The following is a 144,179-nucleotide window of genomic DNA, read 5'->3' as shown; positions in this document are numbered from 1 at the left end:
TGGCGAAGTTCAATGCGCAGGGACCGCTTTTAATTATTTGTTTTTTCTTTTGTGGCCTTCATCACCGCGTCACCGCGAGAAGTTTGAAAAGTTTAAGGTCAGTAGGCCACGTGGTGACACCCACGCTAAGTAAACCGTCGGGAACAGAAAAGCTGGATACGATTTGAAGACTGTAGGCAGAGTCCTTCCATGTTTTTTCTGGTCACGAAACTGCCGCCTCAGTTTCATATAGCGCCAGCGCCCGCCGCTAGAGGCGCAACCGTGCATGAGAGGGCATGCGAACGCCGCTGCCGCTGTGGTTGTGTGTGGGCCAGCCTCGGTATTCTAGCTTTCTCAACTTCCTCAACCATCGCTTTAGTTTCACGTAACTATTTTTAACATTGAATATAATTAAATTACTGCCTGAGCGTGTCTTCTGCGATGATATGAGCACACGGGACGAAAAAAAAAAAGCCGCTCATAACATGGAGTTGCGGCGGTCTCAGACCGAAAAAAAAGAAAGATCTGGAATTTTAATAAGAGCCAGAACCGCTATACGATTATGAGGCACGCCGTAGTGGAGGACTCGGGATTAGTTTTGATCACCTGGGATCCTTTAAAATGCGCCTAAATTTAAATAAACGGGTGTTTTGCATTTCGCCCCCGTCGAAGTGCGTCCGCTGTACACGGCCGGGCGGTCTCGGTCCGGATTTGTTCATCATGGCCGTTCGCCTCAACGCTTCGGTGGGCTCCGCTTTTTATTATTTGCCTTAAATTAAACACCGCGCATTCGCAACAAAACGCCAGTGGTCCCACTTATCACCAGATGAGTAAGCGCCAATTCTCCATTGCGCATAGCGCCAGATTGTTCGCCGAGCACAGCTGTTCAGTTTCTGTTAAACTGTGGTAGAGAAGGACTCTGTGGGCAGTATCTTATAAGGAGATCAAAAGAATGAAATTGCTATTGCAAAGGGCTGCTACCATAGAATACTTCATGACAAAGAAAAGCGAACTGAGCTGCTCCATGCGCTTAAGATTTCTTGCAAAGCGATGCCATTTCTCAATAAGATAATGCAAGACGAACTTCGCTACTAAATGTCTTCGGTGCGGCTTTTAACAACGGATTAAGGCGAGCCTGAAGTGTTAGGTTCAGTTGAAACTAGCTGTAATTAGGCAATTGCCTTAGCAAGCAGTCGTTTAGAAGCGTCAGTAAGCCCAGCACTTATTCACGCTGCTCGTGGTTTCGACGCAGAAACGACGAGACTAGGTATTTTGGTTCTTAATTCGCAACTATTTACAATGTGTTAAAATGTTGCAATCACCGGTCCTGATATTCTTATCATGGTCGAAAAATCAAAAAAGAACTTTATAATTCGATTAAGAAAAGAAATAAAACGTGTTGGTGCAAAAACAAAATACAAGCACGATCATTTATTTATCATGTAAAACAAGCGGAGCGAAATACAGATAGTACAGAGGCGTCCGGTCATAAATGGTCCACCATTCACAATGCAAGAAGTTTGTTAAAAGCATCTTTGAAACGGCGTTAGTCTTCAGCGTCGGCTTCTCACGCTCCAGGGACACGTCGTCGCCGTTGATGTTGAAATTGTACGCAGTGACGATGTCCGAGACGTCAAAGTGTTTCGCGCACACACGCGTATACTTCGATTCGAAATTAAAACCGCCACTTTCCTGCCGCGGTATGGCCCGCTTCCATTTCTCGCGCTGCTCCTTGTTATTAGGTAAACTGAACAACGACACCTTTTCGGTCGTGCCCTTGTAGCCGGAACGGCACCCAGGCACGCAACACGTGTTCAGCATCGTTGTCCCACCCCGCCACTTAAACCAAACAGCCCAGCACTCGAAAAATAGCGCAGCACATGCACATAACGCACCCGATCACTCAGCTTGCCTCGCACTGCGCGCGCGTTTCGGTACGCGAACGATGCCCTCTGTGGCACAGTGGCGCCGCGTCGCGGCACCTTTGGGCAGCATATGAACCTCTCCCATAGCGTGACGGCGGAGTTTCGTGACCAGAAAAACATGGAAGGACTCTGCTGTAGGTAATATGTACTACCTACTGCAGTAGTCAATAGATACCGGTGAAGCAGCATTCACTTTTCAAGTTTGAAAATTTTCGTACGTTTTTCTTTGATATATTGTGTACTTTATTAACACTTTCGTCTCCTGATTTCAGTAAAACGCAGCAAGATCTGTAAAACGTCGACCAGTATTCCATTGGTCACTTCAGAGTTCTCTGACCATGTTTAAGTAGTTCTTTCCCATCGCCTTCCTAACGGTCATTGGCTAATTGGCAAAACAGAACAGGAACATCCACATATGTTTAAGTTGAGCAGCTACGTCCCTAATGGGAAGCTCATAGGAATGACGGCATAACTGATTGAATGCTCCGAATGTTACTTGACTTATTTCAATGACACAGAATCACACTTACCCCACGACGTGATTCCGAGCTATCGATTTGCGTGGTCATCCATGCATAATTTGCAGCAGTGAATGGTTCGTTGCGCCAATCTACCGAGTGGGCATTTCTACGGCACATTAAGGAGAAAGACCTTTTTTATTGTAGTGCCGCGGCTTACGTTTCCATTTCCGAGCAACTTTCGCCACTCGAAAGCTGCTGCTGGAAATTGGCCGAATTTCTTTTTGAATACGAGTTAAATTTTTCCCCGTTTTGCTTTCTAAAAGCAGTATATGATTAGGGGCACAACATAGTCGGGAGCTTTGAATTACTTTTGACCACCTGGGGTTCTTTTAAAGGGCTCACACAATACAGGATACGCAGGTGTTGTAGCTTTCCGATCCCATCAAAATACTGCCCCCGTGGTGGGTATTCGGTCCCTTGCCCTAGAATTTAGCAGCGAAACGCTCAAGCCACCATGCCACCCTGGCGGGTGCTGGCTACAGGTGCTATCACGTAAAGGTATTTCATACTTTTTTTATCCAAATGCTGCAATCAGCCCTCCACATTGCTCAAAACATTTTCGGCCCACCAACCACTGTGCCTGACACGCGACGTCACAAAAACCTTGAAAACGACCAATATGATATATGCGCCATAATGACGCATGATTAGACCTAACGATATAATAAATAATAAGTTCTCATGTGACGTCTGCTCTTGAATTAGCAAAAAAGGCGTTGTTTGACCAATTCCAGTTGGTCAAATATTTTTGTGCAGCGTCCATTTTGCCTGTCTGCCAAGCGACGTCACAAAACCGTCAAAACAGACAGCGTCAAATTGACGTGTACGCATTAAAGACGCATTAATATGCTGAACAAAATTGAAAAGTTTTCTGAATAGCCAGAGATTTACGAAAGCAATAGCAGATGGCAGCATGCCAATAGCTGTGGCTCTCGCGACTCGAAGCTGCCGGGGAGCATGGATTTATTTGCATATAAAGAAAGATTTTGCGTTGCAGTGTAACCTTATCGATACCTTTCGACGCATACACGTCACTGCTCTGCCAAGTATGCCTTGCTGAGGATCCGTTTTAGCCGGCATCTTTAACCTTCCGTTGCACGTCGGCCCGACTTTCGAGCAGCCAGTGCAAGCTAAATAAGGGGAAGCGCACCAATCACAGACGCTGGCTGCACCCTCCTGATCCGGTTATCTAGTTTCACTGTGCTGGCTCAACTTTCTCCACTTCAGCATGCTCCTTGCCTCTTCTCAGCAAAGTGGCTAAGAAAAACTATCCAGTTTAGGCAATGCTATTCGCTTTGACAGCTAAATAAAGTGACGTCCTATAAACGAGAAGCGCGTTTGATTGGGCTTTTCAAGAAACTCTGCGGGTTTCCACCCGATGCTTGCTTCAGTGGTTACGTAAATATGACGTCAGGAGATTCGAATAGTTTTACTTTATAGTACCCCTTGTGTACGCTCTCCCGTAAAGGTAAAAAATAAACTTAGGGCCACTGCCTGTTTTGGTGTGGGAAAATGAGAAGTGAAAAAAACAATACAAGTATAAATATTGTTAGGCTCTGGCAAATCAGTTCTGCGGAAACGCACACGGTGGAGCAAGGTTCAAGGAAGGAAAAACTGTGCAGCCGTATCTACAACGAAGCTACAATGGAAGGGTTTACTTATGAGAAACCCCTATTGGTTTTTTGTGTAGCATCGTGCTACGTACGTGTTGATGAAAATATTTTCTTTTATTCATAAGTTTTCTTTATGAGCACTGTTAAGAAGCATAATTGAAGACACAAGGATAACTTTATTTGTTTGCACTTCATTTCTGTTGTTTCCACATGTTCTGTATCATAATGCAACGTGAAAATAAGATCACAAAATTTCTTCATAAAAAATTTCGAATACGACACGCATTTCATAAAGGAAGATCCTCAATGGGCTGACCGCTCCATCTTTGACGTGCTTGGAATAGTCGTAATTATTGACTGGTGCTTAACAACTCATGCTTGAAAAAACTATAGAGTAAAGGCGACTTGATCATTAGTTGAGGTATTTATTTGACGCGTGCGAAAATCCTCTGTGGATCATGACCACAGTATTGGAGCCTCTTCGTTTTGAAGACCAGGAATGACAGGAAGTTTAATTGCCACAATAGGGCTGCGCAAGAGGTAGCTCTAACTTATGTGTAGCGCTGCAGTGTAGGACACCCTCATGGAAGCGAGGTTTAAATGAGTTTGCAGTGAGCTTCACTGCTGTCTTGTCTGTCTACATGCAGGGAGCAGCCTTTGGTGGATTAGGTAGACCGGATGTGTCTATACCTATCTTTTTTCTGTACATAGTGCTAGCTCACAGTGCCATGACAAGTCAATCGTAATGTATAGTGCGATGACTCCTGTCGTGCTTTTTTTTCTTTTCCTTCGGGTGGAAGGACCGCATATTTAACTGAGCCGTATTTTTCGACCTCGCATGAATTCTGTTTACCTGCGAATACCCTATATGTCAGTAGTTTCGAAGTTGAACAACACAACAGGAAATGTCTGTCTGTCGTATTTTCGGACGTCCTTTACTATGACGTTCTGCTGCCTGGGGTATCATGTCCGACATCATGTAGTTTTTCATGAATAAATAATTAAAAAGAAGACAGACAGTTCTTTCGCGATATGTAAGCATGTTAGTGTAAGAAAAGTAAAAAGTAAAACGTAAGAAAAACGCACCATACTTGATTAGGGGCTATGATGTTGCGTAGCTAAGCACGATGTCGCGGGATCGAATCCCAGACATGGCGGCCGAATTTCGATGGGGGCGAAATACGAGAATACACTTGAACTTAGGTTGGTTTAAATGCACGTTAAACAATCACAATTACTCCGATTTTCCGGCGTCCTCAAAATCCCATAATCTTTTTTGAAACATAAAAAAATTAAGAAGAGTATCTCACAGGGACTTGAACTTATGACCAAACGCTTTAAACCCAGTGTATCTCATCACTCCACCACGCCGTTTTTTTTATGGCCACCATCTACAGCACAGTCACAGAAAAGGATAAATTCGAGGGAACATTCTCTATAAACCGGGTTTGTGCAATCCCGTGAATATTGATGCGTGTTTAACAATGCTTCCACTCTTGGGGGACATTCAGGCTCTTGGGTTTGAAAACTGGTAAACTGTTATATGTACACATGGTGGCGTAGCTGGCAAGAAGCCTATGCGTCCTGCAGTGGCGGGTCGCTGAAGCACGGCAGCGCCATCTGCATTTTGCCGGGACAATTTCTCGCCCCCCAAAAAATCAACGTTTGCCATTTGAGGCTTATTGCGCCAAGTCGCCTATTGCACCATCTCACACAACAGCACATATAAAGATCACACAAGAGTATTAGATGAAGCTTAAATAAGTGAGAATATTCGCCACAACATCGCCTTACAATGTAACCTTAATACACCCATCTTTAATTATGAGCCTGATTCGGTAATGGCACGAAAGTTTTCCATGAATCTATAGCCATGGATTTACCCAGATTTTGAACTATATAACATGTGCATATGTCCTTAGAACCGACACATATCTATTATTTGGGTGTTAAGGTAAAATAAACCTTGCATTGAAATAATTTACGAAAACCATGCTTTAATCTTCACTAACACGACAGGCGTGTCGCCTGTAGTTTATTTCTTGTAGTGAATATATAGCTAAGACTGTATATTTATGAAAAGGCCTTTAAGAACAGTTACTGATAAAACCTTACAAGGTTAAATATACTTAGTATTCCAGCCTAGCCTTCGCAACCACGTGAATTGACCTTGGCGGCAGCCTATTATGTGGGCCGTGACGTCGCTCGCCTTTTATATACAAAAAGAAACCCGCATAACATCTGATTTCATTGCTACGGCTAGGCAACGCGTAGTTAGGGCACCCACGGAGAAGAGTGAATGCGAGGAGCAGTTAAGGGGAAAAAAAACTGCAACTCGACCGGTAGCCAGCTATTGAAAACCGCCACAACCGCTTAGGGAGGTGTGCATTCTTTATAGCCTACTTACTCCTCTGGCGCAGCAGTAAGCTGTAGGTAAATGTAGACGTTCGGAATTCTTCTGCGCTGGAATGCTACGGAAATTCGACCAGCGGCGTCGCGCTGCCGCTTGTTGCATTGCCGTAGAATTCCAGGACATGGGTATTCCCCACGTCTACACTTACCTGTAGCTGAATAAAGCGCCAGAGGAGTAAGTAGACTATAAAGAATGCATACCTGCCTAAGAAGGCACCACACTACACATATTGAATAACAAAAAAAAAAACAAGACTCGATATCGCGGCCTCGCGAAAATTGATGCCCAGCCAAGCTATTGGAAACCACCACATTAACTTCTACAACTTCTTGCTGCGACATGGTGCCCCAAAAGTCCTCCTCGCCGACACAGGAACGGCCTTTACAGCATAGCTCCTCCAAGCCATTCTGCAATACAGCCAGACAAGCCACAGGAGGACAACTGCCTACCACTGGGAGACGAACGGTTTTACGAAGCGCCTGAATAAAACCCTCGGCGACATGCTAGCAATGTATGTCGACGTCGAGCACAAGACGTGGGATGCGGTCCTGCCGTACGTAACCTTCGCTTATAATACGTCACTGCAAGATACAACTCAAATGATGCCGTCCTAGCCGGTTTACGGAAGGAACCCACCGACCACTCTCAACGTCATGCTACCGCACGTCACCGACGAAGAAAACTGACATCAACGTTTATCTCCGGCACGCCGAACAAGCCTCGTCTGCTCTCCCGCCTGCGCATGAAGAATCAGGAAAGGACCGATAGCCGGCACTACAATCTTCGACGACAATACGTGGAATACGAGCCTGGCGACCGTGTTCGGGTCTAGACCACTACACGCTGACGAGGACTTAGAATCTATTACGGCGCTATTTCGAACCCTACTAACTCAACCGACGCATCGGCGCACTCCACTATGAGGTCGTGCCAGACGGCATTTCGCTATCTCGGCGTCGCCGCTCACGACCTGAAATAGTCCAAGTTCTAAGACGTAAGCCGTTCTACTAGCGCTAACGAACTTTGGGACTTTGCGTAGCTGAACTTTGAACTTTATTTTATTGAACCCTGTCCCTTTGGAATTTGTTTCTTTCTTGTGTTGTTACTTTTGTTTAATAAGTGTCCTTTTGTTTTTCGCTCTCCTGTTTGTAGCATCGGACGATGCTATTTGAAAGGAGGTCATTGACACGTGTGCTTGTTTATCTTTTTCGGGCGACTGCTTTTCACCGTCCAACAAATGTTATCGCTCAGCGCGGGACGCGCTTTTGTGTATCGGAAGCTTCGCCAATGTTATCGATTGTTCTACCTGCGGTATGGTTCTACCTGTCACCAAAGCTTGTGTAATCTGATTGCATGTGCTACGCGAATCGCTTAAATCTTTCTGTAACAGATGCGGGCACCAGGGATTATTTTGAAACCTTCGAGGACACATGTGTAAAAGCTGGCGCACTTGACCGGCAGATCAGCTTTTCGTGATTACCGACTGCGTTCGTGGCTATCGTTGTTGTTAACGAAAGCCTGAGTGTAGGACAGCGGTTCACCCAATAATGCCTAGTTTCGTCCTTCACAGTTTTGCGGCTTCCTTCACCATCACTACAGTATGACAACATCTTCTTCTGTACGAATATTTCCAGATCACTGTATTGTACGAATTTTAATTAACTCTACCACTGGTCACGGGGTACTCAAGAATGATCTGGACCATATCCGTGATTGTGTGCTGCATGGCTTATGCCTCTAAATTTGTCGAAGTGCAAAGTAGTTTCCTTTTCTCGAAAAACTGTTGCCTCTCACTTTTTTATCATTTTGAGTCTAACATAGTCGATCACACCATAGAATGTACGTCCTCAGCAACTCTCCTTATGCAGGATCTTGCATGGAGTAATCACATCACTTCCACTTCAGCTGACGCCTCCAGATCATTAGGATTCCGGCGCCGCTACTTGCAAACTGCGCCTTCACTACTACGAAAACTAGCTTACATAAATATTTTACAACCACGAATTGAGTACACCTCTTCTTTGTGGTCTCGTCATCAAAAATGCCTCATCGAGCTCCTGAAAAGCGTCCAGAGTAGAGCGCGCCGTTTCATTTCAAAAATAATAATAACGAGCGAAGTGTAACCTAAATAAATGTTTACCTTTTGTTGCAGCCATTAACTACTGGCTGTGATATTTCCCTTCTATTATTATTTCACAGATTCCTTCACACAGTGGGCCTATCCTTATTAAACCTGAAAAAGCATCATCAACGTCACGAATACTGTACAATCAGTTCAGCTATACCTGAATTTATAGCAATACATATTCTTTGAATTTTTCAGCTTTGCGCGTGAGGTTCGTTGATGGAACGCCCTCCTAGACAACATCGCTTGACAATCAAAACACACTGCATTGCGCAATCTTCTAATACATCACTATGCCGTTTCAACCGTCTAAAATGTCTTGCCTTCGCATTTTTTTTCCTGTATTTCTCCACAAGCTGATAAAAGAATTTCAGTGATCCTATTTTTTATTGTGCTCATTACTGTACGGAGGCAAAACATTTATTATGTTACTATGTTATTGTGCTTACTGCTTTAGTGCAATTTCTCTTGATATTCATTTCCTTGTACCGTAATAATGTCCCCCCAGTCTGCTGCGTTGCATGCGTATTCCTTTCATTGTACTGAATCCTTTCTTTTTTTGCTTCCTAATTCCTTACGAATATGTTCACATATTCACCCTTTACACAATGCCTTCTCTAAGGCCTGTAAAGTATTTATAAATAAACAAAATCAATTGAAAAGAAAACCCCAGAATGCAGTTCAGTGGTGATAATTTAAAACAATCGTAATTATGACAGCACGCTGCCGATGGTCGTTTTGTCGTTTCTTTTTCCCTTTCCCGCTCCTCGTATTCACGCTGCTCCTCGGGAGTCCTAACTATTCATTGCCTACCCATAGCGGTGATGCAACAACAGTAAAGTGAGTTGCTCCGCTGGATCTTTTATATTCGAAAGGTTAGTGGCGTCACTCCCAATGTCGCAAGCTGCAGTTGCCGCGGCAGCTTTCGCAGCAGTAATCGGTACCGGGAAACGTATGCACGGAGCGCTACGTGCTTCGATTTGTTACCAAGAGTGCCTTATCGTTATTTATGTGGTTCGGATGCTTGTTTTGTGCTTGTGCTTTATTGAAAGGAATGCTGTTGTATATATTGCATGCGGGATTCCAAAGAAGGTTTTCACTTTTCGCTTCACATTGCTGAGTGCTTGAAGCCTGCTTCAACTCCGTCGTGGGTCGGCACGGTATTGCATTACCTCTGATATCGACCCACATTTTTACCCGGACACGAAAAATGCCGTCCAAAGAGAGGTTAACAGTTTCGCTGTAAAGTTTTTACACAAAGCTGGGGGTGAAGGGTCAAAATGTGTCATGTGGGACGTTATAGCCAGCTGGCTCGGCCTAAAGTTAACGAAAGTTGAGGCTTGCATGCCATAAGGCTGGAGCGTGTCCTCACAAATTCGTCAAAAGACCCGCGAAAATTGTTTTTCTGTAGCTCAACAAATCCAAAATTGGTTTCTTTCCCTTTTCTTCATCAATGACACCGTATCTGCCACAGTGTAAAGAGCAATCACAACAGTCAATTTGAACACCTTCCGCAGAAATGGTTTCATGTTTTGATGAGGCAAGTTTTTCTGAACGACAGCTAGTGATTGTAGTGCCGGTTGTAATCATGGATCAAAGCAACATGAGTTATTATTGGCAATCAATTAACGTGCCTGCGGCATTCACAAACATGATGCTGCAAACTGAACATCTTTGCAATGCGCATTTCATGCACGACTGTCCCTTGGCATTTTGCAACGGACAACTTGCAAGTGGGGTATACGAGAGTTATGGCAAAACCAAAGAGTGAAGCGCAAAATATTTGTGTTCTTCAGTTTATCTTATTAATGAATTAAATTATTTATTTAGTACATACTGCAGACCTTTCTGTTCAAGCAGAGGGGCAATTTAATGCATACAAACAAAAGAGAATCAATTAGGAACAAGCAAATACAAATTTATACAACTTTAGTCACACTGTGTCTATAAACTGTCATTGTAGTCTGATATTGTTCTTTGAAAAAAAAAGAAAATTTAAACGTGTCAATTCGAGCATAATAGGGTGTTAGTGAGTCCGGATGATGCTGTGTTGTGTCCCGTGTTATTGCAGGCGTTATGAAAGTCGATGGTTTAAATTCAAGCCGGTTGTTCTGAAGAAGGGAAAGGAATTCAAGCCTTAGCAGTTTTCGGCGTGATTCAAGAGGGGGTATGGAATTTTCTGTCATAAATTTAGAGGGAGAGTCCTGTCTTACGAATTTATGAAATATAAACCTAATTGCCTTCAAGAAGCGCGATATATGAGTTAGCGTAAGGATCCCATGATAGACGTGCATACTCTAACTTTGGTCTAATAAATGTAAAATAACAGTAACTTCTCTTTAGGAGGGGCCTTTTTCAATTTTTGTCTTCGGAAACAGAGTTTGCGGAAAGCAGACGAACAAATATCATTAATGAGCAGGCTCCACGTCAATGTCAAAGTAACATCTAAGTATTTGTAGCTGTTAGTCTCACGCAGAGCTGAAAAACCGAGCGTATAAGACAAAGTTAGGTCTTTTTACGAGTATTACGAAGAAATACGGATTTATCTGCGTTAATCAACATACCTCATTCATTACACCACTTCAATATGTTATTTAGGTTTTTTGAGGGCAGTCTGATCATTCTGACAAGTTATATGACTGTACGAAATACAATAATCGGCAAACAGTCTAATTTGCAGATCAGGGGTTATGGTTTAACGATGTCATTTATATACATTACAAATAGTAAAAGCCCCAAGACACTACTTTGGAGTACCCCTGATGTGACTGGGAGAGTGGTCGAGCTCTTATGCAAAAAACAGGTGAGGCGTGCTGACAGGGCACAAGAGTAGAGAAGTGGACAACACGAACGCCGACTATATCAACACGAAGGCCAACTATATGAGTTGATAGTCGGTGTTCGCGTTGTCTACTTCTCTACTCTTGTCTCCTGTCTACACGCCTCATCTCTTTTTTGCATGATTCCTTACCAACCAGCTCAGGTTTCTGTCGTTCTGGCCGAGCTATGTTCGCCAATTGTAACGTACTGAGTGCGTTTGCTCAGGTAATCAATAATTAAGTTTTTGAAAATGTCAGGTGTGCCATTAATTCTAAGTTTGAAGATTAATTTGTCGTGCGGAAGCTTGTCGAAGGCTTTCCTGAAATCTTAAAATATAACATTCATTTGGCCATAATTGTCGAGAGATAAAACAAACATGAATCACTGATACCAATTGCATTGCACTCGAATAACCCTTTCTGAAGCCATGCTGGAACTCTGCGAGCACATTGTTTTCAGCCAAAAATTCTTTTATATAGTTGGCCAGGATGTGCTCCAAGAGCTTGCAGCTTTTGATGTCAGAAAAATGGGACGATAATTTCGTAATCTTAATCGATCCTCTTTTTTAAGTATTGAAACAACTCGGACCACTCTCCGTTCATCGGGCAGTTGTGCCGACAGCAGTGTAGCACAAAAAATTCTTACAAGAAAGCTGGCAATAAGTTCAGGATAACGTTTTAGAAAGATGTTTCGGATTTCGTCAGGGCAACAAGAAGCTTTGGTTTTCAGGTTTACCAATATGCTGACAATTCCAGCATAAAAAATATAATCCGCATTAAATACCTGGTTCACTGGAAGAATAGTAATGCCACCATTTGACACTGCGAAGACACTTTGAAAGAATTCACGTAAAGGCTGTGCTATGTCTTCGTCATTAGATATTGATGTGCCCTCAATTATTATCTGTGAAATTGATTTTTTTCCTTCATATGGTTTCAGAATTCTTTAGGATAATTTTTAATAAAGTTGGGCAGTGAGTTGTTATAATAGTCTTTGCACCAGTCACTTTCTGTTCGAGAGAGTTCTGCGCCTCTTTTAATTTACCATGATTCCCATGCTTTTTTTAACCATTTTACCTTGCCTGTAATATGATAACATCGCGTGTCATCCAACGTGTATATTTGCGATCTTTCTTATTTTTACTAAGGCTGAATTTGTTCATGCAGTAGTGGCACATAATTTTGACGCAATTCCGCAGAGAACAGGCATCAGTGCTGCTAAAATCAACAAGACAGTTTTCCATGTGCTCTATGATGGACACATCATCGGCGTGAGAATAATCTTTGTAACTAAGCAGTGAGGAATAGTTTTATACTTTGAGGCTTTACGTGCCGAAACCGCGATCGGATTATTAAACCCGCCCTAGTTGGGGACTCCGGAATAAATGTGACCAGTTGGAGTTCTTTGATCTGCGCCGAACAAGAGCGCTTTAAGGGAAGCACTACTTGCATCTACCCCGACTTCAAGGGTGATGGCTGTTTGCTGCTGTCTTGGCTGCTGCCTTGAATGCTGCCGTACTGAGTTAGCGAACTCGGTATTCCTAGATGGCCCGACCAGCCATTTCCTTGACACAAAGTCAGGAGATCCGCCCGGTACCTCTCCAGTATGATTAACTGATAGAAGATACGGCCCCTACGATGTTGGTAGTGCCTTTACAGCAGCCCTCCCTTTTCGTGGATGGTAACATTGCGCCTAGCTATGCCCTCTTGTCGTTGTAGTGCAAACGCGTCAGAGTCTGGTCCCTCTGTTGCTCCGCGCTGAGCGACTCCCTGTCCACCTCGAGAAGCCTGTCAAAGCCCCCAGAGGAAGGTGAAAGTACAGAGCTGCTCTCCCTTTCTGTTACTTCCACTGACGACCTTTCTTCGCTACATGAGTTTTCTACGGGGATAACTTTAATTGGTACCTCTGCTCTCACACTGTTTTCTTTTTCCTCCGTTGCCCGAGATTCTACTAGGGAATGCGCTTGCTCACGTTCAGTCACCGCTGCGCTAGGGTCCTCGGTCAGCTGAGCGGCAATTTGGCGTGCTCACGTTCGGGTTAATGCCTGCACCCTTCCTTCTCTGAACTCCTGACCACGCTCTAGTAACAAACGCTGTGAGTGGTTTGAAAAGAGATACGGGTACTTCATTGGTAGCGCCTTCGAAACACCTCCCTCTCTCTCTCTAGTTCTCGGAAAGGACCGGAAATTGTAACTCATACTATTGGCAGACACACGCTGTGTTCCTCTAGCACTGACTTGATCCAAGTTACCTTCCCTGTATGCCCTCGGCGGTTACAAAAGAAGGCTGAACCCGGTCTATGGTTGCTCCACTGTCCCTTAATACATTACAGATTTTTCCGCTAATTCGCAGCTCCTGGAGGTATGGACGGAGAAGTTCCAATATATCGTTGCTTCCGCCCACGTAGGAAAGCTCTACCGGCTCTTTTTTTTGCAATCCGAGGCATAGTGACCTAGGCTCTGGCACTGATAACATCGGACCAGTTGCCTCTTCTTGAACTCTTGCGTATCAACCTTCTTTTTCCCATTCTCCGGAGGGCTACTAGCTCCTTTATTGTTGTCCCCTTCCTGAGTTTTTTCATCGACTCGGCCCTCTTGGTAGCTTTTATCTGTGCATTTTTTGCGGTGGATACCTCTTCTCGATTTATTCCTTCCATTGGAACGCTCTTCGTATGTATTAATTTTTTGTCGCATCACGTACTCATCAGCTAGCCGAGCCGCCTTGTCTACCGTGCCTAAGGCATCTCTATCCGGCACCCAAAACCTCACTGACTGTGGAATGCTGCGGTAGAATTGTTCGAGACAAATACACTTTCTAATTTTGTCTCTACTTTCGTAGACTTCAGCACCCTTAAGCAACTCAACAAGGTTTGTTTTCAAACCATACGCAAGCTCTGAGTAGCCCTCGTCGCTCTTTTTTCTCGCTTTTCTAAATTGCTGCCTAAATGCTTCCGGGGAAAGTTGGTACCTCCTCAATAGCGCTGCCTTTACTTACCCGTAGTCTTCCGCGTCATTCTCCGTTAATCTTGCGACTACGTTCGCTGCCTCACAAGGCAACAAAGTCACCAACCGCTGTGACCAGGCGCCCTGAGCGAAATTACACCTTTCAAAAGTTTTCTCGAAATGAACCAAGACTAAGGCAATGTCCACTCCAACCTTGTAGGTTTCATTCACTGGTCCATCGGACATGGCTCGACCTCGCTTGATCTTCTACGGTTGTCCGCTTCACTGCCCGCCGCTGGACGTGATTTCTGAATTTCAACCTGTGGCTCTGCCATCTCTTTCTCATGTTTTTCCCGTACTCGATCAAGCTCACTCTCACGCTGTTGACGCTCACGCTCAATCTCATGCTCCTGACGCTCATGCTCCCTTGTTTCTTGTATCCCCTCCCAAGAAATCTTAATGCTGTCATGATCATTGCCACTATCTTGAAGTGCCATTTGGATAGCTGGCTTTTTCCGCTTTTCGTCCGCTTCAACTCCCAACTCGTCGCACAATAACAACTCGTCGGACTTCGTCAGCCTTCTAACATCCGTGGCAGCTGCACCGACTGGTGGTTAGAACTGTTTTCCTTAAATAATTATTGCAAACACAAAATATGCAACAAATTGCCGATTCCTATAATCCTCAATATAAACATGCAAAATTTGTAGTCTCGCGAAACAAAACAAAAAACTACGCGCTCACTCACAGTAGCAGCATCACACCATCTGGTTCATTTGTCCACTGTTCCCTGTTCTTCAGGACTCCCTGGGTAGAAGGCTCGTTCTTCTTCGCTGTTCCCAGGTCCTCATGACTTCTTTGGACGAAGGTTTATCCTTATCGCTTCCACCAGTTATTAGATCTTGCCGTTGAGCGCGAGAGTTGGCTGACGTTGAGGAGGATTTTGAGATGAAACTTAAGCTTTATTTACATTATTTACAGTTTTAACACACAGTAATGAACAGTCATGAAGCCATCGACGGCCGGCAGCGAATCGGACGTTGCGGCCCGTGGCAAGAAGAACGAAAGAAAATGAATGAATGAAAGAATGAATGTCTCTTATCCCTGTCTCTCCCTTTTAACCCCTTCGGTATCTCGGGGTCGCGTCATTTTCGGCCAATCGTCGAGCCCGCTCAGGTGTCGTCATTCTCCTCCAATGGTACGCGCCCGTGCAAGTGTCGTCAGATTCGGCCCATGGGGTTGCTCCAAGGGCTCCACTGTCCGAGGGGTGACATGCCACTGGCGTTGCCTCCTAGCCTGCAAGCGCTCACCGGGAAGAGACGAGTTGTTCTCAAAAGGCCTTTCAGAGTTGCAAAACAACTTTGCTCGGGACCAAGCTCAACTACCTGGACCCGTGCCGCGCTCCCGTTGCCCTTTTGGGAAGAGTCAAGCAGGGGTGGAGACAATAGCTCAACGTGCGGCGCATGAGGTGCGGGTCGCCAACTTGTCTGTCAGGTCCGGGAACGTGGTAGAAGCGCCCCTGCGCAACATAATTAGAATGCGACGGCGATTGGATGTGGTCGCGAAACTCGAATGATGCCAGGAGAAGGGTCCGCATCCAACAACGTGCAGTAGTGCCTGCTCAGTAGAAAATTTTGATGGAAATCGAACTGCTATTCAGACAAGATTTTATATTTCTCAAAAAACTTGTTAAACGATGCCTGATAACGGTTTCAAACAGTAGTGATCTGAGCGAAAGTACAATTATTGGTCTAGAGTTTTTAAGATTTGTATCTCCACCTCATTTGATCACTGGGTATATCATGACGATCCTAAGATCCTTAGTAATGACACCAGGCTTCAGCATGCAATTAATATTGTGCGCTAAAGGCTTGCGAATAATATCTGAGACATGCTTAATCGCTTCAGTTAGAATGTTGTCATATCTTACAGACATATGATTCTTAAAATCTCTTATTATTTTTTGTACCCTAATGTAGGTCGTTGGCTATAAAGAGTTCACTACGCTATGTCTCTGGAAAACGAATGTATCGTCTGTTAGGTTACTGGATGAAGGGTCATATTGGCCATTATCTATGAAATGCGCGTTTAATGTAGTGGCTGTAGGAATAGTACCATGGGCGGTTGGCAACTGTGCTGCATGATTGGAAAATTGTGAGTAAAATTGTTTAGCTCGTGCCAAATTTTTGGGGGGTCGTTGCGAATACATGAAAACTGGTTTATAATAATGTGACTTCGCTCGCTTAAGTTCACTATTTAATTTGTTCCTGAATTGTTTGAAGTCGGTAACTCTATAAGGATCCTGTGAGTTGACAAAATTATGATACATTTTATTTTTCCGGAGTACCTGTTTAATGAGAACTGCCATTATCCGTGGTTTTCTAGCTTTCTTACTATGTTTATTTCGGACTTTATGTGGAAATGCGAGCTCATAGCGTACCTTTTTTCCATAAAATAATTTATAGGCTTTATTGACGTCAAATTGCATTACGACATCTTGCCACTTCATATTACGTACAAATGCTCGTATCATGCTCAGCATGTGCAAGTTAATACCCCGGTATGAACTGAATGTAGGCACCTTACGATTCTTGCTTGCCATGAATAAAAAGCAAAGGACCGGAAGGTCATTACTGATATCTGATGATAAAATACCAGAAGATGTCATTGAGGTGTTTACGTTTCTGATACACAGGTCCAACAATGTCTTAGTTTTATTATTTATGCGAGTGGCCGATTATATGAAGTCTGTACATGCATAAGAGCGGAATATGCTACCAAGTTCTATTGCATATGTATCATTCGCTAGCATATTATTATTCATAACTCCCATTATTACAAATGCAACATAACAACCACAAAGGAAATTTAACATGTTATCAAGAAATGACCAATACTTTTGTCTATATCCAGAAGGTGTCATTTAGAACACAGCAACTACAACTTTCTTTAAATAGACATATGGGCATTAAACATAATTATCAATAACAGACAACTCTGATAACAGTCCGTGGTAGGATTGTTGTGTTAAATACATAGCCACACCACCACCGCTACCAGCAGACCGAATACCACCAAAGTAATCGCAACCGCAAAAGTGTGGCGAGTTGTCACCTATATTTAACCATGGTTCAGTAACCATTATTATATCAAATGCAAACTTTATACTGTGAAATAAATCATGTAAGGCATACTGCTTGTTACGGAGACTTCTAGCGCCAAGGTTAATGAGGGACAGCTGCTTATTAACGTTTAGACTTAAAAATGTTTCATTCAAAGAATTATAATAATGAGCCTGCGCGGAAACGACGCTATTGTGGTTCTGCCTGCCGATAAAGGGAAGACAACTGTGCTACTTGATAGAGGCGACCATGGCCGAAAAATGTTGGTCCTGTTGGAAGACAAGGAAGCTTACGCTCCATTGTATTTCGACCCCACAAGTAGCGTACAAAAGAAACTGCAAGAACTTCTCGCCAGCCTTTTCAAGTATGTACCTCCGGAAAAAAGAAGTTGTGGTACCACCTGCTCTGCACCAACGGCTCAGCCCCCGCCATTTACGGTCTACCCAAGGTCCACAAAAACGCCGTCCCCTTGCGACCCATCGTGAACTGTACGAGCTCTCTACTGCAGAACCTATCAGGATATTTGCACAGAGTACTGAACCCCTTAGCTGGCAAATCTGGTACACACGTGGCGGATGCCTCGGACTTTGTTCGCAAGCTCCGCCACTTGCAAGTGGACGTTGAGGATGTTATGGTGTCGTTCGACGTCGTAGACTTGTTCACTAGTGTGCCTGTTGATCTGGCCGTCAGCACATGCGAAGAAGTTTTAAAACACGACCTTGCTCCCCTCGAGTGCATGCCCTTTGACGTTGAGGACCTCGGAAGGTTACTGAAATTTTGCCCCGGCAACACGTATTTTTCCTACCCCTCGACGATATACAAGCAGACAGGAGACACCGCTATGAGCGCGTCGATATCCGTAATTACCGCTAACGTGGTCATGGAGGCCCTCGAAGTCAGAGTTCTCGCCTGTTTTCAACCAAGACTCAAGGTGTTCTACCGCTACGTGTACGACTTACGAAGAGCAGACGTCCACAGGCTTCTACATGAGCTCAACGCAGTGTACCCACAGCTACAATTTACTGTGGCAATCGAAAGAGACGACTGCCTGTCGTTCCTTCACGTCCTTGTCCTTCGTAAAGGTCGTGAGCTGTCCTTCACCGTATACCGCAAGCCTACGCACACAGGCCGGTACCTTGATTTCAGTTCTTATCACCCCGTAACTCACAAGAAATCGGTTGCTTCGTCACTGTTGACGCGTGCTACGGATCTGCACTGAGAAATACCGCCTGCAATCCAAGCTCAAGATGGTAGGGCGGGAACATTCCAAAGATGGCTACCCCGATCATTTTATGGCAAGAATTGAAAAGAATGTTTTGCAGCCAGTGACAGCTAATCCGAAGATTTTCGCCCTCCAGCCCAGGCATTCCATATTATCGCGGGAGAAGCGATGCTTTGTCACGCGTGTTTGCGAAGTACCTCTTGCACATTGACCACGTGCCAAACTCGAAGCTGCAGTACATGCTTGTGAGCATTAAGGACCGCCCACCAGATATCAACTTTCCTGGGGTTGTCTACCGGATTCCTTGCGGCGCTTGCAACCAGATCTATATCTGCGAAACTGACAAGATTACACGGCGGCTCAAGGAGCACCAGCGTGACATCAGAAATAAAGATATAGCTTCTGGTGCGCTTGCCGAGCATGCGCATACTTCCGGACATCACATTGATGGGGAGAACGCGGCAACTTTAGCCAAAGAGCGAAATCTGACAACGCGGCAACATCTTGAGTCATCCTTCATCCAATCGACAACCGGGACCATGAACCGAGCAGCAGGAAGCATTCCAATCATCTACAACCAGTGATTACGTCACAAACACAGCCTTTAATATGCCACTACTCGTCTTGTCCGCCTAATTGTGAACAAGGAATCCGTACGGGATCTGAAACGTCGTTCTTTTCGTTTGACTTGGTCAGTGGCTGCAAACCTTTTTTTCAAACAATTATATTCGAAAAACCTTGTTGGCATGAAATACGATGAGAACCTTTTGCAAAGCAGAATTGTATAAACGACATATGGATCACACAGCAGTTTTGTCTTGCAATTTTTTAAATGTCCTCCACGTGCAGATGCGTAAAACAGGCGACGTATCGTGTCTTCTGGCAAAGACCTTGCCGCCCGCTGTGTATACACAAATTTCCAATTTACTTCTTTCTTTTCATTAATACGTCCTGCAGAGAATATTTTAAGAACGAACGGCAGCACCTGTGGTGTGATAAACGAGCAATGTGACCAAGCAAACATGTCGGCGGAAGGGAAATAAGCCCAATGCAAACGTGGTATTGGCATCCTATGTTTTGTTCTGTTGTTTTTTTCTTCTTTCAGCATTATCTAATACAAGATGCTACACTTTATTTGCTATCCTATATTATAGAAGGAAGATGACGCAGTGGTGGCAGACGATGCGCGCCGTCCTCCCTAACGTTATTTGCGAATGCAGAGAGCGAAGCGGCGGCTGCGGCGACCAGCCCAGTTTAAAAAGGGGTCTCGTTCTCGATTTAGGCCGGGCTGGTCGTCGCAGCCACCTATACCATTCACGGCCTTGGCAGCGGATGCGGAAAATCCTTTCTGCCACAGGCATCGCGTCTACGTGAACGTCTGGGGTGAAGGCAACTGGTCAATAAAGCCACAAATACGCCTAAAGGCATCAAAGCTTCCGCACTGGAGATTATCCCTTCGTAATTAATTAGTTATGTAATAACAAACCAATTAACAGTGACATCAAGGACAGCATGGGAGAAGTAGGAGCTATCGGCTTCCTCGGTTTCCTTTCTTCTTTTTCATAACATAGCGAGGGTTCCGGGAGCTTTGATGTGTTCAGGTGCGTGTATGGTTTTATTGACCAGTTGCATTCACGCCACAAGTTCCCGTAGATGTAACGCCGGCATCAAAAGAAATGCTACACATCCGCCGCCAAGGCCGCGAGTGGCGGCGTCGGCTAACAATCCCAGGGTTAGGTCTAGTAGGTAAGCATAAACACACCAGAAAGTGTATGCGAAATGGCGCCGCAGTACCATCATTGGCTAGAGCATCGCATGAATAATTCGAAAACGTGGGTTGGGAACCCAACTGTCGCCCAGTTATTTGTTCAACAATTTTCAATTCCATTTATTTATAATTTATCTGGTTCAAATAGGAACTGCAGATAATTCCCCCTGTGCTATCCATGACGTCATTATTTGCAGGATCATTATGATATAATTAAAAATTTGGCTCCTCAGTTTTCTTTCTTCTTGTTCATTACATAGCGATGGTCTCGAGTCTGGCAGCTTTGAGGCATCAGGTGGCATTTGTGGCTTTATTAACCAGTTAGTTGCCTTCCCCACAAAAATTCATGTAGACGGGACGCCTGCGGCAGAAATGATGCTCACATCCGTCGCCAAGGTTTGCGAGTGGTGGCACTGGCTAACACTATCAGGGTTATTTCTAGTAGCAAAACATAAATACCCCAAAAATATACGGGAGAACAGGACCGTGGTAGCGCAGTTGGTAAGAACATCGCAATAGTAACACGGAGACGGAGTTTCATTCCCCACCTACGGCCGCTTGTTTCATCGATTTCACTTCCAATAATTTACTATTTCAGTAATTCAAGTAGTGGGGTACAAATATATTCCGCTAGGTTGTCCTTGGCGTCATTGTAGACTTCTCAATATATATATATATATACACACACAATAATACTGCGCTGCCTTACTGTAAGTAGAAAGCCGGAATTGGGGAGTTGTACGGTATCACAAGCCTAATATTTTTTCACGAGATTCGACAAACGGAATCACTATCGGGCCATTACCACCCAGTGGAAAGTTAAAGAAACGCACCAAATCTAAATTAAGATATCAATATGGATGTTTGCTAGAAATGTCATTAAGCAAGGTTCGAGCTCATTACAAGTGAAATTGTAAAGCCCATAAAGGGTACAATGGGTTATTCTAGGCTGACACTGTCAATGAATTGCGGATATACTCGCACATACTGAATCATACGGAAATATTGTCTTGGTACACAGCGCCATACCTCAGCCCGTCCTGCAATTACATAGTCCAGATACATATAAAGTCGCCCCAGTCAATGCAAGCGCCCTATGAGCCCCAGAGTCCACTGATGTTGTGCATGTCGCGCCGCTCAAACCTTATTACTCTCCTTTTTATACCCTCACGCAAACGCACCGGGAGGGTGCCTCTGCCGCACGGGACATGCGCATTGCGTGCTTCTTTTAGGCGATGCGCGCGGGCGTCCTGACAAAGAAGATGAACAGCTCCTTGGTCTCCAGCTGCCGCCTGAACTCCTCTAAATTTGTTTTTACAAACATACCTTGTAAATAGTGTTCAGTGCTTATTCGCTCCTTCGCGTAACGATATAGACATGACAAGGCAGCACCAAAATTTGCATAATGTTAAACGAGATTCGGAGTACTCGAAGGAAAATAGCTCAAGGAGGGTCTTCTAAACAAGAACATCTGGGAGTAGGTATCAGTTTCTCAGAGCATAGCTCTCACAACTCTCTAAGTACGCGACAGCAAAATTATACTGCAATGTTCATTACGTGTCGACATGCGCTTTCATCACGAGTTACCTTGCACACACTCATTTAAGAAAGTGGCAATTATATGCCGCCCATCTCTTACAAACTTGCGATCCTGTGCGCGGCGGGACGCGGTCGCGTACTCTACGCACCTCGAGTTTTAGGTAACATATGTTGAAATTCTATGAAGTCCACCTAAAATGCAACAGTAAAATATTTGACCGATGTTGCTATTGGACTTCTGATTAACAGCGCATTATCCCAATGCTCTGACCATTAGGCTATGTTCACGCTCATGATTATGTCGTGCTACTGTCGCTTTTGGAAACTCTGGCGCAGGCGTCAAGGGCCAGTTCTGGAGACAGCTAGCGCTTTGACACGGTGTGTTGGACTATGCTGTTTATGGAAAACCACCATATTTTGTTCACACGGATACCTGCAAAAGGGGTGCGGAGTGCGTAAATTCATATCGCTATAAACACCAATATGATAAAGCCCTATTATAATATGTGTATTCTGCGAGAATACAGATATCATGCACAAATGCGAAGATAAAGCTCCATGAAAAGCAAAAAAGTTTCTCTGGAAACAAAGTTCACTGTATGTATCCACAAAACCTCGCAACAAGATATTTAAATATACGTATAAGTATCCAATAAATCTGTGTATCTAAGCAAAAGTCACTGTATACGGGTCTTCTCTGCGCAATTTAGCCAGAGGTAAAAAGTACGCCGAAGCACTCTAAGACGACGCGACCAAGTGCATGTTGCTCACTTTTGTATTAGTGTGTCACCCTATTTTCCGTATTTTGCTTAATTAGATTTTAGTCAAGAATAATAAACCAACTTGGGAAGTAACGAAGCCAGGAAAAAATTATAATTATAAAATTGCAGAGCAAAATGCAAAATCTCCGAATACAGAGTTTCTGTCTCGATATATGTATTAAGTATTAGTGTATTTCAGCTTACTGGTGATGCCGGCGAAATACAAAACACAAACTGACATGCGCGCTTGCGCATCCTGATTGCCCTGCTCTCCAACGTTCCGCGCGCAAACAGCCATAGGCGCGCTGCCGCTTAAAAGGCAACAGGGCAGCGACGTAGGCATTGGCTGTGTCATTTATGCCAGCGATGTGCTCCCCCAGCGAAAGTTTGTTATAGCGTTAAGCAGACACAGCGGTTATCGTTTTTGCTGCCGGAAATTACAGGTTCCTCCTTTCGCGATAGCTGTAAGCAAATTGAACATCCCTAAGTAAAAAAAACTCAGTTTTCAGAAGGCTCAAAATGGTAGAATAAGAGTATCCTAACTGACCAGACGCCGTCTTTCAATGAATTTACGTTTATTTTTCATGCGCTTTCACAGCAAGCGCTGGAAGAGGTCGCCTTCTGCAGCGATACAACACTGGGATCTTCTGAGAAAGCTTGCTGTCTCTTCCTTGAGCACCGTCGGTGAAATGCTGTGTCAGTCTTCAGTTATATTCACCTGTAAAGCTTCTGGTGTCGTCGTTTCCATCGTGTATACGCGATCCTTAATATAACCCCACAAGGAAAAGTCAATAGGGTTAAATTATGGGCTTTTACATGCCAAAACGACTTTCTGATTATGAGGCACGCCGTAGTGGAGGACTCCGGAAATTTCGACCACCTGGGGATCTTTAACGTGCACCTAAATCTAAGTACACGGGTGTTTTCGCATTTCGTCCCACTTAAATGCGGCCGCCGGGCCGGAGATTCGATCCCCCGACCTCGTGCTCAGCAGCCCAACACCATAGCCACTGAGCAACCACGGCAGGTGGCAGCAACGCTGGTGTCTAGTGCGGTAAGGTTGGATTTGATGCCGGCCACGCGCGTGTCGGTAATGGGGACCTGCTCCTCAAGTCGCGTGAAACGGGCCATGACGCGTTGCTCAAACGCCTCAAAGAAGGAGGCTCTTCGGCGAATGACGTCATGCACGTGCACGACGGGGTCGGAAGAAGGTGATCGGCATTTGCGAGGGGCTGCGGTTGGGAGAGGTGGCGCGCGATGATGCAGCCGAGTATGCCGTGTTCATGGGCTCCACAGCTGTCGCCGGCTGACACGGTGGCTGTGAATGTGCGGGATCTTGGGAACGAGAAGGAGGAGCCGTGGAGGATAGACGCACTGGCGCGGTGTGCAGCTCGTGCGACCGCTCCTGAATTTGGAGCTGCTTGGCAGCGATGGTGGCATCGAGGGTTGCGGTTTAGGGGTTTCACGTGTGAGGCTGCGATTTCCAGCTTACCGGTGATGTGGTGGCGGTGGCGGGGGCGGTGGATGCTTCGGACCTAGGCAGAGGCGGAAGGAGCAGAGCGTTGGCGGCTAGCAGAGTGGGAACCACGGGAGACAGAGCAGCAGCGGGGGCGGGAAGGCAGGGAGGTCTTGAGGACGGGCCCGGTGGGTGGCGCTGGTGGGGGAGGCTGGGGCTTGGAGGTTGCTGGGGTGATAACGGGCCGTTCCGGTTGAACCGAAGCTCGCACGGGCACGAGCGCTTGACGTGGGCTCCCTCGCACAGGATGCAGCAGGAGACGCAGGTCGGGGGCTAGACTGCCTTGTGGGCCTGGCCGCAGCGGTAACAGAGGTCGGACTTGGGCTTGGTGCCGACCACCGCGTGGTGGCCAGGAGCCCAGCAGTTTGTGCAGACCTCGGCTTTCAGGCGGAACGGGGTGGCAGCGGTAAATACCGCAGTTGAAGACGGTGGTGGAGGGAAGGATAGAATTGCCAACGAAGGTGATCAAAATGGACTTGGAGCGCCCCATCTGGCATGCGTCGGCGATGGCGTAGGGGGTGCTGACATTCACACATTGTTGATTTTGGACGATCTCGACCTGGGTTTGGGAGTCAAAGGCGTTGTATATGATGCTGCGGAGGGCGTTGTTGGATGCGGTCATGCAGGTACGCAGCGGGTAAGAGACGGGACCCAAGCGGCGTTCCGAGACCCGGAGGTAAAGGCGAGTGCGCGGCTCAGATGCGGTGCTGACAGTAAGGAAGTTGTTTGGATGTATCTGTAGCGCCGCGAAACGGCGCTTCCGGGCACGATGCCAAGAGCGAATGCGCGAGGAACCACGTGACTTTTCTTTGTGAGCATCGGAGTGAATAAAAGTTTAGTTGTTTGGGACGTGTGGTTGCTTATACTCGCTTAGCTCAGCCTAGGAGCGCGTTCCGACATTGGTGACACGGACATGATAAGCAGCCATCGCGGTTAATCATCAACGTCGCTATGACGTCAACGACGGACTACACGACTATGCCTTCGAAGTCCACCACGGATACTACGCCGACAGTCTGTTCAGTCGATGGTAAGCTGCCCCCCTTCTGAATCGCGGACCTTGCATTCTGGTTTATTCAAGTAGAAGCGCAGTTCGCAGCTCGACGATTCACAGCCGACCTTATCACATGCCACTACGTCGTAAGCAGTATCCAGCCGCCCATAGCCAGGGAAATACGGGATCTTTTACTCGAGCCGCCTGCTGAAAAAGCAAATGCAACGCTAAAGGAAACCCTCATCTGCCGTGTAACGCCCCTCGAGTGATAGCGACTACAGCAATCGCTTCGCGACACGGACCTCGACCGTACTCCCAGTTAGCTGTTGCGGCACATGCAACTATTGTGCGGTGAAACAATAAACACTGTAGACGGAGCATTATTCCAAGAATTATTTTTGCAAAAGCTGCGGTCAAATATCCGCTTGGTTGTCGCTGCGTCACAGCAGAAATATTTACCTGCGGTCGCCGAGCTTGCCAATCGGCTCATGGCGATCACCACGCCCATATCACTGGCTGACGTGCGAGCACCACAGGCTCAGCATGAACTTCCGCAAATGCGTTAAGGAAATGTTACGTGTGGAACGACCCAGACGAAAGATGCTATTTACACGCTATTTACACTGGAGCCAGGCAGCCAGGCTGACACTCGCTCGTCCCAAGGGCACCGACCAACTTCTTCGTCGTTCTCGCGGCGGTTCGTCTTTGAGCATCGCTCGATGATATCCTGATATTACCCCCCACCCCCCCCCCCGCGGCAAAAGCACCATCACGGTGCTGTTAAATATACAATGTGCATGGAGAGTTGTAGGGTTGAGTCGGGCAACGTGGACAATGTCACTGGTTGTCACAGCGGAGGACGTAGTGGGCGTGGCTAGAACGATTTCATAGGTGACATCTGTAACTTTGCGTATCACGCGATATGAGCCTGTGTAACAGGAAAGCAGTTTTTCACAAAGGCCGACTTTAAGCGATGGTGACCAAAGCAACACGAGGGCGCTGGGCACAATATGGACATCACGGTGACGGAGGTCGTAACGTTGTTTCTGCTTGTCTTGAAACACTTGTAGACGAGCACGCGCAAGTTGACGAGCATGGTCAGCATGGGCGATTGCATCACGGGCATAATCGCTAGTTGAAGCTGTGGCGGACGGAAGCACAGTGTCCAGTGGTAGCGTCGGTTCGCGGCCATACAAGAGGTAAAACAGGAAAAAGCCAGCAGTTTCGAGACGGGAAGAGTTGTATGCAAAGGTAATGCAAGGTAGAGCCAGGCCCCAGTAACGGTAGTAGTCTGAAACGTATTTGGATAGCATGTCTGTAAGGGTGCGCTTCAAACGCTCAGTGAGGCCGTTCGTTTGGGGGTGGTAGGAGGCGGTAAATTTATGCTGTATTGAGCAGGCACGCATCATGTCGTCAATCACTTTGGCCAAAAAGGTGCGGCCGCGGTCTGTAAGCAACTGACGCGGAGCAACATGCATCAAAATGATATCATGTAGGAAGAAGTCCGCAACATCAGTTGCGCAACTGGTCGGAGGAGCACGGGTAACGGCGTAGCGGGTTGCGTAGTCCGCCGCGACTGCAACCCACTTGCTTCCTGATGTGGATTCCGGAAATGGGCCGAGAAGGTTCAAGCCGACACGATGGAAGGGCTCGGCAGGGATGTCGAGCGGCTGCAGGTAACCAGCGCGGAGCTGGGAAGGCTTGTTGCGTCGTTGGCAAAGTTCACAAGCGGCGACGTAACGTCGTACGGAACGGGCAAGGCCCAGCCAGAAAAAACGGCGACGTACACAGTCATAGGTTGGTGCGTCGTGAAGCCGTTGGTGCGTCGTGAAGCCGTTGGTGCGTCGTGAAGCTCTTCTAGAACGGTGGACCGGAGGTGTTTAGGTATTACAAGCAGGAACTCAGAGCCGTCCGGATGAAGGTTACGACAGTACAGAATACCGTCGCGGAGGACGAAGAGGCGTAGACCAGCATCGGCCGGAGAGTGTTCAAAATGGTCGATGCGTGCTCTGATGTAGGCGTCACGGCGTTGCTCGTCGGCGAAATGAAGCAGCTGGGATACAGAGAACACGCAAGAAGCACTGGAAGTATTGGAGGAGTCAGAGTCGTCAACAGGGTAACGCTACAAACTGTCAGCATCTTGGTGCAGGCGGCCAGACTTGTACACCACGGTATAGGAAAATTCCTGTAGCCTCAAAGCCCATCGACCAAGCCGACCTGTAGGATCCTTTAGCGACGAGAGCCAGCAGAGAGCATGATGGTCAGTGACTACGCAAAAAAGGCGACCGTAAAGGTAAGGACGGAACTTCGCAACCGCCCAGACAACAGCAAGGAATGCGCGTTCCGTAATGGAATAGTTGCGCTCCGATGGTGCTAGGATCCGGCTCGCATAAGCAATAACGCGATCCTTTCCACGCTGACGCTGGGCTAAGACGGCACCTACGCCATGACCGCTGGCATCTGTACGTAATTCTGTAGGGGCATCAGGGTCGAAGTGGGCGAGAATGGGTGGTCAGGTTATAGGATTGACGAGCCGAGAGAAAGCGGCGGCTTCTGCAGTACCCCACGAGAATTGTACGCCTTTCTCCAGAAGATTAGTTAGGGGCCTTTCTCGACTCACCGAGATGTTTTCCGCTTTGTGCACAAGCAGGAAAGCCCAAATTTTAAGCAAGCCAAACACGGCGCTATCACAACCTCAGCGGGAGAATATATGCTGGTATCATCGGTGGTTCGGAAATGCGGCGCGTAACTGTGTTCCACCCTGCGCGTACTCGAAAAACGACCGCGGCAAGCACTGAGGGCGACCAGTGCTTCTACGTTGCCTTCAAGTGGTCCCTCGGTATTTTTTGTTACCAACCGCAACAACGGGGCTCGTTTCTTAGTCAACACAGGCGCCGAGATGAGCGTAATATCTGCGTCACAAACCGAAAGGAAGAATCCTATTACATCGCCACTCCAAGCTGTTAATAACACGGTGATACGAACATACGGACATCGTTCGCTCACGCTGAACTTTGGTTTCAACAGAACGTTTGAATGGGCGTTCATAGCCGCTGATGTCAAGTTCTCCATATTGGGCGCTGAATTTCTGCAATACTTCGGTCTGTTGTTTGATGTTCGGAACAAACGGCTTCAGGATCCGGTATGGCGTGCAGTGGTGCAAGGCAAGACATGTTTGCGTCTGCCTCTCAGCCCGACATTACTCCGTCCATCCGGAGAATCGCGCTTCGCCACCATAGTAGAACAGTTCCCAGAGCTGACGCGACAGCAACAGGGATTAGCCACAGTGAAACACGATGTTCAGCATCACATAGAAACCAAAGGACCACCAGTCTACGCGCGGCCACGGCATCTTCCACACGAAAAGACACGGCTAGCCCGACAGGTGTTTTCGCATACGATGGAACTCGGCATAGCACGTCCTTCGTATAGCCCATATGCGTCGCCTCTGCACATGGTCCCTAAATCAACAGGCAGCAAGTGGCGTCCTTGTGGGGATTATAAGGCACTAAACCGCGTGACTTTACCGGACCGTTACCCGGTGCCGCACATCTATGACCTCACCTCTTGCCTGCATGGCGCTAATATCTTTTCAAAAATAGATCTGGTGAGAGCCTATCATCAGATACCTGTAGTACCAGACGATGTTTCCAAGACTGCAATAACAACGCCATTTGGAATGTTCGAATTTCTATAGATGCGTTTCGCCTTAAGGAACGCCGGCCAAACTTTTCAACGGTTCATGGATGGCGTTGTCCGGGGCTTCGACTTCTGCAATGTTTACCTGGAAGACCTGCTGATTGCTAGCCGCACGCCCGAAGAGCACGAGAGCCGTCTACGCTGCGTGCTGCAGCGACCGGCAGAGAACGGCGTCGTCATCAATATGGCCAAGAGTGTGTTGGGGATACCGTCGCTACCATTTTTGGGCCACAGCATTTCGAGCGCGGGAGTGCAACCACATCAGGACAATATCGAAGCAGTACGCCGGTTTCTACAGCCAAAACCATCCGCCAACTCCGAGAGTTCCTGGGACTCGTAAACTTTTACCGCAGGTTCGTTCCCAAGGGCGCCCAAATCCTTCACCAGCTGCACAGCCCACTAGCAGCATCAGGAACTAATGGAAGTGCCATTCAGTAGAACGACCAAGCCGTAGAAGCGTTACTGCTTATTAAGGAGGCTCTCGCAAATGCTGCTCTGTTCACATACCCGCAACCGGGTGTTCCGCGATGCGTAATGGTAGGCGCCTCCCACGCGGCTATTAGAGCCGTATTGCAGAAGTCGAGCGGAAGATGGCGACCGATTTCCTTCTTCTCCACAAAATTGAGTCCGTCCGAACTACGGTACAGCACCATTGGTAGGGAGCTCCTGGCTATATACACTGCTATACATTCCGCCAATATGTAGAAGGGCGAGATTTATTTCTACTCGCTGATCACAAGCCGCTGACCTACGCATTGCGCGCGATCAACTCAGATACGGGCGCACACGTGGCATGAGAGCTCCGCCAAATGTACATCGCAGAATTCACGACGGATATACGCCATGTCAGCGGGAACCACAATGCAATGGCAGATGCTCTCTCAAGCAGCCCAGTGAACGCCATCAGCCAAATAAGCGGCATCGACTTCACCGCACTAACGACGGCTCAACGCACCGACAGAGTGTCGAAACACCTACTGGAGTCCACAACCAGCGCCTTGAAGCTGCAATGGGTGGATGGACCGCCAGGATCTGTATACTGTGACTTGTCCACAGGCAGGGCCAGGCCGTTCGTGCTCCCCGATCTTCGCCGCAACATTCATGAATTGCAGCACGGCATCTCGCATCCACGGATTAGAGCCACTCAACGGCTGCGCACAGCTAGGTTCGTGTGGACCGGTAAAAACCGGGACGTCCCACATTGGACACGGGAGTGCCTCTCATGTCAGGGCTCCAAAGCAAAGCGCCATATTGTGAGCACCTTAGGATCCTTCTCCGAGCCGGACACTCGATTTTCCCATGTGCATTTGGACCTTGTGGGACCATTGCCTTAGTGCCAAGGGCAAATCTACTTCCTAAGTTGTGTCGACCACATCACGCGGTGGCCGGAGGCCATCCCAATCTGAGATATAACTGCCGATACTGTGGCTCGCGCTTTCATCTACCATTGGGTAGCGCGATTCGTACTTCCATCAACAGTGACAACGGATCGCGGTACGCAATTCGAGTCTGCCCTATTCGGGTACATCACGCGGCTTCTAGGAATCGTGCGCATCAGAACAACGGCCTACCATCCCATCAGCAACGGTATGGTGGAAAGGTTCCATCGCCGGCTGAAGACTGAAGATTGTAGCTCTGCGCAACGGCGCTTCCGTGCGCGATGCCATGAGCGAATGCGCAAGGAACCACGTGACTTTTCTTCGTGAGCTTCAGAGTGAATAAAAGTTGAGTTCTTGTTTGGGACGCATGGTTGCTTATACTCACTTAGTTCAGCCTAGCAGCCCGTTCCAACAGATCCGTACACGGTCAGTGGTGCGAGCGGTGGCGTAGTCGATGATACCAAGAGTGCAGAGCATTTGGAGCCGGGCTCCTTTAGTGGTAGTGCGGAGGTCAAGCTCTCCTTTCGGTCAGAAGACGACCTTGTTATCCTCCGCTGGAAGGCGAGGATGGGGAGCGTGACGACGGAGAAAGGTAGCGCAGGGGTGGCAGCTGGCAGTAGAGTAGGGGTCTTGTATGGTGGCGAGGCAGGTGGTGGCGAGGTGATGGGCTGGAGGGCTGTGGCTGCACGGTGTGCTTTCACGGCCCAGACCAGCATGAGTCGACTTCAAGCTAGGCAGAGCTGTTGGAGACGCCTTCGACTTGGTATTCCATGTTGGCGGCTTCGAGGGTTGTGAACGGCATCGGCGGAGGCGGCGAAACCTAACGACGGTCGCCGACGTCCCGTTAAATTTGGACTATAAACGCTCGTTTAGAGCCTCCTGAGCCCAGGCAATCCGAGAGCAACGAAAAGAACATCCCCTGCTGAAGGAGCGGGAGGCCAAAGCCATCTGACACCGTTACCTTTGGGTTCCTTAACCATGACGAAGGTCGGATGCACGCAGGAGAAGCTTCGATTACCCCCATTTTCAAGTAGGGGAAGGGTTCGCGATTCTTTACCCTGTCAACGATAAAAATTATGCGCGGCTCTGCTATCACAAACGCCAGAGACTAGTGAAGCTGGGGGTAGGCCAGTAAGGTAGTGCCAAACCGCACACAAGACACACGAGCGCCAGCAACGCGCCTCTATGACGTACGCCAAAGGAGTCTACTTCGGCGATCGTGACTCGCGCGGCCAACGCCGTAGTAGACACCGCAGTTGTCTCCGCTCGGTATGGAGCGGCGGGCAAGGACGACATCGAAGCACCCTAGCCAGCTAAAGCCCATCAATCTCCAAAAGGAGCGCCAACCGCTTGCCTCCTCCTCCGCTCGGCGCGGCCTCGACGGTGGCGGCGCCCATGCTGGCCCTGCCGTAGCAGACTACGTGTAACACGCTACCGGAGGAAATGCGCGAAAAAGTTTGGTCGAGCCCTGCGGAGCAGTTTTTTCAATCGAGATCTTGCTTCGTCAGTCGGTAAAGGTGGAGCCACACGACGGACTAAATACGTCTTTTGCGAGACGGACGGTGCATCACGTTTCTACATGTCACGAATTCGTGCCGTCTGCGCGTCGTCTGCGTCCCCCACGGACGGGAAATGCCGAGCTATTTTTCGCATCTAGATTCTGGCTGTCGCATGCTGCGGATTCATCCCTGGATGCTCTATAAGTCTGCCACCAATTCACAAACGTGAGGCCCTCGCCTGAAGCGAGGCATCATAGTATCACCTGCGGCATTGTTTCGTTGGTATTGCTCGCCGGATCACGGTGTCCTGCCTTCCTGTACGATGACCCACACGTGACAGCAACTGAAGAAGCTGCTCTCTTGTCACTCGAAGCAGCCTCCCGTATTGCTCAACGTCACTGGCGAACATCTTTCGGTACAAGTTGTTTCGTATACCAAGATGCTTGTCGGCGGTATAGTCCTCTTGCCAACAATACCTGTTTCGATTAAACAAGTACACTTCATCATCCAAATTGGACAAAACAACAACCATTGGAGTCGCCAATGGTCGCTTCCTTTCGATCTCCATGTTCATCCAAAGCGGAAAGCAAATACGACCCAGTATTCATTACACTGACGGCGCTATCTAGAACGAGTCGAAACAAGTAAACATATGTAACTTACGGCCACTGAGATCTGCCCGGGCCACCCCAAAATCTTCGACGCCCTGTTCAACCAATACAGCCACTCTAAACCTACACGCCAAGAATCCGAGTATGGCTTTCGGAAAAGGTGCCAAAGCGTCACGAACGCTTTGCTGTCGAAGCTTCTGGACAAAGATTTAAAGCAAATACAAGCGTCAGTTGGAAACTTACGGGCCTTACAGTGAACCACGACGAGTTGATAGGTTGGAGGCTGGCGGCAGCCTCTTCAGGCAGTGCCGCCATGTTTATGTTTCCGGCGTGGTCGTCCGCTCATCGCGTCCGTTGTCCGGATGCGTTTTGCAGCCGGACGAGCGGCGGACTAACCGTCCGAGGAACTGATTTGTGCAGAGCCGTCCGTCATGTGGATACACTATAACTGGCCTTAAGGATGTGTTGGAATTGCGGAAAAAATAGAGAAGCTGAACGTTATTTAAGGCGTAAAGCACGCGCATGAAACATGATGCATGCACGCGGCGGGTTCAAACACACGCGTAATTACCAGAGTTTCAAGTTTTCACCGCGTGAAAGTATGTGTAAGTGGTTCCGTAGGTTCACATACAGTGCATATGACGCATGCGATACCCATTTACTTAATCGGGCGCATAAAAATGTTAACGTTAAGCAGTAAAAATGGCAATCCTTATCAGAGGGCCTGCGGTTCTTTGCGGCCTATTTCGGCCATTATAATCCTGCACACAAAACGTGCGAGTAGTCGCGGCTCATGCCTGCAATATTGAGGAAGCGTCCGGCAGTAGTCGGGATATAGGCGAAATGCAAGACGCCCGCGAAGAGATTCCTCGTTGGTGTTCCGTAATTCTCCCCGCACGGGCGCGGTATGTTGCAGCAGTCATGGGCGCTTTTGTCTTTGCGGGGTGCTTTGGTAATCGCGACGATAGATTTTCTTTTTTTGCAAGTACTGCTCCAGGAGGGCACATGTAACAGCTAACGGGGGCCTCTGGAGGGCGCGTGACATTACAAGTGTTCCAGTTGCCGCTTTGGTGGCCTGGAGGCGCCGTCAATAATCCGAAATAATAACACGTTGTTACAACTAGTAGATAAAAGCTAATAAAGAAATACATTCACGCCGAGGCGCTAACATCTGGCGCAGCGCTACCGCGCCCACGCGAGAATTACGAAACGCCAACGAGGAATTTACCGAGCCCCGTACAACTACGATCAAAGTGCGTGTTAAATATCCCCAGGCGACCTAAATAAAAGTTATCCGCAGCCATCCACTGCGACCTCCCCTAGCTTTAGTCGCTTCGGGACGTTAAATACGTTAATCCCCACAAACCAAATCAATACATGCGGGTGCACATTCGAATATAAACTGCTGCGTCCGTAAGTCATGGTGCACTTTGCTAAAGCGCCGAGAATGTGCTAACATCTGGTGGAGCTCGAAACATAGCATCAATAAAGTCGCTTTTATGCCACAGGCCAGCTGAAGATGCGTACACTTTCGCCGCGACACGAAACTACGTGAAACAAAGAGAGCTCATTCAAAGAAAAGCCACCTTAAACGCCCTAAAAGCACGCACAACATGAACACATACACTTTTTCAAAGCGGCAAGCGTGAACTAGGCTCAAAAGAAGAGGTTGTGAGGAACCGTGGCACCTCAAAAAGCCGTACGTTTTTTGCCACTTCCTCGAAGTCAGTCCGCCCGATCCTATGTATCCACATTTTTCTTCTTTGTGCGTTGCACTTGCCGGATGGTAAAGAAAGAAGCCTATTGCCGTTGCTGTGTCGGTTACGGCAACATAAGGCGCAGTAGCACGGCACCACAATTAAGTTCTCGTCCCTAACACACTTGGTTTCTTCCGTTAAAGCACCCGCTCAGTCCGTTTGCGCCTGCTTTCATCGCGCAGGGCCAACAATGGCGGTAGGAGCGCGCTCGAAAGCACAAAATGTACAAAAGCACGACGCCCGCTACCGCGCTGAAAAGAAAGAAAGAAACGTACAAAAGCACGGCGCTTGCTTCAGCACTTTAAAGAAGAATATACCAAATCGAGGCACCAGCTTCCACGCGACACGGATTGCCCAATGGTCGAGCGGTGGAGGCTGGGGCGACAGCAGGAAACGTCGGAGAGAGCGGGGTGGCGGAAACATCTAAGAATGGCGCTACCTTTTGAAAATTGAGGTGTATTATAGCCAGCGCGTTCCTCGTTCGCGTGCGCGCCGCTCCTTTTCTACTGCTAGGCTCCATCCACCATCGCAGTGTCGTTATGCTCCACGATGATATTTTTATACTCTGCTTTCACTGTCTCTCTTGCCCCGAGCTTGGCGAAGCTGCGCAAGTCAAGAGAAATCCAGCGAGTTTCTAACGGCCACACTAAAGATTCCGAGGACGCTTTGGCTTCGCCTTTAAGGGTGGAACGCGAGAGCAATAAAAAGCTTCGACTCCTTCTCACGCTTCCCAACCACTGTAGCTTAGAACCACGCAGACGGCGAACAAAATGCACGAAGGTGAGTGGGCGAGCTTTCTGGTAAAAACGCAGCCTATTGCGTAGGACGCGGATGCGTGGAGGCGAGTGCCATCTAGATGGTGTGGTTCCAAGTAAACGAGCGCAGCGTGTCAATCTGTCAATGCTAGAAACACTGTAAAAGTAGTTTATGTTTGAGTTTCCGCGTAAGAGATTTATGTTTTCTGGTTTATTCAAATTTCAATCCGAGGCTATGATGTCCGTAGGTTGTGTTTAGGCTCTAGCTTACAATTTTTCTGGCGCAATCTCACTTTGAAGAAGTCAAGAAGTTCAGTAATGCCTCTGCGCCACGCGGAGGGCCTGTGTTGCGGTGGTTGGCAATTTTTCGCTAAACAATGTCCAAGGCAATACGGCGGCAGCAAATTTTATGCTCGACACATGGGCCCCTCAACCATTTCGTGTTAAAATCTCTGTATGCATAATTGTTTACCTTTTACGTTGCTAATGAAGGCGCGCTTTTAGTCCTAAACGTGAACTAGCGCCTGCCTAAAAAAGCAAAAGTGTTGTTACTCTCGGCACGCCCTGCGTGAAGTGCGAGTCGTTGATTTTGCTTTACGATATATATATATATATATATATATATATGGCCCGTTGTCGGAAATAGACAACGGGCCACAAGGGACGCTGTAAGGGTTGCAACTGCTAACTTCGACAGCTGTCTCTGGCACTTCAAACTTTTGAGTGCCAGCAGCTACATAGGCATTCGTGGATAAGTGCTCATTTAGACAGCGTGCCAGTTTCCCAGGGTAGCACCTACGCCAGAATACCTGCACCCGATCGAGACATATTTTCACGTAGCTTAGTGAAACAACACCAAACTTCTTTTCAGCTTGGCAAAATCTTATGCAATACTTCTGGGAAATGAACTATAGTGCCAGGGTAACAATACATACCAGTCCACAGGCGTGTATGTAACATCTTACAAAATAAAACGTAATGGATGCGCAGCCGTCCCCGCCGGTGTGATGATTTCGATTGGAGGCCCATTTTGAAGAGTCCGGTAGGGCGATTGGTACACGTCGTTCGCCCTACAAGTGAACTGATCGCCGTAGACAAATATGCCGGTCTGTTTGTAAACAATTTGGATAAACACAAGCAATGCAAGACGGCCTGATACGTGAAAAGGCTTGGAATATACTTGGAATCCACATAATTATTTCGTGGCTCAATCACCTGCGTCATTGCAAATATATTCGCAACCTGTGTGCTCGTAAGCGGTAGGACAGATGTGAGACATCATGTTTATCTCCGGCAATTGTGCACTTTCTTATCATGTTCTATAGATAACGCTCAACTACTGCGGGAAGCAAAATCATATGTGAGCTCAATTTATCTTGATAATTACAGGTATGGCACTTTTGTCTATGTCGCTTATCCTTGTGAATGAACAACGCAGAACAGGACTGAACTGTACTTAATTGTGCAATTCGATGCAGCTGATGTGAGGAGGAAAAACAGCAAATATTTGCCTACGCAGAACAAAAAATGTCCTCGATCGTATTACGGATAAAAGACACGTGGAAATGCTGGAGGGTCCACTGAACTGTGTGTATAGTGTTATTGTCCGGGCGACTGACGGCACAAATAATTGGCTAGATTGAAATGATGGTCACATACTTTCTGGCCGGTCATCAAGAACAAAACCATCACAAACTAAAAGGAAAAAAATCAAGTTTTGCAATTTGCTGTCACAGCAATATGCTCAAACGCTGGTACGGACAAGCCGCAATGAACAAATGTCGAAGCACACGTTGAAAACGGCCGTGTCGTATTCATATAAAAGACGGTAGCATATCGTTCGGGTCACAAACACACGGCACCAGGTCGAAGCAAAATGCGGCATATAAATACCTTTGTCGTAGCGTGTATCTGCAGCTTTTGGTTCAAATCACTGCCTGTTTTCGGTGAATCCAACGCAGAGACGGAGGATGATGTCACAGGCATAATGAAGGCACGTATTATTCCTGTTTTACCTTTTTCTTTGTAAACTTTTGCTAAGCGTACATTTTTTAATGTGGTAGCTTCTATAGGTAATTCCCTCCCAATTTTCTGTTTGTATGTATATACGTTTATGTCTGCATGCTTATGTGGCCTGGAGGGTGACCTTGATACGTACCTTTATATATACATAAACAAGTTACAATTCCGGTGGTTGGTATTGAACCCTGTTACCACAGCACGGGAACCCCGTGCTCTAATGAGGTCGTCTGAGTTTGTCACGAACAGTAGAAGCGCGTCCGTTGTCGTAATTATTGCCACGCAGGCTGACGAAAGCATCGCGTGCACCACTTTCCCCAGTTCACGAGATTTGCATAATTTGATGAAACACATTCCATACGCAAGGAAATCTGCCGCATTAGATCCGTCGTTTTCTACTGGTCCCCTATAATAATATAGTGGAAAACGAATAACATATATTTAATAACCTTATATGAACACATTGGTCTGATATGTGGGGTTACATCACCCGCTGCGGTAGGTTAGGGGCTATGCCGTTGCGACGCTGCGCCCGAGGTTACGATTTCAATCGAGGCCATATTTACTCGGAGGAGAAGTAAAAAAAATGTTCGTACGCCTTTATTTAACAATATTGTTTATTCTGACATGTGCACATATACAACAATGTATCATTCCAACAAGATGAGGTAAAACAAAACGGACAAAGCATGTTTCCTGACTTGGGCTATATCCCGGTTCCTAAAAAAAAACGGTAATGTACGGCAGGCTGTATAAACAAAATGTCGTGTTTACTATGACATGCTTCAGACTGAGATCGTGGTTTGACTCATGAAACCCAATTGTTCAAATTTTGTTGTTTTCTTAGGATCATGAGTGCAATTAGGGCCCGTTCTTTGTACATTTTTAATTATACACCGCGTAAAAGCTAAACACGAAAACAAATCTTGCAAGGTTCCTTTCCCCTTTCCCTATAAGCCTGCGCTCCAGTTCTCTCCCGCTGGACACTTTTAAGGCATAAGTGTGCAAAATAGACAGGTTTACCTACGTATTATTATATAAAGAGTGTCACGTATAACTTGTGCCAAAATTTAAACACGGGTTGATCGTATCTGAGTTTTGCGGAATTTGAAAAATTGCGTGTTTTAGACAACCTAACTCTAGTCCTTGAGTTAGATTGTTCACAGAGGCGGGCATTAATTGCCCGATAAGTGGAAACACATAATGAACTATGAAAAAAGGACCCATTAACTTCTTAATTAATTGCTTAGCTGCCCATATTGGAATTTACGAACCGTACCCGGCGGGTTTGGACAGGGTTTCCACTTTGAATGAATTTCCAGAATGACTAAGGCTACGAGCTTTGCGCCATCAAACTCTTCGTGAAAATGCAGTATTGTTCCGCCTACTCTTTTCACAAAATGATCTTTGATGCATTGAAGTAAAAAAGAAATATATGGAACGCGGGTGTATTGCGTCTATCACTTTGGGTAATATTATCCTGACACTTTCCCGATATTTCTCGACACATTTCTCGATATCGGCGACCGCAAAACATTTATTATTGTTTTTAAAGGGAGCCGATTTCAAAGGACACCTTATTGAAGACTTAGGTATGCCTTCCTCGTAACATTGCATGACAAACGTCCTCGCAGGCACTCCACAGCAAAAAGGAGACACAAATCGAAACGAAATACGTCTATGCAGGCCCGTAAATCTTCTTTGGAGCAACTATTGTGGTAGAGACAAAGAACGTGTAATGAAGATAGCAATGTAGTACACGGAGGCACAGGGAAATAATGAGTGGCAGCAAAATTCACAAGGCCAGGTGGATTGCGCTATGTTCTCAAGCCTTCTGTTATTTGTGAATTTGCTTTCAATAATGCCATGTGAGGAGTACTTATAATACAACACGCCTTAATGCTAACATTGCGTTTAATTAGGTGTTGCAGGACAACCGTTGAGCGAGGGCGCAATTGGGGTCTGTAGAATTGCGAAACACCGGTACCGTGGTACGTGAATTGAAAACATGAACACAGATTCGGCCTGACGCGATAGAAGGTAACGGGTACTTTCACACATAAAAGGAGTGTAACGTGAATATAACTAGTTTAGAAATACAAAAGTATCCAGTGCAAATCATACACTATTTAAGTGCAAGTTATGTAAGGATAAGAGATGCCTATAAGCCGACATGAAAAGTGAGTATTTTAGGTTGTCATTTAGTGGTTCTTGCGTAGAACTGGCTTGGACTTCCTAGCATTTGCCTGCAGCCCAAATGAACTATTTCCTCCGACCCGACGCATCAAGAAACCCGTACTTCGATCCCAAAAACATTTTTCTTAATAAAAGACAGATGTATATGTTTGTCTACACCACACGCGTGGCTTACGTTCGTCTTCAAGCAGCGGCTGCACGTTGCCCGTAATTTGACTCATTGCGACGCTAAAGCATGGAGACCGGTGGCGAACGCAGTCGGTGAAACTGGAAAACAAGCTATAGCTGGGAAATTATACGTCCTTTTAGTGTCCTAGTTGACTGTAGCGAGCAGTCATTATTTTAATGACCGTAGTTGACTTCACTCTAATGTGCGAACGTTAAGTGTAGAAATAATAATATTTGTTCATCTTATGATTTTACTCGATCAAAATGAAGCGTTGCTTTGCGCACGTGTACCTATTGAATGTACAGAGATAAACTTAAATTAAAAATTAAATTATGGGGTTTTACGTGCCAAAACTACTCTCTGATTATGAGGCATGCCGTAGTAGAGGACTTTTGAAATTTTGACTACCTGGGGTTCTTTAACGTGCACCTAAATCTAAGTACACGGGTGTTTTGGCATTTCGCCCCCATCGACATGCGGTCGTCGTGGCCGGGATTCGATCCCGCGACCTCGTGCTCAGCAGCCCAACACCATGAGATAAGTTTCTGTGGCTATAGTGATGTGAATGAGATATCTACACTTGGATATCTTACATCGTTGCTTCGGAGGTTCTAAAACAAACAAAGGATTAGGGTCGGAATTGAGACCCTAAGTTTTGCTAATCCTAACCTATGGGACACTTGTTGCACTTAACTACGCGACACACTGTTTTGAAGGTGAGACCGTCTAGTGACTTCTATTTTGCCCCTTATATATTTATTTTACCTCATTTCAATGCAATTATGCTATATTACAGGTTTTTGAGACGCATCCCTACGGCGTCGCCATATTCGACATTGACAATGATGGAGATCTCGATTGTCTGACCGCTGTCCGAACGAAATTTGATAACGATGGACCAACTGCTGATTACGTCTGGCTTCTCAAGGGCCTGAATGGCCATGTGAAGTGAGTTATGAACGTTTAGCCCTAGAAGATTGAGTGATTGCTAAAAGCAGATAATTGACAGAAGGACCAATCCTAAAATTGTCGATACCTTGCCTTGAGTGCTCTGCAATACGCCTTGATCGACTTACCGACAACAATGCTGCAGCCTCTAGATACGAAACATTCCCTGGAAAAAGATACGAAATACCATGGCAATTTAGCTTAAGTTAGATCAACTCATAAGGAATGAATTATAATAAAATGAATTCGAAAAGTTAACAAGGTCATGGCGTCGTATGAAGCTTTGACTGATTTATTGTAGAGCTGTGTATTATATATGCAAAGAGGACAATCAGTCGGATCTGTCACTGTATCAGTTTGCTGCAGTTTTTAAACGCGATAGATAGGAATTCAAGAATGTAATAATAAAAAGCTGGCGTCATCTTGCAGAGGGGTGAATACTACTGAGCGCTTTGAGACTTGTCCATGTCCACAGGAATATTTACATAATCAATCGAGCTGTTGTTACAGATGTCCTTACGCGGCGCTGCATTAAACTTCTGTGAAGAAATTTAGAAAGCTTTTCGTTTGTACGGGTTCATTGCCTTTCACCGGTTGCCTTCACTAAAGGCATGTACACCATGAGGATTGGCGGATAATTTCTTTTGTGAGCAATTCTAGCGTAATATCTTTTTTGTGGACACTGGTCCTGGTCAGCACACTCACAGTTCGAGTGTCCCGCAGCGGTGGTGATACCTTGCTCAATGTCGGAAAAGAAGGAATTCTTCAACGGCGAAGCTTTCTCACTGTTAACAGAAAATGAGGAAAACACTTATGCGATGCGGTTAAGGTCAATACTGCCAGTCTTTTCAAGGTCTACTGTCTCAAATTAGTAAGGCTCGTGAAGCCTACAGCCTTGGTGAATGACAATTTGTTCTTTCACATTGTTGTCTAATATGTTTCGTTCTTGTTGTTGTCATAGTACAATATCTCATTGTGCAGAACACAACGTAACCAAATTCGCCGATCAACTATTTCTTCCAACCGGAGGACACTCCCGCGTACAGTGTGAGAATGCGCGCACCAGGAACAAATGTACCAGAAATTCCACATCATTAAAAATAATTGTAGAATGAGAAGATCGGCAGACCTAACCGCACTTTTCCAACCACAAATCGCTGATAAAACTTACGATGAATTGGTTGAAATGATCAGATGTATCAACAACATATACCATTCATTGGAGTGAAATGGGGAAAGCCATGACAGGTAATCGTTCTTGATTTTTTTGTATTCTTCTACTAGGTTTCTGAAGTGCTCACATGTTCTAATGATTATTTCAGGAAGAACATCACGTACCACTTCACGAAAGGAGACGCACCGGACAAGGCATTCGTCACTGTCGATGACGGTAACTGTAAAATACCTCACTGCATTGCACCTGAAGCAGTGTGCATAGTGAAACGGTTGCCTTCTGCGGATTATTGTCATAATGTACTTGCAGTCAACACTAGTTCATGAGGGAGCGCACAAGGACAAGTTAGAGCCTTAGGAGGGGCCCATAATCTGCGAGTAAATGCATAAAATTAGTCGAGTTTCTAGAAAGGAAGTTATATTTGGTTGGTGAATGTATGCAAATATAACCGTCGCATGTATAAATGAGGGAAAGTTAAATAGAAATCGGCATGAATGAATATTATCAATATCAAAGTATAAAAGAGCGTTCTGGAAAATATGACGAGGGCCAACAGCACAAACTTCAGTTTCAAATTAACACAAGATATTGTGCAAGCTAATTAGCTGCTTGCGTTCATCTGAACTTTAAAACTCTAATACATAAATTGCATGTGATCGTAGACCGCACAGCTGACACAGTGTAGAGGCAGCCAAAGAAAATGGTCAATATTCACTGATATTATTTTCACCAACTGCGTTTGTTAAGGTCAATGGACATCTCCAGCTTTCTATAACATGAAAAAAAAATCAACCTTGTACTAAATCGAAACAAACGATAAAACGGCAGATGACCTAACGTACTTTGAAATATAATTCGTTTCAAGTAGCTGTATTCGTTAAAAAACGTTTAATGTTGCTTGTGGTGTAGCCCCAATTCTGAATTCGTTGCATCAGATCAACCACTTCTATGAAGAGACTAGCAGGTGTTGGAACATCGTCATTTGCGGCTATATTGTGGCGAACGCATAACACAGAATACCCTTATAATACTAAATTAACTAAAAGAACAGGAACGGAATGAAGCGCCGTATCCCTATATATATATCCCTATATATTAAAAGCTTAGTAGTCATGGCGCAGAACAGGTACATAACTGTACCTGTTGCGCCTGGACAAAAATCAAAGGCCATCGAGCTCATTGAAACCTGGCCTAGGTGCAGAAGGTGTTGCCAAATTTTGACGGAGCAAACCGAACAGGGTCACCTAATAATACTTCGCAGTGCATTATGTCGGTGCTCTCAATTGCGGTCATGCGTAACATGCATACGTGCAATGAAAGATAAGACAGGTATGCCTAACACGCAGCTTGAGACGACGTTTGCAGAGTCGTGGACGCAATCGGCGAATCATATTTATCAGCGTGACTTCGTCGATAGATGGAGGTAGACTTGCGATACTCACACTTCGAATAATGTTGTTTTTTAATATTTTGTCGATTTTTAGCTATGCCAGTTATTCCAAGTAATTGCAAATCCTAGAGTAATCACGGAAACGAAACTCTTATCCATAAATATTACGAGAATTGACTCAATGAAACACATTGCATAGCTGGCCGTTACAAGCTAAAAGCAATGGCATATTGTATTTTACTTCGAAGAAAAATCCAAATCCTTTTGAAAAAGTAACAATCCTCATGCCAGAATAAATCAAATGCCTGTATTAGTGTTCTCATAAAAGAAGCAACGTCAAGCAACATGACGTCAAAGAACTCTAGAAATATGGCGTGTTCTGGTCTTGTATTGCAATCCCATGATGTACAGACCAATGCACTGGACATAAATTTTGGAAGCTGTATATATATCAATGTGCTCTTCACCCATTTATTATCTAACTTGACTTCTATAATTAGTAATCAGTGAGAATACCGGCATTTATTTTAACTGAAGCGGAACCGTAAATGAATTGAGAATCATAATGAACTACGCATCAGACGAGAAATTGCAATATAATATTCAAAGCTGTGTCTTCTTTCTTTCTTTTGCTAACTTATGGATTAACAATGTTGACGTTAAATTTTTTCTGAAGCTACGTTTTGTGGAACGTTATCTTTAGTGCCGAGTAAGACAGGACACACCGTGAGCCTAAATTTATTCCCCAATTTCACAGATGACCGTCAAAACCAGGAAGCAAGAGCCATCTATGCCGACTTCCAGACATGCGCCGTGTTGGACATTCCATATAACGGGAAGCCAGGTAAGAATTTTGCATGTCATAATCGACAAGTAAATGGCCGACATAGGCAGTGTGTGTTTTAAATTCAGAAGTTTTCAGGTGGCGATAGTAATATATTTAATTAGCATAAACGCTGCCGTTGCAAACTTCTTTCAAGCGTGCGAGCGATGCTTCTGCAAGTGCATCTGCGCGGGGCCTACCATATGGCGCCATGGTGTTAGACAACTTCACTTGATAATTTGTTTACTTAGATGTTTCTGTTTACTTGCACCTTCCCTATTTATTTGGGCGTCACTGCTGCCACGAAGTAACGACGTCGCAAATGTTATCCTTGCCTCATTGGTACGCACCAAGACAGAAAGCGACATCATGACTTGTTGTATGCCGCCACTTGCATCGCTTAATATGACCGCTGTCTTGACACAAATGAAGACACCGAGTCTAGAACACCTTCCGAGAAACTGTTCCTATCTATTGTCTTTGACTGGGCAGTGCGAACGTAGGCTGACGTCTGCTGGGAGCTGAACATCACCGGCATAACGAGCGATCACTGTTAGATATTTTGTCCTGGCTTGTACCTCCTTTCTTGTGCGCGCAGCAGCTACACATTGCTAAATAATACACAAAGCTGAGGAATACCGTTCTTACCGTATACTTACAACCAGAAAGGTGACTAAAGCTGAATCCATATGGACCTCCAGTATTGTTACTAGGCACTATAATATGTCCGATGCAATGTCTGCTAGGGAACCGGAAATGTTTGGCCTGTCAAGATGTTTATTCCGAGGGTACGTAAGGAGTGAGGGGTCGAACTTGGTGCGCTAGACAAAACCCTGCAAGCAGTCATAACCGTCCCCGTGCGTCAGCGCTGATGACGCACCTGACTGACCGGCACTTCTTTTTTACATTTGATACGCTGGAGATTCGCCGGGCTAACCGGCGCCTCTTCTTCGTTACAAGCCTAGTAGATAGTGCTTTTACATCATAATTGGAGACGTGTAATTAAGTCCGCAAGCTTAGGCAAAAAATGACTGTTGGCAATATTTGTACGTGTGCTGCCCGCTGAAGGAATTTCCATGCTTCTTTGCTTGATTTCACATACCTAAATACTTTTTTCCGGCATCTATTTCTCATAAAAACTACAGCAAATGAAGAAAGAAAGCTTACTCTCTGCACGCCTGCTAAGAATGAGTCAGGCTCAAATAAAAAATAAATAAAACATACATGGAAAACTTCGGCGTCAAATGCTAGCAATCTCTTGCGTAACTTTTGTTATTGGAAGTAATAGATGGCATATCTAAATTCTTAAGCCAACGTTCTAAGTAATAACTCTACTGCATTATATTTGTGTGAAGCTGAACAAGTGCGTGTTCAAGAAATCGGGTGCAACGGTTCGTACCAGGCTACATTTCATTCCTGTCCATTAATATTTTTGAACAGAAAGAACAGTATAGTAAACAGATATGCTGTGGTGTTTGGTTTGGGGACCACAACAAATGTGTGCATTAGCCAGTGAGACTAATCCCATTCCAAGCTGAGCCAGCAAACTTACGTAGTAGCCCTGTTATCTAAATACTTCACCAATGTAGGAGGCCTTTCGTTAAAACAAAGCACCTCGATAGTCAGACGATTGCAGTCGTGCATTTCTATTCTCGCAATCTTTACTTAACATACACATTTTCAATTTCTTTTTCTGGACTACTCAAATAAACGCAATGTCGTCGTCGTTGCTCATTGTAGGTTCTATACAGGTGCACAATATTACAAAGTGATTATTGCCACTATGCTAATTATTCAATTAAGCCTTTTAATTTCTTTTATATGCAATGGCCGCCTCATCGAGAAATTTGGATGAAGGGTTAGAACTGTATTATCTGCCACAGGTCTTTTTTAAAATTTTGGTGTGGCTAAACAAAAACACCCTACATATACGAAGCGTATAAAGTAACGTAGTAGTGACGCTGAAGAAGGCAGCAGAACTCTGACTGACGAAACTAGTTTTGTTGGGCGAACAAGTGCCCTCAAGAACAGGCTACACTCTAAGAACAACGATAGCGGCGAACACAGTCGGCGATCGTCGAAAATCTGATTTGCCGGTCAGGCACATCGCTTTTATACACGAGTGATCGAAACTTCCAGACTAATCGGGGGTGCCCTCGTATCTTCAAGAAAGTTCAACACAATTCGTGTCTCACACAAGCTTCGGTGACAACAGAGCCACCGACAACATTTGAGAAACTCCCGATACATGCGGGTGCGTACCGTGCTGAGCGATAAAATTCCTTAGAAGGGCAAAAGCGCTCATATGAAAATGATAAAGAAGTCCACGCATCAATGCCCCCATCTCAAAAAGCATTGTCTCGATGCTACAAACACGAGAGCAAAACACAAAATTAAACTTACTAAACGAAATTGCAAATTAAAAACAAAGTCCAGAGTGACTCGGTCCAAAAAGAAGAAAGTTCGAAGTACAGCTATGCAAAGTGCGAACTTTCGTGAGCGCAGGTAGAAACAAGTCCTCGCGGCATCTTCCAAGAAGAAACATACATAGCGTAGCTCATCTTCAGAGGTCCAGTTGTTGAAGGTCGAGATTCGTTCGCAAGTTTCGAGCCATGTTTCGGGATCCTCCGACGAAGCTCCACGGAAGGCAGCGGGATATCTGGGTTGTTGAAGCACAATAGGTGATGCTGAGGTTTCCATTGTGGTTGATGAGCTGGCCATGATCTTTCTGGTCCTGTCAGGCTGAAGTCCGTGCTCCGGGGGAAGTCCTTGCAGTCAGCGGCTACGTCGCTGCTTTTGGGCGACGTTGGTGTTGCCTTCGGGGTCCAACCTTCCTTCGCGGCTTTGCGGGAGCGTTGGGTAAATGAACGCACTTACACCTCCACCAGGTGTAACGTAGTATTAAAGGTGAAGAAGGTAGCAAAACGGCGAATGACGAAACTGGCGATTTATTGGACCAACCTGTGGCCCTCAAAAACAACCTACACTGAAAGAACAACGATAGCGGCGAACACAGTCGGCAATCGCCGAAAGTATGATCGGCCTGTCGAGCGCATTGGCTTTTACACACGACTCATGAAAGGTTCCACAGATATTGCGGGTACCCGTGTGTCTTCCATAAAACTATACACAGTTCGTGCCGCACATGCAATCAGATTACACAAGCTTCGGTGACAACAGAACCATCGATAACATTCGAAAAACTTTCGATACATGCGGGTGGGTACCGCGCTGAGCGATGAGGTTTGTTACACGGACAGAAGCGTTCACCCGAAAAAGATAAACAAGCCCACGTGTCAATATAAACCCGTAATACGGATGCAGCCTCACTATTTATTTCCATTGTACTGATAGAGGAAAATAAGAACCAGGTTATATTTATTATACGCTTCACACATCGGCTTATTTGAAGCAACACTTCTTCTTCAAGTTGTGTCGGCAATCACGAGGTATTCGAGCTCATTTTATGGAAACATATGCCGTTAAAGCATGCTGCCATACCATCTACCTTGTTCTGAGAAGAACTAGTAAGTCCTTTTTGCAGTATCGTCAAGATCAATTGTTTCATTAAAGCATCTAAAACAAATGAACACGGTATACATCTATTATTTTTCTTTTTGGTGTTGCTACAAGGTAAGCTGCACGATAAGGCCGGAAACGAATGAATGCCAAGTGTAAGGAGTACTGATCCGGTACGATAATACAGTAGCTTTAATTTCTTCTTTTTTATATTTTTTCACAGAGTGCACGCTATGGACTACGGAAGAAGTCAAAGACAATGTTCCAAGTCAATGTACCGAGCAATACAAAAAGAACTGCGAGGTAGAAGTTGTGGTCTACGATAAGGAGTCTTGCAGTCAAGTTTAATGGGATGGACCAGGAGAAATGACAGCAGGTTTAGGACAGTATTTAGTGCTTGTCTATTTCTACAGTACGCCTAAAATAAAATGCTAGAAAAATCTTTGCAAGCAATGCTTCTCATTTCTGTATCGATATATTACGCATTTTAACGAGAAGCGACCTCGGCCTCTTCTCTCGTTTTTGGGATGATCGCTAATGCAGGCTGCTACATTGCCGCGATAGCTAACAAAAATTCAACCATCCTTAATGGCGACGTTGTAGCCTCAGATGCCTGATTAGATTCAAGGAAGTATTACTTGTTCAAACTGAACCTTTCCTTTCACTTTTTTCATCATTGCGGCTCTCGGCTCTTTGTCAATCACTTCATGAAATGGAAACATTTAATCTTAATCTAACCATTTAAAACAATCGAAATATTTCACGTTGCGCCGTAGCTTTTAGCCCAGTGTCCAAAAATACAAGATGGGTGACATAATTGTAGGCGCAACGCAACGGGCGATCCAAATAATGCTGCGCCGCAGAAACAAACCTGGCGCCTCGCGGCGCGAGCGTACAGTTGGTTCTGCATGCACGGCATTTCTACGCCGGGGTCGCAAGGAGTGCCGCCAGCGGTGTGAAATCGGTTCGCATCTCGATGGTTCGTGAGGTGAGACCGTAGGAATAATTTAGGAGTTGCTAACGGTACTCTTGCACCCCAGTGAAGTGTGCGCACAGCTGCTCAGCTGGAATGCTTGCGTTCATGAGCACAACACTGAGGTCAACAGTGGAAGGCAGAATGCTCCCCTGACTTCGCAGCAGCACTTGTCAAAAGGGGCGTGATTGCTGGCTCCAGCTTTTTTTGTTTGTGCAACCGAAAGTACTGCGTGTATCCCGCTTCTCCGGAGACATTCTAGCTGTCAACATGCGGCTGTGACCAATGCTCCAACGGTGTGAACTGCCTGGTGTGTCGTGTTACCGGAGCAAATTATGCTCATCTCGTGCGTTGTGGCAGTGCATGTCATGCAGGGCACTTCGCAGCTAGTTGGTTAGGTCGAAAATCTTCCTCAGAACCTGAGGCGGGGCATACCTACATTTGAAGTTCGTTTATATTAGTGAGGGGTACGTTAATAACTAGAAAACTGATTTTCTTCATATACGAGCCGTTTACACAGGATGATCATTTTGAATTTTTAAGTTATGACAAAAATTTGCTATGCCAGATAGTAGAATTATTGTCCTTGAGTTGGACTATTCGATGAGGGGAACATTACTAGCAGGATAAATCGAAACACATGTTGATATGATTACGAAAAATTGAGACTATTTATTTTTTTATTATTTTACTGCGCATATTGCAGTTTACGAATTGTAGTCAGTGAAATTGCGAGAAGTATCCACTTGAAATGAATTTCCACGATGTCACCTCTTTCATGATAATATTTTCAAAGTGTCGAACGATATTCGCGGGTGTTCAAATTATCTTTGCGCTACAATTCAGAAAAGAGCGTGTTGAAAAATAAGTAAGTGGAACAACAGTGCATCTTCCGGCAAGATTGACACGGATATCTCTAAAGTGGCGTCATTTTGGAATTTCATTCGAAATGGATACGCCTAGCAAAGTCGCTAACAACATTTCGTACTCAGGAATTCGTGCCGTAAAGTAATTATTTGCAAATATGACTAGTGCGTTTTCTTTAATTAGATCAACATGTCCTTAATCTTCTCCAACAAGCAATGCCCGCCTGTCTCGCTAATGCAGCTGACATTATTAAGGTTATGGCACTTGCAACTGGCTAGTTCAAGAAATAACATGAAACTTTAAAACGATCACCGTGTATATTCACGGCAGCATATCTATGCAAGTGGAGAAATTAACTGTTTCTTCATGATACATCCGGAAATATCAATCTGTCGCGATAGCAACCACATTCGCACTCCGGGCGAGTTGTAATCGTCTTTGTCGCACTCGCCCAGATAAAATAGGTCAAAGTGGCATAAGATCACACCCGTCTGGTCTGGATGCAAAGAAAAGGATGCTAGAGTTAGCAGAGATGGATGACGGCTTGATACTTCCCACTTATCATTAGAAATCAAGTTGTCAAGCCCTACCATTGAGAAGAGGGGGGGGGACCGAGAAAGCGGGTGAGCGCGTTGCTCCCCGTCTAGGCCAGACGTGGCGGCGCGTGGCTCTGCACGGCTGGGTTTATACGCATCCCACGCGCCCTGTCTGGGAGGTTAACTGCGTTTGGTGAAAAGCAGGGTGAATCCGCATGACACTGTTTGACACTGCATGACACTGACATTGGCGCTGTTTTCCCGCGTACGTAGTGTTGGGACAGCGAGTGCTCGCTGTAAGGGAGAGAAAACAATTTACATTTGCCCGTGAACACTGGCCCCATGCGTGGCATGTTTTCTTTTTAATTGTGGCTGGATCTTATTGTGTTATACATGAAAAAAGAATGCTACGAACCTTACTTCGTGCAGTTGTCCAATAATTTACTATTTCTTGAATACGTCACGTTTCCAGCGGTACCATGACCTTTCCGGTTGTCTTTAACACAGCGATTAGGAGAAAGCTTTCCTCGGGCCAACTCGAATGCTGACTATTCAAATACGTCTAAAAGGCACGAACACTTTTCTGAAGTAAGCCCTCAACGAATCCAAGTTGCTTTCATTGCATTTGGACGAAAAAATTCAATTGTAGCGGCTGCTGCAAGTGTAATTTCGATTAGGGGCAGAATTTTTTTTACACATTTAACCCCAAATAAGTTTCCAAAATAGAAGTACAAAGTTTAAAAATCCGTAACTAGATAATAATAAATATATCGAAATTCTGTTGACTGCCTGTGTTAGCTAATAAATAGCGGACAAGATTGGTTTAAGAACTCACAGCAAATCAGATTTGCGGAATTCTGCAATGTGGAGGAGGGTTCATGAAACGGAATTTTGACATCCACTCGTATATAGCTCGAAGTTAGAAAGGCAACCCACACCACATCCCGCACGGCGAATGCAGGTTTCGGTTACAAGGAGCATGCTGCTCCATGCGCTTGCCGGGCTTACTAAATTAACTTTTTTTATTTCTCGTTTTGTAGGGGGGGGGGGGTGAATTTTAGCTTTTTTTTTTTTGAAGTGCTTGTCTTCGTGCGTCCGTCGAGCTTACCTCGGCTCACCCTTGCCACTCGCTCACCGATATGAAAAGTCGGATCGCCCTTCGTCATCTGCTTCGGTTGTGGTCCCAACTATGAAGATGGAAAAGATAAGACAGAGAAACTCGATCAGGGGGGGAAACGAACGAAAAATACAGGGAACCAGGTCAACCAAGCATTAGCCGAAGATAGCTAAAGCAAGGCGTCACATGCGTTCCGCGGCTGACTGCTGTTCTAACACCGGAATCATAGTTCTGCGAATTTTTTTCAGATTTGTTAACAACAGCTGGTAAGCGCAAGTATTTTACTTTATTTTCTGAGCAAGTGTTCAGTTTTCATAAGTGAACCAGTTTGTTCAAGCCTGAATGGACAGACATAGGAGCTGTGTCGCTCGGCTCATTCGTCATGAAGGCCACCCATCTGCATGCATTCGGTGAAATACTTGTACTGAAAGGCTTGATTGCGTGTTTTTGGGGTATACATTTTGCGCACTCTTTACTTTGTCGACACATACAGCAAGCTCTAAAGTAAAGAAAATGCAGCATGATATTTTATCAGATTTTGAAGAGCAATGACGGGAAAAAGATCCACGCACGTAATTTCTTGTTGAGTTTTGATGCATCATTACTAAGAGATCGTAGTGAAGAAGGTTCAGGCTCTCTGTCTGAATTTTGGAGCGTACACGGTACCATATGAGCCGTTACCTTGCTTTAGGTACAGCATCGATGTGTGCAAGTTTCTGAGCAGCTGTATTATAGTGGAGAGTCAATTATGTTCGTTTTGCCGACAAAAATGTATTTCATTGTACCAGTAATACAGAACATTTAATGCTAACGAAGTGCGAACAGGTAATACCCGTTGCGCTGAAGAGTGTCATTTGGTTTCTTTTTGTGAACTGGCAGTTCCTTTCGTTGCTGTCGTGTCAAATACAGTGTCCGAATACTCGCCGTGTTTTTCTGTATATATGAATATGAAGCAAAGTATGACGAGAGGCAGATTATATGCGTTTTTAGGCGCTAGAAATATATGATCCCACATTCGGCGTGTTGTTCAAGTGATTAGAGCAATTATAGGCTACTTCACGTTCATGCAGACAGAGGTAGCCAGTTTAAAATTCCTTGGGTCCTTACTTATCATACTGTCAATGAATGAAATCTATTGTACCCTACCCTTTTTTTTCCGTAAGCCAGAAAATGTGTCGCCGTCATAACATACGTGATAGTAAAGTTCCGTGCGGCCAGCCAGTAATGGTTAATTTTCGTATTGGATATCTTCTGGGGGTGGTGGTAACAACTCGTGAGGGTCCTAGAATGGCCCCTCACGAGGAGCGACCCTTTCGGCCCAGGCAACGAGGGCTTTTTGTACTTTTTCTTCCGGCGTTCTGAGCAGCTCTTCTCACGTCTGTTGTGAGGGAGCTGGCAGGAGCGACCTGGGAGGGGGTAAGCCCTCGCACCCGCAAAGAATGTGATTTTGGGTAGCCAATGTTTGATTTGTGCAATTTTGACATATTGGGTTCTATTGCCCGTTAGTAATTATGGCTAGCCAATGTGGGTTGGGGAACGATTTAGTTTGGATTCGACGCAGGATCGAGGCTTGCGCTCGCGTGAGGCTTGCGTTTGGAGGCGGGTAAATTCGCCTTTTTTGCTTGTAATAGTTTGTTATTTCCTGGTATGTCGTCGGTGCCTCATCCATGGGATCCGAGTCTGAGGGGCACATCTCCCGGTTGATTAGACCTCGGGCTACCCAGTGCGCCTCCTCATTCCCTTGAATCCCCGAATGGGCAGGGACCCATACGAGTTCAACAGTGTTTTCATTATTAAAGCCCCGTAGGACTCGCGCTGCACAGACGCCTATGCTGCCTCTCGAAAAGTTGACTATTGCCCTTTTGGAGTCGCTTATGATAGTTTGCACGGAGGGATTCATGATGGCCAAAGCAATGGCAGTCTCTTCCGCTTCCACGGTGGACGCTGTTTTTATGGTCGCGGCGTTGAGGATACTTCCCTCTCCGGTCACGACGCTCACTACGTAAGTTTGGTGATTTTGCTTTGCTGCATCGACATAAGCGGTGTGCTGGTTGCTTTTCTACCTTTCCTGAAGGGCCTTGGCTCTGGCAGACCGTCTCTTGTCGTGTCTCCGAGAGAGCATGTTCTTGGGTAATGGTTTTATAACCAAACGGCTTTTGACCACACCGAGTAATGGTGTTCTTCCTGCTGAATTCATAACGGGATTCAGCCCGAGTTTACATAGAATAACTCTGCCAGTTGCGGTGCGGGAGAGTCGTTCACGTTGGGCTGTTTTATGGGCCTCCACGAGTTCGTCTAGGGTATTGTATATACCTAGCTCAAGGAATCTATGTTATCTCATTATGCACGACTTTCAGTTGTCAATGAAAATTGCTTCTGCAGATTGATGCTTTCGCACTGCGTGGAGGTCATTTTATTCCAGTAGGGAATGTGTAAATAAAAACAAAAACGTTCAGCTTTTACTTTTGTTCAGCTTTGGCTGACTGAGAAATCAGCCAGCTTGAGTTGATCCACTTCACTACAGGCGAACAAAGTTAACGCTACATGATCGCAGGAAGTTCTTTTCTTTATGCTACCTCCCCCCCCCCGCCCCTATATCTGTGGACTAGATAAATTGCAGCCTTAAACTTCACTCCAAGTGAAGAATTTCAAAGCGATTAGTTTTTCGAAATGATGAAATGTAATACATTATCTGCGAATTTTAATAGTTAACGACAGCTTTCTAAATAAATATTTTTCATTGTAATTGCTGGGCACTGGTCCCAGTGCTTTAAAGGATGAATAGAAGCTTCGAAAGTAAACGAGGCCAAAAAAAAAAGTGCTTCGTAAACAAGGCACACTTCTGCGGTTTCTGCTCCGCCATTTCACCAATGTCGCCGCGCGGCTAGCGGACATGCAAGAGAGCACGAATGCAGACCGCTAGCAGGCGAAGTCGGAAAGGACTTCGCAGCAAGCCTCCTCATCCAGATGGCGCGCTTTCTCCATCTACCTTTTAGCGTCATCAGTGACGTCATGGAGGGATTGTTTGTTTTTGAATTACTTGCACTTGATATCCGGCAACCGTCAGTGGTGCAAGGCGCGCAACCACCGCGTATCGGTTGGGACCGAGTGTCCCAAAGGGGGTATAGAGAGTTTCCGTCCCCTGACCAGACCGTTTTCTCGGAAACAAATTTTCATGCTTGATCAAGACTTCATTCTCGTCCACGATGCGAACCCGGGACGAACGCCATTCCGGGTCAGTCGCTCTACCATCAGAGCTAACCAGGAGTCTAGCAGATCGAAGCAAATGGACGAATTAATCGAGAACATGAAGTTCAAGGACATTGAATATAGCAAAGCAGTTCTGCGAAAACCCGCAAGGGGAAGAAAGGCCCACGAGAGGGGAAAATCCCATCCAGTCCTGTGTGGCACACGTATCCAAGACCAGGACGAATTTTTCTTTCAGTACGAAGCTTCGTTTCTGAGAAACCCATGCGGATTTCATTTGTAGCTTTCTGCTTCGTACAGGTAAATGTCAATTTTCCTCTTCAATAATTTGCAGCTTACATAATTTTGGTCCAATGCATCGAAGAGTTTCGGAAAAGTCCGACCCACATAACAATATTAACCTTAAAAATGGTATACATTGCCGCAATTTTGTCCGCTTTAGATGTACTATAACGCGTGGTTAACTGAACCGGCATATAAGCCTTCATTGATAAGCTACAAAGTTGCAAACTTTATAATTTCGCATCTTTTATATTTGGAGATTTCTATAACTTTTTTCATAGAAACATTACCGGCTTGAATAGCAATCCCATTTCTGCAGTCACTAGGCGTTCAGTTTTTCCTTTTAACTGACACAAACACTAAGTCAGATCAACGTGAAGGTAGCCGAGAAAAGCACTTTATCATTTGCCACGTACTTAGATAGGAAACCCCGTGAAACCTTCTTCTGAAGAGAAATCTATAGCTCGGCGCCGACTGACTTCTCTCTGTTTAAGTACTTGTATAACAAACAACTGCTTTTTATGGGATAGCAAATAAGCCGGTGCCAAATGCGCAATAACCCCGTCACAGAGAGCTTTGTCATCCTGCCTCACTCAACGCCGCATGCGTGACCGCAGCACCAAGAGTTACAAGGTTTTCAGAGCTGCAGAGTGCGTTTGATTGCTATTACGGCGAACAGTATTGACGCGTTGTCAATGCTACGCTCAATCGCTTCGATGGCAAGGCCAGGGCAGCGTTTCTCTTCCGCTGTGGTCCTTAGTTCCGTGCGCCCGGCACTGGTGTTTCATCTGGCCTGCTGTGTGGATGCACTGTTCTGGGCGGAAAACACAGTGAACGTCAACCTAGTAGCACTGGGCGCTGAGTACGAAAGGCGCTTTTCCGTTGCTCTCATCTCGTCCATCACGTGGGTGCGACGCTAGCAACGTCACTGGCGATGCTCCTCATGGTGCCAGCGTTGCAAGACACGTGGCCAGGTCGCCGTCCCTTGTCCCCAGCAGGAGTTGCTTCGCGTGCTGCTTCGCGCGAACATGCCGAATCGTCTGAGAAGTTCACCCGCTGGGATAAACGTAGGTATTCCTGTCAATGCTTCGCCCTTTTGGAAAATTTCTAAATTTTTATTAGGACAGCCACTGAACTAATTTGAATGGCTGTCGTTGCAATTTAGAGAAAATGAACGATTCTATCAACATTAGCAAGCAGAAGTTTCATCGAAGACCCTAAACTTATTGTGAATGTGGGCGTAAATAGGTAGGTTTCGAAACATATAAGATCACGAAGTTTGCGACTGCGTAATCATATACAAAAGAAGCAGTCTTCAGAGACTCCTTCGGCTCTCAACTCATTTGCTGAAACAACAGCATTATTCTTCTTTCTTGAGTTTTAGAGCGCAGCTCCTAGGCTCCCGTTCCTGCGGCGACTGTCGCGTCGGCGTAACCTACAGGACGAACGCAGCAAAGGATGAAGGAGCATCATTAATATCTTGATGAGGGCTAGTCGGTTCACATTTAGAACTGAGGATGAACAGCGCGAAGAAATAAGGCAAGGACACAAAGAAACAAATATCACAGACCAGCGCTTGTCTGCGGCATTTGTTTCCTCGTGTCCTTGCCTTATTTATTCGCGCTGTTCATCCTGAGTTCTAAATATGAAAGAGCGAACGCAGGCTGTAATGGGGGATGAAAGACGCTGATATGGGAGAAGAAAAGCGAAGGAGGAGGGTGCGGCTGAACCATGAGGCCGAAAGCATTGGGACAGGTTATGGCGAAGCCTGAGAAGAAAAGCGCAGTGCGATGATGACGTTTAGAGATGTCGCCACAGTAGCACGCATCGTCTGAGAGTTCTGTCTGTGGCGGCAGCTGTGAATCGCACCTACGCGTCACCCACGCGCAGCTTCTCGCAATATCCAAATTATTGAGGCCGTCGCCCCGCACTTCGCTCCGTTTGCAACGTGGTGCACGAGGCAAATTTTTTTGCGCCAGCAATAAATATGTTGCAGAATAAAAACACCTATAGTGCTGCGCTCAGATCTTGCCTTAGGTAGCATCGTAATCGTCGGTGAATTTTTAATTATATGGTTCAAGGTGAAAAATCAGCGAAATGATTATGAGGTGCGCCAAGGCTGGACACCCCGCCATAATTCTACCCGACTGGGGTTCCCTAACGTGTACCCAATGCATGGGCACGATTGTTTTCACACTCCGGCTCCAACCAAATGCGGCCACCACTGCCGCGATTTATACAGGCGCCCACGGGCTCCATAACTGAAGACCTCAATGTCGCTATTGCTTGTCTACTTTTCCCCACATATAAGTAATTACCAGCTACTACAGAGTTCCCAAAAAGCCAGCAGTTATAGGATTGTTGGTTGGATAGGTTCAGTCAGGCTTTGATGTAATACTTCAAATGAGGTATTTGACAGAGTGAACACTTTACCCATTATTTATTATTTTTATGAGCTCATTTATATTAGAGGAAGAAGTTCGACCACTATTTAGGTAAAACATTTGTGGCTTAATGCCTTTGTGATATATGCGACTCTCAATTTGTACGTCTACCAAAGCCTGTTGCGAAGTGAGAAACACACACACACACACGTTAAAGACAAAATTTGACCTTAACAACAAGTTTTACAAGCATCAGTGCGCAGCAGCAAGGGAGCATCTCTTTTATTCTGCAGTGACAAGATCGCACTAGAGGCCCTTGAAAGTTTTGTGGTAGCCTCGTACACGACGACTACAAAATGTTTTGTCCGATAAATAGACGACCGTTTGTGTGATCCATCATCGACGCGCTCTGTCCTCTCCCCTATGCATCTGAATTCTTTCATGCTAAATCTGCAGTTCACGATGGAAGAAGAAAATAAAAGACAGATTCTCTGCCTCGACGTCCTCATCAGTTGTTCGGCCATGGGAATTACTGCCAGTCTGCATTGGAAGCTGACCCACACGGGTAGATACCTGAGCTTTGATTCTTCGCATCCTATAAGACACAAACACTCCATTGCCGCTCGGATGTTCTCCCGCGCATTCCGCATCTGATTCAAGCGTGGACAAGAGCAGCCAGGAGCTAGCCGTGGTAAGCAAGGACCTATTTACCAACGACTGCCCTTCACAGCTACTGAAAACTCAAGTAATGCGGTATTAATTTGCTAACCCCGAAACAGTAATAAGAAAAAAAAGAAACAAACTTCCGTCCCCCCACTACGTGCAAGGAATCAATGAGGTACTGGCAAAAGATTTTGCACACACAGCGTAAAAATCGCACACGCACCAACAAACAAAGAAGCTACAATGGGCGCAAAACCTTTGGTAAATTTCCAGTTTGCCTGCCTAATATAAAAATAGTATTCAAGAATTATGGCGAGTGCCACGTACATGAAAATGAAAATGTTAAAGAACGGATTGAAGCAGCAGCAGAATGATGCCAAATAAGGCAATGTAACTTCCGAAACCATCGCGGATTATAAGATGACTACTAACCACATCATTTATTGGGATGCTGCGAGTGTAATCGCGACTAAGAAGCGCCTGCCTTCGCTGATGCTCTTTGAATCTTTGCATATTCAATGGCTTAAGCACGCGAATAACCTGACGCGGGGTAACATCCATGTTATATACTCATGCACTCTGCGTCACCTAACGCATAAACAATGGCCCCGACTCGCACCTATCTACATTGTGAATAAGAGATCCGTAGCTACCAGGAAATATCAATTATGTTTTATTTCATTTTAAGCCTTGGGCGACTGACTAGCTGTTTTATTTCAAAAATGTATCGCCATAGCCTGGCTTGTTTTGATTCCACATTACGCTATATGTTCTCAGCTCCTTGACCAAAGGCTTACGATAATATAGTTCTTTTTCCGGGTGCTACAACTCTTTATTATTTAAAAAAAATCATTAAGACAATCTTAGCGCATCGTGTCTACTTTAATTTGTTTCGTACGTCATGTTGGGCCAGTTGCTTCTCGGTCAGTCAATAATGTTTCGAAAAATTGTGCCAATCGTCTACATGCCCTACGTGCTGGAAGCATTGCACTGGATGTGACATTCGTTTTGAAGTTTTCTTGCACTACTATCGGAACTCAGAATTTATGAAAATAATGACTAGGCCTCCCGTAATTAGGCAGTTGCTGTGTAAAGGTTGCTTGCTTTTCGCGTTCGATAAGTCCGTTTGGATGTTGTCCTTGCTGCGAATGATCTCTGAGGTTAACACATTATGTTCGACCGGTGTCGCGAGAACTATGACGCAATATCAAAACAGCAATTGAGAGAAATTCATTTTGTTTTATTCACATTTGAAGCACAGTAATATCGGGAATTTCGGAGCTATTTATCTTGTGAATTCTTGTGTAGCATTTGTCGCGTTATCGTTGAATGAATGAATGAATGAATGAATGAATGAATGAATGAATGAATGAATGAATGAATGAATGAATGAACTCAGGGGTTTTACCTGCCAGAGCCATGATTTTACTATGAGGAACGCTGTGGAGGGGGATTCCGGATTAATTTTGACCACACGAGAATTTTTAACATTGCAGTGGGATACGGACGTCTTTGAATTTTGCTCCCATCAGAATGTGGCCGCCGCGGCCGGGATATCATTCACCGACCTGCTTAGCAGCGCCCTACCATAACCCCTACCCATACAAAAATGCATCTTTGCTTTCTATATAACTTTTTTCAACTTCCTACCAGCTTTTCAACATCGCATGTAATTTTACTCTTTATTAGGACATGGAAACTTGGTGGGCTCTATTCTTACTTTTGTTTAAAAAAATTATTTGAGGAAAGTTTAAATGAAGTTGGTAGGCTCTGTTCTTACTTTCGTTTGAAGAAAGTATTTTAAAGAAAGTTGAAAGAAAGTTCGTAGGCTCTGTTCTTAGTTTCATGTGAAGAAAGTTTGCTTAAAGGAAGTTGGTAAGTTCTGCTCTTACTTTTGTTTGAAGAAAATTTGTTTGAACAAAGTACGTTATCTCGTTTTAACAGTTGTTTCAAGATTGTTTAAAGACTGTTGGCAGTTGTTACTTTTGTTTGATGTGCTCACTCAAATGTAAAACAAAGAAGCAGAACTTGGAAGATAAGGAATAGAATAATAACATGAACACCAGAACGTGTCAGTGATAATTGCTTCCTTCGTTTTAAAAGAAAGCGACGGGACAGAGTAGTTACTGCTGTGAAGCAAAAGAGAAAGAAATATTTGTTGCAGAAGTTAAGGAGCTGATTAGGTGAAACAATTATTACGGTTACCCGCCGTGGTTGCTCAGTGGCTATGGTGTTGGGCTGCTGAGCACGAGGTCGCGGGATCGAATCCCGGCCACGGCGGCCGCATTTCGATGGGGGCGAAATGCGAAAACACCCGTGTGCTTAGATTTAGGTGCACGTTAAAGAACCCCAGGTGGTCAAAATTTCCGGAGTCCTCCACTACGGCGTACCTCATAATCAGAAAGTGGTTTTGGCACGTAAAACCCCAAATATTATTATTATTAATTATTACGGTTGATATTTAATAAATTACCAGTTCTTTAGCAGTGGTACGTGTCCTTATTTGATACTAATTATTGTTCTAAATATATTACTCATACTTTAGTGATTTGAACACTACAATACTTAACAGTAATTAGGTAAATAATAATTTATTTGCCCTAGTTCCAGGTTAATCAAGATGGCGCTAGTTGAATGATAGAAATTCCATATTTACTAAACTGAAGAAATGTTCTGCGATACAATTTTTCGATATCGGTGGGGTAGTGAACCTAGGTCCTGCAAAGATAATCAATTCCTCCAAAACCATCCCACTCCAATAAGGAAGATATTTAATGGGAAATCCATGCTTCTATCTCCGTTGTGTTGCCGAACCCCGCTGCTACACATTAACGCTCATGCTAAGCACTTGCCGTGAACCATCAGGAATTGTGTGCATGACTGTAAGGTGTATCGCTACGCACATGGGTTGACTAGCTTAAAGCTGCACATGTGCTAGAAAGCCACGATTATAATAGCCAATGCGTGTCATCAGATTTAGCAGGGCAGAGTAATTGGGGCACAATAAGTAAACTAGTTGCGTGCGCTTGGTTCAGTGTAGACAATTCTTCGTCACCAGGTAATAAAAGCGAGCGTTACGGACTTTACGCGCTTTTTTTTCTGAGCGCTCATAATGACCACATAAGAGCAACACAGGATAACATGACATTATGTGTAAACAGGAGAAAACAAAAGGCATGTGAAGTTTGCCACTAACACTAAATAATAACCAAGAAGCTACTTTAAACTTGTTTTACACCTAGAGCTTGTATACAAGCCATTGCGATGTACCATTCTCACGTTAAAGAAAGAGAGCCCATAAATAGGTACTTAACAATCATGCACGCACAGATAAGTTCAAAGCGTACTGGACCAAACCGATTCCTTTCATTTTACCACGTTCCTTGTCATGGCAGTGTCAAATAAATACAGTTTTGTTGCAAAATGTTCCATAAGACTGGAACCACCCTCTTACCTTGCTGGTCACCTAAACATACACAAATTGTTTTTGCTGGTCGCTCACTTACTTATAAAAGACGTAGTACAATTTTTTGCATGCATATGCATTCAGCTACTCGATTTCCTTTTTTGGTACTAGCTTACTTACCAGTTTCAGTGCGATGTTGTTTTTTGCGGTAGGTATGTTCTATCATGCACTCTGATTTCATAATTTTATATTTATTTATACTGCCCCTCTCTAATGTATACCCCGAACGTTCCAATATATTTGCACAAGTTAATAAATTGACAATCTTTTGGGTAATAGTGACCTGTAAAGCGATCTCTGTATATATCTTCATATAACGTTCACAAGTTGACCTATAGGTGATTTCTGATGCTACGGCTAGACCATGACTACCATGATAGCTTTTTCTTTGTTGTGAGCCATATATTAGCTGCTATTAAAGGATCTTGGTCCTGCATTTGCATGTAGTGAGAAACGAATAAGTCTCACAAAGAAAGGCATTTGATGTCTACTGCTCAGAGCAACTCCGCCCTCCTTTCACGGAGAAAAATTGGCGTTTATCACCAAATAGCATATGTGGTTACCAATATATGTCCAACTATTGCTTAACGTTTGGCACAGTACCAGCACTATCATTTATTTATCACAAAAGAGCATAGTACACATATTCCGCTTTGTTGCAGCACCTACTGATTTACTAACGCAATGAACTATTCAATCACAAATAAGATGACAACAACATTAGATGTTGCAATACAAATACAAGAACAAAGATACAAATATTCACAATTTGTATATACTTTTGTAAGAACGCTGAAGTCGAGGCACACGAAAAGATAAGAATCTTCTCCAAACAAAACGCTGGCCTATAGCACATCAGGCACGAAATAAGTAGTTAAACTTGCAGAAAGTGCCAATGGGAATTGACTGAAATGTGATGGTCGGCAAGTACGTGCCTTAAATTAAATAAACATTGTACACTATCCCACAAAAGGCAAGGCACTGGAACTCTTCTTAATTTGCAACTTATAGGGGCTCTGAAACATTTATTGCGAACAATAAAATTTGCCAGATGCCAAATAAAACAATCAAGAAGGTCAGCATGTTATTCATCTATGCCAATAAAAAGCGTGAAATATTGCGGCAAATAAATACTTTTTGTCAATTTCTATGCTTTCCGCCATCCTGGAAGCCCTTAGAAGATGCGGTATCCTAGCTGTCATGTGGGAAGAGCTTTACAGAAACGTGTTTGAAGTAGTAAAAGTGCAAAGAAATTCAACTGAAAGAAGAAGCCGCACCATAAAAAAATACATATCCCAGTCAGGGTAAATTTTAAAGATTATTACCACCCAGCAGGCTGCACGTCAACAGTCAAGTAGAGTTGTGCAGCATAAAAAGCCTCAAGCCCACTTGGACATCATACATTCAAGATAGAAACATTGCTCTATAAATGTTTAGAACCAATTACGTGCATAAAGAAATGCGTTTGTATGTAAGTCAAACTTAGCAAGAATCTGCAGTATAAGGTATCATGTTTTTGGAAACAAACATTTTATTGTGAAAAAAATTTGGCTTTTCATAGAGTGTGGATTCGCTTGCACATGACTTACCAGATTATCTGACCTGACATGCTGTGCATCCAATCAAGACGTAGTGCGATAGTATCAATTTTGTTTGTATTTGCACAGTGGTTATCAGGAATGGAGACAATGTTTTGGCAATAAAAACAAGCTGAAGAAAAAGTGTTTCCCACATCGTCCGTGCAAATTCCAGCAAGAGCACTTTCATCAATTTTGCTTTCCATTAAATTGCCCATCGGTTCTGCAGCACACTGCTATTGCCTAGGCACTGCTTAGCTTAGATGGTAGAGCAGCTCGACAAAAAAGATGGCACTTTTGGCTTCAATCCTTAGACCAGAAAAAACTTTTCTCACAACTATGAAGTTTAAACTTCGAGGAATCTCAATTTTCCCCTATAGCCGGGGTCGACAACCTTTCGCACTTGTGGGTGTGGTACCACAAAGCTACCATAAAGCCTGGCTGTCACATTGCTGTCGAAAGCGTGTACAAAACATGTTAAATGAAGGGGGCGACCAGCAACACACACAATAAATGAGGTCCCTGTGGCCGGCGGGTATATGCGTGCATACTAATTCAAGAGGTCATGAAAGCGCTGTGTTGCTTCAGATGATCCCGTCACGGACAGCTCTCAGTACACGGCCACCAGTGGGCAGATCACGATCGAATCGAAAGAATTTCTAACTGCTTTGACATGCCGCCATTTCGAGGTCAATAACTTTACTCGAAAACTACGTCTCGATCAGCACAACAACATCAGCTTCACATGTGTCGATAATGGTGCGCAGGTGATAGCGCTTATCGCATACACTGCGTGGGTTGGAATACAGGTCGGAAACCGATATTTCTGTATTACCATGGGGTGGGTATAACTGCGGTGTTCAGGTATTGCTTCAACTGGCAGTGTATGTTAGTACTGTTAGGAGTCCTGCCGTCCCAAGGATATATTTCACATACTTGGCGGGCACCATAACAGTACACACGGCACTTCTTGGTAATATACAGTTAATTGAAACGAAGCGTGAATAGTTCGCTACTCAGCCTTTCCGAATTCAACTAGTTTCTTACGCGATTGAATATGTAGCCCCGCAAGAATATTGACCAAACCAGAAGCTCCAGCAACTGAATTGGGAGCGCTGAGAAATTAAATTTTCCCTATGTGTTGATGAAGCGAATTTAATAACAATGTGTCGTGGTCGTTGGGCGTTGTATTGGCCTAATCTATGAGCGCGGGAGATACCATCGTCAGAGAAACTAATATTCAAAGTTCTAGAAAGAACGTCCTTTACATGATGTTCAGAATATGTCCATGCTTCAGATATTTGTCTGGAAAGTCATGCAAATTAAGGTTGTCCCGACGCAATCTGTCCTCGAGCTCATTAGAACGTGAATTCAAACCAGCAGCGTGGTCATTGAGGGCATCGTTGATAATGCCCGGCAAATTCGTAATACCGTGCGATGCGTCGAAGCACTCAACGACGGAGTCAACAGCGGTAAAATGGGTGGCCAAGTCGGATGCCTTTTTATCCAGTGCTCTTGGTTAATATGAACGAGTGTAAGCGTATCGACCAGCTCAGAATGACGAGCATTCGACTTGGTTGACAGAGCAGGAATTGAGCCGAGGATGTCGCTATGCTGGCCGTCCTTAAGACCGGGGTTCAATTCTACGTCCCCAGGCCAAAGTAAATTCCCTATACATACACGTACGCTGGCAATGTCAAACAAAAGAGTAGGCCAGGCAAGAACAATTTCTAGAACGTCTAGCGCGCAAACACAGATATCTACTAACCTGCACAACTTGCTACTTTTGAAACACTGGTACGTCCGAAGATCGAATACGCACGTTTTATTTGGGACCCTGGTCAAGCTAATCTAGCAAACCAGTAACTTCAGAAGAGAGCGGTCTGTTTATATTTGGTCGAATTATGCACGTCAAGCAAGCGTATAATCAATGAAACTGACGCTTAGTTTGCCCGACCTTACATGATGTCGCAGGTTTATGAGCTTAACCCCTTTCCATAAAATTTACTATATTAATCCCATTCTCAAAGATGTGGTGTTCCATCACCCATCCTACATTTTACCTCGCATCGATCCCCAAATGAAGGTGGGGGTACCACCATGCGACTTCAACTCTTACGTTCAATATTTTATACCACCACTGCCGACGACTTGAACCACGTCCGCGCCTCCACTGCTGCCATCTGTGGCACTACTAATTTCAAGAAGATTGCCAAAGGCTACATATGTACTCACCACTCCTCTCTGTAATGCCCTCGGGCCTAGACATTATGTCAACAAATAGATAAAATAAATAAAGTGAGAAAAATACAGGTTTCACTCCAATTTCACATAACCGTTGTACTCGGATAAATCAATAAGGATGCAAATAAAGGCTACGATTCTGGAGCTAGACCAGCACGAGCCTGACTGTTCGAAGACAAGGCGCAATATGTATCGACCATGGATACTTATGAAGCAGCGTTATGTTTTAAATTTCAACATGTTCATACTTTTTCTTTCATATTGTAGACTTTATTAACACTTTCGGCTCCAGAGAGAGAGAGAGAGGAGAATTCAGGAAAAGCAGGGATGTTAACCAGTCAATAGTCTGGTTGGCTACCCTACACTGGGGGATGGGAGAAGGGGAAGAGAAAGAAGGGAGAGAGAAGGTGTAGATACGCGTACGGACAGCACTTCAGTTAGAGTCGCTCGAGCAAACCAGAAGTTCTGAGAAAACACAAAAGTGCCTTCACTGCCTTCTGAGCCGATGATCGGTTGGGACGGTGCTCTAATATGGTCTGTTCACTCAGAGGACGATCGTCTAGTTTCCTCAATGTGTTGGACAAAGACTGTCTTTGTGCTTGAAACTGTGGACAATGGCACAATAAGTGGTCAATGTTCTCCTCGCATCCGCAAACATCACATGCAGGAGTATTAGCCATTCCAATTAGTGCTGAGTAGGCATTCGTGAAGGCAACTCCAAGCCATAACCGACACAGAAGAGACGCTTCACGTCGGTGTAGACCCGCTGGAGGTTTGAGTTGAAGTGACGGGTTTAGTCTGTGCAGTCTTGTGCGCCTTGTATGTGCGGTGTTCCACTCTGCCAAGGAGATCGTGCGTGCTAGAATGCCAAGTTGCCTCGCGGCGTCGGTCCTTGAGAGAGGAATGGGGACGCAGCGGTCTTCTTGGTTTGACGTCCGAGCTGCCTTATCGGCGTCATCATTTCCAAGGATACCGCAATGACCTGGTATCCACTGAAAAGAGATATCATGTCCTTTTGCTATTAAGTGATGAACAAGTTCCGCGATTTCGCACGTGAGCTGATCGTGAGTTCCATGTCGGAGAAACGACTGCACACATTGCAAGGCCGGCCTTGAATCGCAGAAGACTGCCCATTTTCTAGGACTTTCAGCGTTTATCACTTGAAGCGCGTCGCGGAGAGCCGCGAGCTCTGCAGCTGTAGACGTAGTGACATGGGAAGTCTTGAACCGCTTGGTTATTCTCATTGCTGGTATAACTAGAGCGCCGCCGGAACTGGTTGATGTAGTTGATCCATCAGTGTAGACGTGTGTGCAGTCGCTGTATTTCTCGTACAAGAGAAGTAAAGTTAGTTGCTTGAGCGCTGATGATGGCAAGTCCGACTTCTTCTGAAGGCCTGGGATTGTAAGGTTCACTTGAGTACGGCGCATACACCATGGAGGAATGGAAGGCCTTGCCGCAGGTGTGTAACCTGACCTGAAAGAGGCACAGTGCGCGAAGACAGTCGCACTGAATGTCGTGTGGGGCCTATCTACTGGGAGACTTGCTAGGTGGTGGGTAGGGGTCCGGGCAAAGTGTCGTATGTGCACACGCATTGTTTCAATGATAATGTGCGTTTTAATAGTGAAATCTTGAGCGACTGCAATAACCTCAGTCGTTGACGCACTCCGCGGTAGACCGAGACATATCTTGAGGGCTTGGGCTTGGATGCTTTGAATTATATTCAGGTTAGTTCTGCAGGTGTTGGACATGACCGGTAGACTGTACCGTAGGAATCCAATAAAGAGGACCCTGTACAGTTGCAGCATAGAGTGTATTGGTACTCCCCAGGTCTTTCCTGCAAGGAACTTAAACATATGACAAATTCCTGTCAGACGCTTTTTCACATAATTCACATGAGGGGTCCAGGAGAGATTTTTATCAAGGACCACCCCCAAAAATCTGTGACTCGTGTTGTATGAGATCATGTGTCTGTCGACGGATATCATGTATGGAGACATTGATTTCCTGGTAAATGCCACCGCTGCGCACTTTCCGTATGATATACGAAGTCCTTGTTCTCTAAGGTAGGATGATGTTAAAGTGGCTGACTTTTGAAGCCGCGCGCGAAGCTGCAGTCGCGTCACAGCCGACGTCCAAATGCAAATGTCGTCGGCATAGATGGAGAGCCTAACGGTGCCTGGCAGGATGTCGGAGAGTCCAATGAGTGTTAGACTGAAGAGCGTTGGGCTGAGTACTCCGCCCTGAGGCACCCCACGGTTACTGTAATGCTGTGAGGTCGGGCCATCCTCGGTAAGCACAAAAAAGGATCTCTTATGTAGATAGCTACTTATCCAGAGATAGACTTTGCCGCCAAGTCCTACTGCCTCTAACGCGTTGAAAATCGCTTCGTGCGTTACGTTATCGTACGCTCCTTTAACATCCAGAAACAGGGCAGCAGATAATCTTTTGCAGGACTTCTGGTGCTCGACGTACGTCACTAAGTCGATAACGTTGTCTATGGAAGAACGGCCACGCCTGAAGCCGGCCACTGCATCTGGATATACCTGGTAATGTTCGAGGTACCATTCTAGCCGTGCTAGAACCATCCTCTCCATTAGTTTTCCGATGCAACTGGCAAGCGCAATTGGTCGGTATGATGCAATGTCTACAGGCGACTTGCCAGGCTTGAGTAGTGGAATTAGGCGACTGGTCTTCCATTCCTGCGGAACCGTACCTGTCTGCCAGGAGCTGTTGAACAAGAGCAGGAGCTCCTTTCGAGCCTCTTCGCCAAGATTACATAGGGCACGGTAGGTTATACCGTCGGGTCCTGGTGAAGATGAACGCTTGCACAAGGCCAGTGCAGCTTCGAGCTCGTCCATGGAGAAAGGACTATCCATGCGGGGGTCGCGTGAAACCGGTGAGTGGTGGAGCGTCGATGTTCCAGCGGAACTAGTTTCGCCAGCAATCCTCCTGCAGAAAGCTTCCTCTACGTCAATCTCGCTGCATTGTTGGTGAAGGGCCAAAGACTTAAAAGGGTGGCGCTGCTGAGGGGTTCCACGGAGACCACGAACAGTTCTCCATATGTGAGACAAAGGTTTTCGTGGATCCAAAGATTCGCAGAATGATTTCCATCTTTGCGATGCGAGTTTGTCCATGCGACGCTGAATCTTCTTTTGAGTTCTTCTGGCCAGCCTCAAGTCATGTACAGACTTCGTGCGCCTGTATCTTCGCTCTGCACGACGACGAATTGCACGAAGCTTCTCTAGCTCGATGTCGTAATCGGTGCGTGTATACGTTCTCAGAAGCGAATGTTTCGCAACCTCTAGGGCACCTTTTATGATGTCCTCTAGGCTAGAGGACAAGTCATCACGACAGCCGTCTTCGACAATTGACTTGAACATTGGCCAGTCGATACATTGTGTGACGCCGGCTAACCTGGAGTCCGTCAACCCTTCAACCCTAAGATAAGTGGGTAGGTGGTCACTTCCCCGCGTTTCAATATCCGGAAACCACCTGACCTTTCTAGTGAAAGAGCGTGAAACAAAGGTCAGGTCCAGGCAGCTACAGTAGGCAGTTCCACGCAGGAAGGTGGGGCTTCCATCATTTAACAAGCACAGTTCTTGTTCGGAGGCAAATGACACTAATTTTCTGCCTCTCGAGTTTATCTTAGAACTTCCCCAGAGATGGTGGTGGGCATTAAAATCTCCAGTAATCACCAAAGGCTGCGGAGTCGCCGTCGTGATTCGCCGTAATCTCTCGCAGTCCAGCCGACTTGAGGGCGATATGTAGGCTCCAATTAATGTGAAAGTGAGCTTGCCTTTCTTTACTGTCAGACATACGTATTGGTTTTCTTGGTCAGGCGACACTGGGTGATGGACATACGTAAGATCACGTCGCATGAATACGATGATCTTGCTGCATTCTTCGTGGGTGGCTGACATGAAACACTCATACCCGGACAGTCTGATGTTATCTGATAAGGGCTCGCAGATAATGATGATTGGGAACTTATTCGTGAACACAAACTGTCGAAAGTCCGACATGCGCGACTTCAGCCCTCTGGCGTTCCACTGAAATATCGACGCGTTTCGGACTTCGTCACGAAACGACGGCTTCTGGAGAGCCATGATTTTAACCAAGAGCTGCAAGTACTGGACTCAAAGTGTCCAGCACCTGTAGTGCACTTTGCGCAGACGAAGACTTCATGTTGGTAAGTATAACGCGAATGGCATTCATGAGCGACCGCAAAATGTTGATGACCTGGAGATCATCAATCAGCGTCGCTTCAACAGGTGCAGAAGCCGTGGAAGTCGGTGCGTTTTGAGGTAACTTAGCAGGGAGATGTGCGCTCGGTAGCTCAGGCCATTCTTCAGGACAGGCGAGCCTCCCCGCTTTGTTTTCTTTCCTTGTATCTGTCTTGGTGGCGCAGTGTGGTGATGCGGCAGTCCTTCTGACGGTAGCTGGCGTGTACCTATCTGCAGTTTCGGAATTTCGCGAACGTTTTCTGTGTCGATGCCGACGTCGCCGTACAGCGGTAGCAGCCTCTCGATGCGTTGAATTGTCCCGCACCATTCGTTTTAGAATGGTGAATTCCGTCCGCATCCGTGGGCAATCCTTTGATGAGGCCTTGTGAGGACCACTGCAGTTAGGGCATTTGAGAACATGTGCGTTGCAGGCGTCTTCTGAATGAGACTCAGAGCACCGCGGGCACACGACGTTGTTCACACAGACACCCTTCACGTGGCCAATCTTGCAACATTTGAAACACTGGAGGGGCTTCGGTACGAATGGTCGTACTGGATGGCGGACATGTCCTACTTTGACGTGGGAAGGAAGGCTGTCTCCTTCAAACAAGATCTTCACACAGCGTGTGTTTCCCAATCTGGAAATCCTTGTAATGAAAGTGCCTTCTGTCGTTGGCTTTATCAACGTTGGCAAGTCGTCGTTAGAAATGGCAACGTCGACGTCATAAATGACGCCCGCAGTACCATCGCCGCCTGTGGGGATCATTGATCGCACCGTTACATTGTCGATATCAGTGATATTACGTAGGAGTTGTAGGGCGCTGCGATGTAAAACATCAACTGCCAGGACATTCTTCCGCGAGTTTATTCGCACGTCTTTAATCTCATTTGGTGCGATTCTCTCAAGTAAGGAAGAGAGGACCTGCCTGTTGAGGAGCCGCAAATTGGTCGCCGGGTCCACGGGCATGAAGAGCACAGTGTGCGGCCAGCGCAGCGGTGCACTCTTCACGGTAGAAGCACTTCGGCTCCAGATTTCAGTAAAAAGCAGGACGTTGTGCAAAGCGTTGACCAGTATTCCACTGGTCGCTTCAGGGTGCTCTGACCATGTTTTAGGAGTTCTTTCCATCGCTTTCCTAAGGGTCATTGGCTAATTGACAAAAGAAAAAAAAAGCTCCACATATGTTTCAGTTGAGCAGCAGCGTCGCTAATGGCAAGCTCAAAGGAATGGCGGCATAACTGTTTAAATGCTCTTAATGTACACGACTTAGTTCCACGACACCGAATCATACTTTCCCCCCGACGTGATTCCCTGCTGTCGATATACGTGGTCACCCATGCATGAAGCAGCAGCGAATGGTTCGTTGTGTCAATCTACCGAGTGGGCAATTCTATGGCATAGTAAAGAGAAAGACGCTTGTCAATGTCGGGCCGAGGCTTACGTTTCCATTCCTGAGCAACTTTCGCCTCTCGAAAGCTGCTGCGGGAAATTGGCCGCAATTTTTTTGACCAGTATATGATTAGGAGGACGCCATCGTTGGGAGATTTGAATTAGTTTTGACCAGCTGGGGTTCTTTTAGAGGGAGTACGCAATACGTGATACGTGCGTGTTATTGCATGCAGTATCGCAGCGCAACGCCGAAGCCACCACGCCACCATGGCGGGGGCTTACTACGAGTACTATAACGTAAAGGTAATAAAAACTTTCGTATTCCAATTCTGCTATCAGCTGTCCACGACTGGTCTCAAAACTTTTGAGCCACCACCCACTGCGTCTGTCCGTCACGCGACGTCACGAAAACCGTGAAAACGCCCAATCTGATATATGTGCACTGATTATGCATCACTAGACCGAACAAAAGAAATAATTTCTCATGCGACGCCTCTTTAGCCTTGAGCGAAAATGCCCGCCATTTCACCTATGCCTATAAGTCAAACGCGACGACACAAAACCGCGAAAACTAACCACATGAAACTGACGTGCCCGCGTTCAGGGTGCAATAAAATGCCGAACAAAACTGAAACACTTTCTGAATAGCCAGGGTCTTCCCCTGTACGAAAGTAACAGAAGGCGGCTGAACGCGGATCGCTGCGGCCCTCGCTAGTCGGGGCTGCAGGGGAGCATGGATATATTTGCGTATAATGAAAGATTTTGCGTGGCAGTAGAACCTTATGCAGACCTTTCGACACCTATAGGACATTGCTCTGCCAACTCTGCCTTGCTTAGGATCTGTTTTATCTGCACATTTAACCTTCCGTTGGTAGCTAAGTAAGGGGAAGCGGAGCAATCACAGATGCCGGCAATACCCTCCTGATCCGGTTGTCTACTTTTACTTATTTGCTCCAGCCGCCGAAACTCTCTCCGCATGAGCGGGCTGCTCACTTCTCAATAAATTGGATAAGGAAAAGTGTTCAATGTAGGCATGCTATTCGCTTTGACAGCAAAGTGAAGTGATGTCCTATAAACGAGAAGTGCGTTTGATTGGGCTTTTCAATTGCTGCGCGTTGCCACCCGGTGTCAGCGTCTGTGGTCACGTAAATTTGACGTCAGGATATTCGAATCAAAACAGATTTGAATAGTTTTACATAAAAGGACCCCCTGCGTACATTCTCTTGTAAGGGTAAAAAAATAAACGCATGGCCGCTGCCTCTTTAAATCTTGTAAAATGAGAAGCGCATAAAACAATGTAAGCACAAAGTCTGTTGGCTCTGGTAAATCATTTCTGCGAAAATGCGAAAGCTGGAGGAATGTTCAAGGAAGCGAAAATTGTCATCCACAATTATGTACAATGAAGCCACAAATGAAGGGTTTATTTATGAGAAACATCAATTCGTTTGCTGTTTAGCTTTGTTCCCCGTACGTGTTCATGACAATATTTAAAAATTTAAGTTAACGTGTTGTACGTACCAAAGCCACTTTCTGATTGTGAGGCACGCCGTAGTGGATGATTCCCGAAATTTAGACTACCTGGGGATCTTTAACATACATCTAAATCTAAGTACACGGGTGTTTTCGCATTTCGCCCCCATCGGAATGCGAGCGCCATGGCAGGGATTCAATCCCGGAACCTCGTGCTCCGCAGCCCAACACCATAGCCACTGAGCAACCACGGCTGTTGATGAGAATTTTTCCTTTAATTCTTAAGTTTTGTTTCTGAATACTGTTAAGAAGCATAATGGAAGACACATACATAATTTTCTTATTTCATTGCACTTCATTTCCGTTGTTTCTACGTGCTCTACATCAGAATTTCATGAGAAAATAAGCTGACGAAATTTAATAAGGAAAAATTTTTAATATGACAGGCATTTCATAAAAAAAACCTTGAGTGGGGTGACTGTAAAATCTTTGACCTGCTTGGTCAAGTCATAATTATTGATTGGCGCTTAACAACTCATACTTGAAGTAACCATCGACTAAAGTGGAATTCATCAATACTTGAGGTCATTATTTCGCGCGAGGGAAAAACCGCTGTGAATCACGACCTCGGTATTCCAGCTTGGAATGACATGAAGTGCAATTGTCGCAAAAGCGCTGCGCAAAAGGTAGCGCTAAATGATGGGCAGCGTTGCAGTATAGGACATCCTGATGGAACGAGGTTTAAATGAGTTTAGTTTGCAGTGAGCTTCATTTCTGTCTTTTCTAAACGCAGAGAGCAGCATTTTGTAGATTACGTAGACCGGATATGTCTGTGTCTATGTTCTTGCTGTTCATAGCGCTCACTCAGAGTGTCATGACAAGTCAAGCGTAATATAGAGTGGAATACCACCCATTATGTTCTTTTTCTCTCTTTTCATTCGAACGGGAGGACCGGCAACTGAAATAAGTCGCATTTTATGACGCAACATGCATTCGGTTCACCTGCGAACGCAAGATATGCCGGTAGTTTCCTAGTTGAAAAGCACAACAGGAAATTTCAGTCTGTCGTATTTTAGGACGTCCTGTACTCTGACGTTCTGCTGCCTCGGGTATGAAGTGTGACATCCTGTAGTTCTTCATGAAGATACAATTAAAAAGAAGACAGAGTTCTTTCGTGCTATGTCCTTATGTTAGTGCAACAGAAGTAAAAAAAATAAAACGTAAAAAGAACCACCATGCCTGCTCAGGGGCTATGGTGTTGCGTTGCTAAGCAAGATGTCGCGGAATGGAATCCCGGCCATGGTGGCCGCATTTCAATGGGGGCGAAATGCTAGAACACTCTTGTACCCAGGTTTAAGTGCGCGTTAAAGAAGCGAAAGTTTTACAAATTTCCGACGTCCACACCATAGCGTGCCTGATAATGAGAGTGTGCTTTCGGTGCATGAAATCGCATTTTTCGAAACCTAAAAAATATTAGAAAGAGTATGTAACCGGGACTTGAACTTATGACCTAACAGTTCTAAGCCAAATACCATGTAACCCAATAGCGCAGTAACCCATGCGATTTGCATTCGCATGAGTTCGTTCCCTACCTGCGGGAAGTTGTTTTTTCATCCACTTTAACTTCCATTAATTTATCGTTTCTTTGTTTCATTTATTAGGTACAAGTAATTTCCAGTTTGTTGTCAATGGTGTCAGTGTTTGTTGTCTTCTTATGATATGACTAATAAAATTTGGGCCCCTTGCTCCACGCTATTTCTTCTCGTTCATTACTATCATATTGTGGGTCGGATGCTTGTTTTGTGCTTGTGCTTTATTCAAACGAAAGCTGTTTATTCAAACGAAAGTGCTGGAAGCCTGCTTCACCTCCGCCGCTGGTCGGCCCGGTATTGCGCTACCTTCAAGATCGGTCCCCATTTTCGCCCTGGGACACGGACACGAAAAATCCCGTCCAAAGATAACATGACTGATTCGCTGTAAACGTTTTACACAGAGGTCGGGGTTAAGGCTCAAAATATGTCATGCGGGATGTCATAGCGAGACTGAAGTTAACGAAAATTGAGGCTTGTATGGCACAAGGCCGGAGCGTGTCCTCATGAATGCGTCGAAAGACCCAAAAAAAAATAGTTTTTTTGTAGCTGAGTAAAACAAAGTTGTTTTTTTTTTCCTTTTCTTCATCAATAGCACCGTATCTGCCATAGTGCACAGAGCAATCACAACGGTCAATTTGAACACCTTCCACAGAAATGGTTTCCGGTTTTTGTGAGGCAAGTTTTCTGAAAGACAGCTCGTGATTGAGCTGTCGTTTGTAATAATCGATGGAAGGCAGATGACGAGTTATTGTTGGCAAACACTCAAGTTTCTTGTGGCACGGACGAACATGATGCTGCTGTAAATTGAAAATCTGCACAACCAGCATTTCATGCAGGACTGCCCATTCGCATTTTGCTACGGACAACTTGCTAGTGGGGTCTGCGAGAGTTAGGTTAAAACCAAAGAGCGAAGTGCTAAACATTGTTGCGAGGCGGAGACAAGCACGAATGGTGTTTGTGCAAGGCGAATGCTGAAGGCACCAGCTGACACTAGAACATGGCCGCCGAAGCGCCTCCGCAACAACACTTCTTCGTCATCGTCTCTTATCTGCATGTCTTGTTCTGCATCGCTACACTACGGCGTCGGGGTTGGAGCGCGGACCCGGCGCAAGTGATTATCGCCCTATAAAGGAACGTGGTGCATGGATTTACGGACGAGGGGCCTGGCTCTTGGGGAATAATCTCGCACGTCACATCCGACAGCTGTTGCAGGATTTCGCAGGGAACTGAACATCGCAATAGAAGTTTTTAACATAAGGCTCCACGACGAGATGGTGACTAAAGGAGCACGAGAGAGCCAGGTAAATACTGCACGCCCCTATGGTGCGTATCGCGATGGGGCGGCTGCGCAGCTTGGGAATCGGTGAGGCGAGTGCGGGCAATCTGACGAGGGTGTGCTGTCATAAAAATCACATGGCGGGCATAGGCGTTGTGCGAATGTGTGACTTATGGGAGCACAGTGCCCAGGGGCAAGACAGTATTATGGACAAACAGTAAATAAAACATTGAGTAACCTGCAGTTTCATGGCGGGACGCGAAGGTGACATATGGCAGAACGACATCCCAGTCCTGGTGGTCTGGAGAAACGTACATAGCTACCATGTCGGTAAGCGTTCATTTAATTCTGATGTAAATAGCCAGAGTTGTACACTACAAAGAAAGTGTATTCTTTCAAGCGCAATGCTCAACGCTCAAGACGGGGTCCTTCAACGAGGAGAGCCATCAGAGAGCGTGGTGGTCGGCAATTGCGCGGAAATGGCGACAAAGTAGGTGTGGGAAAAACTTCCCTATCGCCCAAACCAGCGCTGGGCGCTCTCGCTCTGTAATAGAATAGCTGCGCACGGCCGTCGTAAAAAGACGGCTTGCGTAAGCGATAATGCACTTTTTACCACACTGAATCTGGGCAAGAACAGCGGCATTGCCGTGACCACTGACATATGGACGGGTTTCAGTGGATGCTGAACGGTCAAAATGAGCTAAAATTAGGCCGTTCTTCAAGAGTCTGATGAGTGCTGTGAAGGCTTCGGCCTGCCGCTGTCTCCATGCGAAGGCGACGCCGTTCTTTAAAAGCTTGGTGAGAGGGCGCGCAATGTCAGCAAAATTATGAACAATGCCATGAAAGTACGAGCATACGCCTATGAAGCTGCAAACGTCCTTACCTGAGCGTGGTAGTGCAAAGTCTGTCACGGCTCAAAGTTTGTCCGGGTCAGGTTGAATTCCGCTGGCGTTTACAAAGTGCCCGAGAACGGTTATTACAAGATGACCGAAGTGACACTTCACAGAGTTCAGCTGAAGTTCCTCAACGTGAAAAATTGCAAGGACAGTCGCTAGACGCTGAATGTGTGTTTGAAAGGTTGGATCAAAAACATTTACATCATCGCGATAACACAGGCAAATTGTCAAGTTCAAGCCTAGGAGAAGCGCGTCCGTCCTTCTTTCGAACGTCGCTAGGGCACTGCGAAGCCCCAAGGGCATGACTCTGAATTGAAAAAGTATATGAAGCGTAATAAAGGCTGTCTTCTGGCGATCCTTCTCATCAATAGCGACCTGCCAATACCCCGAGGGGAGGTCAATCAATGAAAACTATTTCACCCTATGTAGACAGTCAAGTGCATCATCGATACGAGGCAGTGCATACACGTGCTTTTTAATGATCTTGTTCAGACGGCGATAATTAACACAAAATTTCCAGGAGTAGCCTTTTCTTTTTTAGCAGCAGAATCGGTGAGGCCCATGGTCTAGCGGTTGGCTTGATGATGTTCTTCAGCATCTTCGCGATTTCACTTTGAATGAGGCTACGCTCTGCAGCAGACATGCAGTAGGGACGGCGATGGACGGCACTTGCATCGCCGGTGTGAATCTGATAAGTGGGTACGGATATATGGCCGAGCAGGTGGTTATCAAAATAAAAAAATGGCGCTGTCACTAAACAGAATACGCCTAAGGTCTTCAGTTTGAGCTGGAGAAAGGTCGGTAGCGATCATTTTATCGACGTCGTGGTAGGGTGACCAAGCCGAACGGAAACACGCGACTATAGGGCTGACAGAGGGAGAAATAGTGGGTGCGAGAGGAGATATCTCGTACTCCTGCACAGGTGTCAGACGGGCCACTGTCATGTTACCGGGAAGAACATATGCAACAGATTCAAAGATGAGATGGGATGCCTAGTAGAATTATCAACAATCGTGACAAAAGTATTTCAAAGCGTGAGGCCATGCTGTACAATGAAGCTTACAAGCGGAGACTCAATTTAGCTACCATCAGGAACATATGGTCAAGCGTTAAAGGATACAGTAGTACCAGCTTGAGGCGGCAACCTGCGAATTCTCAGACCATGGGGTCGGACAATGTACGCCAGAAACAAAGTAGCAGTCGGAAGGAAGGTCCAACTGCACGACACCTGTAGCGCAGTTTCTTAGGGCAGAATGGGTCGAAAGAAACTCCAGTCCAAAAATCAGGTCACATGGACAAGGCTTTATCACGATAAATAAGACGGTGGTTTATTGGCCGGCAGTTGTTATTCGTGCTATACACATGCTGACAACTGGCTGCGTAATGCCGTCGGCAACGCGTACTGTACACGGTACGGCAAGTGCGAGTACTTTCCTGAGTATATTGCGAAGGGTCGCACTCACAACAGACACCTGCGCGCCGGTGTCGACGAGGGACTTGGCTGGAACTCCACCCACCTCAACGTGTAATATACATCCAAGGGAAACCAATATGATTAGAGGATCCGCAGGCCGCTTCAATGATGCAGCCTCACCTCCGGCATCTGCACCGACTAGTTTTCCTGTCACACGAATGCAAGGGAAGAAGAATGGTGGGACTGCGGCGAACGAGACCGTCGACTTAGGGGCGAAAGCGACCGGCCAGCTCGGAAGGTTGGGGGTATGTCGTAAGTATTCGTAGGGGAAGGACACACAGAGAATCGGGGAGCACCTTGATCTGCAATGTCGGTCGGGAAGCTGCACCTAAGAGGCGATGACCGATGACGGCGGCAATGGCGAGAGATATGTCCAACACGAGCGCAATCGAAACAAAATGACCTATCGTCGAGTGTTATGCAGTCGGCCGGGTTACGATGTCGAGTTTCAACTGCTGAAAACGGGGAAGCAGTGTTCGGGCGGGGCCGGTCCTGACTGAAAGCGGCATCACAAATAGGGCAAAAAGATGGGAGGCCTAAATTTGCTATCGCTTGTCTGACAACGCCCTGTATAGGCGGGACAGAACATGCGTTGTCTGGACAATACTAACGAGGAATGGCGGAGGACATGCCTTCAAGCTCGCGACAAATTAACAGTGTCAAATTTCTTCTCCGGAAAGATGAGGTTCAAGACGCCGAAGTTGTATTTTGTAGCCTGTGGAACTGCTGCGTAATGCGGCGACTCTTTATCTTATTTTCTTCAGCTTATTTTTTTCTTATACTTTGGGGTTTTACGAATCAGAACCATGATCTCATTATTAAGCCTGCCGTAATGAGGGACTACGGAATATGTGTGACCAACTGAAGATCTTCGATGTGCGCGGAATGTACATTAGAGGAGCGTTTTAGGGAAGTATTACTTGCTTCTATCCCCACCTTTAGCGTGTTGGCGGTTGGCTACTATCTTGGCTGCTGTCTTGACTGCTGCCGTACTGAGTTAACATACTGGGTTTGAATGAAGGGATATGTGCCACTAGGCAAGTTAGCTAGGGTTACTTGGTATATGCTCAAATACGCAACTTGAGACGGTGTGTATGTGCAACTGGGGACGTGCCCCTAGGTATGTGAGCGAAATTGGCGAAGAACTTGAAGTATTTCGTGACCTACCTTAGCATTTAAGGCACACGCTAGCATGTTGTGTGTATGTCTGTGTGTGCGTCGATAACCGTTAGTTTCGGTGGACCGAAATCGCATCTGCTCTTGAATGCCAAATCAGTGCCAGGATTACTGTTCTTTGTCGCTTTACGGGTACGAAGTGAGGTGAAATATCATCGTCACTGCTTCACTTCCAGAGTGCTCTGACGCTACATAAGATTACCAATCCTGCACCATTTCTTGGTATATCCGAGAAATCTACCCACTGACAGCTGCGCGTATGTCTGGGAGTTCCATAAGCAATATCAAGTTAATTAACAATAGAAGTAGCACTAGAAGACCGCCTTTAATAAAAGCGGAACGTGAAGAACTGTCGCCACATTTTTGAACTAGTCATTAGTCCTCTTCACAGCAGCTCAATTAACGTAATGAGAGTCGACCGGAGCCCAGATACATGTTGTGTCTGAGTATTACGTACCTCACCTACGTGTTCGACTCTCTGGCATCTATGTTAAATTATAGCCAGCCTAGCTTCTAGAACTGCCAGAACGTTAGACATCAATAGAAGGCCCACGCTTTGAGAAGTGCCAGCAGTCGCAACGACGCATTCAGCTTAACAATATTTGTTTGCAAGGTACCAAGACTTCGCTCATGTGTAAACGGATAGCTCCGCTAGCTGTGGTAATTCTACATCGGCATTTGCAATTTCGGAGTTGAACGAGGATTGCTCGAGTCTGCTGGGCTATCTTTAGTTTTCGATGCTGTCGAAGGTTGTGATCATTATACTAGCCTTCGGCTTCATCACAGTGTCAAAGAAGCCAAAGAAATGTATAATCAACAGTTATTGCTCAAATGGAAACAACCAGAACCTTCGACCGTTGACTTCTCCACTATCCCGGAAACGAATGGCCATTACACACGTCAAAGGTACCAATGAAGCTTTCAGCCGAATATTCAAAAAAGAAGGCCTCAAAGTTGCGCAAAAAGTGATAAATACTTTCAATATCCTCCTCCTTAAATCAAACGATCGTCCACCAAAAGAAAAAGCTCAAGGCGTCCTCTACAAAATAAGCTCTGACGACTGCCGGCGCCGTACATCGGGGAAATCTAAAATCTAAAATGAAGAATCAGACAACACGAGAATAACGTCAGAACATTCAACCGAATACGGAGCGCCGTCGTCGAACATTCTGAAGATGCCTACAACAAAAATTTTTTCGAAGAAACCGAGATCCTACAAAGAGAGACGAACTCGCTAAGAAAGCTACTAGGGGAGTAATGGCACCTAAACTGCGTGAAGGGCAACCTACCCTCTGCATATCCACGAGCTTGGCGAGATAAAAAAATGAGGAAAGGACGCCCAACCAGGTAGATCCCGCTCGAGGTAGTCAACACCAAAATGTCTGCGCTCCTACGTGCCCCCCCCCCCCCCGCCTGTCGCTAACGGCATTCTGTCGTGTCAAGCCCCCCCCCCCCCAGCCTCGGTCATCCGAGCCAACCAGCACCGCTGCAGCCGTTCCACCCCTGCGCCCCCCCCCCCTTCACGTCTGTCAAATGCATCCCCACCTTCCGTGTACTCCCCTCCTTCTTACGAAATACCCTTTAGAGGCTGCATGTCACCGCCATCCCCGAAGTATATCCCCTCAAGAGGACGCAGAATGGGCTGCGAAACGTCGGGCTAATAAAATTTATTTATTTGGTTGCAGTCAGTCCAAAAGACGTAGTAAATTCATATCGCATTAAAAACCAATATCAGGAAATCTCACTTCGATATATGTATTCTGTGAGATGTTCGCTTTGTTTAGTTTTTATTACTTGGACAACAAAGGGGCATGTAACACTTTAATCCTTTATTTAGAGAGCATATAAATACCCGAAATTAATTCATAATTTGCAAAAAGAAGTGCAAAACAATTCATGAACAAGCATAATCAACGAAAAGCGATAACTGTCTTGCGGAAATTTTTCATCAATAATTGGGAAACCTCTGCAAGAAAACTGTAATTAGGCTTCACCCAAAGTCACCTAAGCATTCATTTGGAATTCGTGCAGACAACTCTGGCCACATAAGGACAATAAATGCATGTTTCATTTGCTTCACATCACGTGCTTGAAACCACAGGGGCCGAAGATACTGCATTGGTCTTAATCATCCAACCGTGCTTTATAAAGAAAGAAAGTCAAGTGTCAACCTTCTACATCAGTCTGTGTTCTAAACCAACCAATGATGCTTAATGACTGTCTTTCGGTGTTCGTCAAAGACCTTTAGTCAGAAACTTAGTACTCAATGCCGAAACTCAGCAAGACAAAAAAAAAGGCCGTTCGTTGCCTCTAGGCAACAGCAGCCCATACGGAGTTATTGAGCCTGTTCGTACAAAATTATTTTAGAGGAGAAACATAGACCTCAGACAGACAATTTTAGTAGTAGTGGTCGTTGCGTATAATATGTCTTTGTTGAAGAAGTATTCGGGTGAGTTGTGACATCGTTGTTTATTGAAAATGAATATTCGTGCTTTACATTGCGCATTTTTACTCTCTGGTCGAACGGTTCAGTCTGGAAGAACCATGAAATATAGCACATTTCAGAGTGGTACATACGATTAGTTTACTTTCTGAAATAGCACAGCTGAGCAAACGTTCATGCTAACTGGGGCCAATGCGTACATGATCAAAATTTCACCCATAACGTTTTAGCCATTTGCACGTCAACCAGGTTTACCATGATAGAGAAGCCATGCACAGGAGTATCAAAATACCTATGTGAAAGTATACCTACCCAGAGCGAAATGCGAAAACACCCGTGTGCTTAGATTTAGGTGCACGTTAAGGAACCCCAGGTGGTCAAAATTTCCGGAGTGCTCCACTACGGCGTGCCTCATAATCAGAAAGTGGTTTTGGCACGTAAAACCCCAAATAATAATATTATTATTATTACCTACCCAGAGGTGAAATGGGCTCGACTATTCGACGCAAGTCATGCGCATCGTAGTCTCGCCAAGCCAGACCGCACCTTCTATGCCGCCTGTGCATCGTAGGCAAAATTAAATTCCCGAGTAATCACCGTGTGACTAGCATAGAGAAAACATAGGATAGGGGCCCTATAAGATGCACTTTGTTTCAATTCCAGTCTTCAGACTTCATATTTACGGTAGCGTTGTTTGAACCGCCCAATTAAGCGATCTCCTCGTTTATAGAAGGGGTTGCGTATTCCAGAGTAACGTATCGTACAGCTTCCGAGATTGGCGACGCCTGTCTATCGAAGCTCGACCGATGTTACTATTGGGTAGCGTGAGGTTGTCGGCGGGCTGCAGGCATCCGGTAGACCATGGGAACAGGCAAGGACGAGACGATTTCTAGTTCGGAACTTGCAGGGTTGATTCAAAGGTTGGTGGAAGATGATAAGAGAATGATGTGATAAAAAAGTACATTTCGGAGCCCCTTAAGTAGGCTCTCTAAAATCGCGGGAAGAATCTTGCTCCCGTAGACGTCACCTGACATGCACAGAGTCTGGTTTGTGGATGGGCGTCCTGCCTCCGTAGATACCAAGCCTGCATTAAGAAGAGAGCGTCCCGCTTCCGGTTATACCAAGCCTGCTGCAAGGAAAGAGATTCCTACCTCCGCATATACCAAGCCTGCAGCAAGGTAAGAGCGTCCCGCCTCCGTATATACCAAGCCTGCTGCAAGGAAAGAGCGTCCCGCATCCGTATATACTAAGCCTGCAGCAAGGAAAGAGCGTCCCGCCTCCGCATATACATACTAACCCTGAAGCAAGGAAAGAGCGCCCCGCCTCTTTATCTACCAAGCCCGCTGGAAGGAAAGAGCGTCCCTCCTCCGGTTGTACCAAGCCTGAAGCAAGGAAAAACCGTCGCGCCTCCGTATATATCCAGCCTCAGGTCCGGGAAATGTAGATGCTTATCCTTCTCTTTTGCGCGTTGCTGGGTCGCGGAAGTTATCCTGTAGAGATTGACAGTTCGAGGAAAGGGTCCCTCTAAAGTCGCGCATACAGAAAAGGGGCCTGTAAACACCGCGGGGCTTCCGCCAGGCCGGCATACACGCGAGACAACCATGGCAAATTAGGAAGTCACACTTCGTTTCGACGAGGCAAGGTGGGCGAGAATCCTTTTTGTATGGCGTGCTAGACGCCAACCGTAACAGAGGTCACTTTTATCTGCTTTAAAAGGGAGTAGCATTGTCTACTTTTACGAGTTTTTCTGATCTAATTGGCGAACAAGGAACGTGGAAGACGCAGACATGGAGAGGGTTTCAGCGGGGCCGAGATAGCGCAGTGAAAGTTGATAACCGGATAAAGAGCGTCGCGCTGGCGCTTGCGATTGGGTCGCTCGCGCTTGCTTAGCTTGCAGTTGCTGGTATAATATCGCGATGGCATGCAGTGGAAGACTAAAAATGGTGCTAAAACGGATCCTCTGCGTACATTTGCCTGAGAGAGGTCCTTTAAAAGGCCAAAAGGGCTCGACAATGTTGTACTGCGAATTAAAGTTTCATTATTATACTTAAATAAGTTCTTTCTCCCCGGCAGCTTCCAGTAGCTAGTACCAGGGTGACCGGTCGTCAGACGTTTTCTACTGTTGCCATGACGGGACAACCCCCGACAATCGTGTAAAAAATTCAATTTTCGGTGATGTACTACCGCAGCCTTAATCAGTACATGTCACTTCGACATGGTGTGTTCTCGCGGTTTTCTGAGGTTGCGTGACAGAGAGGCGAAGTGGGTGCAGCCGGCAACTTTTGACCAATATGGGCCCATCGGTTGCTATCGTCGGAGCAAGCGCAGAACAACCGACAACTCGCACATCTCTTTGAAAGGCTATCTGCAGCAGTCGACGAAGCCGAGTGGACGCCGTTTTCCCTTCGCCCAAAGCACTGTCGGTCGGCGCAGTCGTCGCGACCAGCGCGCGGATAGAGCAAGACCCATCTCGACGTCGAGCATGTGGGAGTGCGTCGGCCGTGTCTGGTTACGTTGGCTGGGCCAATGCGTCGTACTACAGATGCTGCTGTTCTCGCCAACGGGACGTAGCGTTCGTGTGTGTGCGCGCGTGCTCACGCTTATAGCTGTGTGTGGTTGAAAAAGACACTGAAATTTTGCGAAAAATTAGATTTTTTTCAGCCACGATAAAAATGAAAAAAAAACAGAAAAAGAAACAGAGGTTTCCCGCAGAATTTTTCTGTTGCGAGGCGACTCCTTTTGACGTATCTGAAAGATTGGTCAAAAGAGGATTTTGGGACTGTGCAAAGCACCTGGATCCATCAACGTGGGGTCGATGACCTCGCTTCAACCACTCCTTGAGCCCCCTCGGCTGTCGCGCACTGCAGCTTCCCCATTATTCTGCGGCCCATGAAAGAAACTCGTCCGAGTTTAAGAATGTGCACACCAAGCTAGGCAAAAGACTCCGGCACTCTAGAAACTAGGGAGAGTATCGAAGTAGTGAAGGGGCCGATTTACTATTCAAAACATCGTTTTACTCTCACAAAATGTCGAGTGGAGTTAAATGCATTGTTCACTCCATCAGCAAGGCGAAAGTGAAATGTCCTTTCACTCTGCCTTTCTGAGATAGAGAGTAAAATGCCTGTTCAAATCCTGCAGGAATACAGAACAAAACGCAACGTAATCCCGTGCTTAAACTGTAGGAGGCTGGTCCCGAACATGGCGATGTACCTACACACACACACTGAGCAAAGAGCACACCGGTTTGCTTCAAATAGAACAAGCAGCCAGAGTCCAAAGGAAAGCGGAGCCAGCGCTTTACTTCTTCTCTTGAAGTTTTCCCACTGCGCGGGCGCACATCACGGAAAAGCACAGCGCCGGAAAAAGGCAACCCATATGGGTGATCCGTCCTGCGAGCAGGAACGAAGGCCATGCAAGGGAGACCGTGTGCCTTTTTTTTTATTCTCATCGCTTATTTGTCTAGTGGAGACAGCTTTCACAACTGGAGAAGAAGCCTTGCAAGCATGAAGCATTTCATGAAACGGGCTTCAATATATCACGTGTCTGGATCACATATTTTCCTGGCTGCATGGGGGTGCACACTGGTTAACTCGTAAGAGTGTTCACGATGTTTCCCATTCATTGTCCGCTTTATCTGCCGGCCAACCCTATCTTGAGGCTCAAGCTGATGCATGCTGCTTTTAGAGAAATTGCGGCTGCGAGCTTGCTTTCTGAGAGCCCGCTTTTGATAATACAGAATGAGCTCAACAGATTGAACGCCAGAACAACTAGTTGTTGAGGATTTCAGATAGAGAATCTTCAAAGCCCAATTCAGTTTTTGACGTTAATAAACTGCTGAAAGTTGTTGGTTGTTACGTTCATATGGTGCCCAAGCATTGCGGTAACAACTTCTTTACTTGGAGTGCATAGCGAGGGCGTACTCCACATAAACTGGTGGCTTTTTGCTGCATTTTCCAAAACTGGTTTAATGTTCATTTGAGATTTTGAACTTTTGCGTTCCTTATTAGATGTTCTGGCCTGTTTCCTTCTTCTACAGCTTGGTTCAACATCTAAATAGTGAACACAACTTGAGCATTTTGCTTGGTGTTCTAGATTGTACGCCCTTGGTGCAAAAGAAGTTAACTTGAAGACTGCTTCCACCTTATTGAAAAAAATCACTTGAAGCAGCCATAGCCACAAATAACACGCATGACATGATTATGAAAATCGTAATATTGTCTTTTTTAGATAAAGGGTGTCTCACCTTACATGCACCAAGATTTAGAACTATGTAAATGTCATGTAGTTAGATAGAACCAGGATAATGTCGTTTGCCGTCACTTGGAGATACTGTATATTTTTTGCATTCTGCCTAATTACATATTTACTCTTAATTAGTTTATAAAACTGTCAAATATAACAATGAGATGGAAAATGTAAAAGAGCAAATTGTGAAACAACATGAAAACCTCACGATAGAGGTTTCTGTTCCACATTGCGTACTACATAAAAGTCTTTTTCCAAGAAAGAAGCCCACAAGTACACGTAAACTCCCTTGAGCATCCTGACAAGCGGCAATCTTTTGTCGCAAAGCTACGAATACAACAATGGTGGCGAGGGGGGCACAATAATTCTATCTTTTCCGGATGACTTGAATCAGTATTGTGGAATGCTGTTTGTTTCTTTCACTCATTGTTACCAACGTTCACTTTGGTTGTGGCAACAAGTATAGTTAGTTAGGTTGTGGCAATAAGTATAGGCGTCTGTACTAAAGAAAGACCAGCTAACGGTTTGCCGGGAGTTAAGGTCCATTTAGACCATTAAATTTTGAGCTTATGCCGTGGCTATTAGTTCTGAATGAATGCCCTCCCAGGAGAACTGCCCATAAAATTTTCTTCCATCGTAATAACGATAAAGCTTTGAAAAGCATTTGAACTTAATACTTGTCTAAAAATGACCCATTTCCATGGTCAAGAGGGACGAAGGTTTCACAGAAAGGCAGATATTTGAAGCCACCAAGAGTGGCGTGAATATAAACAGCGCTTAACGTTTCGCAACCTTGCACCTTGTTATCATATTGCCCATCCCATTTTTTCACAAGCTGATCTTTACTCTTTTGTGGTCATACCCAATTTAATTTTGTCCTTATTTTTTAATACTTGGTCAATATCTTTTTTCTTCGTTGGCTTTCAACAATATGTGTATTCATATTGTGCCTTCATTTACCCGTTAACACGGATCTTAACCGCATGCATCTCCATACAAAATTTAAAATGTGTTTCCCTTAATTTTTCTCTGGTTTTTTCCAAGTGTGCAAACTGTTTATCTCAATTCCTTTTTTGACTTTTGGGAAGGCTAAGTCTCCTGGATAAATGATTGCTTACATGTGCACATCCTTTTCTGTTTTGGTCATCCCTGCTCTTTACAAGAACTTACAGAAGTGCCCTACCCGCTCCATCAAGATCACCACTGCTAAGCACACCCTTCCTGCCTTCATTTTAACGCCTTGGCTTCTCTTGACCTAATAAATGCACCAGCATCTCCTCCCCCAAAGAGAGTAGGGGCTAGCGAGCTATGCACAAAGAATACTGCCAAGGAAAAGATTTGCGACCCTGATGACAAGCGGCTTTGTTGAAATGTCGGCTACAGCAGCATCCCTTGTTCCAACAATGTTGGTCTACGTAGATGTTTTCCTAAAACAGAAGTTACTGCTTTGTCGTGTTCAGTGATTATCTTTTTTTTTTGTCGCTTCCTTTGGGATGTTCATCCTTGCAAGCCGTTTGAGGTCAAGAACGACTTTCACCAGGAAAAAGTGCAAGACGAGTGATTGAAGAAAATAAATTATTAAAGAAATTTAGGACAGAAATTTTCCACCTTTTCGTATATATGATATGCAATGAATTCATATCACAAAGTTCAAGAAGTTTTATCTTTTCAAACCGCTATGTCTGTGTGCTGGCAAGACAATTTTCTAAGTGGCGACCTGCTGCTTTGACCGTGACCTGCCTTCATGGCATTTGCATAGAAGAGCATGTATTATCGTGGAAGAAAGTACCCTGGAAGTACGAGCGTCGACCGAATTGTTACGCAGTTTGGTCGACCGTAATGTTTCAAGACCGCTGGAAAGTGTGGGTCGCGTATGCACATTCGGAACGCAGATGTTAGCGCGGCTGATCCCAGCAGATATCGCACCAATAAAATTCGGTCGACGCTAGCGCGTCCTCGGCAATTTCGTCCCCAATGGTACATTCTCGAAGCAATGGATACGCTCTCTTAGACGAAATACTGGAAGCACATTGACTTTACCGGATATAGTACAGATTCAGCATGCAGAGTATTTCGTTTTCTAAATACATGAAGCCCCTGTATTTCAACGGTTGTAGTATAGACACAGCATACAGCGTGTTCCGTTATGTGAATACGGGAAGCACCTGTACTTTAACGTTTATACAGTGCAGATTCAGCATACAGAGTCTTCCGTTTTCTGGATGCGAAAGCGGTTGTATTTTGTATTATGGTCTCTCTTTTACGGCTGTCCGTTCAACGGAAATTACCCTTCTTTATTTACGGAAAAGTATTTGATAACACATTACCAGCAGATTTGCAGCAAAGTGAGGAAAGTTTTTTTTACAGTGTAGTGTTACGTAGATGGTGTGTGAGATTCTACCGAAATAGGGATCGGTCCATTCTCCAAATGAACAAATCTCAACTCTGCGTCGCCAGAGTAAGACAACACAGTCATCTTAACTTCGCCGTCGCCGAAAAACTCTTGGCGCCATTTCGCTCACCTTGCGAGCAGAACTCCTCGCGGTAGAAAAACATGCCGGTCTATTTCCTTGTGCTTACGATTTGCGTAAGCACAAGCAATGTGAGACGGCCTGATACGTGCAAACTGCTTCGAATAACAAGGAGTACCGTAGTACATGAGATCCACAAAATTATTTCTTGGCGCGTGGGCCTCATTTCAATTATATTCACAGCGTGTGTGCTGGTAATAATTAGGACTAAAGTCAGGCCTATAATCTTCTCTATCCTTGGTGCACCTTTTAATGTAGTTTTATAATTAACTGTCAGCTATTGCGGGACCCAAGATGACATGTTAGATAGACCTATCTTGATTACTACAGGAGTGGTGCTTTCTTTTTCTACGTCACCTTCTGAATCAACAAGATAGAGCAGGCATTTTACTGTGCTTCCGCATGACACTGATATGACACGCGTAAGAAATTCTAAAATTTAAAGCCACTGAAAAGAAGAGGAAAAAAAATTAATTGTTTTCTACGCAGAATAATAAGCTCCTCGATCGCGGAACGGACAAGCGACAGGTGCAAACGCTGGAGCGTCTACTGCACTGTATGTAAGAAATTATTGTGCTCATGCCTAACGGCACAAATAATCGGCCGGCTTGAAATTGACGTCGCAACCTTTCTGGCCGATCAGCTAGAGCAAAATATTCACAATGAAGAAGACAAAAGAAGTTTCGCAATTTCCTCTTACAGCAACATGCTTAAACGCTGGTATGCACAACCCGCTGTTAGCATCTGTCAAAAACACACCCGTTAAAACGCCCTGTCGTATTCGTATAAAAGGGGCTAGCGTATCGTTCGGGTCACAAGCACACGGCACCAGGTCGAAGCAAAATGCGGCAAGTAAATACCTTTGTCTTAGCGTGTATCTGCACCTTTTGGTTCACATCGCCGCCTGTTTTCGGTGATTCCAATACGGAGACACAAGATGACGTCTCAGATATCATGAAGGCACGTATTATTCCTGTTTTACTTTGTTTCTTTGTAATCTTTTCGTAAGCTCGCTTTTTCAAAGGGATAGCTTTCATTGGTTATCACGCCACCCCCCCCCCCGCCCTCCTCTATTTGGCGTTTCCTATGTATATATGTTTCTGTCTGCCTGTTTATGTGCTCTTGGTAGACCTCGACGCATACCTATATACTCAGGGTACCCTAGCTAACTTAAGCCAGAGTTTAAAAATATGCAAATGTCACATAGCTGCACAGAACAAAGGTAATGTTTGCCGTCAATCAATCGCAACTCTGGCGCTATTCCCTTAGAAGGTATATATGGTTAAGAGATGCCTATGAGACGGCATGAAGTGTTTCTGTTTTAGCTAGTGATTTAGTGGTAATTAAGTATAACTGGCTTGGGCTTCCTAGCACTTGTCTGCAGCCAAAAAATGAGTGGAACGTAATAGCACTCAAAGATGCCTAACTGCTTCTCACGTTTCCCAGTAAATGCAGCGTATGCAACCGTAATGTTTCCTGCGAAACGCTGGCCGCGAACGCTGTGCACGAAAGCCGGCTTTCTGGTAGAAACGCGGCCTCTTGCGTGAGGCGTGATGCGGCCTAGGTGAGCGCAATCTGGAGGCGTTGCAAGGAACTGGGCGCCGCTCCACGGCACCCGAGATACTCACGCGCCAGCGCGCGCAAATGATGGACGCAGCCACCGGTCGATGTGTTGGAGAAACACCGGAAAAGTGGTTTCTTTGGCCGTTCGCGTAACAGTATTATGCTTTCTTGTATTGTCAAATTACAATCCCACGCTATTACCTCTCTAGATTGTGTTGAAGTCGTACTTTACGATTTTCCTACGTATTTTAAGTTGAGGAATTCAAATAATTCAGTGGTTTCCTTCCGCCACATGGAGGGACTGGATATGGGTGGTTGGAAAATCTTTTTGCCGAAATGACGTCCAACGCTGGACGCCGACACGGGACACTGACGCCGACGCCGGATTTTTTCCGATACGACCTGACGCATCAAGGAACCCGGGCATCAATCCAATTATTTTCTTTTTCAATAAAATACATACACGCGTTAAACACGCTCGTCTTTCATGAAGTCGCCACACACTGCCCGTACTGCGTCCAATTAAGTCATTGCGACGCTAAAATATACAGATGGGTGGCAAAGGCAGCAGGTGAAAGTGGAAACGAAGCTAGAGATAGGAATTATACGTCTTTTTAGCGTCGTATTTGACCGTATGAAGACTGTCCTCAATAAGACTTGCCGTAATTTACTTTTATGTGGGAAAGTGAAGTGCACAGATGTTATTTGTGGGGGTATTTTCTTCGATCACAATAAAGCGTTATTCTACGCAAGTGTAATTACTGGATATACACACATAAGTTTCTCTTGCTATATTAAAGTAAATCGGATATCTGCGGTTGGACAATTTACTACGTTGCTAAGGACCTCTTCAAAGAAACAAAGTATTAGGGATGGAAGTAAGACCTTCAGTTTTGCTTTTTCTAACCTAAGGGACATTTGTTGCCCCTTAATTCTTCGCACACTGTTCGCAAGGTATGATCGTACGATGGTTACCATTTTTCACTTATATATTTATTTGCTATGATTTCCATGCCATTGTACTATTCTACAGGTTTTTGAGAAGCACCCCAACGGCGTTGCCATATTTGGCACTAACAAATGATGGAGATCTCGATTGTCTAACCGCTGTCCGAACGAAATTTGATAATGACGGACCAACTGGTTATTACGTCTGGGTTCTCAAGGGTGTGAAAGGCCATGTGAAGTGAGTTATAAATATTTACCCACAGAAGACTGAGTGAACGCTCAAGCAGACAATTGACAGAATGGTCAATCTAAAAATTTTCAGTCTTAGCATGACTGTTCGGCAATACGCCTTGATCGACTTACAGTCAACAGTGCTGCAACCTCTAGACATTTAGGATTCACTGGAATAAATATACCGACCATCATGGTAATTTGGCTTAGCTTAGATGACCTAGTAAGCAATGAAATAGAGTAAAAGGAATTCTAAATGTTCCAGAAGTACGAGATTGTGGAAGCCACATGAACTTTCCCTGGTTTTTTCTATACTTGTATATCATAAATGCAGGTAGGACAGGCAATCGAAGTCGTTAGATAAGCTTGCTGCTGTTTTTAACAATGATAGTTAAGAAATCAAGAATTATAGAAACCTGGCCTTATGCTGAACAGGGGTGACAAATACTAAGCACTTTTCGGCCTTGTCGATTTACGCAGAAATATTTAGATAACAGATGGAGTTGTTATTGCAGATGCCCTAACGTTGCCTTGTGTTAAACTTCTGACGTCGAAATCACAAAGCTATTCGTAAGTTAGTGCTCTCTGCCATTGACTGGCTGTTTTCACTATTGACATGTACAGCATAAGGATCGGTTGATTTTTCTTATCAGCAAGTACAGCGTATTAGCTTTTCTGGTACTAATACCAGGCACTGGTCCTGGTTAGCAGACTCGCAGATCGACGGTCCGACAGTTGGGGAGGGGTGGGGGAGGATACTTTTCCTTATTTATCTTACAAAAAAAAAAGCAATTAGAGTAACCCTTAATGTTCCGCCCACTTCGCGTACACGAGAACACTGGCAACCACTGGGCCTTCTTAACATATATAAGTTTATAACACTTCGGCAGGCAATAGAGGCTCATTGCTTGATCCACTACAAACCTAACCTTAGCTTTTGTTCAGTTGCATGGCCCGATGTTGTTTATGAACTCTGTTATGTCTCTCGCAAAACCCCTGAGGTTAGAACAAACTATGGGCTATGGAACAAACACTACTTTCGTTAGACCGGTTTTGGAGTACGCTAACACAGTTTGGTTTCCCCACTCAGTAACTAACAGAACAAAACGGGAAAAAGTACAGCGAAAAGCGCTGCGGTTTATTTACAAGTGTAAGCGCACAGATTCACCCACCAAAATTGCGGCTATATCCGGTTTAGCGACGCTCTCATCAAGAGCGAAGCAAGCACCGCTCAAATTTTTATTTAACTTGATTCACAACTATTATAAGATAGACCTAACAAAACACATATGTTTTTCGCAGTCAGGATCATCGAGTCATAAACATACACACGCTTTAACAGAATATTCATGCCATAATGACACATTCATGTACTCTTATTTCCCCCTCGTGATAAGGGAATGGAATCGCCTCGATCCTTCAGTAATTTCTGCAGACTCATTATCTAAGTTAATATCACGGTTAGAATCCATATCAAACAATCAGTAACGCAGTCTTATTCACATATTATGCTTTGAAACTATTGTAAGCCATGCTGATTATCGTGAAGGTGTTTACTGTTATTTTTGTTCCCGTTTGCTGTCCTTTTCATGATGTATTCGCTGTATTGCTGCACATGTATCCTAGAAATGTATCTACATTTGTTGTTTTTTTATGTATTCTTACCTTGCTCCTTTAGGTTCCTTGTTTGGCTTATTGACACGGAATTTGTATGTGCAAGTTTGTTACCATGTATTTCATTCCTATATGTGTACCTGCTATGGTCCCTGATGGGACTGGCAGAATCGAAAATAAATAAGTGCGGTCATAATGAAACACGGAGCACTATGGGGATAAAATAGGTACAAGGTGCGCCGGGATATGGGGAAAGGTGTAATGTTCCCACGACTTACATTTAGAAATGCGGTTGTTTGCTTATAGTCAGGGGTACAAGAAGGACTTCACGGCAAACAAACGTCAATGGGACACCTCGCAGTGTGCGCTCACAGGAAGAATAAAATGAAGCTGTGCAGGGTGACATAGGCTGGAGAAGTCTAAGAGGGAAGCTTACTGTAATATCGACTATGAAGAACGACTAAGCAATATGGCTGAAATTAAATGAGCTGGAAGAGTGATGAGACATTTGTACAGGAAAAACATTGATTCCCAGAGCATTAAAAGATCTAGGAAGCTTACCATAAAGTATGCGACCGGTATGGTGATCACCAAGGCGACAAAGAATGTCAACCGGAAAGTCAGAGAGTCTGTCATAATCTAATGGGTGGCGACAATATAAATTGTACCTGCAATGCGTAACTACTTAGGAGGAGAAAACGAAATCAGGAAAGAAACAATCGATGATAACTCACGTGGAATCTCATTCCTTTTTGAAGAGAGATAAGGAAGCCTTAGACTACACACTTATAAAGTGAAACACAAAGAAGAAACATGTACTGGCTGCAGTAACGCTGGGGAAACGATGAAGCCAGTTTTATTAGAGTGTGAAGATATCTGCGCAGTGGTCGATTTCGGTGCCTCTGGGTTCATTGAAGCTCTTGCGTTCAGCGACAGCAGGGAGAAAGTAAACATATCCGCAAAGAGATTAGTAAGTGGTGACTGCATGACTGGTGGAAGCAGGGAAACGGCAAACAAAGGACGCATACAAAAACAAAGTTCCCAGAAGGCGTTCAGAAAATTTGGGGATGGGATTCTTCATGTTTCTTTCCTTTCCTTTTTTAGCCTAGTTTCAACATTAGGTAATATAATAACAAGATCTAGGTGGCGCAACCCACCGGCCTATTCCAAATGGGACACTCATGGCATCCGTACATCCATCCAATACGCAAGACACGGGCATTTTTGCATTTCGCCCTCATGAAAAGGCGGCCGCCGCGGCCGGGATATGGTTCCGCGACCTGCTTAGCAGCGCCCTACCATTTATCGGCGTTGTTACGCTGTTACTGTGCGCTCCAGTTAAACGGGTACGCGTCTTCCACTGACTAACAAAACCCTGTGCACATAACTTGCGATGGAATAAGGAGGGCGCCCCTCAATTTAGCAGTGAGGGAGCCGTCAAAATAGTGTATAGACTATTGTGACGGCCCCCTCACTGTAGTAGGCGCTGCACAAGAAAGGCGTGCGGGATAATGATGGTGGTTAGCATGGCGCTTACCCGTTACGCAATATGCACCAAAAATCCCTATGTTCGTGGCAAACAATGTCGAACGCATGTACGGGGTTAGTGCTAACAACTATATCACTAGGATAGTGCGGTTTCGGTAGTGGCTTAGCGCGGTCGTTGTTCTCGTTCTCTCGGTTACGCCGATGCTCGAGGCCGGAATAGACCCCAAAAAGCTGCTTTAAGAAATAGTGCGACAAGCTAAGAGAAAAAATAACGGCTTCGTTTTACAAAGTGAACTCACATTTCACGTGATCGTACTTTCTCTCTAGATTTTGCTGTCATTGTTTTTCTAATTATTCTTTTATTGTTTATCGAACTGTTCGTCGAAATATCCATCGTATCTTTTATTCTTAAAGAAGACAACAAAGCTGCGTTTATGTCCGGTGCTGAAGCCATCCGCTCTGCGCCGCGAATTGGCACTGCGCCTGCTGTGCCAGTGACGTAATCTGCACAGCCGCTTGCCTGTTCTTATCTAAGTCATGCATCATCCACTGTTAAAGCTGCAGCACCGACCTCATTCTTGCCGCAGTCCCAACTATAATTGCCTAGCGTCATACATCCGCACCACGAATCTCTATGCGGGAGGGGGGGGAGTGTTTACGCTCAAGTGTAAAAAAAAATTGCCATAATGAGATTTTAGCCCCGCACTCCACAATCACGAACCTGACGCTTTTTCGCAGTGCCATGAAATCAGACTGAAGACAGCATCTCGGCCGACTGCTCTTAATAATATTTGGGGTTTTACGTGCCAAAACCACTTTCTGATTATGAGGCACGCTGTAGTGGAGGACTCCGGAAATTTTGACCACCTGGGGTTCTTTAACGTGCACCTAAATCTAAGCACACGGGTGCTTTCGCCCCCATCGAAATGCGGCCGCCGTGGCCGGGATTCGATCCCGAGACCTCGTGCTCAGCAGCCCAACACCATAGCCACTGAGCAACCACGGCGGGTTCCGACTGCTCTTACCAGTCAGCACAGTGTTATGGCGATAGTGACGGGCCCCCTCGCTATAGTCAGTTCAGGTTTGAGCTGTTGACGCTGCTTTCCCGAGCATCGCGACAAGCCCAACGCCATAGCTCATAAAGGACTTCCATATGACGCGTACTTATCCTCTGCATCATTGCTTGCTTTGGCCGCTACAATACATACAGAACACTACTGTTCTCACAGTCGTTGTGAATTTCAAAATTCTACACTAACTGGCCAGCTCTGTTACTCCACTGCACAAAGATTACTCGGACTGGTTCTCTAGAACACACAGCTGCAATGGTATGGACTCATATCCCAGTGGTGGCCATTGTGGACAGAGGTTCGTTTTTTTTCATACAACCATAGAAAAGCTAGGGACGGCTTAACGAAGACAAATCAAGGTCGCCGACGTCGATGACGATCCCCGTTTTCTTGCAACTTGAGATGGTGCTCGCCTCCTCCGCTGTCTCCACCAGAAAGCTCGGCTTCGTGCATAGCGTTTGCCGCCAGAGTTTCCCGCCAAACATTACAGTTACATTGCTGCAGTTGCCAGCAAGCATGAGAAGCAGTATGGTATGTGTCCATGCTAACGCATTTTACTCTTGAAGGCGAAGCTCGTGTGACCAAATTTTTCTTCTAGCTTGGCACCATCCTTATCGACCAGTGCACAATATGGAGTGATGTGGTGTGGTGCGGTGTGGTGTGGTAGGGGGTGCCGTTGCGAACATGTGCTACACCTATTGTGAGAATGCGGCTAGTATCATCTGCAACCACTTTGTTTTGCTGTTTACCATTTCACACTTATATCTACTCTCGATTACTGGAGCAATTTGTTTAGTTTTGTTATTGCATTTAAACAAACAGTAAGGTGCCTACCTTGAGATGCAGGCTGACATCCTTCGTGAATTTGAGGGAAGTCTACGACTTGTCAGTGTCGTCGCGGAGAAGCGACGACGAGAGTTGCACTTTGGTGGAACGCTGCTTTTTCCCAGCATCGTTCCCAGCGACGTGCGACTCCCACCCCGGTTGACGGAGTCACTGCTTCTGAGGAACGCAGGATGCGTCGTCATGGCGGTGTTTAGAAGGCATGCTCAAGGAGAAGCGTGCATGTATCTCTATGGAGTGCTCTCCAGGTCCATCGACGCTCCATCGTCATCCTACACACTTTTTACCACGTTGCCCGCCTCCTCAGCTTCTATCATCGATGTTTCCACTGAAACAGCGAAAACATTAGCTTGCGTCTGCACGCGGTGACTCTGTTACTCACTCGACGCGATGCTTTCTTCCTTCGCATTTGTTAACGTACTCGCTGGTACTGCTCAACCTTACTTGAATCATTTGCAGACGCTGGCTTTTGTCAATGGCTAGCCTTTAGCACCACTTGAATTAGTTGTGTTTCTTTCTGTCTCTGCATCTAAGGTCGCGTTCGTAGCAGCCTGTGCCGCTTCATCTTCGGTCATTATCAGCGCTGTTTTCTGGCATTCCTCGAAGAGCGGTCCGGCATAGCACCTCTTATATTCCGCGTCTTCATGCCCGCAAGCAGGGTACTCGTTACACCTGGGCACTTTTCAATCACGCCTGATGCGTCCTGTATAACAGTGCAAACAAATGAGTGCCCGGCCGTGCACAAGGATGAGTACTGTGCCATTTGCGACGCGAATTTGGTGTGGGATGCGTTCGAGGTTTCCCCCTCACGTTGAACGAGCCGCAGAACACGCGTTGTGGAGCCAGTGTTGTAGAAACCGCCAATTTTCCACTTGTCACTAAAGAGCCCGTTCATGACCCCGTATCCTGCGAAAGCCCGTCTCACTGTGTCATCACTACCGTTGAAAGCGCGCTAATGCACTTTCAGCCACTCTTCCTGTCTCTGTGGGTCAATGACGACACTGGTCCTACCTTTGACAAGGGCTTGGTTTCTAGCAACTTATTTGTCGCTTCTTCATTGCGAAAATTTAAAGCCACACGTGCAACATCTGGCGAGCTCTTATGTCGCCAACGTGCTCAGTAATGCCAGCGTCCTTCATTGCTTGACTAAACTCCTCAATTCTGTACTGGCGTCGTCTACTTCACTATGTAGAGCGGCCATAGACTCCAGTGCTTCTCCAGTGGGCATGGGTGGCAGAATGATCCTGTAGCCCTTGGACACGTCATAGAGCAAATATCCTCGGCCAGCCTCGGCCGTTGTAGCTATGCTGCGTCAGCATGCGCGGTGATCAGAAGTAGAAACCACTCCGCTACGCCAAACGTGGTTATCCACATACATTTTAAAGCGAAGCTAGTATTGGCAAAAAGTTTCGGTTGCGGTCAGTTCAAGCAAAATCCAGTTGCTCCAGAGCAGCCGCGGGAGAATCCAGAGCAGCTGCGGGAAAAGGCAGGTTGATGAGTTGGCCGCTGTGGCGGTGCCGGAGCGTCAGTCATTAGCAAGGATTCCCACTGCATAGGCGCGCGCTCACGCCACGCGTGCAAACAATCAAAGCCGTTTCGCTTCCGTCTTGGAGGGAAAGGGAACGAAAGGGTTTTGCGCACGCTGCCCGGCGGCCTCGTTGCCGTTCAGTTCATTCTCAGGAAACGGATGGGAAGGCCACGCATTGTGCGTTCCCCCGAGGAACTGGCAGCAGTCGACGAGCGGCGTCGAGAACTCGCCCTTGAAAGGGCTTGCTATTGATGCACCGATCCCTCCGTAAATGCCTAAAAAAATTCTGTGGTTTAACTCTTTTAAACCTATCTATCACAAACGAAAGATCTGTTTGATTTGGCTTTGCAAAGACTATACATAAGGTGTTTCATAGGCTAGACCCCAGTCTTTCACATTTTCACTTTCACGCATTCACAGCTTTATGCTGCCGAAAGGGTTGTCTTGAAGTAGTGGTAAAATCTGGCTGTCGCTGTCGAGCTTGCCGCCAGCTGAAGGGTGTGGCTCATAAAACGTTCGTTGTGGATGCCGTTGCTTCAATCCACGGCTTCGTCTCCTTCTCCCAGTTGTAGTTCATGTTGCTGAATAACGGCGGTGGTTGCAGTTGTTTAGTTCTTGGCCCACATCCGTGCTTGGTAAGCTTCTCTATAACGTGCTCATCTGGCGTGTCTTTGCTCCTGCGTTTCGGCAGACAATATTGCCTTTACTTGAGATTTCGTAGCCGGCTGTGTAGCTATATCTATTGGATGATTGGATTCAACCTGTCGCTTCAGCTGAAGCGCACGCATAGTCGGCCTAACAGACGAACCATCCATGGCAATACTGAACGACCAAGCGCAGCCGAAGCATACGTTAAAGGCACGTTTATAGACCGACGTGATCGGCACACAGGCAAGCGCCGATCGACGCCAAGCGCGCCGGAGCGCGTTGGCCGCATCCGGTTACGTTGGCTGATTCAGTGTGTCGAACCATCAGTCGAACTATAGACACTGTCCCGGTCAACGTGACGCAACGTATGTGCGCGCTTATGTTACCTCGGACTATAGTTAGTCCTTTAATCCTCACCTAGTCAGGTGGTACCGCAGAGGTGAGGCTCCAAGCGAGCACAGCTGCGACTCCTCTCCGCAGCGGATCACATGGCGCGACGTCACACCTGCCACACTTGCGCTGGGGTGGCTCAAGGTCATTCCGACACGATGAATGACCATGAGTGACATGGCGTATATAAGATACATCACTCTAATGCAGTCTGACGTAGCGTGAACACGCGCGCACGTTACGTCGTGTTGCCGAGAACTGCGTCTATAGTTCCACGGATGGTTCCACGCGCTGGCGCCGCCACTATAACTGGACGCGGCCATAGCGCTGCGAAGCGCCCGGCGTCAAATGACGGTAGGGGTGGTTAAAACCTTTTTTCGAGGAGAAGGCTAAAAGTAAGGAAAAATAAAAACAGTGTTGTGGGCGGCCATCAGACTGCCAGTTGTAGCGTCCAGGCCATGCGTAGTCGCGACGTCCTCAGCGCAGTTCACCAGCCAAAGTTGGAGATCCGGCTCAGTGCTGCACAAAGCAGCCTCCCACTGCTGTGGACTGGTTAGGTGCCAAGAGGCAGGGGCAAGTGTGCCGCACAGGAGAATTAAGAGGTGAGCATAATCGGCGCGGGAGCCGTCACATAAGTGGCAGGCCGGCGAGTGCTTCCCAGGGTGGAGGAGGGCAAGACTTGCGGGAGTAAGACAGTTGTGGGCCTGACGGTGGCACCACAAGTGTTGGCGTTGGTGGTGCTTGGAAAGAGATTTGTGTGGAGAGGGCAAGATGAAACGAGGGAGGCGATAGTGCAAAATGATACCGCGGTACTCGGTCAATCGAGTCTCGAGCGATGGAATTGGCCGCCTCGTTGCCAGGATGAACCACGTGAGCTGCACCCAGATGATTTGGATGGAGCGAGAGGGAATGGTATCGGCACTCAAGATTCCTATGGCCGGGTGTGCCAACCATCCAGCCGCATCGTTGTAGACCGCAGATTTGGAGTCACTGAAAATGTACTTCGCGGATGTTTGAGTGATGCCAAGGGCAATAGCGGCCTACTCGGCCTCGACAGAGGTCGAATGTAGACCAAGGCAGTAAGAGTGGGTCGGAGACAATTTCCAGCGACTGCTAGGGCATGTACTGGATAGCGGTGGCACAGCGCGGCATCCACATAAACTACGGCGGCCTACCGTTCGTACTGACGCCAGAGCGCGGATGCTCGCGCTGCTCTACGGGTGGTGTTCTGGATGCATAATTTTAGGGAGGGGCTTAACGGTTAGGAGGGAGGATACATGCGAAAGGATGGGCAGTGATGTAGGAAGAGGAATAAGAGGCGAGCGTTTAAGGGTGGAGAGAAGAGCACGACCTGAGCAGGTGCGGGAGACACGGAGGAGCTGGGCTGTGCGATGGGTCTCCGTCAGCTCAGTAAGGGCGTTGTGGACGCGCATCGACAGTAACCGAATCATCGAAGAAGATGTGGGAAGAAACACGGCTGACTTATACGGCTGGCGAATGAGGCTGTTGACTTTGTCTGCCTCGGTACGAGAAAGGAAGAGATACGGAAGAGAATAAATGGAGCGGCTGAGAACAAAGACGTGGGCCAGGCAGCGCAGGTTGTATTCGCGCATGCCGTGGTAACGGTTTCCAATGCGGTGTATGAGGCGGATGATGTAGTGTGCAGTGTTTGTGAGCGGAGTGACGAGGTTGGTGTGCTTGCCATTGGACTGAAGAAAGAGTCCACAGATGCGGAGGGTCGAGCCGAGAGGAAGGGGTATTCCTTCAAGGGAGGCGGTGAGTGGAGAACGCGACAGAGGGGCCATCCACCCAGGCAGACGGAGCAAAAGATCCCATTTCTTCGGGGAGCAGCTCAGACCGATAGCCCGGCCGTGACTCGCCACCGCGTCCCCACCTGCATGTACAGTGGTCTGTCTCCATATCGCTAAGATTGCCGGTGGTCACCCAGAAGGTGATATCATGGGCGTAGAAAGCATGAGAATCGCTGCGATTGCGCGTAGAGCACGTGCCAGCGGAAAGAGGGTAATGTTCAAAAGAGTTGACAAGAGGAAGCCTTGTGGGTTACCCTTTTTGCCAAAGGACAAAGAAGGAGGAGAATGTGGGCCGTATGACATTTCGCTTGTGTGATAGCCGAAGAAAGCTGTGACGTAAGCATGGACACAAGGTCCGACACCGAGGGACGAGAGAGTGTCCAGAATGGCGGTGTAGCGTACATTGCCGAATGCTTTGGTAAGGTCCAGTGGCAGAATAGTTCAAGTGTGCTTTGTGCTGGGAGGGATGGAGGACATCCTCGGAAAGCTGAAGCATCACATCCTGGGTGGGTAACTGAGGATGAAAACCGAACACAGAGTCCGGATACAAGTCATGATCATTTAGATAGGTCTGGGGGTGGGCCAGGATGACCTGCTCAAACCGCTTACCGAGATAGGAGGTGAGAGAGATGGGGCGGAGGTGTTAGAGGGAATAGGTTAGCCGGATTTGGGGATGAATAAGACACGTGCATGGATCCAGGGGGAAGAAAGAGTGCCAGCCTGCTAATGTGTATGGAGAAGGTCAGCAAAGGCTTTAAAGAAGGGAGTATTTAGATTGGGGAGTGCTTCGTTAGTGATGCGGTCTGTCGCGGGGGCCGAGGTGGTGCGGAGTGTGAGTAGCGCTGCATGAACCTCGCCAACGGAGATGTCCACTTTAAGATCGGTGTTGCTGGAGCCGAGAAGGAGGGAAGAGAAGTACGGAAGACGGTGCAGAGGTAGTGGTCCCGAAAGCCCGCCAGCAAGTCAATATCGGTGAGTAGGGATCAGTGAAGGAGATGAGAGATATCCTTGAGCTTTGAAACTTTGATGTGAGCAGGGTCTAGCAGCTCCCTGAGAAGCGACCACGTGTCGCAGAGGTCCAGGTTGCCTGCCATGCGGTCGTAGGCCTGGCCCCAGTGCTGCCTAAAGGTGGAGTAGTGCTCCTCCATGTCCAACTTGTACCGGCCCAAACGGAGGCGCAGGCGGCGATTGCATTTCTGAGCCTGCCGCCGGTGGTGGAGAGCGTGATAACCCTCCCAACGGTGCAGCTGACGGATGTCTGCCGCACTGGAGTGCGTGCTGCAGGGAGTGTGAATGTGGCAGTATCGACGCCCACCAAAAGGGTCTCAATCCAGACAGAGAGATCGGTGATATGAGCAGAAAAGGAAATAGAGAGATGAGTGGAGCGGAAGCTGCCCCAGTCAACTATCTGGGTTAGGACGTGAGTGACGTGAGCAATGGACGTGAGTGGGAATGTGATGCAGATGACGTAGTTATCGCTATTGAAGAAGACCCCGTTTTAGCCAGGCAGGATTTGCGACATTTTTGGCGAGGGTAAGTTCCGAATTGGCGTCTCGTTGAACACTGGATCCGATCGTGGTGGGGCAAGCGGAGTCATTAAGGACCGAAAGGCTCTCGTTGTGGATGAAAGTACAGAGTGATTAGCCCTCTCGGGTGTTCTGGGGGTAGCCTCAGCTGGTATGGAGATAATTCAAGTCGCCTAGAACGACCAGGGCGTTGCGGCCTGCCCAGGAGAGCGCTCTGAAGAGGACGAGATGGAGAAGAGCTGAAGGAGCTTTGGGAGGGCTGTACACATTAAGAACAAAGAAGTCGTCTCAGTGCGACGGCGAGGAAGGATATCGAGGAGGAGATGGGCACAGTCTGAAACTTCCAACTATTGCAGCACAGCCGCAAGGTTGCGTTCACCAGCGTGGCAACATTTATGTGTGCCTCGAAATGAGGATAAAAGGAGATGCAGTCGAGCAGTTTCACTAGAGCTAGGGGTTCCTGGAGTGCTAGGATGGAGGGAAGAGTGTTCTGGAGGTGAAGATGGAGGGTGTTCTGTTTGCAGCGGAACCCCCCATGTTCCACTGCCAAAGATTAAGGGGCGTGCGGTGTCTGGTAATGACAGATTGCGGGGTCACCCGACAGAGGTGGTGAAGGTCCCGGAGTGAGTGCGACGGGGACCGAGATGCGCAGCGAGAGTGACCTCTGTCGCGCTTTGGCGGGCCTCTAGGGCGGCGATCCTGGTGTCTAGGGTGTTGAGGTTGCATACGATGGCGGCCACGCGGGTGTCGATACTGGTGACGCGCTCCTCAAGTCGCGCGAAGCGGACCATGACGCGTTGCTCAAAGGCCTCCGAGAAGGAGGCTGTTCGACGAATGACGTCACGCTCAGGCGCGACGGGCTCGCAGGAAGGTGATCGGCGCTTGTACGGCGGGGGGGGGGCGATTGGGAGAGGAGGCGGGCGATGAAGCAGCCCTGGACCTCGTGTTCATCGGCGACAGCTCCTGAAGTTGGAGCTGGAGTTGGAGGGCTGCGGTTGGGGGGTACGACGTGTGAGGTTGCGACTTCCAGCTTACCGGCGGTGTGGTGGTGGCGGCGGCCGCGGTGGTTGCCTCGAACATAGGCAGAGGCGGGAAGGAGACGCAGCGCTGGCGGCTGGCAGACTGGGCACCAAGGGAGACCGAGAGGCAGCGGGAACAGGAAGGCCAGGAGGTCTTGAGGATGGGCCTTGTGGGTGGCGCTGGGGGGTGAGGCTGGGGTTTCGAGGTGGGCGGGGGTAAAGATGGGCCGTTTCGTGAAGTGAAGCCCTCACGGGCGCGAGCTAGTTATGTGGGCTAACTTGCACGGGATGCAGCAGGGGACGCATGTCGGGTCCTCGACTGCCTTGTGGGCCTGGCGGCAGCGGTGGTAGAAGTCGGACTTGGGCTTAGTTCAGACACCTGCGCGGGGGCCAGGAGCCTAGAGTGTGTGCAGGCCTCGGCTTTCGGGCGGAATGGGTGGCGTCGGTAGATCCCGCAGTTGGAGACGACGGTAGAGTGGAGGGTAGAAGTGCCGACGAAAGCGATGAGATGAATTTAGAGCGCCCCTTCTGGCGTGCGTCGGCGATGGCGCAGGCGTGTTAACATTCATGCATTGGAGATCTTGGACGATCTCGTGCTGGGCTTGGGAGTCCACGGTGTTGTATATGATGCCGTGGAGGGCGTTCTTGGATGCGGTCATGCAGTTATGCAGTGGGTAAGAAGTGGGACGCAGGCGGTGTTCCGAGACCCGGAGGTAGAGTCGAGTGCACGGCTCAGATGTGGTGTTGACAGTAAGGGAGTTGTTGTACGGATGTATCCGTACACGGTCGGCTGTGCGGGCGGCGGTGTAGTCGATCATGGCAGGAGTGCAGATGATTTGTAGCAGGGCTCCGTTTCTGGTAGTACATTGGTCAAGCTCTCTTCCCGGTCTGAAGACGATCTTCAAGAGATCCGCTGGGAGGCGAGAATGGGGAGCGTGACGGCGGAGTGGGGTAGTGCAGGGGGTGACGGTGAATACTAGAATAGGGGTATTGTATGGTAACGGGGCAGGCGGTGGTGAGGCGATGGGCTGGTGGGCCGTGGCTGCACTGTGTGCCTTCACGGCGTGAGTAGACTTTGTATTCAATTTCGGTGGCTTGGAGGGCTGTGAACGGTATCGGCGGAAGCGGTGAAGCCTGTCGACGGTAGCCCGCGTCCTGATAATGTTGGACTATAAACGCGTGTTTAGAGCCACCGGAGTCCAGGCAATCCGAGAGCAACGAAAAGAAGATCCCGAGCTGAAGGAGCGGGAGGCCGAAGCCATCCGGCACCGTTACCTGTGGGTTACTTAACAATGACGAAGGTCAGATGCACGCAGCACAGGCTTCGGTTACCCGTATTTTTCAGTAGGGGAAGAGTTCGTAATTCTTTACCATGTTAACAATAAAAATTATGCGTGGCTTTGCTATCACAAACTCTAGAGGCTAGTGGAACTGGGGGAAGGAGAGTAAAGCAGTGCCAAACCGCACACAAGACACACGAGCACCGGCAACGCGCCCGTACGACGTCGGCCAAAGATGCCTACTTCGGCGTCCACGATTCGCGCGGCCTGCGCCGTTGTAGACACCGCAGTTGTCTCCACTCTGTACGGAGCGGCGGGCAAGGACATTGAGGCACCCTAGCCAGCGCGTTTCGTCGCTCGCATGCGCGCCGCTCCTTCTCCCCTGCTATGCTCCACCCACCCTGGTAGCGTCGTTATGCTGCGAGATGCTCACGCTTTCCGACCACGGTTGCATAGAACCACGCAGACGGCGAACGCTATGCACGAAGGCGAGCAGGCGAGCTTTCTGGTAGAAACGCAGCCTTTTCCGTAGGACGCGGATGCGTGGATTCGAGCGCTATCTGGATGGTGTTGTTCCAAGGAACCGAGCGCAGCGCGTCACTGTGTCAATGCTCGAAAATCTGCAAAAGTAGTTTATGTTTGATTTTCCCCGTAATGGATTCATGTTTTCAGGTATATTCAAATTTCAATCCGAGACTATCATGCCTGTAGGTTCTGTTTAGGCTGTACCTTACAATTTTTTGGTGCTTTCTCACTTTGGGTGAGACGGCGATAGACCATATTGGGTGAGGGAACAAACGCGAGTTATGGACATCTCAGTTGAAATCAAGAAAAAGAAATGGGGGGGGGGGGCATGGGCAGGACATGTAATGAGGAGGGAAGATAACCGATGGTTATTAAGGGTTACGGATTGGATTCCAAGGGAACGGAAGCGTAGGATGGAGCGGCAAAAAGTTAGGTGGACGGATGAGATTAAGAAGTTTGCAGGGACTACACGGCCACAATTCGTACATGACCGGGGTAATTGGAGAAGTATGTCAGAGGCCTTTGCCCTGCAGTGGGCGTAACAAGGATGATGATGATGATCATGATGATGATGATGATGATGATGATGATGACGATGATGATCTCACTTTGAAGAATTCAAGTAGTTCAGTAATGTCTCTGCTCCATGCAGAGGGCCTGTGTTGTTGCGATTCAAATTTTTTCCCTAAACGATGTCCAGGGCAATACGGCAACAGGAAATTTTCTGCGCAACACACGGGTCTTTTAACCGTTTCGTGCAAAATTTTCGGTTTGTACAGTTGTTTACAGTTTACTTTGGTAATCAAGGCACGCTGTCACTCCTCAACCGGAAGTGGGGCCGGTCAAAAGGAGCAAAAGCATTTCCACTCTCGACACATTTTGCATGCAGTGCAAAACGGTGATTTCACATTACGGTATATATATATATATATATATATATATATATATATATATATATATATATATATATATATATATATATATATAACGAAATTCTGAAATGGACAACGGCAACAAGGGAAGCCGTAAGGGTTGCAACTGCAAATTCCGACAGCGGTCTCTGGCACCTCACCATTTTGAGCGTAAACAGCTACATAGGTATTCGTAGACGTGCTCGCTTAGACAATTTGCCAGTTTCCCAAGGTAGTACCTACGCCAGGATACGTATGCCCGATCGAGACATATGTTAACGGGGCTTTGTGGAGCAAGCCCAAACTTCTATTCAGCTTGGTCAAAGATTATGCAATATTTCTGGAAATTTAACTAATGTGTCAGCGTAACAAACGTGCAGGTACACAGGCATATGTTTAAGGTCTTACGAAATAAAAAGAAATGGATGTGCAGCCGTTCCAGCCGGTGTGATGATCTCCACCAGAGGCCCATTTTGAGACGTTCGGTAGGGCGTTGGGTATACGTCCGTTGGCCCTACAAGTGAACTAATCAGCGTTCGCAAACATGCCTGTCTATTCGGTAACAACTTGCATAAACGCAAGCATCACCAAACGGCCTGATACGTGAAAAAGGCTTCGCATAACATCGAATTCATGTAATTATTTCGTGGCTCATGTGCGTCATTGCAAATATATTTGCAACCTGTGTGGTCGTAACAGGTAGGAGTGAAGTCAGATGTTACCTTTATCTTAGTGAAGTGTACACCTTTGTATCATGTTTTATACATAACTGTCAACTATTGCCGGAAGCGAAAACATATGTAAGCTCACCTTATCTTAATATTTACAGGCATGGTACTTTTTGTCTACGTCGGTTATCCTTGTGAAAGAGCAAGATAGAACTGGAATGAACTGTGCCTTATTGTAAAATTGGAAGCAGCTGAAAAGAAGAGGATAAACAGCGAATATAGGCCTACGCGGAACAAAAAACGTCCTCCATTGTGTTACGGATAAAAGACAGGTGGAAACGTTAGAAGGTCCACTGAACTGTCTGTAAAAGGTTGTTGCCCGGCGACTGACGGCACAAATAATTGGCCAGCCTGAAATTGCCGTCACAATCTTTCTGGCCGGTCATCTAGAACAAATTCATCGCAAAGGAAAAGGAAAAAAATGAAGTTTTGCAATTTGCTCTCACAGCAATATGCTCAAATGCTGCACAAGCCGCAATTAACTTCTGTCGAAGCACACGCTGAATAGAGCCGTGTCGTGTTCATATAAAAGAGGGTAGCGTTTCGTTCGGGTCACAAACACACGGCACCAGGTCGAAGTAAAATGCGGCAAGCAAATATAATAGTCGTAGCCTGTATCTGCACCATTTGGTTGAAATCGCTGCCAGGTTTCGGGGACTCCAATACAGAGACACAGAATGATGTCCCAGATATAATGAAGGTACGTATTATCCCTGTTTTACCTTTTTCTCTTAAACTTTTGCAAAGCGTGCATATTTAAAGGTATAGCTTCTTAGGTTATTAGGTTATTCCCTCCAAATTTGCGGTGTTTGTATATATATATATATATATATATATATATATATATATATATATATATATATATATATATATATATATATCGCATTTCTTCCGCTGAACGCCAGATCATCGATACACATGTTTCCGACATGCTGAAACCTAGCATAATCCGCCCATGCTCAAGCCCTTGGTCGTCATCTGTTGTTTTGGTGCGTAAGAAAGACGGCTTAATGCGATTTTGCGTAGAAAACCATGACTTGAACAAAATAACCCGCAAAGATGTATATCCACTGCCCCGAATCGATGATGCGACAGATTCTGTACAAGGCGGGGAGTATTTCTCCAGCTTTGATCTACGCTCCGGATACTGGCAGATCCCCATGCATGAAGCAGACAAGGATAAAACCGCATTTGCCACACCCGCTGGACTTTAAGAATTTTACGTGATGCCTTTTGGCCTGTGTAATGCTCCCGCCACATTTGAGCTGATGAGTGACACCGTACTACGGGGCATAAAGTGGAAGACTTTCTTATGCTACCTTGACGACATCATCATATTTTCGTCGACCATCCATCAGCACTTGCTTCGCCTTGAGGAAATTCTGACATGCCTCTCAACTGCTGGCCTTCAGCTGTATACAGAAAGTGCCAGTTCGTCACCAAAGCCTTTAAAGTGCTCGGACACCTTGTCAGCAAGGAGGGCTTCCGACATGACCCCGACAAGATTACCGCTGATTTCCGCTTCCGCAGGCCTCAACGCGCCAAAACTTGCGTAGCTTCCTTGGCCTAGCATTGTACTTCCGGCGCTTCATTCGTAACAGTGCCACCATTGCGGCGCAGCTCCATCAACTCATTCCTCCTACGTATAGTCGGATGAATGCCAAGCTGCTTTTGATGCCCTCAAGCGTGCCCTCACGTCCAAACCTGTGCTCTTCTACATACTGGTGCCAGCGGACATGGTATCGGCGCTGTTCTTCTGCAACATCAGCAAAATTCTGAAGAACGTTGGGTGCCATACGCAAGTCGCACGCTAACAACTGCAGAGAAAAATTATACGATTACCGAGCAAGCGTGTCTCGCCGTTGTTTGGTCCGTCCAAAATTTTCGGCCTTATCTGCATGGTCGCCACTTTACGGTCGGTACTGATCACCACGCCTTGTGCTGGTTGGCGACGCTAAAGAATTTAAACGGACGTCTCGGCCGTTGGATACTACGTTTACAAGAATACGACTTCGACGTCACCTACAAGTTTGAAAAGAAACACCAGGATGCTGATGCTCTCTCTCGTTGTCCCTTACCACCGTCCTCAAACGCTGCTTGCTTACCACCTTCCGTGAGGAAACCGCAGGGCGCGTCGCCTGCATTCCCTTCGCTCGCAGGTCTCGACCGGCTCCCTTCCAGCCATTCTCAGACGTTTGTCTCTAGCCAGCGTAATGACTCCTACTGCTGCTCCGTTATGGAACGTATTCGCTGGTCATCTCGCCCACCTAACGCTCGGCTCCGTCGGTAGTTGACGAACTTAAAAATTCTATATTACACCAGCACGTGTTTCACCCCGAAGGACACCGTTGGGTTCCTGTCGTTCCCCGATCCCTTCGGGCCCAGATATTGGAGACCATTCATGACGATGCACTGCCGGTCACTTTGGTTTCCAGAAAAACCATGAGCGAATTCACATCCGCTTCTCTTGGCCTGGACTTGCGACCAGCGTAGCGAAATACGTGGCTTCCTGCTCGCTCTGCCAACACCGCAAACGACTAACCTCACCTCCGGCTGGACTGCCCCAACCTGTCCCGTATCCTGAAGCTCCTTTCTCAGTCGTTGGTATCGACCTCTAATGACCGCTACCCTTAACCACTGGTGGTAAACGATGAATCGTCACAGCTGTAGACCACTTGACACGGTACGCTGAAACAGCCGCACTATCTTCGGGATCCACAGTGGAGGTTGCACCCTTTTTCTTGGAAGCCATCTTTTTTTATGGCATGGAGCCCCACGTGTCCTTTTGAGTGACCGCGGCAGGACCTTTCTCTCTAAACTTCTCGACGATGTTCTCCGTGCGTCCAATACAATCCATAAAATGACTTCCAGCTACCACCCTCAAACTAATGTTTTCACCGAGCGCTTTCATCGCACGCTGGCCGACATAATATCTAGGTACATCAACCCTGGCCACAGTAATAAGGATGTCATTCTGCCATGCGTCACTTTCGCATACAACACGGCCGTCCAACGCACTACGGACTACTCGCCCTTTTTCCTTTTGTATGGTCGCCAACCAATCACTACATTCGACGTGTCTTTCTTCGGTGTCCCCGTGCCTTCGTTGACATCAGTGTGTGAGCAGTTCGTTTCGCACATTGCCGGGTGTCGCCAACGTGCCAGCCTCAACACCGACGCCAGTCAACAAGACCACAAAATTCGCAATGATGCATCTCACCGTGAAGTTTCTTTCCAGCCTGGAGACGAAGTGTTACTGTGGACCCCAGTTCGCGCTCCTGGATTGTGCGACAAATTTCAGTCCCGTTTTATCGGGCCCTGCATTTTTTGGGAAACCACTTCGCCAGTTAACTTTCGTGTCACTCCAGTTGTTCCGCCCTTGGACGGCTGCCGCCGGGCCACAGAGATTGTGTATGTTTCGCGTTTGAAACCTTTTATACGGCCTTTCCCGCGATAACCAGCGTAACCAGCGGCCAGGTTGGCCGCTCCTGCGCGCGGGGGAAATTGTGTGAGCATTATTTTATCCCTTCAAATTTTTCATCTGTATATATACATCATGGCAAGCGTCATCATCTCCAGCGCGCGACCTGCGAAATAAACAGTTGAGGCTTAAGAGCTGTCACGCACAAGTTCAAAAATACCAATGTATCCAATGCAAATCACACACTATTAATTACAAGTTATGTATGGCTAAGAGAGGCCTATAAGCCGACAATAAATGTCTCTACTATAGGTTTATTACATAATGAGGGTCTCGAATCCGGCAACATTGATGCCTTCAGGTAGCATATGTGGGTTTATTGACCAGTTGCCTTCACCCAAAAAGATCACGTTCTCGTGACGCCTGCGGCAAAAACGACGTTCCACGTCCGCCACCAAGGTCTATGAGTGGTGGCGCTGGCTAACACTCCCAGGGTTCTACTAGTACACATAAATACCCAAGAAAGTGGATGGAGAAACGCCGCCGCGGTAGCTGAATTGATAGAGCATCGCGCGTGAAATGCGAAGGTTGTGGGTTCGGCTCCCACCTGCGGCAACTTGTTTTTTCATCCACTTTAATTTCCACTAATTTATCGTTTCTTTATTTCATTTATTCAGCGCATGTAATTTCCCTTAAGTTGTCCTTGGTGTCTGTGTTTGTTGGCTTCTCATGATATGACTAATAAAAATCGGGCCCCTCGGTTAACCCCCTTTCTTCTCGTCTACTATACATTGTCATTTAGCGGTTCTTGCATAGAACTGGCACGGATTTCCTTGCATTTGGCTGCAGCATAAATAAACTATGCCATCCGAGCCGACGCACTAAGGAACCCGTACTTCATTCCCAAAATATTTTTTAAAGAAGATGTCTATGTTAGTCATCAAGACGCGCGTCACTTACGCTCGCCTTCAAGCAGCGGCTGCACGTTGTCCGTCATTGATTCATTGCGGCGCTAAAGCATGAAGACCGATGGCGAAGGCGGTCGGCGAAACTGGAAAACAAGCTGTAGCTGGGAAATTGTGCGTCCTTTTAATCTACTAATTGACCGTAGCAATGCAGTCCTTAGTTTGAGTGACCGTAACTTACTTCACACTAATGTGTGAACGTGAACTGTAGAGATGATATTTGTTCATCTTATGATTTTATTCGATCAAAATGAAGCGCTACTTTGCGCAAGTGTACCTATCGAATGTACAAAGATATGTTTCTGTGGCTATAGTGATGTGAATGAGATATCTACAGTTGGATATGTTACACCGTTGCTTCGGAGGTTCTACAACAAACAAAGGATTAGTGTCGGAATTGAGACCCTAAGTTTTGCTAATCCTAACCTATCGGACACTTCTTGCACTTAACTACTCGACACACTGTTTTGAAGGTATGATCGTATAGTGACTTTTATTTTGCCCCATATATATTTATTTTACCTCATTTCAATGCAATTGTGCTATATTCCAGCTTTTTGAGACGCATCCCTACGGCGTCGCCATATTCGACATTGACAATGATGGAGATCTCGATTGTCTGACCGCTGTCCGAACGAAATTTGATAAAGATGGACCAGCTGCTGATTACGTCTGGCTACTGAAGGGCCTGAATGGCCATGTGAAGTGAGTTATGATCGTTTAGCCCTAGAGGATTGAGTGATCGCTAAAGCAGACAATTCAAAGAAGGGCCAATCCTAATATTGTCAATACCTTGCCATGAGTGCTCCGCAATACACCTTGATCGGCTTACAGACAACAATGCTGCAACCTCTAGATATGTATGTAGCATACCCTGGAAAAAGATACCAAATACCATGGTAATTTAGCCTAAGCTAGACGACCTCATAAGCAGCGAACTATAGTAAAATGAATTCGAAAGTTAACAAGGTCATGGTGTCGTATGAAGCTTTGACTGATTTATTGTAGAGCTGTGTATTATATATGCAAAGAGGACAATCAGTCGGACCTGTCACTGTATCACTTTGCTACGGTTTTTAACCGCAATAGTTAAGAATACAAGAATATAATGATGGAAAGGTGGCGTCATGTTCAAGAGGAGTGAATAATACTGAGCGCTTTGAGACTTGTGGATTTCTACAGGAATATTTACATAACCGACCAAGCTGTTATTACAGATGCCCTTACGCGGTCCTGTGTTAAACTTCTGTGAAGAAATTCAGACAGATATTTGTTTGTAAGGGCTCTTTGCCATTGACCGGTTGCCTTCACTAAAGGCATGTGCAGCATGAGGAATGGCTGATAATTTGTTTTATGAGCAATTCTAGCGTAATATCTTTCTTGTGGATGCTGGCACCGGGTCGGCACACTCGCAGGTCGAGTGTCCCACAACGGTGGTGGTACCTCGCTCAATACCGGAAAAGAAGGAATTCTTCAGCGGCGAAGCTTTCTCACTGCTAAACAGAAAATGAGGAAAACACTAATACGATGTTGTTAAGGGCATTAGTGCCAGACTTTTCAGGGTCCACTGTTTCAAATAATAAGGCTCGTGAATAGTCCATCGGGGACCGCACGCACACGAGAACCGGCCAATGAAACCGCCATGTGAAATGTGCTGCGCGGCTGAAATGCACCGTGTTTAGAACCAACCTGCGCCCCAGCTCGACCAACGGCGGGAACGCAGCGGTGGATGGACAGATGGCATCTGCACTCCTCCGAATTGGGTGCATCAGCACGGGGAGCCGTATATAGTATTTTAGATACAGTCTAGGTGTGCGCCAGCGCAATTACGGCCGCTTCCGGTAATGTTCGTTCTACTGGCAATGGTCGCGGAGGTGGCACTCTGGTCAACGCAAACGCCGGAGCGCCGTGCGACATATATCATGTGGTATATCAGCGTTTGTGCAACCGGCACGCACCCACAGGCACTGTTTATGACAATTATGGCAGTGCGCGGAACTGTAAAAGTGGGCCCCTCTCTCTAGCGTAAACTAACGCCCACGCACGCATTTGCCGGCGCCGATGATAATTCGAGCTGCGTATTAGCCTATAAATATAAGTTGAACGAACTACATTCATGCAGACTCATGTATATAAGTTGTGGCTGTCGCCACCAATACACCGTTTGACCGGCTCGCTTTCACTAATAATTATCATATTAAATAAAGAAATCGGGGTATAAATAAAGCATAATGACATTTTCAAACCTGCGTTGCATAATCTTCTATGACGATCAAATTTCTCAAAACTGCACATTTAGACTAGATTTAGCGCAGTCGTTTAAAAAATGATAACATTGGGCTAGCCTATTTGGTCACCAGTTTCTAAAAATATTGATTAGCAAAATTTCCAGCGAACAAATCTGCCTTCAATTTAGCGATGTTCTCAAGTTCACTAACATTATTATCATACACTTTATTTAGTGAATAATATTTAGAAGAAATTAGTTAATTTATTATAGTATTGTCATTTAAAACACCCGCAGTAATGTCCGCCACCAGTGTGAGTGAGTGCGCGAAAACTCATTGTGCGCCGAGCATTATGTTTCGAATGGATGGATGCATGAATGGATGAAAAAAATATTATTTACACTCCTGAGATGCGCGACCATCGCGCAACGGGCCGCTTCCATGTTGGGACGGGCAGGCCGAACCTGGCCACCACATCGTGGGCTCTCTGGACGGCACCAGATTTGTCGCCGTAGTCGAATTCAGTATTTTTATTCAACGTTGACGCACCTTACTGCAATGTGAAATTAAATATTTTTAAAATAAGCTATATCGCTTGCAGTAGCCCATACATACAGCCTTTAAGCCTAAAATGTTACAAGATTTTTCCTTTACCTTGCGGGCTTTCAGAAAACTGATTTGCCATATTCAGAGTCCCTACGTGTGCTTTCATTTCTCGACCAATTCGTCCTTGCTCGTCAATCTGGTAACCCAAAAGGTTAACTAAGTTACTGGAGGGACCGCCCGGAAAACCTTCGGTTCCAGGTTAAAATCCATCACCGGGGCTAATATTTCTTAAAATTTGGCTCTTTCTTTCAGAATCCCGGGGCGGGGGGGTTCTTTGTGGGCTCTTGCTACAGCCTTGGTAAATGATAATTTATTCTTTCACATTGTTGCCTAATATCTTTCTTTCTTGGTGTGGTCATAGTACAATATCTTATTGTGCAGAAAACAACATAACCAAATGCGCCGATCAACTATTTCTTCCAACCGGAGGACACTCCCGCGTACATTGTGAGAATGCGCGCAATAGGAACAAATGTACTAGAAATTCCACATCATTAAAAATCCTTGTAGGATAAGAAGATCGGCAGACCTAACCGCACTTTCCAACCACAAATCACTGATAAAACTTACGATGAATTGGTTGAAATGATCAGATGTATCAACAACAGATATAATTCATTGGAGTGAAATGGGGAAAGCCATGAGAGGTGGCCGTTCTTGATTTTTTGTACTCTTCTACTTGATTTATGAAGTGCTCACAATTTCTAATGATCATTTCAGGAAGAACATCACGTACCACTTCGTGAAAGGAGACGCACCGGACAAGGCATTCGTCACTGTCGATGACGGTAACTGTAAAATACCTCACTGCATTGCACCTGAAGCAGTGTGCATAGTGAAACGGTTCCCTTCTGTGGATTATTGTCATATTGTACTTGCGGTTAACACTAGTTAATGAGGGAGCGCACAAGGACAAGTTAGCGCCTTAGCAGGGGCCCATAAGCTGCGAGTAAACGCAAAAATTAGTCAAGCTTGTAGAAAGGAAGTTATATTTGGTTGGTAAATGTATGGAAATATAGCCGGCTCATTGATAAATGATGGAAAGTTAAATAGAAATCGGCATGAATGAACATTTTCAAGATCAAAGTATAAAAGACTATTCTGGAAAATATGACAAAGGCCAACAGCAGAAACTTCGGTTTCAAATTATCACACTATATTGCGCAAGCTACAAAGCTGCTTTCGTTCATGTGAACTTTAAAACTCTAATACGTAAATTACATATTATCATAGACCGCACAGCTGACACAATGTAGAGGCAGCCAAAGAAAATGGTCAATATGCACTGATATTATTTTCACCAACCGCGTTTGTTAAGGTCACTGGATATCACCAGCTTGCTGCAACATTAAAAAAAATCCACCTTGTACTAAATCGAAAGAAACGATAAAACGGCAGATGGGGTAACATACTTTGAAATATATTTCGTTTCAAGTGCCTTTAATCGTTAAAAAATTTTTAATTTTGCGAGTGGTACAGCCCCAATCCTGAACGCGTTGCATCAGATCAACCCCATGTATGAATAGACAAGCAGGTGTGGGAACATAGTCACCTGCGGCAATATTGTGGCGAACGTATAACACAGAGTATTATTATATTACTAAATAACTGCACTAAAATACTCCACTAAAAGAACAGGAGCGGAATGAAGCGCCGTATCCCTATATATACATGCCTATATATAGAAAGCTTAGGAGTCATGGCTCAAAACAGGTGTATAACTGTACCTGTTCCACCAGGACAAAAATCAAAGGCCATCCAGCTCATTGAAACTTGGCCCATGTGCAGAAGGTGTTGCCAAATTGTGACCCAGTAGACCGAACAGGGACACCTAATAATATTTCGCTGTGCATTATGTCGATGCTCTCAATTGCGGGCATGCGGAACATGCATATGTGCAATGACAGATAAGGCAGGTATGCCTAACACGCAGCTTGAGTGCACAGTCGTTAATCGAATCGGCGAATCATATTTATCAGCGTGGCATCTTCGATAAATGGTCTTAGATTTGTGATACTCACACTTCGAATAATGTTGTTTTTTAATATTCTGTCGATTTTTATCTATGCCATATATTCCAAGTAATTGCAAATCCTACAGTAATCACGGAAACGAAACTCTTATCCATAAATATTACGCTAACTGACTCAGTGAAACACATTGCATATCTGGCGGCTACAAGTTAAAAGCAATGGCATATTGTATTTTAGTTCGAAGAAAAATCCAAATCCTTTTGCAATAGTAACAATCCTGATGCCAGAATAAATCAAATGCCTGTATTGGTGTTCTCATAAAAGAAGCAACGTCAAGCAACATGACGCCAAAGAACTCTGGAAATATGGCGTATTCTGGTCTTGTATTGCAATCCAATGATGTACAGACCAATAAACTGCCCATTCATTTTGGAAGCTGTATATGTATCAATGTGCTCTTCAAGCATTTAATATCTAACTTGACTTCTATGATTAGTAATCAGTTAGAATATCGGCATTTATTTTAACTGAAACGGCACCGTAATTAAGCTGAGAACCATAGTGAACTGAGCATCAGATGAGAAATTGCAATATAATATTCAAAGCTGTCTTTCTTTTTGCTTTTGCGAACTTATGGATTAACAATGTTGACCTTAAATCTTTTTCTGAAGCTATGTTTGGTAGAATGTTATCTCTTGTGCCGAGTAAGACAAGACGCACCGTGAGCCTAAATTTATTCCACAATTTTACAGATGACCGTCAAAACCAGGAAGCAAGAGCCATCTATACCGACTACCAGACGTGCGCCGTGTTGGGCATTCCATATAACGGGAAGCCAAGTAAGAATTTTGCATCTCATAGTCGGCAAGTAAATGGCCAACATAGGGAGTGTGGGTTTTAAATTCAGAAGTTTTGAGGTTGCGATAGTAATATATTTAACTAGCATAAACGCAGCCGTTGCAAACTTCTTGTAAGGGTGGGAGCGATGCTTCTGCAAGTGCATTTGCGCGGGGCCTACCATATGGCGCCATGGTGTTAGACAACTGCACTTGATAATTTGTTTACTTAGATGTTTCTGTTTACTTGCACCTTCCCTATTTATTTGGCCTTCATTGCTGCCACGTAGTAACGACATCGCAAATGTTATCCTCGCCTCATTGGTATGTACCAAGACAGAAAGCGACATCATGCCTTGTTGTATGGCGCCACTTGCATCGCTTAATACGACCGCTATCTTGACACAAATGAAGACACCGAGTCTAGGACACCTTCCGAGAAACTGTTCCTATCTATTGTCTTAGACTGGGCAGTGCGAACGTACGCTGACGTCTGCTGGGAGCTGAACATCACCGGCATAACTAGCGATCACTGCTAACTGGTTTGTCCTGGCGTGTACATCCTTTCTTTTGCGTGTAGCAGCTACACATTGCTAAATAATACACAAAGCTGAGGAATACCATTCTTACCGTATACTTACAATCAGAAAGGTGACTAAAGCTTAATCCATATGCACCTCCAATATTGTTACTAGACACTATAATATGTCCGATGCACTGTCTGCCAGGGAACCCAAATCTTTGGCTCAATAGATTGTTCTTTTACATTACTATTGCAGACCCGTAATTAAGTCTACAACGTTCTGCAAAACATGGATCTCGGCAATATTTGGTTAAAATGTAAACAAAAACCGTGGGCATTACGCCGACCGAAGTACGATTTAAAAGAAAAGAAGACGTTTGGTCAGCGTAGTGCCCAGGGCTTTTGTGTACCTTTTAACCATGTTTCATCCCGACCAGACGGGCTTCCGTCAAACACTGAACTTCAAGGCAATATTTGTACTTGTGAAACCAACTAAAGGAATTTCCATGCTTCACTGCTTGATTTGATATACCTAAATGCTTTTTTCCGGCATTTCTTTCTTATGAAAGCTGCAGCAAATTAAACAAAAAAGCTTACTCTCTGCATGCCAGCTAAGAATGAGTCAGGTTTAAATAAAAAATAAATTAAACATAGAAGGAAAACTACGGTGTCAAATCCTCGCAATCTCCAGCGTAACTTTTCGTATTGGAAGTAATATATGACATATCTATATTCTTAAGCCATCGTGCTAAGTAATAACTCTCCCTTATTATAGTTGTATAAACCTGAACTAATGTGTCTTCAAGAACCCTGAATACAACTGTTCGTGCCACGCTACATTTCAGTGCTGTCCGTTTATCTTGTTGAACAGAAAAAGCAGGTTAGTAAACAGATATGCTGTAGTGCTTGGATTGTGGACCACGAGAAATGTGTGCATTAGCCAGTGAGACTAAACCGATTCCAACCTGAGCCAGAAAGCATACATAGTAGCCCTTTTATCTAATTACTTAACTAATGTAGGTCGTTCGTTAACACAAGGAACCTAGATAGTTAGACCATTACAGTCGTGCACTTCTATTCTCGCAATCTTTATTAAACATACACATTTACGACTTCTTTTTGTGGACTACTCAAATAAAGGCATTGTCGTCGTCGTTGCTCATTGTACCTTCTATACAGGTGCACAATATTGCCTTGTTATTTAATAATTATTTGACTAAGCGTTTTAATTTCTTGGAGAAGTAATCGCCACCTCATCGACAAACTTTTATGACGGGTTAGAGTTGTGCTATCTTCCGCAGGTCAATTTTAAAATTTTTCTGCAGCTAAAGAAAAAAAAACCCTATATATACCAAGCCTACATAGTCACGTATTAGTGACGGCGAAGAAGGCAGCAAAACTGTGACTGACGAAACTAGCGCTTTATTGGGCGAACCAATGCCCTAAAGAACAGGCTACACTCTAAGAGCAACGATAGCGGCGAACACAGTCGGCGATCGTCGAAAATCTGATCTGCCGCTCAGGCGCATCGGCTTTTATACACGAGTCATTGAAACTTCCAGAGTAATCGGGGGTGCCCGCGTATCTTCCGGAAAGTTCGACACAATTCGTGTCGCACACAAGCTTCTGTGACAACAGAACCACAGATAACATTTGAGAAACTTCCGATAGATGCTAGCACGTAACATGCTCAGCGATAACATTCGATAGAAGGTGAAAAGCGCTCATACGAAAACGATAAAGACGTCCACGTGTCAATGCCACCCATCTCAAAAAGCATTGTCTGGATGCTACGAACACTAGAGCAAAACATAAAATGAAACTTACTAAAAGGAATCGCAAAACAAAAACGAACAAAGTCCATAGTAACAAGGACCTAAAAAGAAAGTTAAATGTTCAGCTATTCATAGTGTGAGCTTTCGTTAGCGCTCGTAGAAGCAAGTCTTCGCGGCATCTTCCAAGAAGAAACACACATGGCGTAGCTTATCCTCAGCGGTCCAGTTGTTGAAGGTCGAGATTCTTTCGCCAGTTTCGAGCCCTGTTTCCGGATCCTCCGACGAAGCTACACGGAAGGCAGAGAGCTTTCTGGGTTGTTGAAGCACAACGGGTGATGTAGGGGCTGCCATTGTGGTTGTTGAGCTGGTCATGGTCTTCCTGGTCTTATCAGGCGGCAGTCCGTGCTCTTGGGAAGTCCTTGCACTCAGCGGCTAGGTCGGAGGTCTCGGGCGAGGTTTGTATTGTCTTGGGGGTTCGATATTCCTTCGCGGTTTTGCGGGGGCGTTGGGTAGACGAACCCGTTAGCACCTCCACCAGGTGTCACGTAGTATTCGCGCTGAAGAAGGCAGCGAAACGGCGAATGGCGAAGCTAGCGATTTATTGGACGAACCTGTGCCCTCAAAAACAACCTACACTGAAAGAAAAACGATAGCGACAAGCACAGTCGGCGATCGCCGAAAATGTGATCTGCCGGTCGAGCGCATCGACTTTTATACACGACTCATGAAAGGTTCAAGAAATATTTCGGGTGCCCGCGTGTCTTCCAGAAAATTATCACAATCAGATTACACAAGCTTCGCTGACAACAGAACCATCGATAACCTTCGAGAAACTTTCGATACATGCGGGTGGGTACCGCGCTGTGCGATGAGGTTTGTTACACGGAGAAAAGCATTCACCCAGAAAAGATAAAAATGCCCACGTGTCAATATAAACGAGTAATACCGATGCAGCCTCACGATTTATTTCCATCGTACGACTAGAGGGAGGTAGGAGCCACTTTTAATATTCGCGGCAGGCATCGGCTTATTTGAAGCAACATTTCTTCTTCAAGTCGTGTCGGCAATCACGAAGTGTTCGAGCTCATTTTAGCGAAACATTTGCCGTTAAAGAATGCTGCCATACCATCTACCTTGTTGTGAGAAGAACTAGTAAGTCCTTTTTGCAGTCTCGTCAAGATCAGTTGTTTCATTAAAGCATCTAAATACAAATGAACACGGCATACATCCATTATTTTTCTTTTTGGGGTTGCTACAAGGTAAGCTGCACGATAAGGCCGGAAACGAATGAATGCCAAGTGTAAGGAGTACTGATAAGCTAAGATAATACAGTAGCTTTAATTTCTTCTTTTTTCATATTTTTTCACAGAGTGCACGCTATGGACTACGGACGAAGTCAAAGACAATGTTCCAAGTCAATGTACCGAGCAATACAGAAAGAACTGCGAGGTAGAAGTTGTGATCTACGATAAGGAGTCTTGCAGTCAAGTATAATGGGATGGACCAGGAGAAATGACAGTAGGTTCAGGATAGTACCTAGTGCTTATGTATTTCTGTAGTCCGCCTAAAATAAAATGCTGGAAAATTTTTTGAAGGTGATTCTTCTCATTTCTGTATCGATATAGTACGTATTTTAACGAGAAGCAACCTGGCACTCCTCTCTCGCTTTTGGGATGATCGCTAATGCAGGCTGCTGCCTTGCGCGATCGCTACCAAAAATGGAAAAATTCAACCATCCTTAAAGGCGACGTTGTAGACTCAGATGCCTGATTAGATTCAAGGCAGTATTGCTTTTTTAAACTGAACCTTTCCTTTCTCTTCTTTCATCATTGCGGCTCTCGGGTCTTCGTCAATCACTTCAAAGAATGGAACCATTTAGCCTTAATCTAACCACTTAAAACAATCGATATATTTCACGTTGCGCTGCAGCTTTTACCCCAAGGTCCAAACATGCGAGAAGGGTGACATAATTGTAGCCGCAACGCAACGGGCGATCCAAAAAATGCTGCGCAGCAGAAACAAACCTGGCTCCTCGCTGCGCGGACGTACAGTTGGTTCTGCATACACGGCATTTCTACGCCGGGGTCACAAGGAGCGCCGCCAGCGGGGTTAAATCGGTTCCCATCTCGATGGTCGGTTAGGTGAGACTGCAGCAATAATTTAGGCGTTCCTAACAGTACGCTTTCACCTCATTAGGGTGTGCGCACAGCTGCTCAGCTGGAATGCTTGCGTTCATGAGCACAACACTGAGGTCAGCAATGGAAGGCAGACTGCTCCCCTTACTTGGCAGCAGCACTTGTCAAAAGGGGCGTGACGGCTGACTCCAGCCTTTCTTGTTTGTGCAACAAAAAGCACTGCGTGTATCTTGCTTCTCCGGAGATATTCTAGATGTCAACATGCGGCTGTGGCCAATGCTCCGACGGTGTGAACTGCCTGGCGGGTCGTGTTACTGCTGCAAAATTATGCTCATCTCGTTCGCTGTGGCAGTCGATGTCATGCAGAGCATTTCGCAGCTAGCTGGTTAGGTCGAAAATCTTCCTCAGAACCTGAGGCGGGGCATAATTACTTTTGAAGTTGATTCTTATTAGTGAGGGATACGTTAATACCTAGAAAACTAATTTTCTTTATATACCGGTCGTTTAAACAGGATGATCATTTTGGATTTTTAAGCTATTTAAAAAATTTCCTATGCCAGATACTATAATTCTTGTGCTTGAGTTGGACTACTCGCAGAGAGGAACATTACTAGCAAGATAAATCGAAACACATGTTGATATAATTACCAAAAATTGAGACTATTTATATTTTTAAGAATTATCTTAATGCGCATATTCCAGTTTACGAATTGTAGTCAGTGAAGTTGTGAGACGTATCCACTTGAAATGAATTTCCAGGATGGCACCTCTTTCAAGATAATATTTTCAAAGTGACCAACGATATACACGGGCGTTCCAATCATCTTTGTGCTACAAGTCAGAAAAGAGCGTGTTGAAAAATAAGTAAGTGGAACAACAGTGCATTTTCCGGCAAGATTGACGCGCATATCTCTAAACTGGCATCATTTTGGAACTTCATTCGAAATGGATACGCCTAGCAAAGCCGCTAACAACAATTCGAACTTAGGAATTCGTGCCGTAATGTAATCATTTGCAAATATGACTAGTGGGTTTTCTTTAATTAGATCAATATGTGTTTAAACTTATCTAACAAGTAATGCCCGCCTGTCTGGCTAATGCAGCTGACATTATTAAGATTATGTTACTTGCAACAGGCAATTTCTAGAAATAACATGAAACTTTAAAACGATCACCGTGTATATTGAAGACAGCATATCTATGCAAGTGGTGAAATCAACTGTTTCTTCATGATACATTCTGGAATTATCAATCTGTCGCGATAGCAATCACATTCGCACTCCAGGCGAGTTTTAATCGTCTTCGTCGCAATCGCCCAGATAAATAGGTCAAAGTGGCATAAGATCGCACCCGTCTGGTGCGGATGCAAAGGAAAGGGTGCAAGAGTTAGCAGAGATGGATGACGGGTTGATGCTTCCCGCACTCAACGTTAGAAATCAAGCTGTTAATCCCTATCATTGAGGAGGGGGGGGGGGGGGGGGGGAACGTGTTGCTCCCCGTCTAGGCCAGCCGTGGCTGTGCGTGGCTCTGCACGGCTGGGTTTATACGCTTCCCATGCGCCCTGTCTGGGAGGTTAACTGCATTTGGTGAAAAGCAGGGTGAATACGCATGACACTGGATGACACTGGCATCGGCGCTGTTTTCCCGCGTACGTAGTGTTGGGACAGCGAGTGCTCGCTCTGATGGAGAGAAAACAGTTTACATTTGCCCGTGAACACTGGCGCCATGCATGGCATGTTTTCTTTTTGATTGTGGCTGGATCTTATTGCATTATACATGATAAAAAAGATGCTACGAACCTTACTTCGTGCAGTTGTCCAATAATTTACTATTTCTTGAATACGTCACGTTTCCCGCGGTACCATGACCTTTCCGGTTGTCTTTAACACAGCGATTAGGAGAAAGCATTGATCGGGCCAACTCGAATGCAGACTATTTAAATACGTGTAAAAGGCACGAACACTTTTCTGAACTAAGCCCTCAAGGAATCCCAGTTGCTTTCATTGCATTTGGAAGAAAAAATTCAATGGTAGCGGCTGCTGCAAGTGTAATTTCGATTAGGGGCTGAATTTTTCTTACACATTTAACCACAAATAAGTTTCCAAAATAGAAGTACAAAGTTTACAAATCCTTAACTAGATAATAATAATTATATCGCAGTTCTGTTGACTGCCTGTGTTAGCTAATAAATAGCGGACAAGATTGGTTTATGAACTTACAGCAAATCAGATCTGCGGAATTCTGCAACGTGGAGGAAGGTTCATGAAAGGGAACATTGACATCCACTTGTATATGGCTCGAAGCTAGAAAGGCAACCCACACCACATCCCGCACGGCGAATGCAGGTTTCGGTTACAAGGAGCATGCTGCTCCATGCGCTTGCCGGGCTTCCTAAATTAACTTTTTTTATTTCTCGTTTCGGGGGGGGGGGGGGGGGGGTGAATTTTAGCTTTTTTTTTGAAGTGCTTGTCTTCGTGCGTCCGTCGAGCTTACCTCGGCTCACCCTTGCCACTCGCTCACCAATATGAAAAGTCGGATCGCCCTTCGTCATCTGCTTCGGTTGTGGTCCCAACTATGAAGATGGAAAAGATAAGACAGAGAAACTCGATGAGGGGTGAAACGAACGAAAAATACAGGGAACCAGGTCAACCAAGCATTAGCCGAAGATAGCTAAAGCAAGGCGTCACATGCGTTCCGCGGCTGACTGCTGTTCTAACACCGGAATCACAGTTCTGCGGATTTTTTTTCAGATGTATTAACAACACCTGGTAAGCGCAAGTATTTTACTTTATTTTCTGAGCAAGTGTTCAGTTTTCATAAGTGAACCAGGTTTGTTCAAGCCTGGGTGGGCTGATAGAGGAGCTGTGTCGCTCGGCTCATTCGTCATGAAGGCCGCCCATCTGCATGCGTTCGGTGAAATACTTGCACTGAAGGGATTGATTGCGTGTTTTTGGGCTATACATTTTGCGCACTCTTTGCTTTGTCGACACATACAGCAAGCTCTAAAGTAAAGACAGCGTGATATTTTATGAAATATGACGAGCAATGACGGCAAAAGGATGCAGGCACGTAATTTCTTGTTGCGTTTTGATGCATCATTACTATGATATTGTAGTGAAGAAGATTCAAGCTCTCTATCTGAATTTTGGAGCGTATACGGTACCATACGATCCGTTACCTTGCTTTAGGTACAGCTTCGGTGTGTGTAAGTTTCTGAGCAGCTGTACTATAGTGGAGAGTCAATGATGTGCGTTTTGCCGACAAAAATGTATTTCGTATTACCAGTGAAACAGAACATTTAATGCTAACTAAGTGCGAACTGGTAATACCCCTTGCGCTGAAGACTGCCATGTGGTTTCTTTTTGTGAATTGGCAGTTCTTTTCGTTGCTGTCGTGTCAAAAACAGTGTACGAATACTCGCCGTGTTTTCCTGTATGTATGAATATGAAGCAAAGTATGACGACAGGCAGAATATATCCGCTTTTTGGCGCTATAAAAATATGCTCCCACATTCGGCATGTTGTTCAAGCAATTAGAGCACGTATGGGCTACTTCATGTTCACCCGCCGTGGTTGCTCAGTGGCTATGGGGTTGGGCTGCTGAGCACGAGGTCGCGGGATCGAATCCCGGCCACGGCGGCCTCATTTCGATGGGGGCGAAATGCGAAAACACCCGTGTGCTTAGATTTAGGTGCACGTTAAAGAACCCCAGGTGGTCAAAATTTCCTGAGTCCTCCACTACGGCGTGCCTCATAATCAGGAAGTGGTTTTGGCACGTAAAACCCCAAATATTATTATTATTACTTCATGTTCATGCATACACAGGTAGCCAGTTTAAAATTTTTTCGGTCCTTATCATATTGTCAATGAATGACATCTATTGTACTCTGCCTTTTTTTTCTGTAAGAAACAATATGTGTCGCCGTCATAACATACGTGACAGTAACGTTCCGTGCGGCCAGCCAGTAATGGTTAATTTTCGCGTTGGTTTGAATTTTCTGGAATCTATAACAATAATATCCTTAAAGATTGTATACATTGCCGCAATTTTGTCCGCTTTAGATGTACTATAACGCATGCTTATCTGAACCGGGATATAAGCTTTCATTGATAAGCCACAAATTTCCAAGCTTTATAATTTCGCGTTTATTATATTTCGAAATTTCTGTAACATTATTTTTAAAAGCATTACCGGCTTGAATAGCAATACCATTTTTACAGTCACTAGGCGTTATCTTTTTCTTTTTAACTTACACAAACACTAAGGCAGATCAACGTAACGGTTGCCGAGCAATGCACTTTATCATTTGCCACGTACTTAGATAGGAACCCCCGTGATAGCTTCTTCTGAAGAGAAATCCATAGCTCGGCGCCGACTGACTTCTCTCCCTTTAAATAGCTGTATAACACACAAGTGCTTTTATTTGGATAAGAAACATACGGGTGTCAGATGCGCAAGAACGCCGTCACACACACCGTTGTCATCCTGTCCCACTCAATACCGCATGCTCGGCCTCAGCGCGAAGAGTTACAAGGTTTTCAGAGCCGCAAAGAGCGTTTGGTGCTATTATGGCAAACAGAATCGACGCATTGTCAATCCTACGCTCAATAGCCTTGATGGCGAGGCCAGGTCAGCGTTTTCGCTTCTGCTGCGGTCCTTAGTTCCGTGCGCCCGGCACTGGTGTTTCATCTGGCCTGCTGTGTGGATGCACTGCTCTGGGCAGAAAGCACAGCGAACGTCAACCTACGTTCAGTCAGGCTTTGATGTAATACTTCAAAAGAGGTATTTGACAGAGTGAACACTTTAACTATTATTTATTATTTTTATGAGCTCATTTATATTAGAGAAAGAAGTTCGACCACTGTTTAGGTAAAACATTTGTGGCTTAATGCATTTGTGATATATGCAAGTCTCAATTTGTACGTCTACCAAAGCCTGTTGTGAAGTGAGAAACACACACACACGCTAAAGTGAAAATTTTCCCCTTAACAACAAGTTTTACAAGCATCAGTGCGCAGCAGCAAGGGAGCATCTCTTTTATTCTGCTGTGAAGAGATCGCACTAGAGGCCCTTGAAAGTTTTGTGGTAGCCTCGTACACGACGACTACAAAATGTTTTGTCCGATAAATAGACGACCGTCTGTGTGATCCATCATCGAGGCGCTCTGTCCTCTCCCCTATGCATCTGAATTCTTTCACGCTAAGTGTGCAGTTCGCCATGGAAGAAGAAAATAAAAGACACATTCTCTGCCTCGACGTCCTCACAGTTGTTCGGCCATGGGAATTACTGTGAGTGTGCATTGGAAGCTGACCCACACGGGTAGATACCTGAGCTCTGATTCTTCGCATCCTATAAGAAACAAACACTCCACTGCCGCTCTGATGTTCTCCCGCGCGTTCCGCATCTGATTCAAGCGTGGACAAGAGAAGCCAGGAGCTAGCCGTGGTAAGCAAGGACCTCTTTACCAACGATTACCCTTCACAGCTACTGAAAACTCAAGCAATGTGGTATTAATTTGCTAACCCCGAAACAGCAATAAGAAAAAAAAAGAAACAAACTTCCGGCCACCCACTACGTGCGAGGAATCAATGAGGTACTGGCAAGAGCTTTTGCACACACAGCGTAAAAATCGCACACGCACCAACAAACAAAGAAGCTACATTGGGCGCAAGACACTTGGTGAATTTCCAGTTTGCCTGCCTAATATAAAAATAGTATTCAAGAATTCTGGCGACTGCCACGTACATGAAAAGGAAAAATTTAAAGAACGGATTCAAGCAGCAGCAGAATGATGCCAATGAAGGCAATGTAACTTCCAAAACCATCGCGGATCATAAGATGACTACTAACCACATCATTTATTGGGATGCTGCGAGTGTAATCGCGACTAAGAAGCGCCTGCCTTCGCTGATGCTCTTTGAATCTTTGTATATTAAATGGTTTAAGCACGCGAATAGCCTGACGCGTGGTGACATCCATGTTACATACTCATGCACTCTGCGTCACCTAATGCATAAATAATGGCCCCCTCTCGCACCTATCTACATTGTGAATAAGAGATCCGTAGCGACCAGGAAATACTAATTATGTTTTATTTCATTTTAAGCCTTGGGCGACTGACTAGCTCTTTTATTTCAAAAATGTATCGCCATAGCCTGGCTTGCTTTGATTCAACATTGCGCTATAAGTTCTCAGCTCCTGGACCAAAGGCTTACGATAGGATAGTTCGTTTTTCCGGGTGCTACAACTCTTTATTATTTAAAGAAATCATTAGGACAATCTTAGCGCATCGTATCTACTTTAATTTGTTCCGTACTTCATGTTGGGCCAGTTGCTTCTCGGTCAGTCAATAATGTTCCGAAAAATTGTGCCAATTGTCTACATGCCCTACGTGCTGGAAGCATTGTACTCGATGTGACATTCGTTTTGAAGTTTTCTTGCACTACTTTCGAAACTCAGCATTTATGTAAATAATGACTAGGCCTCCTGTAATTAGGCAGTCGCTATGTAAAGGTTGCTTGCTTTTCGCGTTCGATGAGTCCGTTTGGATCTTGTCCTTGCTGCGAATGATCTCTGAGGCTAAGACATTATGTTCGACCGGTGTCGTGAGAACTATGACGCAGTATCAAAACAAGATTTGAGAGCAATTCATTTTGTTTTCTTCACATTTGAAGCACAGTTATATCGGGAATTTCGGAGCCATATATCTTGTGAATTCTTGTGTAGCATTTGTCGCGTTATCGTTGAATGAATGAATGAATGAATGAATGAATGAATGAATGAATGAATGAATGAGTGAATGATTGATTGAATGAATGAATGAATGAGTGAAGGATTGAATGAATGAATGAATGAATGAATGAATGAATGAATGAATGAATTCAGGGGTGTTACCTGCCATAACCATGATTTTACTATGAGGAACGCCGTTGCGGGTGATTCCGGATTAATTTTGACCACGCGAGAATTTTTAACATTGCAGTGGGAAACGGACGCCTTTGAATTTCGCTCCCATCAGAATGTGGCCGCCGTGGCCGGGATATCATTCACCGACCTGCTTAGCAGCGCCCTACCATAACCTCTACCCATACAAAAATGCATCTTTGCTTTCTATATAGCTTTTTTCAACTTCCTATCAGCTTTTCAGCATCGCATTTAATTTTACTCTTTATTAGGACATGGAAACTTGGTGGGCTCTGTTCTTACTTTTGTTTAAAAAAATTATTTGAGGAAAGTTTAAATGAAGTTGGTGGGCTCTGTTCTTACTTTCGTTTGAAGAAAGTATTTTAAAGAAAGTTGAAAGAAAGTTCGTAGGCTCTGTTCTTGGTTTCATGTGAAGAAAGTTTGTTTAAAGGAAGTTGGTAAGCTCTGCTCTTACTTTCGTTTGAAGAAAATTTGTTTGAACAAAGTAGGTTATCTCGTTTTAACAGTTGTTTCAAGATTGTTTAAAGACTGTTGGTAGTTGTTACTTTTGTTTGATGTGCTCACTCAAATGGAAAACAAAGAAGCAGTACGTGGAAGATAAGGAATAGAATGATAACATGCATACCAGAATGTGTCAGCGATAATTGCTTCTTTCGTTTTAAAAGAAAGCGACGGGACAGAGTAGTTACTGCTGTGAAGGAAAAGAGAAAGAAATATTTGTTGCAGGAATTAAGGAGCTGATTAAGTGAAACAATTATTATGGTTGATCTTTAAATAATTACCAGTTCTTTAGCAGCCTTATGTGTCCTAATTTGATACTAATTATTGTTATAAATTTATACTCATACGGTAATGATTTGAACACTATAATACTTAACAGTAATTAGGTAAATAATCATTTATTTGCCTTAGCTCCACGTTAATCAAGACGGCGCTAGTTGAATGATAGAAATACCATATTTACTAAGCTGAAGAAATGTTCTGCAATACAATTTTTCGATATCGGTGGGGTAGTGAAACTAGGTCCTGCAAAGATAATCAATTCCTCCAAAACCGTCCCACTCCAATAAGGAAGATATTTAAAGGGAAATCCATGCTTCTATCTCCGTTGTGTTGCCCAACCCCGCTGCTACACATTAACGCTCATGCTAAGCCCTTGCCGTGAACCATCAGGAATTGTATGCATGACTATAAGGTGGATCCCTGCGTACATGGGTTGACTAGCTTAAAGCTGCACATGTGCTGGAAAGCCACGATTATAATAGCCAATGCGTTTCATCAGATTAGCAGGGCAGAGTAATTGGTGCACAATAAGTAAACTAGTTGCGTGCGCTTGGTTCAGTGTAGACAATTCTCCGTCACCAGGTAATAAAAGCGAGAGTTACGGACTTTACGCGCTTTTTTTTCTGAGCGCTCATAATGACCACATAAGAGCAACACAGGATAACATGAGATTATGTGTAAACAGCAGAAAACAAAAGGCATATGAAGTTTCTCTCTAACACTAAATAATAACCAAGAAGCTACTTTAAACTTGTTTTACTCCTAGAGCTTGTATACAAGCCATTGCGATCTACAATTCTCATGTTAAAGAAAGCTCACAAATAGGTACTTAACAATCATGCACTCACAGATAAGTTCAAAGCGTTTTGGACCAAACCGATTCCTTTCATTTTACCACGTCCCTTGTCATGGCACTGTCAAATGAATACAGTTTTGTTGCAAAATGTTCCATAAGACTGGAACCACCCTCCTACCTTGTTGGTCACCTAAAAATACAGAAATTGTTTTTGCTGGTCGCTCACTTACTTATAAAAGACGTAGTACCATTTTTTGCACGCATATGCATTCAACTACTCGATTTTCTTTTTAGGTACTAGCTTACTTACCAGTTTCAGTGCGATGTTGTTTTTTGTGGTAGGTATGATCTATCCTGCACTCTGATTTCATAATTTTATATTTATTTATACTGCCCCTCTCTAATGTATACCCCCAACTTTCCAAAATATTTGTACAAGTTAATAAATTGACAATCTTTTGGGTAATAGTTACTTGTAAAGCGATCTCTGTATATTTCTTCATATAACATGCACAAGTTGACCTATAGGTGATTTCTGATGCTACGGCTAGACCATGACTACCATGATAGCTTTTTCTTTGTTGTGAGCCATATATTAGCTGCTATTAAAGGATCTTGGTCCTGCATTTGCATGTAGTGAGAAACGAATAACACCCGCCGTGGTTGCTCAGTGGCTATGGTGTTGGGCTGCTGAGCACGAGGTCGCGGGATTCAATCCCGGCCACGGCGGCCGCATTTCGATGGGGGCGAAATGCGAAAACACCCGTGTGCTTAGATTTAGGTGCACGTTAAAGAACCCCAGGTGGTCAAAATTTCCGGAGTCCTCCACTACGGCGTGCCTCACAATCAGAAAGTGGTTTTGTCACGTGAAACCCCAAATATTATTAGAAACGAATAAGTCTCACAACGAAAGGCATTTGATGTCTACTGCTCAGAGCAACTCTGCCCTCCTTTCACGGAGAAAAATTGGCGTTTATCACCAAATAGCATATGTGGTTACCACTATATGTCCAACTATTGCTTAACGTTTGGCACAGTACCAGCAGTATCATTTATTTACCACAAAAGAGCATAGTACACATATTCCGCTTTGTTGCAGCACCTACTGATTTACTAACGCAATTAACTATTCAATCACACATAAGATGACAATAAAATAAATGTTGCAATACAAATACAAGAACAAAGATACAAATATTCACAATTTGTATATACTTTTGTAAGAACACTGAAGTCGAGGCACACGAAAAGATAAGAACCTTCTCCAAACAAAACGCTGGCCTCTAGCACATCAGGCACGATATAAGTAGTTAAAATTGCAGTAAGTGCCAACGGGAATTTACTGAAATGTGATGGTCGGCAAGTACGTGCCTTAAGTTAAGTAAACATTGTACACTATCCCACAAAAGGCACGGCACTGGAACTCTTCATTAATTGCAACTTATAGGGGCTCTGAAACATTTATTGCGAACAATAAAATTTGCCAGATGCCAAATAAAACAATCATGAAGGTCACCATGTTATTCATCTATGCCAATGAAAAGCCTGAAATATTGCGGCAAATAAACACTTTTTGTCAATTTCTATGCTTTCCGCCATCCTTGAAGCCCTTTCTTTTTTTTTCTTTTTTTTTTATTTATACAAGTACCTGCAGCGCCACAAGGGCATTATTGCAGGGGGGGACAAATTGAAGAAAAGTGAACATGTGACAAAAACTTGATACAGCAGAGCACAGGTGGTAAGAGTAACAAAATACGTAACATAGATGAGTCATCTCGACGGCAAAACGGTCTTGTGAAATGCGGTGCAAATTTGCAAGACAGAAATGGAAAGGGTACACTATCGCATGAAGTGCAATGCCAGCCAAATGATATAAAGAAAACGGGATAATATACTACGACAGACTGCGTGACAATAAAGACAGAAACTCTGAACACGTTTTACATTCACCAATGCTCCTGGGAAGCCTATTCCAGTGTGCGGAAACATGCGGGAAAAATGAATTACGGTAGACATCAGTATGACAGCGCATTTCAAGGACTTTCAGCTCGTGACCACATCGTTTAGAGATGAAGTGGGGAGGGAAAATGTACAAGTTCTTGTTTATTCCTGTGAGATCAAAGTAGATTCGGAAAAAAAGTTCTAATTTTGCAGTTAATCGGCGGTGTGCTAGTGATTTCCAACCAAGGTCCTCTTTAAGCAATGTAATACTGCTACGGAAATTATAATTACCAGAAACAAATCTTGCAGCGCGGTTTTGGACGCGTTCGAGCTTTTCTGTAAGTTTAGAGCTTTGAGGGTCCCATACCTGGCAAGCGTATTCGAGTACCGGACGAACATTTGTTATGTAAAGCTGTTCTTTTACTTTCTGGGGGGCGTTATAAAAATTACGTCTAACAAGGTTTAGTATACGAGATGATTTTAAGGTTAAGTATTCAATATGTCTGTTCCATGTTAAATTTTCTGAAAAATAGACCCCGAGGTATTTGTAGTGTTCGACCTTTTCAAGAAGTAGTCCGTCCAATTTGTACACTGATCTCACAGGAAAGCGTTTACAGGTGAATGACACAAGTTGGCATTTAGCATTGTTCAAAGACATGCCCCGCTTAATGCACCAAGCATGAATTTTGTTTAGATCATTCTGCAAACTACTAACATCACAAACATTTTCTACATTCTTGTATATGGCACAATCATCAGCATATAACCTCACTTTGCATTCTAGATTGTGCACAATGTCATTTATAAAGACTAAAAATAACAAAGGCCCCAAAACAGACCCTTGGGGCACGCCAGAGGTTACGGTGACAGGTGTTGATTTGGTTCCGTTTGTTAAAACATGCTGTGTTCGTCCAGACAGGTAATTTCCAATCCAATGTACTATTGCAGGGTGTATACCGAGACAAGATAATTTATGTAAAAGCAATGCATGAGAAACTGTGTCGAAAGCTTTCCGGAAATCTAAAAATATACAGTCTACCTGAAATCCAAGGTCAAAAGAGTAAAAGAGATCGTGAGCGAACTCTACCAGTTGAGTCGTACATGACAAGGCAGGCCTAAATCCATGTTGAAAATCCGAAAAAAATTTATTGCTTTGAAGGTGTTTCATCACAGCACTGTATAGGATGTGTTCTATTGTTTTGCAACATACACATGTTAGAGAAATAGGCCTGTAGTTTTCTAGTACATTTTTGGGACCGTTTTTATGTATGGGAACGACGTGGGCTACCTTCCACTCTGCAGGTAATGAAATGGTATTTAATGATTTATTAAACAGAGCGACTAAAAAATGCGCAATTTTCCTAGCTGTCATGTGGGAAAAGCTTTACAGAAACGTGTTTGAAGTAGTAAAAGTACAAAGAAATTCAACTGAAAGCAGAAGCCGCACCATAAAAAAATACATATCCTGGTCAGGTTTAATTTTAAAAATTATTACTACCCAGCAGGCTGCACGTCAACAGTCAAGTAGAGTTGTGCAGCATAAAAAGCCTCAAGCCCACTTGGACATTGCTCTACAAATGTGTAGGACCAATTCCGTGCATAAAGAAATGCGTTTGTATGTAAGTCCAACTTAGCAAGAATATGCAGTATAAGGTATCCCGTTTTTGCAAACAAACATTTTATTGTGAAAAAAAAAATTGGCTCTTCAGAGAGTGTGGATTCGCTTGCACATGACTTACCAGATTATCTGACCTGACATGCTGTGCATCCAACCAAGACGTAGTGCGATAGTATCAATTTTGTTTGTATTTGCACAGTGGTTATCAGGAATAGAGACAATGTTTTGGCAGTAAAAACAAGCTGAACAAAAAGTGTTTCCCACATCGTCCATGCAAATTTCAGCAGAGCACTATCATCAATTTTGCTTTCCATTAAATTGCCCATCGGTTCTGCAACACACTGCTATTGCCTAGGCACTGCTTAGCTTAGATGGTAGAGCAGCTCGACAAAAAAGACGGTGCTTTTGGCTTCAATCCTTAGACCAGAAAGAACTTTTATCACAACTATGAAGTTTAAACTTCGAGGAATCTCAATTTTCCCCCTATAGCCGGGGTCGACAACCTTTCGCACTTGAGGGTGTGGTACCACAAAGCTACCATAAAGCCTGGCTGTCAGATTGCTGTCGAAAGCGTGAACAAAACATGTTAAATGAAGGGGGCGACCGGCAACACACACAATAAATGAGGTCCCTGTGGCCGGCGCGTATATGCATGCATACTAATTCAAGAGGTGATGAACGCGCTGGGTTGCTGCAGATAACCCCGTCACGGACAGCTCTCAGTACACGGCCACCAGTGGGCAGATCACGATCGAATCGAAAGAATTTCTAACTGCTTTGACGTGCCACTATTTCGAGGTCAGCAATTTTACTCGAAAGCTACGTCTCGATCAGCAGACCAACATCAGCTTCACATTTGCCGATCACGGTGCACAGGGGATAGCGCTTATCGCATACACTGCGTGGGTTGGAATAGAGGACGGAAACCGATATTTCTGTATTACCATGGGGTGGTTATAACTGTGGTGTTCAGGAATTGCTTCAACTGGCAGTGTATGTTAGTACTGTTAGCCGTCCTGCCGTCCCAAGGATATATTTCACATACTTGGCGGGCACCATAAAAGTACACACGGCACTTCTTGTTAATATACAGTTAATTGAAACGAAGCGTGAATTCTTCGCTACTCAGCCTTCCCGAATTCACCTAGTTTTTTACGCGATTGAATATGTGGCCCCGCAAGAATATTGACCAAAGCAGAAGTTCCAGCAACCGAATTGGGAGCGCTGAGATATTATATTTTCCCGATGTGTTGATGAAGCGAATTTCATAATAATGTGTCGTGGTCGTTTGGCGTTGTATTGGCCTAATTATGAGCGCGGGAGATACCATCGTCAGAGAAACTAATATTCAAAGTTCTAGAAAGGACGTCCTTTACATGATGTTCAGAATATGTCCATGTATCAGATGTTTGTCTGGAAAGTCATGCAAATTAAGGTTCTCCCGACGCAATCTATCCTCGAGCTCATTAGAACGTGAATTCAAAGCAGCAGCGTGGTCATTGAGGGCGTCGTTGAAAATGGCCGGCAAATTCGTTATACCGTGCGATGCGTCGAAGCTCTCAACGAGGGAGTCAACAGCGGTAAAATGGGTGGCCAAATCGGATACCTTTTTATCCAGTGCTCTTGGTTAATATGAACGAGTGTAAGCATATCGACCAGCTCAGAATGACGAGCATTCGACTTGGTTGACAGAGCAGGAAGTGAGCCGAGGATGTCGCTATGCTGGCCGTCCTTAAGACCGCGGTTCAATTCTACATTCCCAGGCCAAAGTAAATTAACTATACATACACGTACGCTGGCAATGTCAAACAAAAGAGTAGGCCAGGCAAGCACAATTCCTAGAACGTCTAGCGCGCAAACACAGGTATCTACTAACCTGCACAACTTGCTACTTTTGAAGCACTGGTACGTCCTAAGATCGAATACGCCTGCTTTATTTGGGACACTGGTCAAGCTAATCTAGCAAACCAGTAACTTCAGAAGAGAGCGGTCCGTTTATATTTGGTCGAATTATGCACGTCAAGCAAGCGTAAAATCAATGAAACTGACGCTTAGTTTGCCCGACCTTACATGATGTCGCAGGTTTATGAGCCTAACCCCTTTCCATAAAATTTAATATATTAATCCCATTCTCAAAGATGTGTTGTTCCATCACCCATCCTACATTTTACCTCGCATCGATCCCCAAATGAAGGTGGGGGTACCACCATGCGACTTCAACTCTTACGTTCAATATTTTATACCACCACTGCCGACGACTTGAACCACGTCCGCGCCTCCACTGCTGCCACCTGTGGCACTACTAATGTCAAGAAGATTGCCAAAGGCTACATATGTACTCACCACTCCTCTCTGTAATGCCCTCGGGCCTAGACATTATGTCAACAAATAGATAAAATAAATAAAGTGAGAAAAATACAGGTTTCGCTCCAACTTCACATAACCGTTGTACTCGGATAAATCAATAAGGATGCAAATAAAGGCTACGATTCTGGAGCTAGACCAGCACGAGCCTGACTGTTCGAAGACAAGGCGCAATATGTATCGACCATGGATACTTACGAAGCAGCGTTATGTTTTAAATTTCAACATGTTCATACTTTTTCTTTCGTACTGTAGACTTTATTAACACTTTCAGCTCCAGATTTCAGTAAAAAGCAGGACGTTGTGCAAAGCATTGACAAGTATTCCACTGGTCGCTTCAGGGCGCTCTGACCATGTTTTAGTTCTTTCCATCGCTTTCCTAAGGGTCATTGGCTAATTGACAAAAGAAAACAAAAAGCTCCACATATGTTTCAGTTGAGCAGCAGCGTCGCTAATGGCAAGCTCAAAGGAATGGCGGCATAACTGTTTAAATGCTCTGAATGTACATGACTTATTTCCACGACACCGAATCATACTTTCCCCCCGACGTGATTCCCTGCTGTCGATATACGTGGTCACCCATGCATGAAGCAGCAGCGAATGGTTCGCTGTGTCAATCTACCGAGTGGGCAATTCTATGGCATAGTAAGGAGAAAGACGCTTGTCAATGTCAGGCCGAGGCTTACGTTTCCATTCCTGAGCAACATTCGCCACTCGAAAGCTGCTGCGGGAAATTCGCCGCAATTTTTTTGACCAGTATATGATTAGGAGGACGCCATCGTTGGGAGATTTGAATTAGTTTTGACCAGCTGGGGTTCTTTTAGAGGGAATACGCAATACGAGATACGTGCGTGTTATTGCATGCAGTATCGCAGCGCAACACCGAAGCCACCATGCCACCATGGCGGGGGCTTACTACGAGTACTATAACGTAAAGGCATTAAAAACTTTCTTATTCCAATTCTGCTATCAGCTGTCCACGACTGGTCTCAAAACTTTTGAGCCACCACCCACTGCTTCTGTCCCTCACGCGACGTCACGAAAACCGTGAGAACGCCAAATCTGATATATGTGCACTGATTATGCATCATTAGACCAAACAAAAGAAATAATTTCTTATGCGACGCCTCTTTAGCCTTGAGCGAAAATGCCCGCCATTTCACCTATGCCTATAAGTCTAACGCCACGACACGAAACCGCGAAAACTAACCACATGAAGTTGACGTGCACGCGTTCAGGGTGCAATAAAATGCCGAACAAAACTGAAAAGCTTTCTGAATAGCCAGGGTCTTCCCCTTTTCGAAAGTAACAGAAAGCGGCTGAACGCAGATCGCTGCGGCCCTCGATAGTCGGGGCTGCAGGGGAGCATGGATATATTTGCGTATAATGAAAGATTTCGCGTGGCAGTAGAACCTTATCGAGACCTTTCGACGCCTATACGACATTGCTCTGCCAACTTTGCCTTGCTTAGGATCTGTTTTATTTGCACATTTAACCTTCCGTTGGTAGCTAAGTAAGGGGAAGCGGAGCAATCACAGATGCCGGCAATACCCTCCTGATCCGGTTGTCTACTTTTACTTATTTGCTCCAGCCGCCGAAACTCTCTCCACATGAGCGGGCTCCTCACTTCTCAATAAATTGGATAAGGAAAAGTGTTCAATGTAGGCATGCTATTCGCTTTGAGGGCAAAGTGAAGTGATGTCCTATAAACGAGAAGTGCGTTTGATTGGGCTTTTCAATTGCTGCGCGTTGCCACCCGGTGTCAGCGTCTGTGGTCACGTAAATTTGACGTCAGAATATTCGAATCAAAACAGATTTGAATAGTTTTACATAATAGGACCCCCTGCGTACATTCTCTTTTAAGGGTAAAAAAATAAACGCATGGCCACTGCCTCTTTAGATCTTGTAAAATGAGAAGCGCATAAAACAATGTAAGCACAAGGTCTGTTGGCTGTGGTAAATCATATCTGCGAAGATGCGAAAGCTGGAGGAATGTTCAAGGAAGCGAAAATTGTCATTCACAATTATGTACAATGAAGCCACAAATGAAGGGTTTATTTATGAGAAACATCAATTCATTTGCTGTTTAGCTTTGTGCCCCGTACGTGTTGATGACAATATTTAAAAATTTAAGTTAACGTGTTGTACGTACCAAAGCCACTTTCTGATTGTGAGGCATGCCGGGGTGGATGATTCCCGAAACTTAGACTACCTGGAGATCTTTAACATACATCTAAATCTAAGTACACGGGTGTTTTCGCAGTTCGCCCCCATCCGAATGCGAGCGCCATGGCAGGGATTCAATCCCGGAACCTCGTGCTCCGCAGCCCAACACCATAGCCACTGAGCAACCACGGCTGTTGATGAGAATGTTTCCTTTAATTCTTAAGTTTTGTTTCTGAATACTGTTAAGAAGCATAATGGAAGACACATACATAATTTTCTTATTTCATTGCACTTCATTTCTGTTGTTTCTACGTGCTCTACATCAGAATTTCAACAGAAAATAAGCTGACAAAATTTAACAATGAAAAATTTTTAATATGACAGGCATTTCATAAAAAAAAAAACCTTGAGTGGGGTGACTGTAAAATCTTTGACGTGCTTGGTCCAGTCATAATTATTGATTGGCGCTTAACAACTCATACTTGAAGTAACCATCGAGGAAAGTGGAATTGATCATTACTTGAGGTCATTATTTCGCGCGAGGGAAAAACCGCTGTGAATCACGACCTCGGTATTCCAGCCCGGAATGACATGAAGTGCAATTGTCGCAAAAGCGCTGCGCAAAAGGTAGCGCTAAGTGATGGGCAGCGTTGCAGTATAGGACATCCTGATGGAACGAGGTTTAAATGAGTTTAGTTTGCAGTGAGCTTCATTGTTGTCTTTTCTAAACGCAGAGAGCAGCGTTTTGTAGATTACGTAGACCGGATATGTCTGTGCCTATGTTCTTGCTGTTCATAGCGCTCACTCAGAGTGTCATGACAAGTCAAGCGTAATATAGAGTGGAATACCACCCGTTATGTTCTTGTTCTCTCTTTTCATTCGAATGGGAGGACCGGCAACTGAAATAAGTCGCATTTTATGACGCAACATGCATTCGGTTCACTTGCGAATGCAAGATATGCCCGTAGTTTCCTAGTTGAAAAGCACAACAGGAAATTTCAGTCTGTCGTATTTTGGGACGTCCTGTACTCTGACGTTCTTATGCCTGAGGTATGAAGTGTGAGATCCTGCAGTTCTTCATGAAGATACAATTAAAAAGAAGACAGAGTTCTTTCGGGCTATGTGCATATGTTAGTGCAACAAAAGTACAAAAAAAAATAAGACGTAAAAAGAACCACCATGCCTGCTCAGGGGCTGTGGTGTTGCGTTCGTAAGCAAATGTCGCGAAATGGAATCCCGGCTATGGTGGCCGCATTTCAATTGGGGCGAAATTCTAGAACACTCTTGTACCCAGGTTTAAGTGCGCGTTAAGGAAGCGCAAGCTTTACAAATTTCCGACGTCCACACCATAGCGTGCCTGATAATGAGATTGTGCAGTTCTAAACGAAACACCATGTAACCCAATAGTGCAGTAACCCATGCAATTTGCATTCGCCTGAGTTCGTTCCCCACCTGCGGGAAGTTGTTTTTTCATCCACTTTCATTTCCATTAATTTATCGTTTCTTTGTTTCATTTATTAGGTACAAGTACTTTCCCCTTTGTTGTCCATGGTGTCAGTGTTTGTTGTCTTCTTATGGTATGACTAATAAAAATTGGGCCCCTTGCTTCACGCTGTTTCTTCTCGCTCATTACTATCATATATGTGGGTCGGATGCTTGTTTAGACTTGTGCTTTATTCAAACGACAGCTGTTCAGTATGTTGCGTGCGTGATTCCAAAAAATGTTTTCAATTTTCGCTTCATCTTGCTGAGTGCTGGAAGCCTGCTTCACTTCCGCCGCTTGTCGGCCCGCTATTGCTCTACCTTCAAGATCGGCCCCCATTTTTGCCCTGGGACGCGGACACGAAAAATCCCGTTTAAAGAGAAGATGACTGTTTCGCTGTAAGCGTTTTACACAGAGGTCGGGGTGAAGGCTCAAAATATGTCATGCGGGATGTCATAGCCAAACTCAAGTTAACGAAAATTGAGGCTTGTATGCCACAAGGCCGGAGCGTGCCCTCACGAATTCGTCGGGAGACGCGCAAAAATTGCTTTCCTGTAGCTTAGTAAAACAAAGTTGTTTGTTTCTTTTCTTCATCAACAGCACCATATCTGCCATAGCGCAAAAAGGAATTACAACAGTCAATTTGAACGACTTCTGCAGAAATGGTTTCATGTTTTGATGAGCGAAGTTTTCTGAAAGACGTCTCGTGATAGGGCTATCGTTTGTAAGGATGAATCGAAGGCAGATGTCCAGTCAGTGTTGGAAATCACTGAAGGTTCTTGTGCCATTGACGAACATGATGCTGCTTTAAACTGAAGATATGTGCAACGAGCACTTCATGCACGACTGTCCATTCGCGTTTTGCTACGGAGAACTTGACAGTGGAGTCTGTGAGGGTTAGGTTAAAACCAAAGACGAAGTGCTAAATATTGTTGCGAGGCGGAGACAAGCACGAATTGTGTTTGTGCAAGGCAAATGCTGAAGGCACCAGCTGACGCTAGAACATGGCGGCCGAAGTGCCTCAGAAACAACACTTCTTCGTCATCGTCTCTTATCTGCATGTCTTGTTCTGCATTGCTACACTACGCCGTCGGGGTTGGAGCGTGGACCCGGCGCAAGTGATTATCGCCCTACAAAGTCACGTGGTGCTTGGATGTACGGACGAGGGGCCTGGCTCTTGGGCAATAATCTCGGACGTCACATCCGACAGCTGTTGCAGGATTTCGCAGGGAACTGAACGTCGCAATAGAAGTTCTTTAAGAAATTGGAGGACCCTTAAGCTTCGCCTTCAAGAGTAGAAGGCGACAGCGTTCCCGTCGACCCGCCAAGGGGTGTAAGACAATGGGCTACGGTGCAGCGATCGCTTACGAGGCGCCTCCGCGTCGGATATTTCACCTACCAATCACGCGGTGAGCATCCAGCAACGCAGCGTTCGGCGCGGCAACGAAACGCGCGTCTCAGCAAGCGGAACGAACCAAAGAACTCGGTGTCTCGGAGGGGAAAACGATGTAAGCCAGCCAAACGGCGTGATCGGCACGGGCAGAGAGATAGACAGATAGTGATCTAAAGAAAGGAAGGACGCTTCATTATGCAACCCGTGAGGGAGCATGGCGGAGCGTCGTCAGTGAGAGGGTGTCCGGGCCGCGACGCGCCTCGCACCGGTCCCCGCACAGCCCGAATGCGCACGTGGCGCGACACCTGTCGGGGCAGCGTCGTACATTGAGAGGAGGGGGTCTTCTGTGTTTGCCGCAAAATGGCTCTGCGTGTGCGGAAAGAGCAGAAGAGATGTAGCGGAAACGCCCTTCGCTACTCGTGTAACTGCGACTTATGTAAGTTACATGGTCATAATTACCGATATATACCGCAGTATCACCTTCTACGGCTCGTTTCTAAGGCAACACCGCATTCACTAGAGGCGCGTTTGTGCAGCTTTGAAGCATCGAACTCGTGGCTGTGTGGTAGCATCTCCGTCTCACACTCCGGAGACCCTAGTTCGATTCACACCCAGCCCATCTTGCAAGTTCTTTTTTATTCATCAAGTGCCTCCCGGGATTTATCGCTCGCGGCCAACGCCGCGGACGCCCACGACACCGCCTTTTCTGCGACACGAGCTCCTTAACGCTGTCGCGTTAAAATAAATCTCCATGACGAGATGGCTCCTAAAGGAGCACGAGGGAGCCAGGTAAATACTACAGCCCCTATGGTGCATATCGCGATGGCGCGGCTGCGCAGCCTGGGAACCAGTGAGGCGAGTGCGGGCAATCTGAGTACGATGTGCTGCCATAAAAATAGCATGGCGGGCATAGGCGGTGTGCGAATGTGTGACTTATGGAACCACAGTGCCCAGAGGCAAGACAGTATCCCGGCCAAACAGTAAATAAAACAGTGAGTCTCCTGCAGCGTCATGGCGGGACGCGAAGGGGACATGTGGCAGAGCGACATCCCAGTCCTGGTTGTCTGAAGAAACGTACATAACTAGCATGTCTGTAAGCGTTCATTTAATTCTGATGTAAATAGCCAGAGTTGTACACTGCAAAGAAAGTGTATTCTTTCAAGCGCAATGCTCAACGCCCAAGACGGGGTCCTTCAACGAGGAGAGCCAGCAGAGAGCGTGGTGGTCGGCAATTGTGCGGAAATGGCGACAAAGCAGGTGTGGGGAAAAAACGTCGCTATCGCCCAAACGAGCGCTGGGCGCTCTCGCTCTCTTATACAATAGCTGCGCACGGCCATCGTAAAAAGACGGCTTGCGTAAGCGATAATGCACTCTTTACCACGCTGAATCTGGGCAAGAACAGCGGCGTTGCCGTGACCGCTAACATATGGACGGGTTTCAGTGGATGCTGAACGGTCAAAATGACCTAAAATTGGGGCGTTCTTCAAGAGTCTGGTGAGTGCTGTGAAGGCTTCGGCCTGCCGCTGTCTCCACGCGAAGGCGACGCCGTTCTTTAAAAGCTCGGTGAGAGGGCGCGCAATGTCATCAAAATTATGAACAAAGCCATGAAAGTACTGCATAAACCTATGAAGCTGCAAACGTCCTTACCTGAGCGTGGCAGTGCAAAGTCTGTCACGGCTCAAAGTTTGTCCGGGTGAGGTTGAATTCCGCTGGCGTTTACAAGGTGCCCGAGAACGGTTATTACAAGATGACCGAAGTGACACTTCGTAGAGTTCAGCTGAAGTTTCTAAACGTGAAAAATAGCAAGGATAGTCGCTAGACTCTGAATGTGTGTTTGAAAGGTTGGAGCTTAAAACAATTATGTCATCGCGATAACACAGTCACATTGTCCAGTTCAAGCCTAGGAGAAGGGCGTCCATCATTCTTTCTAACGTTGCTAGGGCACTGCGGAGCCCGAAGGGCATGACTCTGAATTGAAAAAGTATATCAACCGTAATAAAGGCTGTCTTCTGGCGACCCTTCTCATCAATAGCGATCTGCCAATACCCCGAGGGCAGGTCAATCGATGAAAACTATTTCACCCTATGTAGACATTCAAGTGCATCATCGATACGACGCAGTGGATACACGTGCTTTTTAATGATCTTGTTCAGACGGCCATAATCAACACAATGTTTCCAGGAGTAACCTTTTTTTTACCAGGAGAACCGGTGAGACCCATGGGCTAGCGGTTGGCTTGATGATGTTCTTCAGCATCTTCGCGATTTCACTTTGAATGAGGCTACGCTCTGCAGCAGACATGCAGTAGGAACGGCGATGGACGGCAATTGCGCCGCCGGTGTGAATCTGATGAGTGGGTACGGATATGTGACCGAGGGGATGGTTATCAAAATAAAAAAAGCTGCACATAAGGGGCGATGACCGATGACGGCGGCAATGGCGAGAGATATGTCCAACACGAGCGCAATCGAAACAAAATGACCTATCATCGAGTGTTATGCAGTCGGCCGGGTTACATTGTCGAGTTGCAACTGCCGAAAACGGGGAAGCAGTGTTTGGGCGGGGCCAGTCCTGACTGAAAGCGGAATAACGAATAGGGCAAAGAGATGGGAGGCCTAAATTTGCTATCGCTTGTCTGACAGCGGCCTGTATAAGCGGGACAGAACATGCGTTGTCTTGACAATGCTAACGAGGAATGGCGGGGGACATGCCTTCAAGCTCGCGACAAATTAACAGTGTCAAATTTCTTCTCCGGACAGACGACGTTCAAGACGCCGAAGCTGTATTTTGTAGCCTGTTGAACTGCTGTGTAATGCGGCGACTCTCTATCTTATTTTCTTCAGCTTATTTTTTCTTATAGTTTGGGGATTTACGAACCATAACCATGATCTTATTATTAAGCCCGCCGTAAAGGGACTACGGAATAAGTGTGACTAACTGGAGATCTTCGATGTGCGTGGAATGTACATTAGAGGAGCGTTTTAGGGAAGTATTACTTGCTTCTATCCACACTTTTAGCATGTTGGCGGTTGGCTACTATCTTGGCTGCTGTCTTGACTGCTGCCGTACTGAGTTAACGTACTGGGTTTGAATGAAAGGATATGTGCCACTAGGCAAGTGAAGTTGGGTCACTTGGTATATGCTCGAATACGCAACTTGAGACGGTGTGTATGTGCAACTGGGGACGTGCCCCTAGGTATGTGAGCGAAATTGGCGAAGAACTTGAAGCATTTCGGGGCCTAACTGAGCATTTAAGTCACACGCAAGCATGTTGTGAGTATGTCTGTGTGTGCGTCGATAACCGTTAGATTCAGTGGACCCAAATCGCATCTGCTCTTGAATGCCAAATCAGTGCCAGGATTGCTGTTCTTTGTCGCTTTGCGGGCACGAAGTGAGGTGAAATATCATCGTCACTACTTAACTTCCAGAGTGCTCTCACGCTACATAAGATTACCAATCCTGCACCATTTCTTGATATATCCGAGAAATCTACCCACTGACAGCTGCGCGTATGTCTGGGAGTTCCATAAACAATATCAAGTTAATTAACAATAGAAGTAGCACTAGAAGACCGCCTTTAATAAAAGCGGAACGTGAAGAACTGTCGCCACATTTTTGAGCTTGTCATTAGTCCTATTCACAGCAGCTCAATTAACGTAATGAGAGTCGACCGGAGCACAGATACATGTTGTGTCAGAGTAGTACGTACTTCACCTTCGTGTTCGACTCTCTGGCATCTATGTTAAATTATACCCAGCCTGGCTTCTAGAACTGCCAGCACGTTAAACATCAATAGAAGGCCCCCGCTTTGAGAAGTGCCAGCAGTCGCAAGGACGCATTCAGCTTAACAATATTTGTTTGTAAGGTATCAAGACTTCATTCATGTGTAAACGGATGGCTCCGCTAGCTGTGGTCATTCTACACCGGCATTTGCAATTTCAGAGTTGAACGAGGATTGCTCGTGTCTGTTGGGCTATCTTTAGTTTTCGATGCCATCGAAGGTCGTGATCATTATACTAGCCTTCGGCTTCATCACAGTGTCAAAGAAGCCAAAGAAATGTATAATCAACTGTTATTGCTCAAATGGAAACAACCAGAACCTTCGACCGTTGACTTCTCCACTATCCCGGAAACGAATGGCCATTACATACGTCAAAGGTACCAACGAAGCTCTCAGCCGAATATTGAAAAAAGAAGGCCTCAAAGTTGCGCACAAAGTGATAAATACTTTCAATATCCTCCTCCTTAAATCAAACGATCGTCCATCAAAAGAAAAAGCTCAAGGCGTCCTCTACAGAATCAGCTGTGACGACTGTCCGGCGCCGTACATCGGGGAAATCTAAAATCGAAAATGAAGAATCAGACAATACGAGAATAACGTCAGAACATTGAACCGAATACGGAGCGCCGTCGTCGAACATTCTGAAGATGCCTACAACAAAAGTTTTTTCGATGAAACCGAAATCCTACAAAGAGAGACGAACTCGCTAAGAAAGCTACTAGTGGAGTAATGGCACCTAAACTGCGTGAAAGCAACCTACCCTCTGCATGGCGAGCGTGGCGAGATGACACGAGCGTGGCGAGATGACAAAAAGAGGAAAGGACGCCCAGCCAGTTAGATCCCGCTCGAGGTAATCAACAACAAAATGGCTGCGCTCCAACGTGCACACCCCCCCCCCCCCGCCCCCGCCTGCCGCTAACGGCATTCTGTCGTGTCAAGCTCCCCCAGCATCGGTCATCCGAGCCAACCAGCACCGCTGCAGCCGTCCCAGCCTTTCGCCCCCCCCCACCCCTTCCCGCCTGTCAAATGCATCCCCACCTTCCGTATACTCCCCTCCTTTTTACGAAATACCCTTTAGAAGCTGCATGTCACCGCCATCCCCGAAGTATATCCCCTCAA

The 144,179-nt window shown here is 45.6% G+C and overlaps 1 protein-coding gene across 3 annotated transcripts; it reads left to right on the top strand.

Annotated features, from left to right (window-relative positions):
• Positions 1-40,135: 40,135 nt before the first annotated feature.
• Positions 40,136-119,302, top strand: LOC142570997 (uncharacterized). Of its 3 annotated transcripts, XM_075679293.1 has the most exons (7): positions 40,136-40,291; positions 41,614-41,681; positions 43,613-43,699; positions 110,289-110,440; positions 113,290-113,357; positions 115,295-115,381; positions 119,046-119,302. In XM_075679293.1, exons 2-7 carry the CDS (start codon positions 41,676-41,678, stop codon positions 119,168-119,170), a joined length of 525 nt encoding a protein of 174 aa, XP_075535408.1. In that variant the 5' UTR covers positions 40,136-40,291; positions 41,614-41,675; the 3' UTR covers positions 119,171-119,302. The 3 variants fall into 3 exon arrangements, with proteins under 3 accessions (XP_075535408.1, XP_075535407.1, XP_075535406.1); XM_075679292.1 differs by lacking the exons at positions 40,136-40,291; positions 41,614-41,681; positions 43,613-43,699 and adding an exon at positions 88,056-88,186 and having other exon boundaries at positions 119,046-119,300; XM_075679291.1 differs by lacking the exons at positions 40,136-40,291; positions 41,614-41,681; positions 43,613-43,699 and adding an exon at positions 105,919-106,049 and having other exon boundaries at positions 119,046-119,299.
• Positions 119,303-144,179: the final 24,877 nt, after the last annotated feature.

The sequence above is a fragment of the Dermacentor variabilis genome, chromosome 2, assembly GCF_050947875.1.
Source record: "Dermacentor variabilis isolate Ectoservices chromosome 2, ASM5094787v1, whole genome shotgun sequence".
NCBI lineage: Eukaryota > Metazoa > Arthropoda > Arachnida > Ixodida > Ixodidae > Dermacentor > Dermacentor variabilis.
The sequence above is the reverse complement of the archived record's forward strand: the minus strand, read 5'-3'. Positions and strand labels throughout refer to the sequence as shown.

Excerpts from the sequence above, each read along its gene's own strand:
- LOC142570997 (XM_075679292.1), top strand. The coding sequence starts at position 88,070 with ATGCGGCAAGTAAATACCTTTGTCTTAGCGTGTATCTGCACCTTTTGG. Across the intron at positions 113,358-115,294 it reads ATTCGTCACTGTCGATGACG|ATGACCGTCAAAACCAGGAA; the intron begins GTAACTGTAAAA and ends ACAATTTTACAG. Across the intron at positions 115,382-119,045 it reads TCCATATAACGGGAAGCCAA|AGTGCACGCTATGGACTACG; the intron begins GTAAGAATTTTG and ends ATTTTTTCACAG.